At 39.3% G+C, this 122,561-nt stretch overlaps 2 protein-coding genes across 3 annotated transcripts; both read right to left on the minus strand.

Moving 5' to 3' along the window:
- Positions 1 to 24,893: 24,893 nt before the first annotated feature.
- Positions 24,894 to 92,957, minus strand: brip1 (BRCA1 interacting DNA helicase 1). 2 transcript variants are annotated; one of them, XM_088079378.1, is made up of 20 exons: positions 92,856 to 92,957; positions 92,320 to 92,441; positions 91,474 to 91,585; positions 90,409 to 90,603; positions 88,350 to 88,495; positions 86,289 to 86,426; positions 78,542 to 78,814; positions 75,662 to 75,883; positions 72,578 to 72,777; positions 72,354 to 72,486; positions 70,097 to 70,257; positions 69,766 to 69,940; positions 68,585 to 68,725; positions 66,542 to 66,703; positions 45,252 to 45,411; positions 44,803 to 44,924; positions 33,442 to 33,554; positions 33,255 to 33,337; positions 32,842 to 33,141; positions 24,894 to 26,379 (listed from the first exon to the last, which is right to left on the minus strand). In XM_088079378.1, exons 2-20 carry the CDS (start codon positions 92,410 to 92,412, stop codon positions 25,613 to 25,615), a joined length of 3,696 nt encoding a protein of 1,231 aa, XP_087935504.1. In that variant the 5' UTR covers positions 92,413 to 92,441; positions 92,856 to 92,957; the 3' UTR covers positions 24,894 to 25,612. The 2 variants fall into 2 exon arrangements, with proteins under 2 accessions (XP_087935504.1, XP_042343300.2); XM_042487366.2 differs by having other exon boundaries at positions 92,668 to 92,877.
- A 16,349-nt stretch (positions 92,958 to 109,306) lies between these two features.
- Positions 109,307 to 121,662, minus strand: ppm1da (protein phosphatase, Mg2+/Mn2+ dependent, 1Da). The gene is made up of 6 exons (XM_042487331.2): positions 120,974 to 121,662; positions 118,907 to 119,135; positions 117,229 to 117,353; positions 116,575 to 116,756; positions 113,274 to 113,498; positions 109,307 to 112,168 (listed from the first exon to the last, which is right to left on the minus strand). The coding sequence occupies exons 1-6, from the start codon at positions 121,497 to 121,499 to the stop codon at positions 111,776 to 111,778; spliced, it is 1,680 nt and encodes a 559-aa protein (XP_042343265.2). The 5' UTR covers positions 121,500 to 121,662; the 3' UTR covers positions 109,307 to 111,775.
- Positions 121,663 to 122,561: the final 899 nt, after the last annotated feature.

Genomic DNA, 122,561 nt, shown 5'->3' on the forward strand with positions numbered 1-122,561 from the left:
AAGGCAGGCTAAAGCAGTGCCAAAGTGGTAAATGGTTTCAGAATGAACTGAGGCTCAGCAGGGGCTCTATTATATAGATCAGCTGAAGACAGAGCACTGATCACTCTTTTCCTGTTGCTCTTTGTTAGGATACCAGTGTTGCCCTAGGCTGGCGTCTCCAGCATGGAACCCTTGGCTGTCTCATTAATGTGTTTCAGCATCCGTTTATGTACCTAATTTCAGCAACAGAAAATCTGTTTGGACAGATTGGCAGAACAAAAGTGACAAAATGAACTGAACGATGGTGGTGTATTGTTGTTTCTGGCCAAACCACTCACTAAAGAGAGCTGTGTTGGGATAGCAAATGAGCAAAATTAGATGAGGAAACAGATGTCTCGTCTGGTGCAGACACAAAAGACATTACAGTAGAACCTTGCAACGAAGCCCAATGGTGAACCCAAACACTTTTCACAGCTTGATCAGATGTGCCTCTTCAGGCAAAGTAGAGCAACAGTGCCCCACTCTGTCCACAGTGAGTAAGACAAATGGGATGACTTAATACTCAGCAGGGCAGTGTGTCAAGGGCAATAAGGCTTAAAGACTCAAGCAGGAGGTGGGCAAAGGCAAAGACAGCATGTCTGTAACACCTTTGTGTTACAGAAAAAGGATTATTAGGTTGCCCCGTGATCAGTATACACTGACGCACGCACACAAAAACAGGCTGCCCTATTAATTAGAGACATATAAGCACAACTGTGGTGTGCGGGGCTTTGTCCCCCTAAAACTGGGTCATGATAGAAAACCCAGAGAGGACAGAATAAAGAAAACTGCATACAAATTGGTTGTGGGGGTGGGTGCTCCTGTTTTCCAACACTGTCACCTGCCCACCCTCTTTGCACATGGCTGTGGTTGGTTGAAATTTCACACAGCTGGGATGAGACTACCTTAAACCTTCTTTTGTGTTTCTGTCAATAATCATGTTTGCACTCTCATGATCCTACGGCTTTAGTTTGGGTAAATTATTTGCTGCTGCACCTCTACCACCTACGTACATGACTGACTGATGTGTGGTACACATGGATCAACATAGCAATTACTGACATGTGCTGTTTTCTTCGCTGCCTTTCATCTCATCATTCTATCTCCCAGTTTTACTGCATTTAAGAAAACACTGTCTGTTAAAAACAGCATGACACAGGCAGAGAATCAGTCAAAAAAATGCTTGGAAGTTCATGCAAGGATACACATGGACAACATAAGCACCTTCCTAATATACCTACCTAATATAATCACTTTACAGACTGACTGCCTGTATTACACAGAATGATGCACATGTTTGGTTTAATGGTTCAGTGTGTAGAATTTCGGAGGATACATTTGCAGAAATGGAATAAAGTGTGTAGTATGAGGATGTTTTGTTTAGTGTATTATCACGTGAAAATTAGAATTATGTGATCCACCATGTTTCATTTGCATTTTCACATCAGCCACTATAGTAAGAAGACCCTCTGTTGCGGGCAGCATAAAAAAAATCTTGAATGTTTAGCATGAAACTGCTTTATTCTGTCTTTTACCCATTTAAATCACAAGGTCGGATTGTTTTAGAGAGGAAAAGACCTCTACTGATAGTCCAACTCCCACTAAAAACATCCCCAACGTCTGGATCCTAAATTATACAAGACAGGAGAGGGAAGGAAATGGTTGAAGTTAAATAAAACTTTTTTTTTCTGGCTAGAATGCCAGTGTCAGTCAAAGTTGGTTTATCAGTCCGTTAGTTTGTCAGTCGTCTGTTAGTCTAGTCTATGTGTGTTACTTGTGGTACTTTTGGCATCTTCTCCCTGTATCTAATTGGGTTTCTTCTCAGTACTCCACTGTCCTCCCACAGCCTAAAATGATCAGGTAAACTCATTGCATATTGCATCCATGTCTTGGATAAGTCTAGCCATCCATTTATTTTCATTGGCTTATCCAGGACCAGGCTACAATGACAGCAGGCTCAGCAAGATACTCCAGACATCCCTCTCCCCAGCAATGCTTTCCTGCTTTTCCCTGGGGGATCCCAGCGCATTCAAGGTTAGACAAGATGGCCAGGTAACACTTTACAATAAAGTACACAAAAAATTAGCGAGGAACTAATCATTAGTTAATGGTCAGTTTTTGAGTAACTGCCAAACAAATGTCATACAGTAACTAATCATTTGTTAATTCATTAATTGAAAATGACTAAGGTTACTGTTGAGGAACGAATGAGGAACTAACTTTTAGTTAATGGTCAGTTCTTGAGTAACTCCAAATAAAATGTCATACGGTAGCTAGTTAATCATTAGTCAATCAATAATGTTTAAGGAAAATTTTTATATCATTACTTAATAACCAATTAGTTCAAATATATAGCCAGTTTACATATGACATAGTTTGTTTGGCTGGTCATGGGGAGAACAGGAAGATTCCTTCCTGCACTCACAAAAGGCTTGCTGGTAAGCTAATCATCAAGGTAACTGTGACCTGTGCCTGTCCGGCAGCGGTATCGCCACGTCCCTCCCTCTGAGTACGAGGAAGTGAAGTCCCACATTAACCACCTCCTTAATGCCAAGATAATTAGGGAAATTTGCAGTCCCTATGCGTCACCGATCGTGGTCAGGAAGAAGGATGGGAGTCTATGATTGTGTGTAGACTATCGCCTATTAAACACCAAGACCTGGAAGGATGCATTTATCCCTCCACTGAGCAACAAAGGGCTGCACAGCTCTCCATTTTCGATTTTGAGATAAAGTACCGTTCTGGCCACAGTAATAAATACAGTCATGACAGTGTTGCACCAGTGGGACCACCCGGTTGAGCACATCCTAAGGGGTCAGAGGAGTTTTTGCAACTTCTCCTGCCCGCAGCCTTAAAAGAAGAAACCCTGGAACAACTTCACCAACAGCAGAGTGTCCTCTTGCATAAAAAGATGGATTCAAGAGTGCGAGCGTTGTCAGGTTGCAAAAGACTCCGGCTCAGTGCCAAGTAGCTTCATGGGCCATTTGCTGGCATTATTATTATTATTAATTTAAAGAGAAATTGTCAAAAAGCAGAGAGAACATGGAGGAAGAACAAATTGGCAATAAACTTTTAAATCTTTAAACAGCAATTAAATATTTATAACAATGCGATGAAGAAAGCAAGAAGGGCACATTTTTCAAAACTAATCAACGAAAATCAAAATAATACAAAAGTCCTTCTTTCAGCCACTAATCATTTAATAAACCCTGTTTTCACCGGACAGACAACACACTTTTATCATGTGAAGATCTAGAAGTCCACTTTAGAAATGAAATAGATTTTATTATTATCAAACTTCTCCCACTATCAGCAAACAAATTTTTATCTTTTTAGAATAATTTTTGCATGAGGAAACACTGGAGAAGTTTGGCCTGAGTGATGCTGAAATTTTTGACAAAATTCTCTCCCAACTAAGTACAGCAACCTGCCTTTTAAAAAATGATGGCTTTTTTATTCACAATCTTCTTAACATAATAAATTATTCACTTCAGATAGGTGTCTTCCACACTGCTTTTAAGACTGCCATTGTCAAACTTCTGCGAGAAACAATTTGGATACATCAATTCCTGATAATTACAGGCCTGCATCCAACCTTCAATTTGTAAGTAAGATTTTAGAAAAAAAAAGTTTTTAATCAGTTAAATGATTTTATCAACACAGACAATGTCAGTGAAATTTTTCAATCTGGTTTTAGGAAGAATCACAGTACAGAGACAGCCCTAGTCAACATTATAAATGACCTCAGGTCAAACATGGATAGAAAAATGCCCTCGGTGTTAGTTTTACTGGACCTGAGTGCAGCATTTGAAACAGTAGATCACAAAATTCTTTTAAACAGACTGCATAACCTGAGCATCTCTGGCACTGTTTTTAACTGGTTTGAATCATATCTCACTCTCACAGAACATTTTTTGTAAACATCGGTGACTGCTCTTCTAGGCTTTATGATTTGAAATGTGGTGTCCCCCAGGGTTCGATTTTAGGTCTTACACTTTTTAATATTTATATGCTACCTTTGGGAGGTGTCATCAGGAGGCATACACTTCCATAGCTACGCAAATGACCCGCAACTCTACATTGCCGTGTCTCCTGATGACACAGGACTTATTGCTACCCTTTTTAATTGCATTTTGGATATTAAATCCTGGATGGCAGAGAACTTTCTTCAGCTCAACCAGGAAAAAACACAAGTTTTAGTCATCAGCACTGGACCTCAGAGAGAGAAACTGTCTGCAAAACTCCAAACACTTTTTTTTTAACCCCTGTCAACAAGTAAAAAATCAGCAAGTAATATTTGATTCAGACCTCAGCTTTGAGCCCCATATCAGGGATGTCACCAAAAAGGCTTTTTACCATCTAAAGAATATAGCCAGAGTGCGACAGTTTCTCTCCCAGGTCAATGCAGAGACTCTTATTGATTTTATAACTTTTATAACTTGAACAATTGACTATTGTAATGCTCTTCTTTCTGGTCTTCCTTAAAAAGAATATTTCTCAGCTGCAGCTGGTCCATAATTCAGCTGCACGCATGCTGATGAAGACCAGAAGGAGAGCCCACATTACACCGGTTTTAAAGTCTCTGCATTGGCTACCAGTATCTTTTAGAACAGATTTTAAGATTCTTTTATTGGTTTTTAAAGCTCTTAATGGTTTTGCTCCTTCTTATGGATCAGATCTGCTTTTAAAATATGAGCCCAGTAGAGCCCTCAGGTCCTCGGGTAGTGGTCTTTTAATACTGCCCAAGTGAGAACCAAAACATACGGTGAGGCAGCTTTTTATCATTACGGCCCCCGTGTGTGGAACAGTTTGCCCGAGGACCTGAGGGCAGCACATATTGTTCATGTTTTTAAAAGCAATCTCAAGACTTACCTTTTTAGTTTAGCTTTTAATTGAACAATATTTTACCTCTCGTTACCTTATTTGTTTTATTCCTTTTTTACTCCTTGTTAACTTATTTATTGTTTTACTAATATTTTACCTCTTATTAACTTATTTACTCTCATTCTTTATACTAGTATAACATTTTACCTATTTATAAAGTTATTTATTCACTCATTGATTCAATAAATTATTTGTATTTATTTTGCATTAGCTTTATACACTCTTTTCATTGTTATTCTTAATCTTTCCTCATACCTCCAGCGTTTCCTCATCTGAGATAGTGTTTCCTCAGTTGCTAATGCCTGTTGTTATCTAGTTTTATTAATGTAGATGTAGATTAATATTTAACCTTATACAGGGTGGGGGGTGGATGATGCTGTGTCGGGTTGTACTTTTCTTTTATCTGACGTTATTCTGTCTGTTTTGTGCTACAATGTTTTTTTTTGTATGAAAAGTGCTATATAAATAAAGTTTGATTGATTGATTGATTGATTCGTTCCTTATTGGTTCTACAGTAACTACTCATTTTTTGTGCACCTTATTGTAAAGTGTTATGTGTATGCTTTTTTTGGCTGCTTGTATCCAGGATCTTACTTTTTTGTTCATTACCCAAGCTCATGACCATAGGTGAGGGTTGAGACATAGATGGACGGGTAAATCTAGAGCTTTGTCTTCCGGCTCAGCTACCTTTTCACCACGACAGTCTGGCACAGTGCCTGCATCACTGCTGATGCCACACCAAACCGCCTGTCCCACTCACTTTCCATTCTACCCTCACTCATTAACAAGACTCCAGGATATTTAGACTCCTTTGCTCGGGGCAGTAACTCCCTACAAACCCAGAGGGGGCAATCCAACTATTTTCTGCAGAAAACTGTGGCCTCAGACACGGAAGTACTCGAGATTCTGTCCATGAATATCACAAACAGATCAGGGCGAATCTCATCCACACCTGAGGAGCTTTTTGACTACCTCAGCCACCTCTGCCAGGGATATGGGTTAGAGGGGATAGTGCAGCACCTGAACGAACAACTACGGACTGCCACCAACTGAAAAGAACAGCAGATTAAAGTCAAGTACAAAATGTACTTGGATATATTGTACTTCTGGCACCAGACAATAAAATGACATCAGACAGAGGACAGACATTCAGTTTTGGTTGCAATGAAAATTGGGTTTACGATATCTTAATGTCTTACAACGTTGGTATTTCATGTTTTGTGGAAGTTAACATTATGGCAATCTGCAGACCCTGGGCTTAGTTCTCTGTTTTTTATGACTAAATGTCAGGATTCTACATAAAGATGATGTTTGCGTGAGACATTTGAAAGACATTGGATTTTGTTTACTTAACAACAACTAAAAACCAACAAAATATCAGTCATTTGTCATTAGTTTTCTACATCAATTGATGTGACATTAGATGTTGCCCTGACATTGAATTTTGGTCACTTGACATCACAACCTAAATTCAACCATGTATGGTAGCCTTGGCCACCAGTCTGTGAATGTGTGTGTAAATAGGTAATACAAAAAGAGCTTTGAGTGGTCAGTTGGTGGTACAAGTGTTTTCCATTTGCAGTCCATTTAGAGTCGACTTTCTGGACACTTGGCAAATGTAAATACAATATTCAGTCTCCATTTGGTTTCCACCAACTCCTGAAGAAAATTTCTGGCTCCTTAGCTGCTAAATGCTCCTCTGTGTTCACTGGCCACATGATGACTTTCTGCAGTTTGATGCTGGGAAGGTAGCAAACAGTGGATTTTTAGAGCTTTTTCTCTAAAAGCATCCACCTGCTGATGCAGTAAAAATTAGCTAAGAGACCCTTAAGTACCTTTTAGACTTTAGGAAAACTGCAGAGACAGCTGAGTAATCTCTATTAGTTAAGAGGAAGTACTTCATTAATCTCTTGGGAAATGATGTTGTGAAACAGAGTTTTTACTCTGTTTCACAACACCAAATACACACTTGCACACACATTACCTATAGACATGCATTAAAGTTGTGGAGTAATGTCGAAATAATGTGGTTGTAATTGTCATCTGCTCCAAGCAGTTGGGGGTTCAGTACTATTGCTCAAGCGGCACACTTGGCTCGTGGCCAGAGAATGGCTGCTTCAAGTCCAGTGCAAACCAGGAATGGAATGTGGACCAGTAGCTGAAGACGCACCAGTTCACCTCCTGGGCAATGGCTAGGTCCACTCTAGATGTGAACCAGCCACTCTCCGGCCGAAAGCCATGTCCCTGCAGACTGAGCTCCTGCCACTGCGAACAGGGTCTTTTTTAAAGCTGACCAATACCGATTTTGGGGCCTATGCCAATACCAATATTAGTGAGTAAAAAATTCCAGTATTGATATATTGATGTAAAACAGAAGACATGAAAACATAAATTATCCCTCAAAAATGCTGATCAGACACTTGTGACAAAAATCTGTAATGAAGATGGTTAACTTTACATGTAACATAAACTTTGAAACAGCACGCTACACTACACTTCATTGGGGATTTAAAAATCATAAATTAATTACAAAGCATATTTTTCTGCATTATGTTGTGTAAAAAAAAAAAAGTTTGCTCTAAATAAGTTCGGTAAATATCAGTGATAATCATACAATTTTTACTGGGATACCAATATATCTGTGATAGCCCAATCAGAGAATTTTATTGGCCAACCTATATATCAGTCAGGCTCTAGCACTTTTTTTCCAGAAATTTGAACCAAAACTTCAGTAGTCTTCATCAATGTATTGCACAGTTGTGATGGGTTAATATTGGTTAGATGTGGTTGAAAGCTGCGAAGAAAGCTACTTAAAGGTTGTAAAGGTGATCCAGATTGAAGAGGTTTTGCAATACTATTTCCATGGTCATGCTAATCACTGGAAATGATTTCAATCACATTTATCTGAATATATGTCTAACAGTCAGAAAAACAGGGCAGAGATAGAGCAGTGTGGTTTCTCACAGGAAGAACCTGTGTCCTTTCATAAAAGTAGCAGCACAAACACTAGCACACACTCAAATGCACACTTACTAAGCCATGCTTTCATTGCCCCATAGAAAAAAATAAAAGGCTGTAGGTTTGTTGAGTACATTTAGAGAAAGTCACCTACAAAGTCAGTTAGGAGGGCAAATATGAAAAGAGATGGGCTTTTGGAATTGAAGAAACAATGAATCAGAAAAGCAACTTCAAGTGGCACCTGTTGTGGAGCAGGAGGACCAGGGTGGAGGCTTGGAGGGGACAAAGGCTTAGCTTTATGCCGCTGTTATAAAGAGCATGGAAGCTTGTTTGCTTTAGAGGTGTTGTCTGGCTGCCCCAGCGGTTATGTATTGCAGGGACGCCCACAGCCTTTGTTTTCTAACACGAACAGGGAGTGTTGAGAGCGGCTGTGGACGCTGACGCGTGACCGAACTCTCTTAGAGTGGTAGCTCTGGAGGAGTCTCTGAGGACACCTGTGACATCATCTCTGTGCCTGATAGCATGGATGTGCGTGATGGAGCTAAACTGATTTATGAAAATGGTTAATGATACTACAGTGTTTAATGTAGTGTTGAATATAGAATACCTAATGTTTCCCTAAAATGGACAAAAATACTGAAACACTATGTATAAATTCTATGACAAATACATAGAGTTTATGGCAACACTTTATTCTTGTCTGGCTTGAAGAGCTGAAACTTTCCTTCCTTCCCCTTACATGATTGTATAAAAGTCCAGTTGCTGAGATCAAAACATCAAGTCAGACGGGGCAGAAAACATGATCAGTCACAAACATGAATTTATCCCTGGCTTTGTCAAATTAATATGCAAGAGAAAACAAATGCATTGGTAAAATTATTACCCCAACTGTCTGTGGTTACTGACCGGTCTACAGACAAATTTACTGATACACCTTTTATCAGTTCTACATACCTGCAGTTGCGCACCCAGTTTTCTGTTTTTAACGCCACTTCAGTTGATGCCCCTTTAGTTTTATCTCAAAACAGAAGATCATCTGCATAAACTGTTACCTTGTGTACAAACTGATTGACTGGTTTCATTCATTGTGGTAAATACCATGTTATTATCATGAATAAAATTATGTTTTATCCTGAAAATTAAATTTGATTGGGTTGGTAAGTCTTTAAGTTATAGACTGAATCTCTGTGACTCCATGCTAACAACAGAAGTCACTTCTAGCAAACTGGCTACTATTTTGAATTGCAGAGATATGTGACTTTGTAAAACAGAGTTTTAAACAGAATTAAACACGGTGGTCCAGCCTGTCTGACGTTTCTGTTGCACTCATTTAATGAACTGTGTTGTTTTGCTAACATGTTTGATTAAAACAAATCTATCACCACAGAAGTTAAGAAACTTACAAAAGTGGACAGAGCCGTAGGAAAACATATTTTAACCACCTTAAAAAAACCAATATCAGTTCATGTGAATACTATGTTTGAGTATTTGCTCCTCTTTGCCCTCCACAACAGCTGATGGAGTCTGAACAGCTTCAAAACGATGAAAATATTCTAAATATAGCATATACTTAGACTGATATAGATTTTTTTAGGTGGGCTTTTTTAGTGGGGTTTACTGTAAATAAACATTGTGATTCACTCTATTCTTGCATAGAACCTTACCTAAGTAATTGAATTATTAAAAAAACTTTTCAAACTTTACTGGTTATTGTTTTGGTCAGGGAGTAAGGGAGGCACCTTTGTCATGGTACACGGGAGATTACATCCATTTATCATTTGATAAAGGATACAATTTGACATTTTCAGGAAGTTAATTGTCAAGTCAAACCTAGATGTGTTATCATTAAGGAGTTCCTAACAACTGTGTGGTTATAGCATAAATTGTTGTTTCAAATGTGTAATTATGTCTGCAGCTATGATTTCATTGTCTTTTTTTAATTAACTGATTTATTTTTTAGTCAAACATAGTTTAAAAAACTGCTTTTTACAATTTCCCTGAGCAGCAGACAGAAACCTTCAAATGTCTTGTTTTGTCTCACTGACAGAGATTTCAGTTTACAGTTCACTTTTATGAAACATACATAAGCAGAAAATAACTGACTTAAATGGTTGACTAAAATATTTAATGATTAATTTGTGTTAATCCACCAATCAACTGATCAACTAATTGTTGATCTAACTGACTATATATTTCTGTAAAATGTATGAATGCATGTCACAAGTGAGTAGTTAAATCAGATTTGTTTCACCTGACATCTATAGTTTCACATCAGAATCACAGAACACACATTCTAGCAACAATCTGCCGCCAAGATGACTAACTGAAATGGATCGTTTCAATCTAAATCTGTGTTGACAGTGCTAAGTTGAGCATGAGCAGCACGCCACCCAGAGACACATGTGGGATAGGAAACACTGGCAGGGAACTGGTTCATTAATGCCATCTGTCCACACCTCAGAGTGAGCCTGCCAGCTCGTCAACAAAAACACAGGATTTATTCAGACTTCAAACAGACGGGTGGCCACAGTCATGTGCACACTTTGGACTTGTATTCAACACTTGCTAACCCTTTTTGAAGACTGAGCTTGTGCATTGAGCCAGGACTTCATTTTAAATGGGAAGAGCTGCTGAATGGCCGAAGCAGAGCACAGAGAAAGTGGAATCAACCTGTTCAAACAGAGATGGGCTGAGAAGTGTCATTCCCACGGCGAGGTGTGCCAGAGAGCTTTCAAAGAGTGATGAGTCAGGGCAGGCTCTCGGGTATGTTGCCACACGATTTAAACCCTGAGTGTGTCCTGTTTAATTTTAGGAGCTCCTGTTCTTAAATAGTCCTGTCTGTCAGCACTCACATATTCCACTAAGGCCAGAACAAAGAGCGTTCCCGTCATGACTCTGTTGGGTTTTTTCTCAACACTTTGGATGACTGTGTGTGGTTAGAAGAGGTGTAAGATCATTGGAACAGGGGCGATCATATGTTTTAAGAAATTCAACCATCGAGGTCCAAAACTCAGTCCAGCCTGTAGCTGACACCGGCAGCTATTTGCATGAAACCCACCTTGGCATTCATTGGCAAACCTCTTGAAGATGTGGTGCTTTTTGACTCACAGCATCCCAACACTTACACTGTTCACACAAGTGTGGACCACCAACAGCCCCATGCTTTCACTCCTCCCATTTCTCAACACATTACCTCACATATCTGTAAGTCCTGAGCTCCAATTTAGCTCTCTGACAAGTGTCTTTCTAACAACTTTTAATCCCTCACCTTTCACCCTCACTTTGTCAAAAGAAAAGCAATCAATCATTTGGAGGGGAGAAAAGCAGAGCATTTAGTGGGAGATGAGTGAGAAGTAACATGTTTGATCTGCTGAAATATTTGCAGAAGGATTACAAAATGTAGGAGTGCTGCAGCGTATCTGAGGGAGTTTCCCCACATCTGCTGAGCGTGTCAGCAAAAACTCCACCCTGGGATCAGAACTACACTTCAAACATTTAGATCATTCAGCTTTATCAAAATATAATGCAACCCCCACTGTCAGACACAATGGTGAGAATGGATTATTGTGAAACAGCCTGCATTATTTTTAGTGACAGCATTTTGTGATGTTCAGTGTCAATGTTTTTACTCCACAGCTCTGCACAGAGCACACTACTCCTAACTTTGGCAACGTATGTTGGTATTAAAAGTATTTCTTGATGAGCAGAATCACAAGATATGTTCTGGCTATATTCATCTTTATGCACCCGCCTTACACCTTACCTCAGAATATTCACTACTTCTGCCAAACAGTTTGAACCTGGCTCAAGTTTTGCTGCCATGTCATCTGGTGAGCAGCAACGTGGAAATGCAGCTGCTGTCACCAAGATTTGTAAAATCCTGTCCGAGTGTTGTAAACCATTGTATAACCTCAGCACATTGGCTTGATTTGAAGATTGGCTTGAAGAAAACTACCTGAAAATTAGCTTTAAAACAGAAAAAGAAAGTTAAAAAAAAATATTGAAATTAAAATTCTTTAACATCATTTTAAATATGAAATGATGATAATTAGAAATATTTTTCCATACTTCTTTTCTTTTTTTTTTGGCTTGACAGTTTTCCTTAGCTTTTTTAAAATTATTTTCTAAATCTACTGATTTATGGTACATTTCTTATCAAGTTGCTCATTGCCATTTTCCGAATGTTTTTGACAGAAATCACAAAATTTTGCTCAGGGTGCAAGGTGAAAATACTTGTAAAAGGCATCTGAAAGCAGCAAAAGCCATGCGATGTTGCTCCAGTTTTCAAAGGGTTAAACACATTATTCTGTTTCTCCAACTGGATTTCCTGGATTGTTTTTAAATGGCTCACTGGTACCAAACAACACAGCTCCACTCATGCAGTCCTCAGTGTTTAACACAGGACTGTTTTCAGCTTGAGTATATTCTATGTGTGAGGACTGTTAGCATTTTGGAATACAGGAGTCTACACAGAGACTCTGTGTGCTAATAATTTAGTACATAGAAGGGACAGACAGTTCACATACCAGGCTAATGGAGCACTGCCTCAACTAGAGAGGCCATCAACAAAACCTCCACTCGAACCCAAGTGCCATTCTAAAATGAGAAGCAAATGTTTCCAAGGACAGATTTATGAGTCACCGTCCTTTAAGGTAACACACACTGCAGTATGCAGCTCCAACATATGGCTACTAAGACCAGGTCGGCAATAAAAAGACTTTTGCTGCGATGGCCTGCTCATCAAGCCGTCAGGCTGTAGAGCTGTCCCTGATGGATGGATCTTACTGTGAGGATCTCACGGTCTTTTGGACAGGGTATGATTTTTGTTTTAGAGGTTTTATTAACAAGATGATTGATTGTCTGGTTGACATAAAACATACACTTCATCTTCAAACCCAATGAGCATTCTCAAGATCCTTCTGCGAAGTACTCATATGTCCCAATCTGAGCACTCCAAGGACAGACCATCTTCATTTCACACAAGCACTGTCTGTTATAGCCGACACCATTTATTAAACAAGAGATAAAAGCAGTTGAGTCCTGCACTGACTGTAGCTATAGCTGCTATCGGGGACCACAGTGTGAGTGTCTAACACGTTCTCATCCCAAGTCATCACATGGTGCTGTTTTGCAGTGAACTTCTGCATCTCCATAGAATGCTCTATGTATCCCTCTGCCTCTGCTCTTTATGTTCTGGGATGCTGCTAGCGTGATGTCAACACAAGCACATGGTGGATTACACTGTACGCGGTTATATTTTGCCAAAAAAAAGCACATGGCAGCCAACGCCTGGATGTCAACAAATACACATGCTGGCACGAAACTGTCATGGTATACTCTGTAATCAAACCTGCCTTAAAAATGCATAGTATAATATGTCCTCAAAAATGTCATAAGCGTCATAGTTTATGTGATTAGTATGTCATCAAAGATATCATGAAAACCTCATACCAGAGTATGTCGTCAAAAATGTCATTAAAATGTCATAGTATAATATGTTGTCAAAACTTCATAAAAAAAAGTTATGGTATTGTATGTCGTCAGAAATGTCATAATTCAGTTCAATTCAATTCAATTTTAATTCAATTTTATTTAAAAAGCCCATTATCACAATGCCTCAGAGGGCTTTACAGCATATGGCACAGCCATCACCATGATCCAAGCACAGCCAAGATTGTAGCCAAGATCCGGGAAAAGTACGAAACAAGAGAGCACAAATGCTCCGGAGAGGCAACCAAGTTAGTGTAATGCAGTAAAAAGATGAGAGCTTTTGCAGATGGAAGGAGTAAGAGAAGGAAGAAGAAGCTCAGTATATCCTAGAAAGTCCCCCGGCAGACTAAACCTATGTCAGCCTAACTAGGGGCTGGTCCAGACAACCTGAGCCAGCCCTAATTATAAGCTTTATCAAAGAGGAAGGTCTTAAGTCTACCCTACAAAGTAGAGATGGTGTCTGCCTCCCTGAGTGAAACTGGAAAATGGTGCTCTTGAGGGTTGGTAGGGAACTATGAGCTGCAATAGATAGGACGGACCCTGTCTATACAGAGCTTTTTGGGTAAGGAGGAGGATTTTAGATTAAATCCTGGATTTTACAGGGAGCCAGTGCAAAGGAGCTAAAACAGGAGAAATATGATCCCTTTACTCGGCTCCCCTTAATAAAAAAAAAATGTCATGGTATAATATAAACATCATTGTATAGTTTGTGGTTAAAAATTCCATAAAATGGTAATATTATAGCATGTCCTTGAAAACGGCATCAAAGTATTATAATATTGTATCTTGTCAAAAAAGTCAAGAAACTGTCATAGTTTACTTTGTCATCAAAAATGTCAGAAAAAAACATTGTAGTTGAATGTATTGTCAAAAATAGCGTGAAAAAGTCATAGGATAGTGTGTCATCAAAATTTTTTTATGAAAACCTGTATATATAGTGTGTCGTCAAAAGTGTCATGAAAACATCATGTTGTCAAAAATGTCATAATAAGGTTATAGTAAAGTATGTTGTCATATATGTCATGAAAATGTCATATGTAGAATAGTATGTGGCCAAAACTGCCATGGAAACATCACACTATAGTGTGTCCTCGAAAATGTCATCAAAACATAATAGTATAATATGTCGTCAGAAATGTCATAAAAACGTCATAGTATACTATGTTATCAAAAATATCACGAAATCGTCAGAGTATAATATGTTGTGGAAAATGTTGTGAAAATATCATGGTATAGACCAATTTCTAAAATTGTTGTTCCCATTAGTCAATTCAACCCAGAAAACATGGGAAAATAGGATCCATGTTTAAAAAAAAGTTCCCCTTTAACTCTTACTTTAGTCTGTAGCAGATCAATCAATGATACTGACTATGTGGCAGAGTAACACATTCCCAGCCAACAACGTTTAACTGTATTGATTCAAAGGGATTATTACATATCTACTTGGAAATCAATGCGGAAAGAAACAAAATGGAGCTGGATAATGATTTCCTGTGATTTTATTTGCATGCGAATCAAACCCAGCACGAGTGAAACCAATGCAAGTTATGAGCAACTATCCTAAACTGAAGCACAGATTCTTAAATGAATGCTCGCTCTCCTAAACGAACAAAGCCACAATGAAAGCATGAATGTATAAAATGATGTCCAACTAGACAACGAGTACTAACTAACTTCAACACAATACTACACAAAGCAGTTAAGTAGTTTAATGGATCAGAGTTTCTTATCTCTGTCAGTATTCCACCATAGAGGCGGTAAGGTAGCATTAATGGCTAATTGCCAGGACTTAAAGCTCTCCTGCTGAGACCTTCCTACAATATGCACCACTAAAAAAGCATCAGGCTTTCAGCTGACAAATGGTTGCCACAATCACACTTATAGCATTAACCAGCTTATTGTGTAAGCATACTAAGATGAGCCCAAACAACGGATGTCTATATCAAGATTAGTCAACTTAGAAACCCACAAAGGCAGATTAGGTGTCTAATTCCACTGACCCTCTGAAACAAATCTGGGTTTCTTACTCAAAGAGCTCCAAACCTCTGACTCAAGCCAAGTTCTAGCAGCTGCTGCAGCAGACAGATTGCTAAAGACCCTCTACGAGCAGATGATCCTGTCAAGCAATCCTTCTCAGGCTACATGCGCTTAAAGAAATCAATTTCATTAGTTATTCACCTAATGCACCACAGTGGCCAACACTGATTATTTCAACTGGAAATAAATAGTTTAAGAAAAGTCTATCATAAAATACACAGGTTATGGTTCACTTTTCGGTTGTGAAGCAGACAATCTGAACATTGGTATTTGGATTTTTTTTTATTTATTGCATCACAAATCTAATCTTTTTGCATATTTCATTATATGTAATAAGACACACAGCACAAATGCTCTTTTTTAGAAATGCTTCAGGCTTCATGTTCAGACATTTTACACCTGATATTAGCCAACTAGGCAAAGCGGATTTTCGCAAAGTATATTTAGCTGAAACAAATTAAAAATTGACCTAAGGAGCAAACACAAATAAATAAGAAATACATATATGCACTCAGGGTAGGGTATGAGGGAAAGTAGATAGTTTATAGCCTAATATTTTTTATATTTTATATGCATATGTTTTGTTTTGGTTTTGGTTTTTACCTATATACATTTTCATTTATGAACGTACTTCTTTTGCTTTTGGTGAGAGGGACTCTTTGGAAGGAGGGGAGGTGAAGACAAGACTTGATGTTAAAAAGTGACATTTTATGAATAATGACGCAAAAAAATATTCTGTGCAACATAGAAACACAAACGAAAGCATTCTCTCAAGTTAGAAGTATGCAAATTATCTTGAAAGTGCATTCTTTAAAAAAGTGTCATCCAGTCAGGGGTGACATTGGCTGTAAAAAAAAAAAAAAAACACCTGCTGTTAATATTTCAAAATATTACATTACAATTTCAAATTGTAGTAATTTGTTTTATATTTTATATATTTTCTCTTTTATTGTAAATATGTATTACATTTTATATCTTATTGCTCTGTAAAGCACCTTGAATCACTGAAATTTGCTACATAAATAAAGCTGCCTTGCCTCACTCATCCTGGGCCTGTGTCACAGAACACATTTGTCAGGCAGTTTGACAACAGAGAGTAAAACCTCCACGAAATAGTAACGACAAAAAACATTCCTTTCTATTCAGCAACATTTCTATTTTCCCACGGTACGCACTGTAAATACAGTACACCAGTCCACACAAATTAAAATAATCACTTATTCAGTGCCTTTATATAAAAATGAGTAATTGGACAGAATGTGAAACATCTCAGCTTCCTAAGTTAATAAGTCATCTGATAAAAAAGGGTCCTTTTCATAAAACATTTAATGTTAAATTTAATATTGCAAAATAAATTCTTTATTTTCTGTCCAAATGGAACGACTGAGCAGAATTCTTTTGTTTCACAAATAAATCACTCAGATGAAAATAATCACCTTTAATATCCACTGGGGCATGAAGATTGGCTTTTATTAAAGGTCGCTACATCACAGCTTGCCAGCCTTCGATCTCATCTGCTTTGCTCTTAAAAAAGCAGATTCTAACACACATGGTGTCTGCGCGCCGCCTGCTATCTCAACATCAACTGTTATCAAACACAATGTCTGCAGCAGCAGCTATGTAGCATCATGACGGCGAGTCACAGAGAAAGATTTGAAGGCAAGTGTTTGAGGGATGAGGAGTGACATGTTTTGGCACGGATGACAAAGTCATAAATGATGGATGGGAGGGGGCTTATGACAACAATGACAAACGGAGATTAACAGATCAAAATGACAGCGGTCGCTGATGCTGGTAAAGTTGTTGTGAGTGTGTCATGCCCCACGCCAAGAGTGTTGGAGTCTGTTGCGTGGCTGCACACAGGCTCCAGTTTGGGGGTCTGGGGATTGCACCCAGACAGACTAAAGCTTCACATGCAATATGGTGTCTGTCAAATTTACAACTGAACAGCAGGAACTTGAAAGGCATCATGTGAGCCTCAGAAAAACAGTGAAGGCTGGAGTGGTGTGTGTGTCCTAAAACCCTGCAGCACAGGGGGGAGAGATGTGCCTTCAGCTGCTGGTCTTAGTCAGATTCACACTGTGATCCAGATGGCCAAAACCATGAGGCTGTTTTACAAACAAGTCCATTATCTTGCTGTAATGTGGGAGTTTACTACTGTAGTACTGAAATCTAAGTGCAACACAAGATGTGGCAGGACAGGAGAGAGCGCAGGATTCTTCTGTGTTCCACAGGAGCTGGACAACAGCACTCAACATTTGCACATTTGTTGTTAAAGAAGAATTTGAGCTGAACTTAAGGATAGCCATGGCAGGAGAGAGTTACTGATATGTCCAGGGTTCATATAGTCATAAAAAACCTGTAAAAGTCATGGTGTTTGCAAGTAGCACTTTCCAGTCCTGGAGAAGTTATGGAAAACTTAATGAACCCTGAAAGTTTTGGAAAAGTCATGGAATTTTGTTTCATAAATCTGTATACTAACACATGATGTGCTCAGGGACCATTGGAAATTTGAAAAAATCCAAAGATAATTTCTGTTTTTACTGTTCTGGCTGTGATAAATGGTGTAATTTTGGTGATTTTTAAATAATACGTGCTTTCCACACCTGCAGCCTGCAGGTTTGGAAGGGGAAAGAAAACTACTAAAATTATATATATATATATATCTATATATATATATATATATATATATATATATATATATATATATATATATATATATATATATATATATATATGTATATATATATGTATATATAAAATCATCAAAAAAAATGTAAAAAAAAAAAAAAAGTCCACATTTTCTCTTTAAAAATGACTTTAAAAAAAGAAAAACAAAAAGATCCACTTTTTTAAAAAAACATCACCAAAAATTTTAAAGGGAAAAAATTGCCCAATTTTTTCTTTTAAAGAAAACACGCCTTTGACATGCCTCCCCCTTTTTCACACCATCCTCTCCCCTGTCATGAATAACAAACAGTCCCTAAATTCTATGGAAATATTCAGTTAAAATTCTGTTCAGAATTCACTTTTTTAAATAATTATATATATTTTAAATACATATTAATAGTAATTAAAAAGAACCAATAAGGGGCATTGATGGGCGTTTCAGAGAATGTATGGTTTTGAAACTTTGTCTCAAGTTAATGGAAAAGTCCTGGTGAATCACTGGCAAAAGTGTGTATGAAGCCTGAGTGTGTGAGATGCTTGAGCCAGCAGCAGTGTGTAATGATGGCTCAGACAGGCAGGATGCCACAACACTATAACCACTGTTCAAACGCTTTCTAATGACTCGATGCAGCTCAACTGGAGCACTTTCATAGGCGATAAATAATATTTCTCTCTAACTGACATCTGTTTTTTGTAACAATTTACATTTTAATTGGGAATATTTGGGGTATTTTATGCAAGAAGCTCTCCTTGTTGCAGGTAGGTCATTGGACTAACTGATAGATGACACTATCCGCTCCATAATCTGTCAGTCCTTCTCTCCTCCATGAAATGACTTTTTCTGTTTGAACCCTGTTTATGTTTGAATGACAGCACTCCTCACCTATCAGTGAAAAAGATTCAAAATTCAATCACACTTAGTTTGAAGCTTAATTTGATATACATATGGATCAAACATTGATTGAGTCATTTAAAGGAATTGACTTTTACTCATATTTACATCCCTGTATTGTAACCCTCATTAAAATTAACCCTTTAATGATTGGAGCGTTCTTGTGCTGCATCCCAATGCCTTTCACAAGCATTTCAGCCTCAGAAACTTAAGAAAAGTGGTTTGATTTCTTACAAACATGGAAGAAAAGAAAATAACGAGCAACTTGGGATAAGCTGCAAATAAAATTAAGAATTCAGTAAAAGAGGACAAGGATATGACCTGAGAATTAAATAGGAGGAATTATGATATGTTATCAAAAAAGGAAAAAGGAAAACATTTCCAAAAAGAAACATATTTTCATTTTTTATTTTATTATTTATTTTGCTTATTTTTATGTAATTTTCTTGTAATTTTTTTTATAAATGTCTTGTTTATTTATGAGCCCTTTTTTTTGAATATGCTATGATTTAGATGATCTAGAAAGATATCAAGCCAGTTTACTCAGGGTTAAAGGACTGAACCAAGATTAGGCCATAACTGTGATTTGAAAGTCCCACAGAGTTTGGAAAGTTCCAGTTTAACCTGAATGTACCCCTCAATCAGGGTTAATCTTTTTAATCTGACAGGCACAGTGATAATCTCAGCAGTGTCTGACATTCATAGAGCTGATGGAGTAAAAGAACAACACACTTCCTGCTGGATACTCCTGCAGAAATTACATATAAATGAGACAAGAGTAGTTACAGTTCATGAACACAAGCAGAGAGAACAGGAAAAAACATCAATAAACTTCAATAATAAGCATTTCAAAACACAGACTGAGTTTTGCACAATGACAAAAAAGAGAGAGATTTAGATTTTCAGTCAATATTAGCAAAACAGATTTTTATCGTGTAGACATATTTTTCGAAACACTGCTGCTCTACTTTACCACCAAATTGATAAATAAAATGTGATGCTTTAAACTGACTTCTAAGCAATACTTTTCATACATCCATCACCCATTCAATGAGTGGCTTACACAGCAAAAAGCTAGATGTACATCCTCCGCAATTATTTGAAAACAGTGACACTGACATTTCAACCGAAGTTTTTATTTCCTTTTTATAGCTACAGTCACATACAGTTTTAAAATGTAGTAAAATGAAGTAAATTTGGGGTTATGGTAAGAGAAAAATTAATGCATATACATCATATTCATTGAATCTAAAACTTTGATGCAGTTTTCATACCAGCCGACACGGCCACATGCTGCTGACAGATACAGTGTGGGCCAGAGGCATCTCCTGAATTATTTCAAAAAGCAGCTTAAGGATTTACAAACCGATGAGGCCATAAAAAAGCGGCTGAGGCATTCCTCAAAGCTGTGACACTTTGTACTGTGCCTCTGTTCTGTGACCACTGTAAGGCGGATTATGGATGGGGGAGTGGTTATTGATTGAATTATGCCTCCTGGCACAGTGTGTGTCCAGTTTGTACAAGTTAGAGGTAAAGTGACAAACAACTGCTCCGGAGTACCACAAGATTCTGTGCTTGGATCAATCTTTTTCACTTCATATATACTTCCCCTAGGCAACATCATTAGAAATCGCTTTGTAAATTTCCATTGTTATGCAGATGATACGCAACTGTATCTATGAAACCAGATGAAACTGATCAGTTATCTAGGCTACAAGCATGTCTTCAGGACATAAAAGCCTGGATGAGCCACAATTTCTTCCTTTTCTAAAGTTATTGTTCTTGGCCCCAAACACCTCAGAAACTCTTTTTCTAAGGGATCTGACTGTCTGTCCTGGAAGAGGGATCCCTTCTCAGTCGCTCTTCCTGAGTTACAGGGTTTGTTCAGGGGAGTTTTTTCTTAGACAATGTGAGGGTCTAATGGCAGAGAGACATTGTATGCTGTAAAGCCCCCCGAGGCAAACTGTGTTTTGTCATAATGGGCTTTATAAATAAAATCGAATTGAATTGAAGGGAGCTCATACAGTCACTTTGCTAAAGCCCCCCTGAAAAGACTGAATTCCAGACAGCACTGAACAATGGGCTGTACCACTGGAACTGACTTCATAGGGTCACTTCTTATTTTTTCTCTTTGAGGACATTAACCATTACAGTTCTGCTGTGTAGATAGAAATCACAACACCACCTACATCTGTCAAACTTGCAGCACGTGGTCTCAAAGTATTTTAACATTTGAACTCTTTTTCTTTCATAAAGCAAATTTTTTTTGGCATTTTTGCCTTTACTAGACAGGACAGAAGATCAATAGTGTGAAAGGGTGAGAGAGAGGGGATGACATGCAGCAAAGGTGAGAGCTGGAATCGAACCTGTGGCCATTGCAGCAAGGACATTGCCTTCATTCATGGGGTGCCTGCTCTATCCACTGAGCCACCCAACACCCCAACATTTTATCTCTGAGTAAATTGGTGTGATTTCTTTCAAAAACATGGACAAAAAGACCATAAGCAACTTCGTAAAAAAATATTCTACATATTACAAGAAAATAGCAGATACAAATTTTATTTTGTTGTTGTTGAAGGCAGGGGGAAAGTCTTGAGAAAAGCTAGAAGAAAGCTAGAGAAAAAGTGTAATAATAAGTGTTCATAACTTATAACAACTGCAGACCCACCACCCTGACCTCTGGGGTTATCATGTCCTTTGAGCGCCTTCTTCTCTCCCATCTCAAACCCATCAGCAACCCACCCCTGGACCCTCTGCTGTGAGTCCACAGAGCCAACAGCTCTGTAGACGATCCAGTAAACATGGTCCTCCATTTCATCCTCCAGCACATGGACTCCGCAGGAACCTACGCCAGGATCCAGTTTGTGGAGTTTAGCTCTGCCTTTATCACCATCATCCTGGCCCTGCTGCAGGACTGGCTCTCCCAGATGCACCTGCAGGCTGATCACAGACTTCCTGTCTGACAGGAAGCAATACGTGAAGCTGGGTAAACATGTTTCTGACTGCTGGATCATCAGCACCTGTTCCCCTAGAGGCTACGTCCCTTCTCCTCTGCTCCGCTCCCTGTACACCAGTCTGCCCAGCTCCTGAGGTTCACAGATGACGCCACCCTCGCTGGACTCATCTCAGGTGGGGATAAGTTGGTGTACAGTTGTGACGTTGACCATCGAGTGACCTTCTGCAGCTGAAACAACTTGGAGCTGACCGCTCTGAGGATAGTGGAGATGTAGCTACAAGAAATCACAATGTGCACTTTGTGCCCAATCTCTCTGCTTCTGTCTTATTTGTTTGGTGTCTTGTTTGACTTGTATGTCAAATGTTTTTAATTATCATGTGATGACAGGTATGTATTGCTTATTCACACTGTGGAAATCTGTAAAAACACAAATAAAAATAAAATGAAAAAATAAAATTATAAAAAAAAAAAAAAGTTAAAAAGGACAGTGGAGATGATTGTGGGCACTGCGCTGTTCGTTATTTTTACATGGGTCCTCTGTTTTGTGTTTGTGTGGTTTGTCCTCCAACAGAACTGTGTAAAAAACAACTATACACCGTTTTAAATTAATGCTACCTCGCTGTACCCTAAGCTTCCAAAACTCAGCTGCCAGCAACTGCATGCTGCAAAGATGGAGTCTGTGTTGGTAAAATAAAATTATATATATATATATATATATATATATATATATATATATATATATATATATATATATATATATATATATAGTAGCCACCAGTATCAACATACCCCTGGTTAAAAATCACAGAGAAAATTGTGAAAGATGGAAGAGTTTGCATTTCACTCTAAATTTCACTGAAATTATGTTCATGGGATTTCATGTGACAAATAAAATGACTGATTGACATTTTCAGTCACTTTATGCTGACAGCGTTGACCATTCACAGTATTAATTTTAATCTTTCTTTTTTTTTTTTTAATTCTGTCAAAGTGCACAAATCTCTAGAATTTTAATAAAGGCGGACAGAGCACTTTTTAAACTGCATTTCTACTTTGTGATTTTGGCCAGGTCATGTTTTGTTTTTTTTTACTTGACTTGACTAAAATGTTATCTTAGTGTAGCTTTAATGATTTGGGCTGGGGAAAGGCAGAATTAGTCTAATGGGAAAAAACACAGTCATTCGCAGCCATTACTGAGTCTTTCAGTAATGTGGGCTCCCTATTAAGTGCTTTTAACACACGTCGGCTGGCCTCTCCACGCTCCACTCTGATGATGTTAACGAGTGGTCATGCATGATTATATATACAAAGGTCTTAGGGAGGCAGATGATGAGCAAAGAAAGGCTTTAATGGAACACTTGTCTGCTCTGCTTGTCTACGCAAATCACATGTTGGTGAAGTTTGAGCCATAATGAGACAAATCACATCAGTGTAATCATGTTTAATCCCATTTTTCTGCCTCCATTCAACTCAGCCTGTTTGATGATTCTGCATTTAGCGTTGGCTTGATTAAATCACCTCAGCTCCTCAGACTCAAACAGATATGTTAGACTATACATACTGTATTGCACATAAGTCATAAATAATCATTGTTTTTCTCAACTCATAAAACACAATAAAAGAAGATCAGTAATGATGTAAAATATCTAAGGACTACAAATATTGAAACTTCACTCTAAATGATAATATGACCGGCTTAGTTTGATATATTTAGATAAATTACGTGCAATATATCTCATTGATGAACATATTTAAATATATACTGTGGTAATGGTGGAGCTGTCTGTGTGAAGATATAAACTCAGTTGCCGGGTGGATGTAACTAATGCAGTCTAATACATGACTCTCCCAATAAACTACACTTTCACTAATATTCCGCTGTTGTTAACTTTATGGCCATTTTGGAGGCTGTAGTTGGTGCTGATGTTGAATTTTACTGTGTTGTAAAACTGAGACGCATGTCACTGATATAGGAAGGACAACATATTTAAAACATATTTCTCAAAAGTTATACTTGCTCAGCAAAGTCTAAATGGGAAGTTGTGAAAGTAACCTAATGCATTTACTTAGGTACTGAAGTAAAGTTTTGAGGTACATGTACTTTACTCAAGCATTTCTATTTTATGCTACTAGTACTTCTTATTGTATGATATTTGAGGGAAATATTAACATTTATTATCTCAACTACATTTATTTTGACAGATGCACTCACTACTTACTATTCAGATTAAGATTCTATAAAACAGATAATTATCAGTTTATAAAAAATGTTGGGTTGTTACGGATTAACTCCTTGAAACCTTTGCAAATTCATTTTAATCCTTAGAAAAAAGAAGATGGTAATGACCAACTTAACAAAAAAATGGCCCAAAGATTTATAATAAGTTAAACTTGAAAAATAAGCAAAAAGATAAGGATTAATAAAACAAAAGAATGGCCTGAAAAAAAGGGCTGAAAATTAAAAAGAGAAAAAAAAATTGTCATTTTCTCCTTATTTTTTTTTAAATATTCTTCTAATAATCCCCCATTTTTTAAAACTAATTTTCAGATCATTTTCTTGTCACCTATTTCTAATTTCTTAGTATTTGTGTGACATTTCTTGCCAAATTTCTCAGTGCCTTTTTCCCCATGTTTCTGAGAGAAATCAAAGCAATTTTGTCCAGGGTTGAAAGGGTTAAATAGCTTTTGAAAGGGGTCTGAATGCAGCGCAAGAAAATTGATTCCAATCCAGGTTTCAAAAGAATAAATAACACAAAACAAAGAAATTAAAATGATGCTACAGTAAAAATCTCTTTGACGTTACTGAGTCACTGATAATGAAAACTGAATATGACAACACTGACAGGGGTCATTCTGCATTATGAGTCTTTCACTTTCGATACTTTCAGTATTATTTGCTCTGTATTTCCAGCACTACATTTTGGCAGTTTCCAAGCATATCAATGTGCTCACAGAAAAAAGCAACAATAAAAGGATCAGAAAGATTAGTGAATGGCAACATTTCATTTTATTGTGACTAAACAGACTTTTTTTGAATGCTTGTGCTGAAATTAAAAAAAAGTGTATCCACACTACAGGAGCATGCAGAACACACTGACATAACTGGAACTGATGTTAAAAAAATAAAGGTCTATTTAGGTGAAATCATGCATGTCTAAAGTATCCACGCTCCTCACCCATGATCCACAAATGCATCATTAAAACACAACTAAAGGATTTTCTAGAAAACAAATGAGTTTATAGTTTTGTATTTTAATGATTTGTTAAATGGCACATTCAATCACTGGACGCTGTTGGTTACTTCTGGCTTTTTTAACCGCCTTTAATAAGATGAGCTGTCACGCTCCATTAGGGGCTGATGTGAGAAGGCTGAAGCTCTCATGGTAAGAGTGTGTGGGCTCGTTGCCTGAAGCAGCTGGAGTATGTGTAGATACTTTCCAATACAGTGTGTTCAGGATATTCTGCAGCAACAGTATGAACTAAATGGTACACTGCACAGCGATCTGTTTGATATGTTTGATTTTGATGAACATATTTAAATATATACTGTGGTAATGGTGGAGCTGTCTGTATGAAGATATAAACTTGATTGCCTAGTGTTTCAATATGGATCTGCTGCGAAGCTAATGAGCACTGAACAGGTTATTAGTAGTTTATTTGCATAGAAGACATTCTGCTTTGTTCATAATATTTCTGTGTCCAGGATGTTAGTTACCTGCTGGAGTGGACAGAGCTTTGTACCTGGACCTAGACAGCCTGCGAAGCCTGCTGCCCGTCTGTCTGCTCTGGTTCTCTTCCTGCTCTCCCTCCTCTTCCTCCTCCCCCTGCCTCTGTGCTCCGAGTTCCTCCTGCAGTCTGTGTGACAGCTCTGCACTCTCCTTGCTGACTGAAATAGCATCCTGTCCATCAGGAACAGAAGCTTGGCCTTGCCCTTGGGCCTGCTCACAGCCAGTATGTCCTTCTGACAGCAGGGCAGGGTTCCCTGCCTCTAAAACCATCTTGGGAGGTGACTGGGTCTTTGTGTCTTTCTGTGGGCTGCCTTCGCTGCCTTCATCCTCAAAAAGTTCTGGAGTGAAGAAGACAGTTTGGTCCTCCTCCTCTTCATCTTCATCTGTATTGTCTGCTGAGAGCAGGTCACTGTCACAGCTGGGAGGGGTTTTCACTGGAGACGGTTTCAGAGCCGAATTGTGTGTTTTCTCTGTGATCTCACTGGAAGTGTCTCCAGGAATTTGTTTGAGACAAGCTGCCTCAGTCTGCTGTTGTGGAGGGGAGATGTGCTGGTTCTCCTCAGGCTCCAAATGACTGCATGTTTCCACAGACTGGACAGAATTACTGGGTCCCTTTTCTTTAAAGACTGGTGTCCTGAAGCATGTGTTGATGGGGCTGGAGTGGAAAATGTGGTGCAGTGGCTGAGCTGTTCTGTTTTGATTCCATATTGGCTGTGCTGAGGGACTGTCTGTCGTATTCAACCACTCTGCATCAAGAAAACAAAACATCAGCAGATATTTATTAAAATAACAATTACACAGCGTTCATAAACATTTTTACCAATACATTTTCATGACTTTGAAGCAATTGTTAAGGACCGTACATTCTCTGAAACAACTATTGATAGTCCTTATTGGTTCTTTTTTTATTATTATATAATAGCTTTTTAAAATATATATTATTTTAAAAAAAGAAAAAGAATATATGTAAATATAACTTAGGGACCTTCCTAATTAATGAGTGGGGAAGGGGTAGTGCAAAAAAGAGGGAGAGGCATGTTAAATCATTTTTTAAGCACCGACGAGAGACTTATGTTTTTGATTTTGGCTTATGGGAGGGGCATACAACATTATTTTACTGACGATTTTTAAAGAAAAACTTTTTTTTTTCAAAAAAAAATATAGTGATTTTTAAAGAAACCATTCCAACATTTTTATTTTTTTTTTGTCCTTTAGAATTTTTTGCTAATTTTTATAGAAAAATTATTAATTAAAATTATTTTTAAAATTAAAAATCTGGAAATTTTCTTTTTCTTTGAAAACTTTTGAGTGATTTTTTTTTAGGAAAACATGTTTTCTTTTAAAATTCCCCCAAAATACATGACCTATTACAGCCAGAAACTGTAAAAACAGAAATTACCCTTGGATTTTCAAATTTCCGACGGTCCTTGAACAAATTATGCTCTTATTATACAGGTTTGTGACTTTACTTTCAAGGTAAATTTAGTTTTCCCAAACTTTTACAGGCCTAGAAATTGCTATTTGCAAATTCCATGACTTTTCCAGGGTTTTCCTGCATATGACCTCACTCTGACAAACACAACGGAAGAAACACAGATTTGGGGTCTTGCCATGAGATGAGACTGGTAGTCAGATCACCATGGCTGCCAAGGCTATCTTATACGGAAAGATAGAAATGCGGGCTTACGCTCAATATGATCCAAACAAAGGTCAAGGGGATTTAATTAAAAGCAACAGTCCAACATCTGCTCATCAGCTCGCTCCAGCGCCACTCAGGCACGCCAAAGACCTTACAGTAATGAGGCAAGCCACTCAACGGATCCCATGGCCCCCACCCCCAACCACCAGGGAGGGGTGGGGGTCTGCTACTGCTCTATCACCCTTGTCTACCACACAGAATTCAGCTAGGCAAACAGCTCAACCTTGTCCTGACCCCAAAGACAATGGGCTCCAGCCAAGGCAATGTTCAAACACGCCACCTAAACATGTTTTCTTGTGGCGATGTCATGCTCATTTATCCTCGAGCACAAAAATTATATGCACTGTTCGAATGCTGACTTTTAAAGAACTTAATACTTTTAATGTTAGAAATTGAAAAGAGATATAAATCACATGTCAGAGTGTGGGAGCTGTGTGGTTCTAATGGCTGATTTTTCAAAGTATTATGTTAGCATGTAGATGCAGCCTCTAGCTCCTGAAATCCTACTTTTTTTGCTATATTTTTTATTTTTTTCGACACCATGGCCATTTCTGCTGAAGCTTGACTTTTCTACAATAAAGAAGCACTTATCAACATTTGGAAAAGTTGTATGAGGTTTGGACTGAATGTAGCAGACTGTGATAGGGTCCCCACCAATGGCTTACGCTGAGCAGCCTGTCAGATCAGAGGGAAGTAACCAAACTGAAAGCACAGGATGAAGAGAGGGAGGAGGGCCAGCATCAAGGCGAGGCTAACCCGACTTGAACCGAAAGCTGTTCCTCCACCAAGCCTTCTTCTGGCTAATGTCCGGTCACAAGAGAATTAAGAGGATGAGATGCGATTGAGGCTCACTCAGTGGCGGGGGATCAGGGACTGCCCTGCGCACATCTTTGCAGAGACATGGTTAACCCCTAACAACCCAGATCAAGCTGTTGCACTCGATGGGCGGACCTTGTTGGAAGCCATTAGGACCCAATTTACATGATGCAAATTCAAAAAATGCATTGCAGGAATTGACTTATGCCAGCAGCATCATGCCCGAGCAACCAGATGGAACCTTAATAGTAGCTGCTGATTTTAATCAACTCATCTGTCAACTCTAGCAGGATCAAGTACAAATGTAATTTTGTTTTTTAAACTTTGTTTAAAAAATGACTAATAAATCTACCCTCTACCTTCTTTTACCTTATGTTATGTATTTAGATGTTTGGACATAACAGAGAAACAAGACATCTTCTTTGCATCTCTATCATGGACTGAACATTTACAGCTTTGTACAGTAATAATGAGAGTAGTTTGTGTGAATGAACTGAGGTAATTTTCCCCCATCTTATTAAGGCCCTGACACACCAAGCTGATGGTCGGCTATGGTTAATGCCGGGCCATATGTGAGCGTCTGTTGCCCTAGTTTTGGCGGTGTGTCCCGCACCGCTGGTACTAGCTGGCCCTTATTCACTTTTTTGTCCGATTCATAACTTTGAATCGGCGTCAGAGACGGAGAAGGCCATTGACATATGAAATCTCTGTCAGTTCAGCTAAGCACACGAGAAGAGAGGCAGAAGTGAGAAAAATAAACAAACAGCTAACGAGGGAGTGAGGTCAAAACAAACTTGTAAATATAAAGGTGAGATTATGCTTTCAGCCACTGAGCTTTTTTGAAGATAATGGTTTGTAATTGTTCCCAAGTGTATGGGAGGTATCCTTTGCTCTTTAACCACTGAGTTGTGTTGTCTATGTGTTAACTGGCTAACTAGAATCTTTACTCCCTCCTGTAAAATGTTTCCCATTTTTTATGATGAATACAGACTTGCGTCACCTGCTGCTATGGAGCATTACCCTGCATTTATGTGGGTCAGAATGATGAGAAAAATTAGTTTCTGACTGGGAAAGTTCATTTCAATACATCCACAAATTGAAAGAATTTTGAAAGTCTTTTTACTCCCTGCTCATTTTAAATATGGTACTAGGTTATAACTATTAGCTGGCTTGGGGATGTATTGATACTGCAGCAAAAATTCTGGAACAAAATCAGTTTATAATATACACTTCAAACTGCTATTAATATGTTGTTTAAACACTCTGGGCAATAAAATTCAACACATCTTCTTTGCAGTGTCCATGTTGTTTCCACAAAACAATCAAATGGGAAGAGCAACTAGGGCTGGGCAATATGGCCTAAAAATAAAATCTCTGATTTTTTCACACCAAACCCAATTTACAATTTCAATCATTTTTTTCCCTTTTTAAAAACAAACTACAAATGACAAAGAAATTACTCAAAACAAGTTTTGCTTTTGATTTTAGCAGTAAAAATTAAAGGCAAACTGAATTTCCCCTCTGTTAATACAATAAACTGAATTTCTCTTTGGGGGTTAAAGTGCAAGCTGGAAATTTGTCTTTAACACTGAAGGCTGCAATTTCACAAAACATATTAACATGAATTCATGGAGATTTGTGGAGATTACGCGCGTGGTCAGGCGCTCTAAATTGCCAGGAGGACACCGGGAGAGGGCAGGGAAAAACAGCGGTGTCCCGGGAAAATCATGAGGGTTGGCAAGTTTGCTACTACCTCTTACGGGGAAAGATATCGTGTACTTTGGCGTCCTACGCAAACCTCGCTAACGGTTAGGCCTAGCAGGAGGTCTCTGCTCTCGTTAACATTGTAGGGAAACACTGCAGATTTGCAGCGGGTCACTGTCCTATCATACGGGACACAGTGGGAAAATGCTTCCACTAATGTCGGCTGCTTTTTACCGGCTGTTTGTGGGCTGACACAGTCTTGTGCTTCTCAAAGTGAGACACATTTTCCCACTCAGCTGCTGCCTCTGTTTGACACGATGAAACAAAGTGTTCACGCTGCTGCCTTTAGTTGCAACAGCCTTTAAATGAACTTTGCAGGACTGTCGTTTGTTTGAGATCTGACGCTGCAAAACCGAAACCAGTTCTAAATGAATGACCAGACTGTGGCTTTTTGGGAACATATTGCGGAGGCAAAAAATCAAGATTTTCATTTTTAAAAATCACCCTGAACCACAAAATTGAATTAATCTATAAAATCGATCTATCGCCCAGCCTTAAGGGCAAGTTACTAATTCAGGAAATGGGGCCATCCGAGCAGCACGTGAGAGCAGCATTATTTCCTCTCATGTAGGTGCAGAGTGCACGTGCTAGTTGGCCGCTGGCTGTAGTCTTTGCCCTGTAGTCTTTGCTGTGTGTTCGGGTGCAACTTTTAATGAAACACAGGCAACAGTTGGCCTTCTCTGCCATGAGGTCTCTGGAATCGGTTTGGTGTGTCTTGGCCTTTACCAATGCCCAGATCTCCCTGCTCATCTCTCAGCTGCATTTCGCTGGATGATGCGTTTTGTGTAATCCAAGTCAGATCAAATGCTAAAACTTGGCAATGCTGATTGAATATAAACCAAGATTATATAACTGCATTGCCTATTTCTTTTGCCTAAAATGTCTTCTGAGCCATATTTTATTGCACTATTTGGCTGTAATGTGAAGATTTGTGAATAAGCGGGCCCCATACTGTTTCGTGTAAAACTAAGCAGTGATGATCAAATATGAACCAAGATTCTTCTACCATGTCGTATTTCTCGTCTAAATTTTTTTCAGAAAAATATTTTAGTTTACCATTTAACTGTAATACCAGAATGTTTGCTACCTGCCAGCCGACATATAGTTTCCTACAGAAAAACACCCAGGCAGCAGAGAGTATGAAGTGAAACACAGCTGTGCAGCGTGTGAACAGTTGAGGCTGCCAGTGAATAATGCTACAACTTCTCAGGACACAAACAAAGCTCCTATGTCTTGCCATCTGCTGATTGAAGTTTAGAGGGTTAGCACTGAAGTCAGCTAGTGAAGTCAGCCTCCTATTCAAAACTGACCAGGCTCACTTAAGGTGGACTGTTAAGGTGGACCGGCTGTTCTCATTGTAGTGACAATCACAGCCTCTCCTTAACAGATAATAGAGTCTGTCTGCTGAATCTCTCCTGAATTATGGAAAAAAATTATTGATCCCAACTCAAAATGTATTTTACTGTTATTGATACTGTAACTGTTGTTTATTGCTAAATTATTGTAGTTGGGTTTTATTATGTAAATGTGAACAAACTACAGTAATGTGCAAGATGTGTTACACAATTGTGGCTGCACCCAAAAGCTTTCATTGTTTATTTATTTTTTTAAAGTATTTAAAGTTTGAAGGCATCCAGTGTTAGAAAGAAACTGAAGATCAGAGTTGAAGATCAATAAATGCATGTTGTTCTCAAAGTCAATGAGTAATCATGTTAAATAATCATGATTTCAATATCAATCAAAATATTCATGACTATTATTTTTGACAATCAAGCAGCCCTAAGTGGAAGCATTTATTAGTCTGATATGTTGTTTTCTGGTAGTTGTAGTTTTTCTGCCTCTTGAGCTAAAGCTAATGCTACAGTCTCTTTTCTCTGTTTTCTTTGGTCCTGTACCTCATTTGATGAAAACAACATATTTTAAGCAGTCAAATACTTCTTTAAATTTCAAAATATAAGGACTTTCCATGTTAAACTTTAACTATTTCATCTTGCTTCAAACAATTCCATCCCCAAAAAAGTGCTTAATGGATAAGTGACTATTATTATCATCATTATTATATTGTTCTTATTGTCAACAAAACTCATGAGGAGAATAAATCCAACAATGAATGTATGTTCTTACAAGTATTGTGAATGTATCAAAGCTTGACAGATCTTATTTCTGTGCCACAGACACTATAAAGAACATGTCAGTGAGCCAAAGTGTTGACATGCTCCTTCATAACATGAACACACACACTAGTTGATTTGACTCAACCCAACACATACTGCTACAAACACTCATTGTGTCACCAAGAGTGTATCAATCTGCAGCCAAAAATAGTCCCCAGCAAATCCACTTTGCTCCTCTATGAGTAACGTTTGCTAGAAACTACAGTGACCAGCTGTTTAAGTAAATTAATGAGCCTTTTTAAAAATGACACTATGGGCTACATGTGAGGTCAAGGGGAAGGGAAATTGAAGTACTGAGATACAGGATAACATAGTGTTTTTTGTTTTATGTTTTTTTTAATTGGATTTGTTTGCTAATTTTAGAGAGCATTTTATTTAGTTTTTTTTAGGTTCATGTCTTGGTATTGGTGCAGGCATCCAGGTCCAGTACTGTGGTTTTGGTATTTTCATGGGATTTGTTGACAATAACAAAAATACAGAATGATTTCTGTGATGCCAAATTTAGATTAATTTTTTGAATTAAAAGCAAACAAGAGTACATAGGCACACAAGGTAAAAAGAGTGTCTCCCAATTATTTCCATATACATGTAAAAACATCCTAATACTGCAGATTAAAACCTCTCATCACCAGTTCAAGAGTAACATTATTACATTGGCCATGATGGATTGGCTGAGATCAGTTACACAGAAACATTGGGGTCCTTGAGCCACATGTAAGAGATATTATTAATAATATATTTTCAATTTCGCTCACCTGTGTTTGCATTTTGTCCAGCTTTCAACTTTGTTTGTGAAAGAAACTGGACGGTTGAGGGGCTGGTGTCCTGCTGGGATTCAGCCGGTTTGACACATGTGTGGGCTGTCTGAGGTTCTGAGGCCTCAAGCAGACCTAATGAGTGACTGTTTGGAGGTGAGACACTGGAGCTGAGGGCCTGACTGTCTGCAGGAGCCACCTCAACCTTCTGCTGCACCTGAGAGAAGGCTACCAGAGACTGCATGGCATTGCTGAAAGTGTCATGATGCTGGACAAGCTGGCGGACCCATTTGGACAGACCTGAGAGTGCACAAACACACACATCAGACACAAACGCTACCAAGGTCCTTACAGTGGATAACTATTGCCATCTAGTGTTGAGAGGCTGTGCTGTCAAAACACTGTCATCTGACCTGTGATGTACTTATTGGGATTATTCCTGTAACGGTCATCCACTAGAATTAGGGCGCCCCAGTCATTCTTGTGGCGGATACACCTGTAAAACAAGGTTTGAAGGCTTAAGTATAAAGGACAGAAAGTAAATCAATTTTTACAAAAGTAAATCTTCACTTAAGCTCTAACTCTAGAAGTCAGATTCACCTTCCCAGAGCCTGGTTCAGAGCTCTGTACGCCTGAATCTCATACCAGCGATTGCCTGGGAGAAGACCTCTGGACTTGCAGTGCTGGTCATTGTACTTCATCTTCAGTTCCACCTGAAATCACAGGACAGTATATTAAAAGATGAGTCAATGTGCTATGGGACAGTATTTGGATAAAAGTTACTTAAAAATTAAACATGTTGCACATCAGGGTGGTGTCTGAGCTTGTCTCTGGTTCCTTTAGTCCATCAAGTCATGTGACTTACAGTACACCACCATAAATAGTAGGTGCAAACGGCAACATTGTCATTATTTGATGGACTTGCTTGTACACACACTGGTCTGCAACTCACAGTGTGCATTCCCAGAGTTAGAAATGACAGTATGTGGCAGACACTGAAGCACCCTTTAACAGACAGACAGACTTTAGTAGGGATGAGAATAATAGAAATTAGATTTCTTCTCAAGTACCACACAAGCTGCAGTACCATTTAGATAATTATTAATGTTCTCACTCTTTATTTTTTATGACAAAAATTTACAAAACATATTTCTAATATCATCTAATCTGCATAAATGGCCAGACCTGGTTCTGGACTGAACTAAATGAAAAGAAAAGAAAAAAAAAACAAAGGATATGTCCCACTGTCAGATGAGGAACCAAATCAATCAGAGAGGTCTGGGAGTGAAGTCAGTACATCGCAGTCACTGTCTTGGGCTTTCAGAGGTTTCCGAAACTATCTGAAAAACCCAAATCAAGCCGTGGATTTTGCAACTATAACAAAAGAAGACCTCAACAGGATTCAACATTTATAAAATTATTAACTTAAATGAAGCAATAAATTTGGAACTTTACCTTAACCACTGCATTTGCAGAAATTCTCCAACATACTGTACTTACAGGCCAAGGGATCCATCATATTTTTTTTTGTCAAATCAACTCTTTAATCAATATAATTTATGGTGCTGTTTATCAATGCAGGTGTGTCCCTCAATGCAGTGCAGCAAGCCTGAGTATGACCACTGTGAAAAGTTGTTTTTGAAAGGATTAACGCTATCAAATATGGATTGAAGCAAACTATTTTGTTAAATAAAAACATATTGTGAATTTTGGAAATTATATATTTTTTTAAAAAAGTTAATGTTGACTTTACCTTGCTCTTGAGTTAATGGAAATGATGGCATCCTCCATCAGCTGTGCCACTGACAGTTCTACTTGCTTAAAAATACAGGTGAAGTTTGTGGACGTAGATGCTAAATCTGTTTATGGAAAAAAATATTTTTTCAGCAATTATCTTCGTTAAAACAGGACTGAGCAAGCTAAGCATTTTTGTGTTTATATCTGGGGCATTTCTTTAGTGTGGAAAACCCCAAGATCTCTATAAAGTATGAGCACAAGTTGGCCGGCAGACTTGACAGGGACCTCGTGGTTGAGACGTGTGTTATACAATCACTGCATCTTTGGTTAGATTTAGTCCAGCACCTTTGTTCCATGTCCCCATGCACCATGCCTTCTCTACAGCCTTTGTCTCTATTGTACTGTACGAAAAAATAAAAGCAAACTTCTCAAAACTATTTTTTAAATAGACTGTCTAAATAACTGTCTAATGTCTATTGCTAAAGAATCAAATTAATCCGGCATATAAAGGGGAAACCAAGTGGGCAATGAATCTAAACAGCACACAAATACTATGGACCTGAAGGGTTTGGGTATGACTTGCCCTTATAGACAGATTTGTTCTGAAAGGAGAACTGAGGGGCTAAGAGGGGCCTTGGCAGAGCAGAGTGGAGGTAGGAGAGGGCAGAAAAGGTGGCCTAGGTGACATGAAGCATCCTTGCACAAAAATGCCAGAAAAGCATCCATCCATTTGCATCTGTCGCTGCTGATTTTAGCGCTAACCTTTCAGAATTGACAAGTGAAAAGTTCAGCTGGCGTCTGACGGGATGCCATGCAGGGCAGGCTGCTGAACGGGGCTTTAACTGCTTTTGACAGGTACCGTGTGTTTGCCCTGAGCCACCAAACACGGGGCCGTGGCAGGTACAGCCTGTTCCCTCACGCGCATCACGCAATGCCACTGTGGCCTGTCTGGGCTTGTGTATGTAAACAAACAAGGACAGTCGCAGGAATTCCTAAATGTCGCAGCAAAGTTGGACTATGACTAATAACACCTCACCAAAAAGCATACTGAACACTGAGCAACACTTGCCACAATGGAAAACCTGCACTGACAATGGGAAACTTTGAGAGTTTGTGTGATGTGTAAGTTTGTCAGGCGATTTAAAATCAAAGGTTTTATCTACAAAAATACAATGTTAGTGCAGGTTGTCTATGGGAGGCCGTGTCACAGAAAACCTTGTTAATGCTGCTTGCTTCATGGTGAGATGTTTGTCAATGCATGACACACCAGAGCAGTTAAAAAATCCACTTCTAAACCCACAGCTTGAACAGAAAGGCCAGTAGCCCCGAGACAGCAGTGTCATCTAAATCCAATCACAGTCCATTTCAGCGTTTGAGCCATCACATCCCCGCTCTGTACCATGTCATTGTCCAATCTAACATGACAGGTTGCATATGTGAAAAAGCCAATTCTGGCTGCTAGCAAATCTCGCAAATGTGCAAGAAACCACAAGCTAGAAGGGATTAGTTAAAATGTCAAGAGATCACTCGCTTGCTTTGGCCTTGTCCTCTACAGCAACCTGTTCATCCCTAAAAACATATATTTGACCACTAGGCATGACTCGCAGCCGAGCGCATCTGTTTGAGCTACATTTTACATGGGGTGTGTGTGTATGTGTGTGTCAGTGTCAGTGTGTAAGCCTCTGGCGGTCGGGGACATCTTGTGCTTGTCACTGAGATTGCTGAGCGCCTCATCTGCCACGTAAGGCTGAGCTGACAGCTGAGTGGCTCATCTTGAAGAGAGTATACATGTGTATGTGTGTGTGCGTATACACACTCACAAGGACATCAGACTATCACACTGCTTTTCAACATGCTCATGGCTCAGGTCACACCAAGGCTACACAATCCTACTTATTCTGTGATAGTTGCTTTCCAGTTGCTTTTATTTGTTTAAATAAAATGTGACTGTTCAGAATATAAACGAATCAAAGTCAAATTGCAAGATTTATCCTAACAGGTCCTATAGTTTTTCTTGGCCGACTCCAGTTGGCATATACAGCATTTGATTTGATCTAACTACAAAAATTTCACCAGGAACAAGACATTGTTGTGGGACACCACTGAATGGCCACATTTCTTTTTTGGTCTCTGTCTTCAGAAGGTCAAATGGTTCCAGCTCAGTCTCTATTCCGACTGGACCTCCATTTTGGAACATCTTGAATCAATCTCAAAACAACTTGTAATTATTCCAAACTTGACTTAAAGAAGTATTTCTCAGATATAAAGAGGCTTCTAATATAAAATTCGGCTGTTTAGAAAGAAGCAAATACTTTTGAAGTTGGTGCTTCATGACCAGAGAAAACAGAGAAACGTGGTGCTTTTGCGTGATATGTAGAAAACCTACAGTTACCAAAATGAACTGCGCCTCACCGAACCAATGAACGCTCCTGCTGGTGGGTGATATAATGTTGAATAGTCCATGTGAAATGTTGACAGCCGCTGATCTCGTGTTACAGTTTAACGCTGAGATGAAACACGTTTCCAAAAACATTTGAGACAAGAAATATGCAACTCAGTAACAGAATCTTGGTTTATATTTGCTTAGTCTTACTGTTCCATCTCCATTTTTTCAGCCTCCGTTTTCACTGTGCAGGAAGCAGTTTGGCGCATTAAAATATGTTTCTGAAAACATTTATGACAGAAATGGGCAGTGCAGTGACATAATCTCGATTTATATTTGGTCAGAACTGCCTAGTTTTACCGTTTGACTGGCATTCGGAGACAGAGAGAGGGGCCGGTCTGCCTCTCTGTCCACTTTTATACTATTTGAGTCTGTGGCGGAAGCAAGGTTGGACAGCAATATGCAAATTCAGAAGTATATGTAGGCACTGGTTAGATGGAAGGAAGTTTACTGCACTTCATCTACACAAACTACCCACATTGATTTGATACAAAGCTGGTTGAAAATCGGCAAAGTCCTTCTTTGGTGTAGTTGATCGGTGCTGTGTGGTGTTGACCACAGCCCTGGTATCAAACCTCTACAATTTCCTCTACCAACCAAACAATAAAAAAAGTACTAAAAGCTACTAAGGCCAAAGAGCTGACCAGTTTCATGTGTGGCTGCATGTGTGTTGACAGTATTTAATATTTGAGAAGTTAGGCTTCTCTTGTAAATGAAAAAAGGGAGCTGAAAACACACACATACACTTTTAACCCTACATTGTAATAATGTTTGTTTTGGTGTTTGTATTGAAATTTTGTACTGCGTCAGTTAATAGCATCACACAATGTTAAAAAGTAGCCAGTCATGAACTGTGTGAAAAAGTCTACATTTTGTAAAGGGTTGAACATGCATTAAAAAAGAATGTGCCATCTTTCTATAGTGGGCCTGTGGTGCTGACAAGGACAGTACAAGTAGTGATCATGTATTATACAGCCTCTTTCAGTGGCTGATGTTAAAGCCATATGTACAGTGTTGAGTGTGCCTGCAGCATCCATCATCCCGTCTTCTTGATGATTTCCATGAACTCTACAACATTCCTCCAAAATCCCCTTTATCCATCTGTTTTACATGCTTGCAGGTCTGAGAATTAAAATGCTCTTGTAGTCCTCTTTAATAAAGGGCGGCAGCAAGAGGTTGCCTGAGCCCTTCATTAAACTAAGAGAGATGCCTTATCAGTTGTTAAGTGTCTTTTTATTGCTTGTTAAAGCCACTTATTGTTTGACTCACTCACGCAGGCCGTGACTGTTCACTGTAAAACATGCCATTGGAAAAACTCAACCCAAATGTAATACCACCTTTGGCAGGGCTTTCTCTGCAGAGGACTTTTCAAGTTCAACCTTTGATCTTTGTCACAATAACACAACAGACCAGTAAAATGCCATGCTATGTGCTTAGGCTGTGGCGTGGAAGAGTTATGCCTGTCTGGGAATGCAGGCCATGCAGTCATCTAAAGTGCTGGAGTAGTTTAAATGGAGAGAAGCTGTGCCTCTACCTCTTATCCTAGCAATGGGGTGCTGCCGTGTGAGTGTGGCATACAGTGAATGAATTCATATGTCTGGGTCCATGTGTTAAGAGAATGTGCACATGTTAGCACTAGTGCATGAAAGTGACAATGTAAGAACTTTTTACATATGTGTATGAGCACTGAAGGAACCAGGTTTAACTATAATAAGGTGTTAATAGGAAACATTCATGCAGGTAAAAATGTGTTCAAACAAATTAAAGATTCAGTTGGTACATTTTTTTAGCAAATATCACAGCAAGTTTGTTTTTATGACTGTCACTACATCAGTACTACAGTACTACGTACATGTGTCCTCTGCCTTCTCGTGGTGCTCCTCATGGCATTTGCAAGAATCATAAAGACAACCAATCACAGCTGAGGAATCTATACCACTGCTTTCATTCATATAAATCACTGCTCATGAACTGCGCTCAAACTTTTAAACTAGGAGGCGCTGATCAAATATGAATCAAGATTCTAACGTATTGCCTATTTCAGCTCAAATTTTTTTGGAAACATATTTGAATGTAGTGTTTAGATGTGAAATTTGGTTGGTACGGCAGGCACATTACAAACGTTCTCATTTTATTGTTAAACAGTTCCCATGTTCCATTCTCTGATACAACCATCCATACTCCTTATTGGGTTTTTTTCATTACTAAATAAAAGCTTTTTTAAATGTATATTATTTTGTCTTGAAAAATCCTTGAACACCTCATGTGTTTTTATACAGGTTTGATATGAAACAAAATTGTATGACAGGGTATATTAAATTATATTATGAATTTGATATTTGCAAATTCCATGACTTTTCCAGGTTTTTCCATAATCGTGTGAACCCTGAAATATGTATCCGAACATTTGCCACGAGCAAAAGGCAATTCAGTAACAAAATCTTGATTCATATTTCATCAGCGCTGCCTAGTTTGATGGTTTTACTGCAGTTTACAAGCAGTGATTGATACCACTGACAGATGCTCTCTGAAATTACCTCAGTCAGCCATAGTCTGTCATCACAGGCTACATTTTAGAAAGCTTGAAAACAGACACAAGTGTTAGTGCAGAAGTCTAGTGTTCTCTAAGACCAACTGAATAATAATTTGCTCAAAGTCTGTTGTGGGATTTTTTTCCCCAATGATGCCAAAATGAAATTGTGTAGCTTTAACATTGTTAAAATAAGAAACAATACAGCTACTGGTGTTTTGAAAAAAGCTTGGGAATACATAATGCAGCAAAGGTCAAACACTTTGCCTGTAATTAAGAATGCCCCTGCTAAATCCAGAAGAAATTCTATACTTGTATAATACACCATTAACCTGTAGAGAAAAAAAACAGTGGTGGTCCTGAATCATAAAAGCCATGTATTTGCACTGCAGCTGTTAAGAATTGACCATTTGAGGAGATGCATCAGGGCCTCTATGAATTAGCTCAGCGAGTGACTGATCAATCATATTGCACATTCGCTTTGCAGGAATCAATTAGAGCAACGAAAGACAATGTCAGCAAAAAAAAGTTTTTAGAAGTTAGCGAGGGAAGAATAAACAGCATACAGCTTCATCAGTCACAATCAAGGATGAGGATGTGAGGAATAAATCACTTTACAAGTAAAGAAGCACATACAGCACTGCTAAATTATTATAAATCATAACCCATTTTAATTCTTTGAAACACAAGGCCCACCTTCGAACATTAGCACTTGTAGTTAAACTATTTATTAAAACAGCTATTTTAGCAACACTTCTTTGAAACACTGATAATGTAGATCACTGCATTTCAACATAGACCTTTTTATCATTATTTAGAGTGCACTGTATCCTGAATCCAGGAGAATGGACTATAATATGTAATGTTATTGACTATCCAATAATGGATACACCATTACATGTGCAAGTGCCCAGGCATTTGTATGTGTGTGAGTGTGAGTGTGTGTGTGTGTGTGTGTGTGTGTGTGTGTGTGACCCTTTAAAGAGCCTATTGTCTACTGCTGCAGCAGGATATGTGCTCCTTCTGCAATGAGGCTATGAGGGCTAGCTGCATGGCTTTGACAGTCATTAGTGTCAGTGTCCCCATCCTCTCGGCAGTGTAATGGGGTTAGTTCAAAGACCTTTACAGCCCCCCAGGGCTTCTCTGGGGCCACACTGCCTCTGCTACTGAAAGAGGATATAAGTGAAGGAGGAAAAGGCAACAAGAGAGAAGAAAAAGAAGGAACAAGCACGGCCATATAGGTAGAGAAAGAAGTCTCAGCAGTACTGCACAAGTGAAATTTGTGCCTTCTGCTTCACACTGCCCTCCTCTCCCCTTACCGACCCTCACCATCCCTTAGATCCACCCCAGCAAATCTCTTCTCCACCCACAAATCTATTCTCTGCACTTTTGGGGACAGAGCCTTCTCCAGGGGTGCTCCCAGGCTCTGGAACTCCCTCCCCCAAGAGATCTGTGACTCTGAGTCCCTCGCCGTCTTTCAGTCCCACCTCAAAACCCATCTCTTCTCCTCTGGCTATTCCTAGCCCCAACTCCCTCTTATTTTTGTTTTTGTATTTTTGTTTGAAAAGCGACCTTGAGTTCAAGAAAGGCGCTATATAAATCCAATGTTATTATTATCATTAATAGTAGGGGTCATCCCTCTTCACAAAGACTCCAGTCTGGGACAGCAGTTCCACACATATCACCACCAAAGCACAGAATTACAAATAATTTAATGACTATGATTATTAGTACAAATTAAAAAGTAAGCCTTTCCGTTTAAGTGCTCTGTCATGCTTGCACTCTTTCACTTGCCCACTTTCGTGGTTTATCTGTTAATTATATCATCCTGTAAGATAGCCAATTGCATATGGTATTTATACGCCATAAGATTTGAATAAAATTTTTATCCTTGCCCAGGTTTGGAGGGGGGCTGGTGAGCAACACTGGATAATGCACCTTGACCCATCAGATGTGGTATGACAGTCAGGGCTGAGGAGTAATGGAATACATGGTACCAAGTTACACATTTAAAAATTTATAAATGAGTGAGTGTATTCAGTTATATTTAAAATTAGTGGTATTCTGAATACAGTTACTGTCCTTAAAAACAGATTCCTTTAAGGATCTACCTTACCTTACCACTAACACAGTGTCATACCTGAATACGACGCAAGTAAGCCTAGGTTTGATTGTACTGTCTCTACTGGAATTTTACAAATGGCCGCATGCAAAATATTACTGCCATTCTGAGCCAAACTTTTGTCAGACACCCTTTCTATTCATTTCTGTTGCTCGCTTTAAAAGCTTTGCAATTGACGAGGAACTGCTGATTTATGAAGTTGAAATAAAGAATTATGTAAACAACATCTCCTTATTTAATTAGAAAAAAAACATAAGTAAGGTGGCAGCTGGCTGGAGGGAGATTGCTATGGATCTTAAAAGTTTATGTAAAATGACCACCACTAATAACATCCTACTTGCTGTTTGCTGTATTGCATGTCATTTTCAGTAAATATCACAATATAAAATGGGTGTTTCTGGCATGATAACAGACCCAGACAAATGACCTCAGCAAAATAATTTTGGAGTATTCAAAGAAGTAATACAACGTATTTGGAGTATGTTACTTAGTTTGTAGTAATTTTCTGATGGAACATGTCACAAATTACATTTTAGGGCATATATTCTATAATCTGTGATGGAATAAATTTTAAAAGTAACCCTCCCAAAACTGATGACAGGTAAAGCAAAAAAAAAAAAAAAAACTGTTTGATCTGCAAATTGAGAAAATAGAATTTCATTCTCTTGTGTTGTGTTTTAAAATAAGTTTGGTATAAGTTTGGTAAAAATAACTTCTTGTCTTATTCGCTGAAACTGTCAGTACATCCATACAGCACTATATGACACAGATAATCTGAGAAAAGAAAGTCATGTAGTTCCTCCTCCTCGTAGTGCTCTTAATGGTGTTTACTAGAATCTACTGCAGCTGAAGATAAACAAACAATCAGAGCCCTGCATCTGTGAAACATTAATTCATTATGATTCATTTATAAACCCCTTTGTGTGTGTTTAAGCAACTTTTCTGCCCATATTTAAAATTGTCTGCACAGTCAAAACATATCCCACATATCTGAGATCTCTGAAAAGTTAAGAATAAAGTCATAATATTTTGAAAAGAAAAAACAACTCCTCTCCTACTCTCCTATAGGCTGCTGTTCATGACTGTATTGCTCTGCGCTACAGTTTCCCCTTCAGACAGTCTGACAGACACACAGACCCATTTGGGACTCTGGGTGAGAAATAAAGGGAAGAGGCTTTAAGCGATGCCCTCATTAAAAAGGTTGCTTCCAGCACCCCCCGACGTCCCCTGGGAGGCAGTGCCACCCCCGTTAAGAAACGCTACCATACATGTTTTCAGGAACATATTTTAGTGTACTGTTTAGCTGTAAAGTGAGACCACATTAAAAACAATAGAGTCAAAATGCACCACCACCAAAAGCACCACCCACCTGCTAAAACAAACTTTCTCATTTTACAGCTAAATAGTACATTAATGTATGCTTCTAAAAACATCTGAAGTGAGAATTAGGCAATGCAGTAACAGTTTCTTGAGTCATATGTGGTCAGCACTGCCTAGTTTGACAGTGTGACCTCAGTTCAGGAGCTGCAAAAGACAGCTGAATCAGAGACACTCTTGCAGATTTTTGCAAATGCCATCAGAAGCAATATGAGGAGGAGGAAGATCATGAAGATTTTGAGTTTTTTTTCAAATTATCTGTCTCACGTAAAACTGGATGAAGTGTACGTTTCAGCAAAAATGACCAAAAGTCGTTTGTATTGAATTTTTCAAGTATAGTCTTAAAAGGGAAAACAAGGTCAAAGTGTCGGCAGTTACAGCGTTGCCTAGCTGATCCTACAGCAGCCACAATCATGACAAGATGTGGCAGGAGATAAGGGGCTCTCAGAGGAACTCTTTGCAAATGTAGCAAAGAAACAAAGTCTGTTGTGGAGTACAGAATATGTCATTAGAAATTCACAGTCTCTTAATGCTTGGTCAGCTCCACCCTGGCCCCTAACAAGCTTTGGCTTCTACAATCCACCTCCTAAGGTTCTGCTCCAGTCACTTAAGCCCTGTTTTAACCTGGATCAGGCACATTTTCATGCAGCACAATTACATCAAAACCTGTTTTCTGAATTTTATCCTTTTCTTTTTCTCTATCTCTCTTTCTCTCTCTTTTTTTTTTTTTTTACAAAATACCAGTTTCATTTTCATTTCATCAGGCACAAAACATTAGCAGTTAAAGGTGGTTTCATTTAAAAAAGAAAAAAAAAGAACTGGAGTCTCTTCCAGTTAAACCATACATGGTAAGAACTCTAATATGACCTTCTTCGCAACATGCTTTTGACCATCTACTTTTACCTAAACCCAGGTGCTAACACAGGATAGAAACCCCCACAAAAATAAATCTGATAAAAAACTGACGCAATGCCCTAAGAGCTGACAATGGTGGAACTGACAGCTTTGGCTAAGATGAACGGCTCAGCGAAGTTTCAGTCACCAACACGTCTCGCCACACTGACAAAACAGGTTAGTAAAAGCGCCGTCATGCTGTGACAGGGGGATGAAGAGGAGGAAAGGGAAGGAGAGGTGGGAGGTGGGGAGAGAGTCAAACTTAAAGGTCAACTTTATTTGCTGTAGACGGGGTACACACAGCAACATCGCTTTGGGATTTTTTTTTACGGATCACTAAGGGGAGATGCTCTTATTTGGTGTGTGAATGGTTGTGTCTGTGAGATATATTTTTGTGTTCATGGTTTTCAAAGTGTTGGCTCTGGGCCAAATAAATTAAGAAGTGACCATCTTAAAGACATAGCTTGGACAATAATGTGATCATTAGTGTTTCCTTCATAATTGTACAGGCCTGGCTGGCTTCCAGGTCAACGAGAACCCCCTCCAGGTCAAAAAATTGTTTGTATTTGTATTGTTAATGCAAAAGACAATGCAAAAAATGATCCATGCCAGTGCTTCCCCTATATTCATTCTGCAGCTACACAACTCTCTCACCTTATGTGAAAATGAAAAAAAACAACACAGCTTGTCAACTACAAGATAATTCCTGCAAAATATATATGATAGGCTCTGGAATAATTATTTAGCATTCATTGCAGTTTCCTTGTGGCCCAGTAGCAAATGTTGTGTGGCCCCGGGGGTTGTACAACTAAGAGAACCTGAGCAGGAATATCTGTTGTCTGTTGTGATGCTTCTTACCTGGAGGTCTTTGATGTTTGGGAAGGGAATTCCAATAGTGACCACAGCCCTGGCATTGTCATCAGTGAAGTCTAGTCCTTCACTCACTTTACCCCGACACACAGCGATCAGCAATGCCCCATCTATAACAGTCAAATACAGGACATATCAACACTGTAAATACCAATTCCTATAATGTAGAACTCTACACAATTACTGAGTATTGTATTGTAAATAAAGATGATGTAGCACTGGTGCAGCTGCACAAAGGACTACTTAAGGGCAAATGCAATAGCAACACATGGTATTCTTCTTATAAATTAATTAATTGCTCAATTCACTGCGGAAACACTTGACTAGATCAAATTTATCTTTTTCCACTCTTATTTACAGACCTCAAGCTGATTCAAAGTTATATAGCAAAACCATCAGCTGGTTCCAAAGGTCACCGTGATGTTTACCAGACTCACCTCTTTCCTCACAGTATTTAATGGCATCGTAATACATCTGAAGCAGTTCGTCAAAATCCCCCTTGCCACCGCCGCGGGGCTCTGTGATCACAGTTTTCTGTTGTTCCAGCTTCTCCCAGAGACCAGTGTTGATCCAGCGGTCACGCAGCTTGTCCAGCATCTGATCAAATCACAGGAGATATCATGTCGTAAATATGGATGCTCGAGTAGAACTTTTTGCTCAGTGTAGCTTAGTCATATGATCGTGACAGATATAAACTTTTGGAATTGTTTCAACCCCCAGAAAAGAAAAGAAAAATGAAAAAAACTTAGATTTGAGCAATTCACACAAGTAACCCTATTTGACATGAAAAAAAGCAACATTCACAAAACAGCAATATATTTGCATCATGGATTGCCATTGAACTTTGCACACACATTCATGATTCCTTGGGGGATGATTTTCACCTGTCTTTTGTGCTCCCCTCACTTTTTAAATGTTTACAAATACCAAGTGAATCATCTTTACATAACTTTGACAATGTCTTAAAGGTCCAGTGTGTAGAATTTAGGGGGATTTATTGCAGTAAATTTAATACAATATATCAAGTCTGTTTTTTTACTGTATAATCACCTAAAAATAGGAATTATTTTCTTTACTGTAGATTGAGCCGTTTATATCTACATAAACAGTGGGTCCTCGTCTACTGACATCGCCATGTTGCACACTCATGTTTCTACAGTAGCCCAGAGGGGACAAACCAAACACTGGCTCTAGACATTCATGTTTTTGCATTGGTCAATGAAAGCCACTCTACGACAAGGAGCAGTGAAAAACTTGATTTGTAACTGCTTTTTTCAGTTTTTAATTCACCTGGTCTGTTTGTTTGGAGGAACTTCCAAACACTTCCAACTCCAAAAAGGGAGAGGGAATTCTAATCAGAAGTTTCAGTTGGTTGCAATCTGCAGTCCTCACTGCTAAATGCCACTAAACACTGCTGTGGAAGGTCAACATTTCAGTCTGTGAGATACCTGAGTGTTGTACAGCCTTACAGAGTTGCTAGCATGGCTGTCAACTTTAAACTATGTGTATAAGAGAGGAATAGTGTGAATAGCACATTAACTGAGCAGCAGCAGCAGTTTCAGAGCTGCATCTGTGTCTACACAGAGTGTGTTTGGACATAGTATTGGGTGGAGCTCTCCCCTGTTTTGTCAGTGCACAGAAACCAAAACACTATCACTATAGGTATGCTTCTAAAACTGAAGAAAATAGACTTTGAGGCATAATAATATGTTGTAACGCAGCCTATTTATACAGCTGGATTAAAAGAGGAGCATATCTATTCTGTTAGATGCTTGTCACATAATCAGTATGTTTACATGCATAGTGAAGTAAAGCTACAGTTATAGCTCAAATAAGCCATTTCCTTGGACTACTGCCCATGTCCCAGTATACAAGCACCGGGGAGAATCCAGTTATTGATGAAGCATGTTCAACTCCACCACAGCAGGTGGTGATATGCTACCCTTTCAACTAGCTGCTATTGGACCTTCTTCCTGTTGACCTATTATGTCGGGTTTCCATGTCGAATGGTGAAAACATGAATAACTTTTCGGCAATATAAATTTTGTATGTACTCTAAGCCTTGTTTTCTTTCCTTTCCTTCTTCTTCTTTGGTTTTTCCCAGCTTTCTTCTACAAATTTATACTGTTCCACTTCCAGGTCAAAGCCTGGCACAGGCACTAGGGAGCACACGCAGAACACCTAGGCCAGTTCAGGTCCAGTTGAGGTGTATGCATAGGGCTGGGCAATAAAACGATAACGATAACGATATCAATCGCGGAAAAATAACTTTTCCTCGATTGAAATATGAGACGTAATCGATAGAATGTCGATAGAACGTATTCCAGCCATGTTTCGACAGACAACACAAACAGCCAATGATAAGAATAACACCACGACAAACCAAATACAGTGAACGACTTTGACTTTAGAAGCTGAGTGTTTGACAACCGAGTCGTATGTGCTTCCACAAAGTTTCACTATCGCGGATCAAACAGCTGATGGTCCGACAGCAGCACAGTGAGAGAGACAAACAGAGCAGAGAAATTGTCAGTGAATTATGAGGGCAAAAAACAAACCACAAAAAAAAGAAAAATAATCGTTCATTTATCATAATGGAAGGAAAATGTTGAATTAATCATGATATTAATTTTAGGTATGATGTTCGGACCTTTGCTGGGAGGAAATTTTAGTAACTGGACCTCTTTGGATTTTAGTTTGAATAGGTCCGCCTGTTCTACAGTAGATTTGCCATGTTCAATGTCTGAAATATTTAAACCAAAATTAACCCTACAATTTCTTTATATCTTACTAAGGAGTAAAAGGGAACCTTTAAGCTTGACAGAAATAGTGATTTGATGTATATCTTGATATATATCAATATTGACTGATATGAAAAAATTTATCGTGATAAGACTTTTTTTCATATTGCCCAGTCCTACATATACATGAAAGAAGAAATCAAACCCCAACCTCATTATCTAGGAGTGTTGGTCCAACAATAAGAAATTCAACTTAGCTCAATTTCAGTCAGACTAACATGTTTACATGTATTTTAAAAGCCCGGTTTTAGTCAGACTAACACAATAAATAATGCTTTTTCTAACATTATGTAAATGCACAGATTATAACACCTTCTAAGTCTGACACATTAAGCCTGAAACAGAGAACGGGAAACATTTAACTACATTTTCCTCGTGTCCTCAAACAGCTTGGATTTCTTTTCTTTACTTGTTTGGCAAAAGGCTGATGTGTTTAGACCCCCTTTGTAATAAAATCACTGTCCCTGTACTATTGTTAGTGCAAAAAGTCAGCAGCTCTCAAGGGAGGCACATTGATCTAAGAGCCCTCATCCTAGGGCTGGGCCCCACACGTCTGTGCTGGGCAGATTACGTCCTTGAATAAGCATGGCTTCACAATCAAAGAGCAGCTTCACTGGCTCGGAAATGTGTTAGAAGGGTCAAGTAGAAGTTCTTCTTCTAGTCAGCAGAAAACTTCTCAACGGGCCAGTAGTGTCAAACTGTAAAGCCTGAGCCACATGCAGTGGGGCCACCAGCTAACAGAAGGTGGGGAGTATTCACCTGCTTCCAACCCTACACTATTTACCTGCATAAACAGCCAGCCCAAATGTTCCTCAAAAACACCACACAGAACTTAAGAAAAATATACTCTGCGGGTTATGTGCAGTGCAGAGGAAAACAACAAAGGCAGACAGCGATATGGGACAGTATGAGAGCAAAGATCATTTCTTGCATGCCAGTGTGATTGCCTCATAGTGGTGAAATGAACCATGGGGAAGATTTTGTCAGGTTGGTGCCTCCTAAAGCAAGTCAGCCCAGGACGTTTGCATCAATAAAACATGGCACATTCACTAAATATGCAGCGTTACAACGACAAGGACCCCCCCTTACGTGCCTCTTCAACTCAGCAAACTGTTTGTCCTCCAATTGCTTTCCAGTGCAATCTTGGGCACAAGATAAATAATTCAGGTTATGTACTTTAGGCAGATCTACTCCTAAACAAAACAGCCATTATCTGCCAGGCTGCACTTGGAAAGAAGCTGATTCCACAAGGCGAACAGCAGGAAAAATGTTCTCACTGATTACAAATATGCAGCAAGGTTGGTAAAGACAGAATAAAGGATCATGCCAACATAATCATATCTGCACAACTTAAATTTCATTGCACAGCACTACAAGTATGATGATTTAATTTGGTATTTTTTTAATTGTTTGCAGGAAACAACTTGTATTTTTTACAAAAAAAATCTTGTGCAACTAAGCTTATTTCTTGTGAGGACTGGACCAGTATTATAAATGCAGTTTGATTGAGGGAAAGTCGCTTCAATGAATCCTTCACCCACAAAATTTGTATATCAGTAAATCATGCCCTTTTATCTTGAATTCATTGAGAACTTATCTACTTAAAAGCCAAACTCCAGTACTAAGTTTTTTATGCGAAAATGCATGTTTTTAAGACCGAAAAGATAATTGTGAATGTTATTCTGGTGCCAAAAGTGTGACATTTTCTATGGACATGTTTGGGGAGGGCAGCTGTCTAACAATGTGCAATGTAAAGATGATATCCACTTTGGATCTCTACTATCAACAATCTGGCTGGTATGCAGAAAAAACTCCTCCAGAGGAAGAAGTTGGAGGAAGGTCAGACAGGAGCGTCGGTGGCACATTCCGAGTTACCAGGCCTGTGCGGCAGCATCTTTATCACCTGATCAAAGTAGGCATGTAACAGTTTCCGGTTATCACGATAACCGCGGTGAAATTCCCTGATGGTTAGTAATAACCATGCGTGATTACCGTGCTTTAAAATTATGGTAAAAACTGACAGCGAGGTCCCAAATTAACACCTGCCGAACGCCAAGTGTGATAAAATCTCTGGAGGTTATTCGTCACACTGGCTTGTAAATGTTTGTGCCAAAATAGTCACGTATTAAACTCTGTTGAGAGTCTCCAATGCGTTTTTAGGGGCGCGTGGCTCTGCGCCGCTGCTCTTGTGCTCTTTGCCGCCGCAAAGCCCTCACCAGCACTGCAGCTCTGTTTACAGCACAAGACATCTGCTGATCACTAAACTATCATGAGCCACTGGTCTGCTGGAAGCTAACGCTGCGTGCATACTGATGAAGGTTATGAGATATTAAGATAGAGGCCCCACAGTTTCAACCAACAGGGTAAACTCTTTTAGGCTCTCACACTGACAATAAAGTAGCTTCACTTTTTCCGGTATTACCTTTCACAATAAAAGCCCTAGACAGATACACTGCATCACAGCTTGCCAGGTGGGACTCATTTATACACAGAGGCTGTGGTGATGAGCAGTTCAATATATTTAATACTTTTACATCAGATTTTTCTCTGGCCTCTTCTCTAAGTTTGCATATTATTTCAATTAAATTTACTGAAATAAATGTATGCAAGGAAAAAAAGGTGATTTATTATTTTGGCTGGTAAAAAATATGCTTTTTTTAATATGATTTTTTTTCTACCAACCAAATTGGTTGGTGATTCAAAAAGTTTATTTCATTGTGGACACTAGCTGTCAAATTGTAATGCCTCTACTGAAGTTAGCCCTTCAGTAGAGGCCCTTTGCTGCGGATCATTCCCCTTCTCACTCTCGCCTTTCCTGTCTATCTTTAGCTGTCCTATCAATAAAGGGAGAAATAACCCCCCACCCCTCAAAAAGAAATCTTAAAAAAAAATATTTCACCAATAAAATGACAGTCCTAACACAGTCCTGGCTTTCATTCAAAAGGTAAAAACCGACAACTACCAGAATGCATCTGGTGGGTGACATAACGCAATCTCGTCCATTCAACAAAATGGCGACTGGCAGGATCTGCTGTTACAGTTTAATGGTAAGCTAAAACATATTTCTGAAAACATTTGAGGCAAGAAATATGCAACTCAGTAACAGAATGTTGGTTTATATTTGTTCAGCATTGCTTAGTTTTACTGCTTGATCTCAGGTTTTGAGAACTGAGTCTGTTTTCACTGTGCAGGAAGCAGGATGCTGCCCACTTCCTGTTGACAACTTCTCGCTATTGTAGTGAAACGGGTCATTAAAATATGTTTCTGAAAACATTTGAGGTGAGAAATAGGCAGTGCAGTAACCTAATCATGATTTATCTATGATGTATCCAGGACATCTGAGCACTTGTTAGATAGAAAGAAGTTTACAGCAGTTCATCTACACATACTACCCACATTGTTTTGATACAAAGCTGGTCGAAAATCAGTCAAGTATACATTTTATTAGTTTTGGTAAAACCATAATATGATCAAAAATCCTAGGCTACATCTGTTTAGGACAGTGGTCCTTAAACAACCACTGTCCTTAAAGGACCCCTTTTCTATCATTGAGTAAACTGACGACCCCTGACTAAATGACATATTTTATGGAAAACAAAATAATAAAACAAAAACAGTACAGAACAACTGATTAACTGTACAGGTGACCCAAATAGTCAACACAGTAGTTTGTGTAAAATTAGTGATTTGGATGATAACAAGCTTCTTTCTAGTGAATAAATTGATTCCCTTTCCCTGACACTTCGATTAACCTAGTTTTTTTTTAATTGCTGACTTTTCTATTGCAGGATAAGGCTGTTAATTAAGTACAGTGACGGCTCTGTGAATATAGCTTGTGTTCACCTTGCCCTTATCATGAGGGACGTTTTTTTTGTATCTTGATTAATAATCTAAACTTTAAAAGTACCTTCATTTAGTTTCCTCTTGGAAGTGAATGAAATGTTGAGCTATAGGCATACTGTATTTTTTCTTGCATCTCACAGAATCAGGCCTTGCAACAAATTGTCATCTAATATTTAGTCACATATTGTGAAAAATCCAATTCTCATATCAAATCAATAAACTAGTTTGAACTGTAGGCATTTGCATTCAAACTGTGTTTGAGCCATTTCTTTCTTACTCAGCACTGATGCAGGCCATGCACATCACAAGACTGACTGCACTGTAAAACGCTGTGCTTCACACCTACATCAGAGCAGTTTGATTTATCAGCCAAAACAGATCCTCAGCACCTTTAGCAAAGGCTTTCAGCCATGTGAGTGTTAAGACACTGAACACAGAAACTACAGACATGCACACCATGAATAATTGAGGGACAACATCTGACACACACAGTCCTGGTGTTCAGTTTCCATACAGGGCTGTAGAATGTCAATCTACAGGCTCCACTGCAAACCTCTTTATATAACCTAAAGACAAAAAAAAACTGAAAATGTCAGCTAACAGTTATTTAGTGCCTGCAAACTGAACATTTTATGAACTATCATAAAAGCAAGAATGGCATTTCATGTACATGCCACCACTATTAATTACATTCCTCTGTATTTCAGAAACATGTATGTTTTTAGAAAAAAAAGAAAAAAAAACAATATGCAAGACAAAGTATTATCAGAAAGAATCAGTTATGTATAGACAGGGTTTGAGGTTATTTTATTTTGTAGGACATGTTTTCCCAAAGCAGAATTAACCTGCTGAGATTATAGGACATTCCACTAAAGCTCTCTTGGTCTAATTCCAGTGCATCTCTGAAAAATAAGCTATTGTTCTACTTTTCTTAAAAAGACAGTGAAGTTGTCAATTAAAAGTGAATTTATTTGTCGCCCCCCACTTTTAGTCTTAAACAAAAGACCTTAAAAGGACCATCGTCACAATGCCCAGGCAGCATAAATGGAATTGAGCAGTATTTAGCACAGAAGAGGGCACAACAAAGTGTAAATAATTTATTGCCTTTTCCAGGCATAGCAGGTGCTATGCTCAGTAGTTGCCAGTGACACAGTAAAGTGGGCCAGATCTTTCTGCCAAGTGGGACAGAGTGGTAAAACAACTACATAGAGGCAGTGAACTGTAGTCTTTCTCGCACTTTTACACTTCCTCTCACTATCTCCCCATCTTTCACCTCCTCTGCATCCAGCCTCTCTCTGTTTCCTTCCCTGTGTCCCTGGTGTCAGTGAGCTGTGCGGTGACACGTCGCAGCTACTCTAGTGCCTGCTGAATTATGGAGGGGGTTTGGAGGTGACGGCATTAATGAAACATGCAGCCAGGAGCCACATTTCGCAGTGGCGAGGGGAGACGTGTTGTTGCGGTGTAAATTATTCAGCCCCAAAATATCACAGTAACCATCACGCCAAGACTGGTGGCAAGAAGCCACCTGCCACCTCTGGCCTGCCACTCTTCCCTTGTTGTCTGCTCTACATATCCCAGCCACACTGCTGGTGACAAGAGAATGCTGCAGAAACACTGTCTGCTGCCTGCACAAGACAACAGTGTCTGAGAAGGCTTACTTTACACTGAAAAAGAATATATATATATATATATATATATATATGAGTTAAATAAATAAAAAATACATTTTTGATTGAATGCAAATTGTCATTTGTCTCTGTTTTGTGTCATATCTAACTGAGTATCTTTGATTTGCTTTTTAGTCACACCAGCAGTTAAAGTCCAAAACCCAAAGACCTGAGAAGTTAGAATGAACATATCTTACTATTATTGAATCAAATGATTAAATGATTAATAACCAACAGATGAATTGTTGCTGCCCTACATGTTAGAGACTGTCGATATATCAGTCAGTCGATTTTATCAGCTGATATTTGCCCATCAGAGATATATCGGTATAAGCTTACATGTTGTCTGATATGCATGATATGAAAAGTTTATTTTTGTACAATGCATTGAATTTTTTAATCCCCAATATCAGCATAGGCCAGGGCCCAAAATTCCAGTATCAATAAGACTCTACTACATTTGGTCTTACATCAACTCAAGTTTCCACTGTATGTTTAATTATATTTCAACTGCAGTGACAGGCAAAACTTGCAACTGTCATTTCAGGAGCTACCAGAACATGAAGATGACTGAGCCTGCATTTGAAACTCAAAGCCTCCAAACAAAGTTCCAGCTTAGTTACACAGCAGCAATCCTGAAGTTTTCATAGTAGAAACTTACATTATAGACCACCTAAAGATCAGGAGAGATGCGCTGCACTGCGCAAATTGACCAATGAATGGAATATGCTCCAAAACACAGACAGAAACTGTCTCAGTTTGAGATACCAGTTCTTCTGGAGCTGTATGATTTGTGCTTCAGATACCTCTGAGCTGAAGAAAACAGTGTGTGCCAGTGAGTGTTCACTCTGGAGTCTGCTTTGACTTTGATTTGACACACGCTTGGCAGAGCCCAGGCGCCAGTGCTGGATGCGTCTTCACACAGACAGCAAGGCGACATCACCTAATGGCCCTTATCTCAATCTCCTTTAAAAGCATCTTGTATTCCCTGTTCATCTTTTTCACCTCTGCAAAACCCTGCTTCTTCTAATAAACCTTCAGTCCCCTTCTCCAGTGGAGCATTGGTGCCTTCCTTTGGCGACGGGGACCAGACAGCAGGGCCCACTGTGGTTTTAATGGGCATTAACTGGGGGGCTGTTGAGGCTAAAGTGCAACAAAACCACAGCACTGGTGCAGGCTCTCTGGTAAGTGTGAGTGACTATGATTACAGGCATTTTCTGTGTCTGTATTTTAGAAAATAATGTTAATACTCATGAGTTTTCTTTGCCACATTTGACTGCAGTACACCAATGCCTTTAGCTGAAGTGTGACGCGGGCGTTTGTCAGCAGAAATAGACAGTGAATATGGTGTTTTGATGATTATATTGACTCTATACCACTTTTTACTGCAATTTAAAAGTCTCTCTCTGTCACAGAAATGAGGAAATACAAAGACGGCTGTTTTACTCCAACTTCCCTGCTTCCCTTTCAAAACAAAAGCCTTCTGACAGCATCTCTGTGGACAGAATCCCATCAGTTGCTGATACAAGGCATTTTATTTTGAAACATTTACAGGACCATGTTGTTGGCTGTGCGGGAGCTTGCAAGACTTGCATGAAATTAGTGGAATTTGTACTTGTAAATGTAGAAATACAGTACTAATATCTGCGGGCCGTGACGCAGCAGCGACGTTGCAACAACGCTGCATGTGTGAACACCAAAAGCATGAAACACGCTGCTGCTCGGCGAGGCTGAAGTCAAACTGAACATACGTCGTTTTTTGTCAACTCAAAGTAAAAAATGTAACGGTATGTTGTGAAAGCTGTCAACATTTAGTTTTTGAATTGTTTCATGTTTGATTTTGTCGTTATTTATTATTTAATATTATATTATTATATTTTGACAGCTCAGGGATGTTTAAGCAACCCCTGTTAATGCACTGCACTTTTTGCTCTGTTGTCAATGATAATCTGTTTTTGAACAAAGTGATGGGAGAAAAAATACTTATTTTATTATTATTTCTATTTCTTTCTTTTTTTTTTTTAAATATGATTTATCGATTAATCTGAAAAATGATCGATTATCAAAATTATCATTATTTGCAGCCCTAGACATTATTAAAATAAAAGGCCAGTCCTTAGATTGAGATCCTTAGATTGATTTGAAGATTGAAGATTGATTACTACTTTTACTACTTGTGTCACTGCATCTGCTATAATAAAACAGAACTTAAACAGTGCAAGTGCATCATGCAGGGTGTCCTTCTGACTGTGTGTATCAAGTAGCAAATGAAGCCAGCGCTGAAGGGCCAAAAGCTGCAGTTCCTTCCAACAGCAAGTCAATCCCCAAAGACCTCCATGTTAAAATGCCCAACTTTACAGCAGAAACATGTTTACAGCGTGGTCCAGTTTTCATGACAACTGTACAGGGGTTGATTTGATATATAATCCACCTGTTTACATTTTATTAAGGCTTAAAGACATGCATAATTAAGGGTGTGGCCATTTTCAGTGGTAGGCTGTCTCAAGCCTATTACGCACAAAAATGTTTGCTAACACCTGCTAACATTTTGCTTTTTAATGAAATGGGAAAGGGAACAATCGGCTTTCATTATGGGACTCTGCAGTGGTCACAGGTATGTATCGCCTCCAGCTCCGATCGGCATTGATGGAAACACAACACTTGGGTGAACACACTAATTGTAGCCCCTTAACCAACAAGATGTAAAGACAGCCCACCACTAAATACCATCTGTCTCCACCTAGGCAGCACTCAAATGTCAATCCAAATCAGTCTACTCTGAGTTTGAAAGAGACTGGATAAGTAAGAGATATACGTATAAAGAGAAGTAACCACCATAAAGTTTCCAAAAGCCTCCATGCTGCTTTCTACTTTTTACTTGTTTGCTGGCCCATCCATGATGTTGAATGTGACACACCAAAAAAAAAAGAAAAAACACAGAAAGGCATACTCATCAGCTGCACAGTCATGTACACAGCTTTGCTCTACTGGCAATGGAAAAGCAGTCTGTAGCCTATTTTAGCCAGTTTACACATTTAAAAACCTGCATGCACACACTAATTTTGGTGGAAAAGGGGTATGAGAGGTATCGCCACAGCTCCACACCCTTGTCCAAGTATGGTCACTTCTTGATCCAAACAAGATGGCAACAGCTGAAATTCCAAACTTGAGGTTCAAACATGACTCCAAAAACCAACAGTGACGCCATGGTGGCTATGTCCATTATTTTTATAGGGCATGTGGTGTGTATGTGAAGACAGAGAACAGAGCCTTGAGGTACACCTCCTTGACCCTGCAGGCCTGTTCACCTCACCGCTCTCTCTGTCTATCTGGGAGCCAACTGTGTATGAGGGGCTGATAGCCATCTCCTCACCCCAGTGAACAAGGATGTCTGAAGATGACCTGTTCTCTCTGTATTGCCCACACACACACAAACACACACATCACAGGGCAGACGGGACTCAGCGGCACCAATGAAGCCTCCATGGGCTCCAATTAATACCCCAGCCCTTCATATCCCCTCATCTCCTCATCTTTAAGAGCTGACTGCAGATTAAATATTAATGCATCAGCGTAGAGAGAGAGAGAGAGGGAGGGAGAGAGGGAGGGAGAGAGAGAGAGAGAGAGAGAGAGAGAGAGAGAGAGAGAGAGAGAGAGGACTCTTACATGGCTATCAATAATAAAAAAAACATCCCACAGCTCATAGTCACTGGCAGCTGGCATCATAGGCTGACAAGAAGGGAGGTAAAATGAGAAAACAACAAGGCCCATAGTCTAAGCTTTCCTTTACAGTTTGGACTGTCATCAGCTGTTTGAGAACGGAACTGGATAGCAAGCAAACAAGGACTGCAGAGATATCAAACCAATGATCATCACTGCATGCGACACGTTGAAATACGAGTCGAACATGAGCCACACAAATATGCCAAAGGCAAAAACAACATTTGCCAAGGGCAGAACACAGCTATAAGGGCCCATCATTTAATGAAAAATGATGTTTCCTCCTAACATGAAATTGACTCATCACAGCAAAACTGTGTATCTGTAATGCCTGGCTTCCATGATGAAAAAAAAAAATCACATAGAGATACTGAGACAGAACGCAGAGTGGAAAGGTCCAGACACACCAAAGCAACACCACAGAAATACTGGCGTCGAAAGCGGACCTTTGTAGGGATATTTACCGTGCGTTAGGGCTGGGTACGACTGGTACCTACCACACCAAATTGTAACACAGATTTCAGTGCCAGATGTGTGAGTAGCGAGACAGCGAGCAAGCACGAGCAAGAAAGACAGAGTGAGCGAGCTAGCATGTGTGTGACAGTGACGGTGAGGCTACAGCAGCCTGAGCAGAGAGTATGACGTTAACTGCAGCAATGCAGTGTGTCAGGAGTTTGGGCTGTTTGTCAGTGAATAAATGCTACAACTCCTCAAGACCCAAGCAAAACTCCCGTGTCTTGCTTTCTAACTGTTTATTAAAGTGAAAGGGGTATGTCCAAAGTTAGCAAGCTATGGTAGCATCGCAGGCTCCTTTAAGGTGGACTGTTAAGGTGGAGCAGCTATTCTCATTGTAGTGATAGTCTCAGCTGCTCCTAAACAGATAATAAAGAAATGTCTGTCTGTGGAGTCTCTCCTGAGTTAGTGAGAAATCACAAATCCCATATCAAATTTATTTAGCTGTTAGTAGTCATGTAACTGTTATTACAGGGAGTGCAGAATTATTAGGCAAGTTGTATTTTTGAGGATTAATTTTATTATTGAACAACAACCATGTTCTTAATGAACCCAAAAGACTCATTAATATCAAAGCTGAATATTTTTGGAAGTTGGAGTGGGACTTTTTTAGTTTTAGCTATTTTAGGAGGATATCTGTGTGTGCAGGTGATTATTACTGTGCATAATTATTAGGCAACTTAACAAAAAACAAATATATACCCATTTCAATTATTTATTTTCACCAGGGAAACCAATATAACAGCTCAACATTCACAAATATACATTTCTGACATTCAAAAACAAATCAGTGACCAATATAGCCACCTTTCTTTGCAAGGACACTCAAAAGCCTGCCATCCATGGATTCTGTCAGTGTTTTGATCTGTTCACGATCAACATTGCGTGCAGCAGCAACCACAGCCTCCCAGACACTGTTCAGAGAGGTGTACTGTTTTCCCTCCTTGTAAATCTCACATTTGATGAGGGACCACAGGTTCTCTATGGGGTTCAGATCAGGTGAACAAGGAGGCCATGTCATTAGTTTTTCTTCTTTTAGACCCTTTCTTGCCAGCCACGCTGTGGAGTACTTGGATGTGTGTGATGGAGCATTGTCCTGCATGAAAATCATGGATGCGAACTTCTTCCTGTACCACTGCTTGAAGAAGGTGTCTTCCAGAAACTGGCAGTAGGACTGGGAGTTGAGCTTGACTCCATCCTCAACCCGAAAAGGCCCCACAAGCTCATCTTTGATGATACCAGCCCATACCAGTACCCCACCTCCACCTTGCTGGCGTCTGAGTCGGACTGGAGCTCTCTGCCCTTTACCGATCCAGCCACGGGCCCATCCATCTGGCCCATCAAGACTCACTCTCATTTCATCAGTCCATAAAACCTTAGAAAAATCAGTCTTGAGATATTTCTTGGCCCAGTCTTGACGTTTCAGCTTGTGTGTCTTGTTCAGTGGTGGTCATTTTTCAGCCTTTCTTACCTTGGCCATGTCTCTGAGTATTGCACACCTTGTGCTTTTGGGCACTCCAGTGATGTTGCAGCTCTGAAATATGGCAAAACTGGTGGCAAGTGGCATCTTGGCAGCTGCACGCTTGACTTTTCTCAGTTCATGGGCAGTTATTTTGCGCCTTGGTTTTTCCACACGCTACTTGCGATCCTGTTGACTATTTTGAATGAAACGCTTGATTGTTCGATGATCACGCTTCAGAAGCTTGGCAATTTTAAGAGTGCTGCATCCCTCTGCAAGATATCTCACTATTTTTGACTTTTGAACCTGTCAAGTCCCTCTTCTGACCCATTTTGCCAAAGGAAAGGAAGTTGCCTAATAATTATGCACACCTGATATAGGGTGTTGATGTCATTAGACCACACCCCTTCTCATTACAGAGATGCACATCACCTGATATGCTTAATTGGTAGTGGGCTTTCGAGCCTATACAGCTTGGAGTAAGACAACATGCATAAAGAGGATGATGTGGTCAAAATACTCATTTGCCTAATAATTCTGCACTCACTGTATATAATGATTTGTATTTATCCATATTTATATATTGAAGTATACTTCACACTATTAAGTATATTGGAACAATCTCAAGTTTAAATGCTTTAATTGCTTTTATTTTTAAAGTATCGCTTCAGGCACCATTTAGGCATCGGTACCATCATTTTAGCGCCAGTATTGGACGAAATCCAAACAATACCCAACCCTACCGTGCACTAGCAAACAAAAATGCAAACAATGGCAAACTGTTTTTGCTAAAGAGCTCAATGGCTAAAAAACAATCTCACCAAATATAAAAAGTTTGTTTCCACCTCACTCTGTCTTGACTAAAGCCATTTCTTTACTCTCCTCACTTCCTGTTTCTCCTCTTGTGAGCTGAGCTGAACTGCTAATCAGAGTGATTTCATTCACAGATAATCTCCATTGCCTCCAACACATATTCATTATGCTGAAAAAAAAGCCTAAGAAAAAGGGCCAACTAGTGCCACTGCTGCTAGACATAACACCAAAACTAGTATGACCATCAGCTTGGTGTGTCAGGGCCCTTAGGATCGCACACAAGGACTTTCCCAGCTGTGACTTTTATGAAATTTGCAAAATTGAATTTTAAAAAGGTACATGTATTTATAGAAGCATTGGGTAATATTCAAGGCTGACATCCTTTACAGAGTATAGTTTGCTGGTTGCTGTTGAAACAAGCCCTAAAAATCTGTGTGACTGTAAACCAGGGGATGGGTGGGTGGGGGGTAAATCAAAGGTGGACATTGTGCCTCACGTTGTCCCCCTAAAACCAACTACTTCTCTGGTCCCCAGGCTAACTGCCCTCTCCAACCAGATGACTGCACCCCTGTCCTCCCCCATCTGTGACCTCCACAGCGTGCTTCACTGCTGACCGTGTGAGAAGAAGTCTGTGCAAAAAGTCTGCTTTGTGGAGATTTTTAACATGTCCTCATTAAGCATGTTTCCATTGCAGATTTGCCCAAAAATTAAGCGATATTTACGAAATGTCAATAAAACACAATTGCATGATGACTGCATTTCCACTGAGTGATGTTCTGCAACTTCTCCTCTGGCAATAACATTCTAAGACTCATGGTGATAGATGTTCAAAACATTAGCAGCTTTATTTCTACTGCAGCCACCACACTAGCCGTCATTATTTCCAATCAAAGGCCACGTAGGCATGTTATGGAGCCATAATGGAAAGGCAAGCCCCTTATATGTGAGACCGGCCACGTATGAGGGACTTCTGGGAGGTGATAGTCCACGATTTCACAGGGGAATTGTGGATTCAAAACTTCCGGAGTTATGTGATGCAATAACAGCTCTTGCAGCTCCTGCTGCATCATGAGGGAGCCAGTTCCTACTGACAAGCACTTAGTCATAGCATCATGTGACCTAAAAAAGCAAGCGCTTGTCTCAAGCCTATTATGCTGCACAAAAATTTTTGCTAATGCCCGCTAACATCTTGCTTTTTAATGAAATGGGAAAGAGAACAATCAGGTCAAATGGATCTGCAGTGGTCACAGGTATTTATCGCCTCCAGCTCCGATCAGCATTGATGGAAACACAACACTTGGGTGAACGCACTAATTGTAGCCCCTTAACCAGCAAGATGTAAAGACGGCCCACCACTAAATACCATCTGTCTCCACCTAAGCAGCGCTCAAATGTCAATCCAAATCAGTCTACTCTGAGTTTGAAAGAGAGACTGAATAAGTAAGAGATATATAAAGAGAAGTAACCACCATAAAGTTCCCAAAACCTCCATGCTGCTTTCTACTTTTTACCTGTTTGCCTTCCCATCCATGATATTGAACGTGACACACCAAAAAAAAAAAAAAAACACACACAGAGAAAGGCATACTCATCGGCTGCACAGCCAGGTACACAGCTCTGCTCTACTGGCAATGGAAAAGCAGTCTGTAGCCTATTTTAGCCAGTTTACACATTTAAAAACCTGCATGGGTATGAGAGGCATTGCCACAGCTCCACACCCTTGTCCAAGTATGGTCACTTCTTGCTCCAAACAAGATGGTAACAGCTGAAATTCCAAACTCGAGGCTTCAAACATGACTCCAAAAACCAACAGTGACGTCATATTGGTTATGTCCATTATTTTTACGGGGCATTTACATTTCCATTGCAGTATTGCAAAACATGGCTTTTCCGAATCACCTGAAATATCACCTCATGCAAGCGTAAAAACTTTTTTTGTGATGAGTAGGAGTTTTTTCAAAATTGATGTGCTTCCATTAGGCATATTTTGTATTAACAATTTCAATTTGCACAATTTGAGGGTTAATGGAAACCCGCTTCATATGATCCTTCATATGAGTCTTCCAAGGATATCTGTGCTGTGGAAAGTGATGTGCCTTATTCCTGTGCCAAAAACTCAGCATCCCAGTGGCTCCATGTGACAGTGACCAATGACATTACAACACTGTGTGTCGGACACAGGTGTCAGTAATACTAGGGCCGCACTCTTTTCAGCTTGTACACCCCAGATTTCAAGTACCAAACAGAGTCCTGCCATCTTCCAAAGTTTTCTGATGATTTTGAGATGGTGGGATGTATCAGTGAGGGTGATGAGGCTGAGGACAAGGCTGCAGTGGCTAACTCTGTCACAGGGTGTGAGCAGAACTGTCTGCAGCTCAGCATGACAAAGAGAAGATGGTTGTGAATCTGACCAGGGCAAAGGCACCAGTAACCCTTGTTTCCATCCAGGGGGTCAGTGTGGACATGTGGAGGACTACAGGTAACAGGGACTACTCACAGACAATAACCTGGACTGAGCTAAGAAGACTGAAGCCCTCTACAAGAAAGACCAGAGCTGTCTCTATGTTTTGAGGAAGCTGAAGTCCCTCAACATCTGCATGACAATGCTGAGGATGTTTCATGAGCCTGTGGGGGCCAGTGCTGTCCTGTTTGCTGTTGTGTGCTGAGGCAGCAGGCTGAGGGTAGCAGACACCCACAGACTCAACAAACTGATCTGCAGGGCCAATGACGTTGTGGAGGAGGATGCTGTATGAGATAAGAGTCATCGTGGACAATGTCTCCCACTCCACACCATAAGGTGCTCATCAAACAACGGAGCACATTCAGTGTAAAACTCATTCCCCTGAGATGCATCACAGAGTGCCACAGGAAGTTATTCCTGCCTAACTTTTCAACTCCCTCCTCAGAATGTCCCGAAAACCAGTCGTAACATTTATCGGAAGTCTTTTATTCCATATGCCATCCAGGATATGAACACAGGATAATTGTATTAGGGGGAACTACTATTTTGTAAGATGTGCTCTCTCTCTATTATTTATTTATATTTATATAAATTATTGCTACGACTGCCTCTTTGCACTGTTGTCTCTTGTATATTGTACATTTGCGTGTTTTTAATGTTGTGTTGGCTTACATGTTGTATGTATCATTGAGCGACTGCCTGTTTGCACTGTTGTCTCTTGTATATTGTACATTTGCGTGTTTTTAATGTTGTGTTGGCTTACATGTTGTATGTATCATTGAGTGAAGCCAAAGACAAATTTTCACTGAGGTGGACAATAAAGTCTGTCTGTCTGTCTGTCTTTCCATCCATCCGTCCGTCCATCCATCCATCCATCCATGCCAGATGCTCAGTCAACAGACCGGCATTTGGAATTAACTCACCTGTCAGCAATTACAATTCCATGATTTATTTATTATATTTTGAACAATGCAATAGTGACTTGCAAGTAAAATAATTCTGTGCAACCACAATTTGTGCACTAATTCAAGTGCTGCAATACTATGTGCAATTATACAACTGTACAGTATTCTTTCCATGTCCTCATTTATTCTTACTTACACTAGTCTTGAATGTGTATTTAATATATTATTTTACATTTTTTAATTAAATGTTTTACTCTTCTTTCTATGTATATGTATGTGTATTTATATATATATATATATATATATATATATATATATATATATATATATATATATATATATATATATATATATATTAGTGCTGGGCCGTTAACTTGGCGTTAACGTGCTGCGTTAACGCTGATTCTTATCGCTGCGATAAGGAAATTATCGCTAATAAACTATTCACTAAGTTGGGTCTATACAGTGAGCAAGGCACCAATTTCACTTTGTTGTTTAAGCCGGATGTATACCTGGTCGAATTACGCGGAGGCGTGAACAAGGCGGAAGCTGGTCTGCCTGAGTGACTGGAGTGATAAGCCCACAAAGCTGCTGACTGGTCTTCTTCATGACCTCTAATGTAGGCCCACAGTTCAGTTAGGGTCATGTTATCAGAGGCTGCGCCCTCTGCTGTTCATTCCAGTTAGCAGGAAAAAGCTTTTTCCACATGGAGACAGAACCTGTGTTCCTTAATGTCTGTGTTTAACAAAATAAAAAAAAGTTAAACACCAAAGTAAATCTTATGGAACATTATTTTTCTTTACCAAATATTATAGTAGAACAGCTTTCTCAAGCATTTTGTGATGCATTTTCATCATTTAGATAGATAGATATTATTTTGAATGTCTTTGGCAAAATTCAAATCTATAATTTTAATCTAGATTAATCTAGATTAACTACAGGATTGCAGTGAGATTAATCTAGATTAAAAAAATTAATCTATGCCCAGCACTAATATATATATATATATATATATATATATATATATATATATATATATATATATATATATATATATATATATATATATACACACTTTGTACAATGTAGCATAATACACATATTTTTAGATTTTTAAAACTTTTCATACTGGTTTTTTACACTGTAATGTAGCATAATGCACATATTTTTACACACTTTCCATGCTTAGCATATTATACATATTTTTTTAGTTTTAACAGTTCACATATTAATGTTAAACACTGAGGCATAATTCACATATTTTTATATTTATTATGTTACATTTATTCTTATTTTTATACTTCTTACTTTCACTTTCTTATTATTCTATACTATACTATAATGCTATACATCAGAGGGACCTCAGGGATCTATACGTAAGAAGTCACCTGACAAATCGCTTTTAGGTTAAACTGGTTATAATCCATGCACACTGCAATCACTGGCAATGGGATAAAAGTTGAAGGTGCTTCATTTTAAAGAGATCACAAGATCAAGAAGGTTGAGAACAACTGCATTAGAATATGAAGAATTAAAGTGATGTTTTAAATTACTTTTAACTCACATGTACATCACATTAAGCATTTTAATTGAGTAAAATTGCTAATTGACCAAATTACACACAACATGTACAATGTGGACAAACACACAATAATAAATGAAATCCACTTGGCCTTGAGTAAGCTAATGTGACAACTGAGCTACATTGGTCATTAATTATTCATAAACAGAAACGCATGACAAACAAAGGAGGACAAAGTGTCTATGAGTGCGCTCCCAGAGGCGCCCTCATTAACTGGAGGAGGATACTGTTCCATGAGGGTGATTGTATTTAACAAGTACTTAACAAGTACCTCTATTGATTGGTAGTGATCTATTGTGCATTATGACACCTCCAAGGGCTGCTCCTTAGCACTGGGATCTGTTGGAATCCAGTTTAGGCTTGAAAACTGTCACTTGTTTTGCAAGACATTTTAGTATAAATACTTCAAACAACAAAATCACTGAGCGTGACTTCAATTGATGGTCTCTAGCTCCTCACAGTGGTAAGATGTGGATATTAATGTTCTTACCACAAACAATCCACCAATACCTCATTATTAAGGCCTTATTCATTTTAGGAATTACGCATGCTGGTTGTGGGCAGCTGCACTGACCTACCAAGAACAAAGTAAGAGTGAATATTTTGTATCGATGATGTAATTCCCAATTCTCAGAAAATAAGACAAGGTATGTCTAGTGAACGAGTGATCTGAAAAATAAAAACACCTCTTACTGTTGTATCTATGCAGTGCAGCACAGAAGCTCTCCAACACAAAACCCTCTTTATTAGGGCTCTGACACCTAATAAATAAACTTTGTATGGCACAATTCAAGCAAAGTGATACAAGGTGCTTCCCACAGGAGGGGAAAGGAGTAGAACCAATAATATTTAGACTTAAGAGAAGCAATCCAATACAATATTCTCAAAAATTGGAGTTCAAAAAACAAATCAAAGATTTGTAATGGTCTAAGTTTTTCATATAATTATTTTTCTACACAGCTAACTGTTAAATGAAGATCTGTGGTTATCCATAAATCTTTTTTCATCATTTCTGTGAATTTATTAAGTGGGCCTAAAAGCCTGCTCAAAGACACTGGAGCCATCCTTCACTTTACCTTCTCCCACTATAATAAATTTAAGAATGTGATGCAATACACTCTCGTTAGCAGCTAACTCAGTAGCACAAAGCACAATAGTCCTCGAAGCTGAAGAGTGACCCGACGCGCAGCTCCAGACTCTCGTTAGCAGCTTAACCAGTAACACAGAAACATGTAGACACACCAAGCCAAAGAATGAAAGGGGCCGCTGAGCAGGACCAGCCGCTCCTTCAGCAGCTAATAGCAGCTAAAGTTAGCACGAAGCACACACCCAGGGTAGCCGGTTTGGGTTTAAACAACTTAAAAGTAAGTTAGTGGCATTTAACAGACTTGTTTATTTGTGTATTAATTAGACTGAAAGTGCTGAGAGAGGTAACAGAATGCTACAAGCTCTAACATTAGTAGTCACTAATGAAGTAACGTAGTCTTAGCTTCTTAAATCGACATATCGCCAGCATCTCAGAGCAGTAAATACTGCTCTTTTTTCACAATTTTGAAACCTACTTTGATATATTTGCCGATTTTTTTTTATTATTCAAATTGTGCTGGGTGGTTAGTAACATTTTTGTGTGGGTTGACAGACTCATTAGCTCAGTAGCTTAAGCTTAGTAGTTTGTATGTAAAAACACTAAATTGATAAGAAAGACTGTTTTCCCTTAAGACAATGTAGGGGCCATTTGATTGTCCTTTCTGTATAGGTAGAACAGTCTGTGAGGCCTGTAAGAAGTTCAGTTCACCTGTGGCACTTTGGATTAAGGCAGTCACATTTCGAACAGTTTACACTATCTAACATGGCTCATGTGACACATTAATACACATCAAAGCGTTATTCCTTCAGACCAGTAATGTCATGGTCGCTTTCCTGTGAGTAGCTTTGGTTTAGTATGAGTGAATGATGTATTTACCTTGTAAGAAGGCAGAAAGCAGAGCACCCCCTTGGCCACGACCTGGCAGACATGGAGCAGTAGCAAACCCACCTCATCCTGGAAGGCATATGTCTCAGTATGCTGGAAGGTAGCACACAGTTTTCTGCCTTGGGGTCCTGCTCCGACTGTGCCCACCCAAACCTAAAGAGAGGGCATTAGACATCTTAAATTCATATGAAGAAACGGGGTTTGACATAATCCATGGACCTTGGGCTAAGGTTACTATCAATCCAGAACTGCAGAAAACAAATTGTTAAATCAACATTTTTATCTGTTATAGACAACATTGATGTAATTTATATACACTCCTCTGCCTCTATTCTCAAGCCATTTGATGCAGTCCATCACTCCACCCTTAGAGGGAACAGCTTTAGGACACATTATTGTATGTTGTACGAGAAAGTCACTGGCAGAGAGAAGAAAACAACATGGCATTCTATTTATTTACAAAGCACTATTTGGTAAACTTCATGGGTATCTTGCGTGTCTTTTAAACTATAGAACAATGTCTTGCTGCACTAGGTCTCAAGACTTTTTGGTCCTTGAAAATTATGTAAATACTGAAATCAGGAAACTGGCTTTTAAATATTATGCCCCAAGCGAGAGGAGCAATGTGCACACTAATCCCTCTTAATCAATCAAAATCCCTGCTGACTGACATAGAGCCCAGTGAATGCATGTGTTTCCTTTGAGTGATGTCCCATGTGTTGATGTTTTGGACTATTTGTTGATCTATACGGTGGCTTTTGTGTGTTTTTGCTTTTCATGTGCACTTAGTATCGGCTACATTTCTCATTTATTGACAATGTATGATGTGGTGTGCATTTGTTATTTTTATTTGTAATGTAATCAGTGCATCCTTAAAAAACAGAGCTTGCTCTCGATGGCCTTCCCTGTTTAAATAAAGGTTAAATAAAAACCCCTGAACATCCACAGTTCCATTTTTCAGGCCTTCAGGTGAGTGTTATTGCAATCAAATAGTTAAACTGTGACATCTGCTGGACAAGAGCGGCACTGTGACAGAGGGGGACAAATACAGAGTCAAAGTTTCTGACTGTTTCACACACCTTTAGCTGATGTGAGCTCTACCTGCTGACACACACAACTTTCCTACGGTGATTGACCTTCTGAAGACCTGGACCTCATGTTGACTGACAATGATAGTGCCGATAATCATATACCTCTTGAAGCTGAAGGATTTCAATGAGTACTGAGGTCAATGGAGGGAGGTTTAAATTTGAGTATTATTGAACTAAAAAATGCCTTTCCTACAAAAATGCATGTGAATGCTGGCAGCTAAAGTAAATTGCAAAGCATTGCCGAAAATACATGAATCTTATTGTGCAAATGCATTGCACTCACCTGCTAAACAAACCTAGTAGTTAAAATGTAAAGCTTGTAGAGTTAGAAGCTGAATTATACCTAAAGAAGCTAAAAGCTAAAATACATTACTAGAAGAGCTGGAAGCTAAACTGAAATACTGTCAAAAGTGGAGGTTGAATTAATTTACTGAAAAGTTTGAAAGAAGTGCTTTTTACTTAAAAAAGCATAAAATGTAAGAAAAAGTTTAATACAAGCATAAATGTCCTTCATGAGCATAACATTTTTAATTTAATAATATTAAACCGGAGTAGGCAGAAGATTATAATATTTTTTCAATTCACTGCAAATATTGAAAATTAAAAAAAAAAAACGCTTTAGATTTGATTATATCACAACAATTTCAATATTTTGAAATTCCAGCCTTGTTTGGGGTCCCCCAATAAACTCTTGGTACCATTTTGAGCCTTTTATTTTTTACAATACAGCCTTGCCCCCAGGAGACTCCTTTTACCATCTGGAGGCTTTTATTTTGAAAATCTAGCCTAATCCAGCTTCCTGAATCATAAATCAGCAGTCACACAAATTATACGACCAAGACTCAAACAGCTTCATACAGTAATACCAGAATGCCAGCAGGGCAACAAAATGCATGTGTTGCATGATTCCCAGAGGCTCAGTGACAAAAGTAAACCTTCTGACCTGGGACTTGTTGATAACATGGTTGGCCTCCAGCTGGATGGAGAATTTCACCCCAAGTTCAGAGGAGAAGGAGGCCATGGGTGACAGGGTTCCTGATGTCAGCACAATGCTGTGGACCGAGCGACTCATGTCAGAGAAAGCCTGAGAGATACAGACACAGACTTAGCGAACCTCCAAGGGGTGTTTCAGCTGTAATTTAAACCACAATCAAAAAATATCATAATGAGTGAAGGTACCTTAGGACCTTAGATTAGACCTTAGGATTCCAGTGGTACCAACTATGCAAGCTTGTCCGAAGGGGGCTAAATAATGCACCAAAGTTAGGCTAAATTTTGGCAAGGAAGAACAGCATGACCATTTCACAGGGGTCCCTTGACCACTGACCTCAAGATATCGGATTGAAAATGGGTTCTATGGGTACTCATGAGTCTCCCCTGTACAGACATGCTGCCTTTATGCTAGTCCCATGAAGTTTTTGGCAAAAAACATACCATTTTTGCATGCAGTATAAATGTGTCATTTGAATCTATTGTATTTGAGTATTTCTGCAGACTGAGGTCCCTAAACAGTCTTGAAATTGCTGCCACCTACGAGCTGAAAACACAGGTGCAGCTGATCAGACTGATTTCGGTGGGCAACAGTAATCGCCAAAACCAGCAAAGCACTATCCTTGAGTGTGTGAATCTCCACAGACCTGTGGATGAAACTAAATCAAAGAAGTTAACTACAGTGCTGCTGAATGGTTGGAAACTGATTGCAGATCAGTCAACATGGTGGAAGACTCTGGACTAAGTGATGTCCTCAGGTTAGCATGTTGTCATCAGTCACATACCTTACCGTTGTGGGGAACAATAGTTTCACACGTACAGGACATGCATGAATCAGAGAGAGAAACTAAACTGGAACTCCTAAAAAGTGACAACGGGGTCATTTGATTCCCAATCAAAACAATGTGGTAAGAATTGCTTCATCTGTTCAATAGGGACTTCAAATCTGTTTTGAAATGTGAAATAATGGAATTGCAATCATAAATTAAAAATGTTATTAATTATGAATAACAATTAAAATAGGCAATTAATTGCGATTTAAAAAATTGAATCATATAACAGCTCTGGTTTATAGACTTTATCCATAGATAGGAGTGGCCTACATGGCAGGGATTGCCATCTCTAACCTCTCACCACAGCAGGGTTGAGGCACCAGAAGCTGAGTGTCAGTACTTGTGTCTTGACTCTGATGCTTTGGCGTTGTTTGTGTCGCCGAACAAAGAAGCCCTGGGCATCAGGGACATCAGGTGGTGCCTGGTTTGTCCAAGCATAGGTCCTCTGCAGAGCAACACGGTAATCCTCAGCAAACCTACACATACACATACACATACACACACACACACAAACACACACACAAACACACAATTGAGCAATCATTGAATTCTACATCCTGTACACTAGTTTATCTGAGGCACTGGATGATTTAAAATTGAGGTCTAGCTGACTTCTTTGTTTTGTGTCTGACCTGAAGATGTCCTCAGAGGAATAGATGAAGCCCAGCACCATGAAGAGGTTTTTGAGGAAAGTGGAAGTAGCTGAGCTGATGATTGGAACTTGAACTGTATCCTCTTTACCATTGACAAAACCAACAGACTCCTCTTTCTCCAACACTGCTGCTAGGTTTTGCTGTCACAAAGAAAGACATAGTGGAATATGTGAGAAAAAAAAAACTGTTGTTGATTATTACAGAACATCTAAAAACAACTAACAACATGCAGCACATATTTAATAAAATAATAATAATATTTATCTGCATAGCACCTTTCATACCAGAAATTCTGCCCAACAGGCTTTACAACATTTTTATGACATGACAGAAGTATGCTAGAACTAAATTTGAAATTTTTGTCAATAGAGATGGCGAGAGCAATTTTTCCTTAAAAAAACCCAAATCTCAAACCAGTACTTTATGTACTGGTTCATCTTATGATGCATGATGGTCATTTCAACATATGTTGATTTTGTCAAACTGTGCTATTTTGCTTGTAATAATGGTGCACTTAACAAATACACCAGTTCCATGAACATTTTAAAGCATTTCTGTGGTTAGTGAACATGATTGTGCTATTTCACTGGTGTGTGGTCTTGTGCACATCTTGTGCTGACATGTCATGAATTACTGCATTTCATTAAATTCTACAGTTGTATAATTTTATAGGTTTCACAAACAATAATATTTTTATTAATAACATTTTATAAATTATTTTCATTATTTGAAGGCAGCGTCCTTGCCGCAGCGGCCTCGGGTTCGACTCCTGCCCTTTCACGCTACTGATCTGTCCTATCTAATAAAGGCTAAAATGCCAAAAAATAATCTTTAAATCCACCACAGAGAACAACCAGAGGGGCAACCAGGAGAAAATTTTAGGTAAGACCGGGCAGAGCCAGCAGTTGGTGGGATAACTTTGTCAATGGCGTTGTTGTGGATATTGAATGGAGGGAGAACTTTCGCATGTCCAGAGCCTCTGTCGTCCCCCTGAGCGAAGAACTGTGCCCATAAATTGAAAGGCAAACAACAAATATGTGGGCACCAGTTGATGCACTGAAAAGTTGTGCGTTAATGCTTTACTAACTGAGCCATGAGGGACGTCTACGGCAGACTGCTAACGCCTATGGCGTGTCGCGACAGGCTGTGTCCGTGTGTTGTTAGGCAGACACGCAGAATGATCGCCATCCACCTGGTTCCAAAATACATCAAACTGCCTTTTACAGAGCCCGAGGCCAAGGATCTGGTTGTGAGGGAAATCCTTGTCTGTCGGGTGCCTCGGAACAGTGCACGAGTTTTATGCTCTTGCTCCATGTCTTATTCTCTGTTTTTGGTGTATTTATGTGGCACAGTTACAGCGCCATTTACAGGCCTGGCATATATACTGCAGCCTTTTCAGTGGTTTTGTGTGGACAATTCCGTGTTTTATGGAAAACTTAAAACGAAAAGGAAAAGATCGGTTCCATCTCCGTGTGGACATGGCCTTAGGCTACGTTTAGACTGCAGGCAAATCCGATTTCTCACATCGGATCCTGAAGACAGACTGTCCACACTGTCATTTGCAAGAGATCAGATCAGATTTGTTACATCCACACCTCAGCGCTCTGTACTGACCTATCTGCATAGATTGCTGTGGTAACGATGTAGGCGTCAGTACATCCGCTTGTGACACGGATTACCAACACGGAAGTATAAGCAGTGGAAAAATGAAGATACAACATTTCGCCATCCAGCAGACATGATATTTCCCCATCAGTCCGCAGACTGTTGTTCCAGCTGCTGTCTTCCATGTTGCCAAAGTTGTTCGCTGTGTGGTTACGTGCCAGAAGATGTGTCTCTTCACAGGTGTCGTGCTGCGAGTGACATGAAGGACGCTCTGATAACCGATTTGAATGACCAGAGCGTCCAGACTGAAGATCAGATTTGAATCGCATTTCAAACCACCTCTACATCTGGTTTTGATGGGATTTGCAAAAATCGGATTTCATGTGGTTATTTGCTGTTCAAACTTCAAAATCAACCTGGATACGATCTGTATATGACAAGAATTGGATTTGGGCTGGCAGTCTGAACAAAGCCTTACACTGATCACACAACTGATGTTAGTCAAAATCTAGAAGGGTTCTGTGCTTCAGGCTTAGAGTAAACATTTGAACTGGGCCAAATAATAATAGCAGTGTAAAGATTGGTAAACCTCAAATGTTTCCAAGTAAAGCACAGATATTTGGTGCTTTACCTTCAGAAAGTTAAAGGTGCTCGCAGTGATGCCCAGGTTGTGAAAGATGCCCACTATTTCCTTCCCATTCCAGACTTTACAGGCACTCTCATATCCCCGCTCAGACATCAAGCTTTGGCTCTCCTCAATCCAGCTTCACCATGGACAAAAAGACATCATTAGTAAATATCTACTCAAATTATGAGAGCCACAGAGGAGCAAACTTCAGTCAGTGAATGACTAACTTGATCAGGCTGTAGCAGAAGTCCCTGAGCGGCTCGTGTTTGGAGCGTCTGATGTTGCTATTGACCATGCCATCCAGCTCGTCTCTGGACATCAGCAGACTGCTGTGGTCTAAAGTGAAGCTGGCACTCTCCCGAGCACAGTCTTCAATGTTGTGGGCCTCGTCCAGCACCACAATCTGGCCTGCCAGGTTGATCTCCATCTGATAAAAATGTAGATTAAAAGTAAGAGAGGAAGGAGAGGAGGGGAGTGGTTAATCCCTAAACTAAAACACAACATTTTTGTCATGATCCATAATTTAATAAACCAATAAATTTAGTTGCATACAACAGGTGGGTTTCCATAACAGATTTGTTCAAAACCTAAGCGATATTTTCGAAATGTCAATAAAAAACAATTGCGAGATGAACGTGTTTCCCTCGAGTGATGTTATGTCACTCCTCCTGTAGCAGTAACATTCCAAGAAGCATGACGATTGATGTTCAAAACATTAGCAGCTTTATTTCTATTGCAGCCACCGCACTAGCCGTCATTATTTCCAATAAAGGCCACGAAGGCATGTTATGCGAGCGATAATGGAAAGGCAAGCCCCTTATATGTGAGAGCAGCCACGTATGAGGGATTTCTGGGAGGTGATAGTCCACGACTTCACAGAGGAATTGTGGATTCAAAACTTCTGGATGATCTGCTCAATTTTTAAGAGTTATGTGATGCAATAACACCTCTCGTAGTGCCTGCTTCATCATGCTGAGAGTGCCAGTTCCAAAAAAGCCAAAAAAGTGTTTCCATTAAAGTTTTGTGAAATATGGCTTTTTCAAATTGTCTGAAATACCACCTCATGCAAGTGTAAGAACTTTTTTTACAATAAATGGGAGGTTGTTTTTTTGTTTTTTTTAAATTGATGTGTTTCCCTTAGGCGTATTTTATATATGCAATTTCAATTTGTGCAGTTTGAGGGTTAATGGAAACCCCCCTAGTGTGACACTAGTGTGTCAAGGTCCCTTTTCTCTTCAACTTCATAGAAGCCAAAAGTGCTGATGTCAACACACAAAAACTCCTCACAATGCATAGAGGGTTCCACCCAAAGAGCACCCTCAGACTATATGAGCAGTGAAAAGAGGGAAGGCAAGGATTAGTGAGCGTCAGAGCCACGAGTCAGGAAGAAACAAGAAGCACTGAATACATTAGGAAGATGACCCCCCTGGGATGTCCTGGTCAGAGAGTGCCTCAGGCAGTAGAAGACAGAGGGTGATGAGGAGGAGGATGAAATATCGTGGAAGACCAAACCCTTCCATGAGCTGTAACATCTGCAGACAGGGGAAGTGGCTGACATCAAGTAATCCTACCAGTGGCTAGAAAAGGCCGACCTGAAGGACAGTACAGAGGTCTTGATCATGGCAGCACAAGAACAGGCCCTTAACACTAGAGCCATAAAGGCAGGGGTCCACCATAACAGACAGACCCCTGGTGTAGGCTGTGCAGAAGCCCCTGAGACAGTCCAGTCGACATAGTAGTAGGATGTAAGATGCAAGCTGGGAATCCAAGAGGCACAGCCAAGTGGTTGGGATAGTGACAGGAACATCTTTGCCAAGTATGAACGAGAAGTCCCCAAGTTCAGATGGAAACACCACCAAAAGTGGTTGCGAACAACAGCGCTAAGATCCTGCAGGACTTAAAGCTCCAGACTGACAAGCAGCTGTAGCTAACCAAGCAGACACAGTGGTGATTGAAAAGGAGCAGAGGAGGGTAGCAGTGGCAGTTGAGGCAATTCCAGCTGACACTAACATTAAGAAAGAAAAAGCATGGAAAGATTGAGAAGTACCAGGGGCTAAAGGAAAAACTGGAACAGATTTGGAAGTTATGGTGACAGTGGCCCCAGAAAACTCCAGGTGCAACTTCTGAAGTCTCTAGAAAGTAGAGGTGTCCAGAAGACTTCGTCACAGGAACAGCTAAAGCCTCATTCCCACTGCACAGAAAAACCTGCTAACACCTGCTAACATCTGGGTTTTTAATGCAACATCAACTGCCGGATCAAATGACTCTGCAACACGGGTATTTATCACCTTTGGTGAACACAACATCTGGATAACTGCAGTACTTTCAGCTCCTTAACTGGCCAGATGCAGTGAGATGCCATTACGTATTACAGTCCGTCTCCTCCTAAGCAGCTAAAACATCGATCCAAATACATCTGCACCAAGTTTGAAAGACAGACTAAATAAGTAAGGGATATTAAAAGAGAGGTAACCACTGTAAAGTTTTCATAGACCTTTGCCCATGCTGCTTTCTTCTGTTAACCTGTTCTCCAGCCTGTATGTGACGTCACACAGACACACCAAAAAAGCATTCTCGTCTGCTGCAGCACTCTGTACACAGCTTTGCTCTCCTGGCAGTGGGAAAGCAGCCAATAGCCTAGTTTTAGCGGGTTTACTCTTGTTTGAAAAACTTGTGTGCATGCACTAATTTTGGTGGAGAAGGGGCATAAGATACTGGGCAGAACCCTTTAACTCCCAGGCTTCTGGTAGATGACCACCAGGTGGGGGTAAGAGGGAGATTATTGTTTTTATATATGTAAAACAAAATGGTCCAGGGTTTCTGAGGTGAAACAGACTGAGCAGAGTTATTTTCTTCACCACAGAGTGGGTTCAAGTTGTTTCATGCTTGTGAGCAGGTCAGCCAGCCCAGTTTGTTAATGTTACTGCTGATGTTACTCGCTGCTCCGCTTCCCTAGCAACATTAGCCTCTGGGACACGGCATAGAAAGCATTCACAATATACTTCATGTTCATCTCGCAAATGTCATTATTTATACTTCATGTTCATCTCGCAAATGTCATTATTTGTACTTTAATTAAAACATGCTTGCAACCACTGCACTTTATGAAGATGAATTACAAGATAGGGTAATTCTAGCGTGTGGGCGTTGAAGAAAGTCCGGTTGCTGCACATACGAATTCATACTAAATCGTCCACATCTGCATCACGATAAATCTAGGATCTGATTGTTTTCTTCACCCCATCTCCTCTTCCGCAACAATTTTCTGATTGCTTTATAATTTCCTCACCCTCTCTTCCAAATGTACTCACACTCTCTCTGATCATTGGGTCCAGCAGGTAGTTATATGGGCAGAAGACGATGGAGGCCTCCTGCATGAGTTCACGGGCAGCAAAGTAGGGGCATGACCTGAGCCGTTTGCCCAGTGCCACAAGGTCCTCAATGTCCCAGCCTGCGTGGAGTCCATGGATCTGCTGCACTGTGCTCTGGTCACGCATCCTCTGGACTCCGTGGTAGTAGTGGCATGACTTTCCCTGTAGGAAACGCATTTTTCACTCAAAGTCAGCAGCATTCAATGGATCGTGGAACATGTAGTCTGACTGATCAAACATTTTTCAATGCAGGAACTTAAAACGTAAAGCAACATGTAGCCATTGTCACTGGTCCATCCATTGATTTCACACACAAGTTCCTGGAACTAAATTTGGCTTCTCCTGAAGAAGTGATCTGAATGCAACTTGCAGGCACTTTAAAGGGTTTCAGGAGTGTTGTCTACGGTGAATGTCAACGACGACAAATTAAATGACAATAACCACCTTTTTCATACTGTCTGTGGCCCTGTATACACTAGGTAGGTGGAGGGCTTTAAGTACAGATGTGAATGTACCCAATACGTCCTCAGTGTGACATGACCTTCAAACACTAGACCCCGTTTAGAGGTGGTCTGGACTGCATATGTTCAAATTCTTTTAGCACTGTGCACACTGATGTGACCTGGGCCGCACCGAAGGATCACCTACTCAAGTGACGACTTCCCGCTGGATCATCAAACTAGCAGTTGGAAACCCTCACATTAACATTTTCATACTTTTTTACTATGCACATACTTATCTGTCAGTGGTGTGTTTGTCTTTTATTATAAATGTATTCTACTGATTGTCTTTATTACTTGACAGAGATTTGCAAAAGAATTCCAATGCCCCAGTGGACTTGTACCTTAGAAAATTGCAAACACAAATCTTGAATCCTGAAAAAAGTCTTGAATTGTTGCAGCTCTAATTCTACTTTCAATTTAATTACTTCTTCATTCTGCCAAGAATAACATAATGGGAAAAACACTGAAATCTTATCACTTTGGTAGTACAATTCTGTGAAAAATTGTTGAAAATTAAAACAAACTATATTGGCAGTCTTTATGTTAGTCTCCTTTTTGTCCAGACAATTTCAAATACATAACATAAGACTTTCACATATTCTTCAGCTAAACAGACAGTTTAATGTTTTTTTGTCTTCAGTGTAGTCTCCAATTGAACCAGGGGTGTAGGTCACAGTATTTCAAAGGTAGGCTGTTTAGGTGTTCCACCTATTGTATTGGTTTACATGTCCTGACACTCATACAGTGAATGCATAAGAAGGGTAAAGAAGCAGCATCTCATGTACCAGGGCCCAATTACACTGTCAAGAGAGGTGTCTGCTCTAGATGTCCCACCCTGTTCTTTATGACTTTACAGCTTGAGGTGACACTGTCAAACACACATACTGTACACCAGTGGCCTCAGTAACCTCCAGACACAATAATCATCTCTGGATGAAACGGTCTACTTCTCCATGTGCTAAGCTTGGACACTTTGTTGACACTGAATCCTATCTGCTCAGTGAAAGGGGAGTTGGGGGGATTAGCAGCCATGCCACCACTTTTAGGAAAGGCAAGAAAGCTTACAGCACAGTCAAAACAGAGGGCAGGTGTTTTGATTGAAGACGCCATTAGCTCAACGATGTGTGTTTCTGTGTATGAATCACTGTGTGTCTGTAAAGCATGGTAACCTGATGCTGACTTGACTAGACCCTGAGGTGATGAAGACACAGAGCATCAGTAACACCCACTCCAGTGAGGGGTTATGACTGGGCCAGCTATTTCATATGACAAAGTGAGACAATTACCATGGGAGGCAAACACCTCCAAAGACAGCATAATTGTTCTCACTGCAGTGGGAGTCCCAACTTTAGGACATTGTGGGGGCTTACAAGTGTCTCACGTCTCTAAAAAAGCTCATTCAATGGTTCTTGACATTTCAGTGTGTAAAAAGAGCCACCTGGATCAATTGTGGATATTATAGCAGCATAATTGCTGCTCTAAGGCTACATTGTTGAAGACATTTTGTCTGGCAGTGCTATTTACCTGTGGGTTTGTGTTACAGGGTGACTGAAAAACTCTCCAGCAAATGGTTTGAGGTTAGTTGAGTTTTATGTGTGAAGTACAGAAATCATTTCGTATCAATAAATTGTGGCAAAATTTTAGCCTATTTAATGTTGCCTCTACTGGTTAGTGTAACCAGTGGATGAAAGTGTGTGTCATTAGGTGTTCAAATTCACAGCTAGTTTTTGAGGCTGATAAAAGGGCTGTGCGATAAATTGATTTCATCGATTAATACAAATTTGTTGTTTAGGACAATTTTTGAAGAGATTCATTTGATTTAATAGTACTGGTTTTGCAATGAAAGAAAGTGCTTCATTTACACTGTTAAAAATATACATATTTGTATACATATATGTAATATATGTAAACTGCTTCAAATTGGAGTGTCATATAGCTCTGCTCTATTTGTATATTTTAGTGTAGGATCCCTGTTTATTTTGAATGACTCCAGGGTCCAACAATAATGTTCACTGTCAACCAAACATCAACAACAAAGTAGTTTCTCTTGGAATTTAGTGGAATTTCTTAATATATAAGGGATGCAGATAACACATTTTAATAACTGAACTCCATATAAAGGAAGTGCAATCTTTACAAATGTGTATTTGTTGCAAGAAAATTGTGGCACGTATGTATGGAAGTTGACTACGGCTGCTGTTCTCTGTGAGGATGAAACAGCCAGCTGCTAACAGGCTGTGACTATTATTAAAGAGTTCTACTTTTAAGATAAATTGGAAAATTTGTTTAATGTGAATGCATGTGTGTATGTACATACATCTTTGGCATCCAGCAGATCCTTGCAGCGTTCATTGCGGTTGGAGTGAGGCGCCACCTCTGGGTGGACACAGGTGTGAACTCTACTGGATAAAATGGTCATAGGCACGCAGGAGTAGACGGTGCGCTTCAGCTCGTGAGCGATCTGAGTTATCTGTTTATGTGTGCGAGTGCCAAAGAAGATCTTAGGAATCTTCTTTCTGCCATCTTTGCCTTTGTCTTTCACATCATCTTTGGTTGAAGCACACGGGCACCGAGAGCAGGGCTCAGAGGACTGTCGAGAAAAAAAAAAGACAAATACTTAAGAGGTAGTTCACAGCTAGATTTCACCATCTCAGTACTGCAGATGAGTCCAAGATCTTGCTCTATTAATTACACAATGCCAGTAATTGTCATTTTTATACTGAAAAAACAGTCCCATACAATTGTGCCAACTCAAATTCCTGGTTGAATAATGCAAAGACAATTAAGAAATGACTCATTTTGCTTGATTTTAGGGGAAAGGGTCAATTTGACTCTGAACAGATAGGTGTCTGATCTCTACTTATCAGCATTATTCTATAAAAAAAACGCTGAAACCTATGAGAGCTTTGAGACCAGTGATGTGACTGTCTGACACTGAATTTATTAATTACCCTTCAGCAAAACACAGGGAAATGCAGAAAGTCAGGTACCATCACAGTGGCAGATACATATCACTACATCCGTGAGACATATCCATGGGAGATGCACTGAATACAGTTAAAAAAAACTTTATTTTATATCTAATTTGATGTAAAGATAAGTTAATTAGCAGGAATGTAATGCAAGGTGAAAGTGAAAGCAGTGCTCTGTTGAATTCATTTTGGGTGAAAGTTTTGGTACAGTTTTATTCATATTTTGCTTCTCTGAGATGCGCTGAATTCAGGTGAAGATTGACCTTAATTGAAGTCTTATTTTGATGCAAAATTAGCACATTGGCAGGAATGAAGCACAACGTGTTTTTTTCACTTTCATGTAAAAGTGAAATAACATTTTGTCCCTAAAAACAATAAATAAGCATGAGAAATAATCCTGATCTCAAGAGAGATCAAAATAATAATGATGATCGTTTTGGCCATATTCATGCAGGCCTAGGTTTAGGTTCTCTCTAATGATGAAAATCAAACTCAAGGAATTAATGAATCAATCAGGAACTGATCATAGCACTGTGGAAAATCCAGGTAGGAGTGATTTTAATTTTTTGAGCAATTTATTTTTCTCAAAGTCAACCTGAGATTCTCAAATACATGATGGCATCACCCCTGACTCTGTGCATAGAACCTCTGTGATTGGTGGAGGCTGCTCAGCCTTCAGTCACTATCAGAGCCAAGTTCCGCCAATAACCAACTGTAAAACGTCCTATTGTCACCGATTAATCTGCCAAACTTTGACATATACAACTCAGAGAAAATGTTCATCTACATTGTTATTTTCTTAGTATTATGAATGCTAATGCTTTTCAGTGTATTACAACACAAGAAGCTACCGACTCGTCACTATTATCCACAGTCTGAATAGGCAGAATAGACCGTCTTGCTTACTCCTTTGAAAAACACATGGAGAAGCACTAAGAATCTGCATCCGTACATAAGGTGTCCTGTCACTCTGCACCAGGTGACCTTTAGAGTCTGAAATATGATAGGCCTCCATTGTGGAAGCTGAGAAAATCTAGCTGCTTTATAATTGGCCATCCAGTGATGTGGCAGATCCCCTCACAGGTGAAGTGTAGCCTGTACCGCTTATGAAACTGATCCTGCTTGTGTGTGGAGCTCTTTTAAGTGGTGTACTCTTTGACCATTCAGGGCTAACGTACAGCATCCAATCACAGGGTTCTCACATTCAGTGTAGGAACTGTAATAGCATTTTTAAAAAAATCAAATTGTGTGTGTGAGAGAGAGAGAGCGAGAGAGACAAAGGCAAAAGGTATTTTAAAACCTGAAACATTTGAAGGGCTGAATCTGTTAACAATTGAAACATTAGAGACAGATGTCCCAAAAACAGCATAAAAATAATGCACCATTGCGAAAGACAGGAACTGACAGAGGTCATATCAGCTACTCAGAATCACCTGTGTTTCTCTCTGAAAGCATAGCTCGTTATAACACATAGGTAAAACCATAATAAAAGTAAAAAAATGTTTGAAGAAAAAAAAAAGAAAAGCAGAAGACACACAGAGACATCTCATCAGTCTGAATCTGCTGTGTGTTTGCATGAGTTACTGTCCAGTAGAGCTGAGTTTCATGTACTAGTTAGTACGCTCCTTTCCTGAGAACCTAGCATCACATGGTTGGTGCCACTGGATTCCTTATATCTTGTAGTGTCCTCTCACTCTAGCTTTATAACTCAGCCCGGCAAAGACAGAAGTATTAGCCAGTGATTTGCACGATTAAAAAAATAACATGTTATGTACAGACCTTAGTCACATCGTGGCTTATGTGTTAACACTGACAACCTGAGACAGATGAGTGCCTGTGTGGTGTCTGGGCCTACAGTAATGACTTCACTTGACTATTATAGATGTCTGTAAAGAAGTATTCGGCCTCTTTCTTCAGAGATTACCATATTTAGTTAAGACTGAGTAAACATAACTCAAAAGCTTGGCAAATAGGTCTATCCCTAAATCCTTAACAAGTTATCAGAATGATTACACGTAAGAATGAATGGTATGTGTTGTCATGCATCACAACTTTTGATGGGGATCAGAGGGGAGCACTTCTGATGACAGACAAGTAGCTCCAGTTACGTGGCGGCTCAGATTTTCCAAGCATGTTTGCCCATCAAATATTACAATGTGTGATGGAGTGTAGGCCAAAGAGAGCCCTTAGAGCGTCGTCTCTCAGAGTTAAGAGGGATAACGAGCCCTGAGCTCATGTGAAAAATAAACAGAGGTGCTGCAGGGCCCCAACACCAGTTCAAGTTACCTTTCTCCTCTGGAACAGTTATGCTCCACAGCCTGGGCCCTGAGCCCGATCACCTTACCTGCTGCTGCCACATTAAATAGAGCCATCCAAATATCCTGCCCCGAGATGGCCAATAATTACTTATTCATTGGCAGGTGGGGGGAGGAGAGGTAGGATGGGGCAGTGTAGAAGGGCTTGCTGATGAATAGAGGCCCTTGTCAAAAGCTGAAGCAGGAAACAGCTGACACAAGGGTATCCTTTTACGTGCCTGCCTCTCGAGATGCCAGGACAACAAGGTTTCATGCCTGGCCCCACAGCCCAGAGCAGACACCCCCTAGAAAGGAATGTAGATAACTGGCGAAAGCAGCAGACGGGATGCCAGGGCCGCTCGCAACAACACACTGGTTCTTTCAGCACACAACAATTCCACTGGTGTTGCTCCTAGGGTGCTGCCAGCTTGCTTTGTCTGTCAAACAACATGTGATGTGAGGGAACTGTTTTCTTATTAACACAGCATTTACAGGTGCACCGTTTAGGGCACATGCACTATGTTTCTTTAGGTTTCCTAAGTTTTTTCAGGTGTGCTAAGTTTCTTTAGGTTTACTACTCTTCTTCAGGTGTACTAAGTTTCTTTAGGTTTACTACGCTTCTTCAGGTGTACTAAGTTTCTTTAGGTTTACTACGCTTCTTCAGGTGTGCTAAGTTTCTTTAGGTTTACTACTCTTCTTCAGGTGTGCTAAGTTTCTTTAGGTTTACTACGCTTCTTCAGGTGTACTATGTTTCCTTTGTATACCTTAACTACCAGGTGCAATGGTTTTCTTGAATTGACAAAACAGAGGTTGGTGGTGTTACTGAACACCTCAAAATATTCACAGGTAGGCTTCTGTTGCTGCACTCCCTGCCAACACCTAAGAGATGGAAATCTCACACTCCAGGAGGCCAGTCAGAGGGTACCGTGGGGCCACAGGCAGTGGATCGCTGAGGTATCACTGGCGCCTCTCACTGGACGCCAATTTGCTCCTCATTCCCCAGCTTTTGAGGGCTTGGAATTCATTCCAATAAGGGTGGGCTTCAATAGCCAATACCTCGGAAGACATGACACCGAACACCCTTTCCTCCTGATATGACCACACTATGCAGGTAGGGGGCCCTGGCAAATATCTGCCCTCCAAAGCACCTGTTTATCCCTCGGGCACAGTAACCAGCGGGTGAACCCCATTCAATATTTATCCCCCTGGCTTTCACAGATCAGCAGCCCAGGCGAGGCAAACCCTCTTAATTAAACTGGAGCTTGCTTCAAAGGGCCCCATTCAGGCCGTCAGTCAGCGCTCGTGGGACAAAAGAGCCAGGGTCACGTAGCTGCAGGGAAACCAGAGACGGACGCACTTTTTCGACTTCACTTTCCCCCTCATCTTTTTCTACATCCAACCATCCACGGCTCTAAATCCAAGCCACACACCTGTGGACAGTTAAAATGCAGTTGTGAGAGTATAACCATTCCTGTGAGCTGCTCTCTGAACATCATTCTAGGGCTGAATCTGTAATAATTATAGTTCACCTATTGGCTTTGGGTACCTGGAGAGAAATCGAACATGGAGTATCGACAGAAACATTTAAGAGCATGGTGTTACATGATGCCCCTAGTTTGGTTGCGTCTGACTACTGAAATGGCCTTAAACAAGTTGCTATACTTTTTCATGATAAGACCAAACACAGCAAAAAATGAATCATCATAAATGTTCTGGGCCAAATGATCAACATCTGAGTGACAAAAATATTTAATTTTTCTTACAACTTCGAAGAGTTTTGTCCTTACACCAGACAGGTACAGCTTCAAAATATTAGCAACAGCTAACTGAAACTAATGCAGTCTAACAAACAGTCCTGTAATAAATCCAGAGAAACAACTGGTTATCTATTTGATGATTAATTGATCTCTTTGGTCATTTTTAAAGCAGAGATGTCAAACATCACAAGCTTTTTAAATTTGAGGCTCTTTGGGTTTTAGACTGATGGTTGGATGAAGCAAGAAATTCATTATGACTTGGACATTCTAATGACAACTTTTCAACACTTTCTTACATTTCATAGACCAAAACAATTGGTTATTCAAGAAAACAATCATCAGATTGATCAATAACTAACATAATTGTATGTTAAATTAATGGAGAGTATACATTCAGTTCTGTTTAAAATGTTTTAAAGAGGTTTTTATCCAATGATATTATCATGGCGGCTGTAGTTTGTGGTGCTGTTGAATTTTATTGCAATACTGAGAGATGTTTCAAATATTTGGTCTACCTTCTTCAATACAAATGGGGTGCTTACATTTATAACTAAATATTGATGCTAAGTTGATGCAGATGCCATCGGTGGCTTACAACTGTTTAATTTGTCAGGGAAGAGGCTGTTTAAATATATAGTGCGTAACATTGTTAACTGTTCTGTTATAGTTTTTACTAAGGGGTTGGAACTTCCGAGTTCCTAGTTGCCTGGAGTACAGCATAACTTCCAGGGAAATACCACAACACTAGATGATACATCATTGAAAATCATACAATGTCGCAAAATTATACTCAATAACAGAAATACAGCATTTTTCTGCCTTTCTGCATTTCTTTCATTGCCTGCCATTTTGCAACACAGTAATCCTACAGACCAAATTTATTGATCCTATAGTGCAATATCAACTCACTTACTACAATGTGCTACTATGACAAGTGGCTCCTTACTTATTGTCTATTTTTAACTATTTCAAATGGATATAATCTTATTTTATTGTAGTGCTGCACACTAATTCGGTCTGTTTGCACTGGCTGTACTCGAAGTGCTACAGGGCACTAAATAAGACGTCCGTTTAACAAGCTCATAGACTTACTTTAAGCATGGCTGTTGGGACCATGGATAACAGCGCTGGGCTACCTCATGCTCTGAGTCACTACACAGCATTAGCAACAGTAGCTATATAAGTAGTTGACTCATCTAATGCTAATGGTAAGTAAGCAAATTAACATTACGTTAGTTACAGCTATTTAATCACAATGAAAGACATAACAACAATAAACGTGAATAAATGCAACACAAATTTAACAGCTAAAATCCATGGGACAAGGTCGTGGTGCAATCTGCCGAAGCATGCCTGCAGCAGAACATGTCCATTATCATCAACTGTAGCTGCTACACTGACCATGCTGCCCCACACGGCCACTGCGCTGGTCAAAATGAATTTTTGAGCGGTTGATCAATTTATTTTTCTTTTTGCGTCTTAGTAAGTCTTTTGTTTTTGTTTAAATTGAGAGACCACTTGGGGCAGAAATTCGATATTGTGTGTTCCATACACATTAACCTGCTTGTTAAAGTATGCTGGAAGGTCGATTTCCAATGACTTACAACAGAAAGTCTGAAATGTCAATGTTTTTGTGGCACAAAGATTTGAAGATGCTGCCCTAGCCCTTGATGACTGCAGGCTGGAACTTTTGAGTCTGCAAGAAATGTATATACATTTCTGAAAACTGTGGTTCTAACAACCTTGGTGCATGTGACATTTACTACACACATACACACTCTGACTCACACCCACACACACACACACCCACACACACACGGTTTCCTCTGGTGATATAGCATAGCATACTAGTTGGTGTTGGAAATTAACCTTTTTGTTCACCTGCCACTGTGGCTGTGGACTCCTAAATCTACCAGCCACTCAATAAATTACCATTGTCTTTTGGGCAGGTGAGTAAAGCAAATCCAACAGCCACTTGCATATTTTATTTGGCTAGTGACTGGGGCTAATTTCCAACCCTGATACTAGTATACTGTTTATATTAACCTTGCATATACATGCTCCATTTTCTGTTAATAGAAACACCTGTTTATAAAAGACATGACCTGTCTCCAGTGCCCAGTTTTGTCACATTCTCAGCCGATTCATTTTTGAAACTGTAACCTTTGTCAGTTTGTTGGAGTATACTGCCACCCAGTGGTGTTAGTGGATTTGAACCTAGTGCTGACATAGTGAAACCATAAAATAAATGGTCCAAATCTAGTTCTAATCTATTCTGCAAGCAACATCCACGAAAGGGTCAACTAATGTGTTTCTGTGGGTCATTTATGACACTGATAGAGTGCATCAGGCATGTTCCCCACACAAGATTATGCTACTTAAGACAATAAGAATGGCTTCTTTCCATTCGACCATCTTGCCAAACTGTTCCAGCAAGCCAGTGGGCACAACTGACCTTTTTCAAAGCAGATATTTTGGCATGTCTTCGCAGGAAAAGCACAGGTGTAACTAATAACATAAATATAATGAATAATGGCTTTGATTAGCCTTTAGCCAGTAGCAGAGGGCTACTACTATAGGAGTGCTGTCTGTTACTGCTCTTGATATTAATTATATCAAAGTATATGCATAGTTTAGCAGATTGTTTGAGCAGACCCCGCTCACTGTGAAATTCTCACAGCAGACATTCTGACTTGTCATTTTAGGAAAGCAAAGACAGAACAGAGCCATCAGAACAAAACACAACGAATAACAAACAATAATCAATATTAAAATTTGACTCTGTTCTATTAAAGTGCCCCAGTAAGCCATGACAGTGTGATAGTGAACCAGTGTGCACATTCCCAGAATCACATCACAATGAAACAGCTGAATGGAATTCAGCCATCATTAGTTTTATTAATAACACATATGCTTTTTCTACTATTAGAAGTCAAATGCATGCTTATCCAAATAGATGTATAATATTTCCCCCCACATATCAGTAAAGTACATATTACTGGTGTAACTCAGCATCTACTGTATGCTTGAAGTGTACTCACGCAGCATGACGACAAACCAGCCACTTGGCTGTGAGCTGAGTTGGTGTTTAAACTCTGAGGACATGGAGGTTCGTTTTCCAGCTCCGGCTCATCATCTATGAATATCACTCCCTGCTCCAGACGCTGCCTTTTACGGCTCTGAGGGACAAACACACAAACTTTACTCCACTGCGTGGCATGTTTCTCAGAACCAGTGACAACCAGTTTGGGCAACAAAAACTATTTCACAAGACCGCTTTCTTATTATCAGAAAACATTATCTTGAAGAATAATGTCACTTTATTTTCATGAAGTGTGATTAACAAAAGGAAGGGGGTGATATATGGAAAGCATAATAAAGGGAGTCTCACCATTTAAAAGATGCATTGTAACACCCATAATGACAGCCTGCCAGCATAATGATGTAATAGCAGTTTACTACTGCAAACGAAACAAAAAGATTTCCTGCAAATGTCCAGAAAAGACATCTATATGGCATATGTAGTATAGATGTCTGTTCTGGATATCGTAAAGATATCTTTTCTGAAGTGGTATAGATGTCTTTTCTGGGCGTCATAAAAATGTCTTTTCTGGACTTCATATAGACATCTTTTCTGGACATCATATAGATGTCTTCTCTGGACGTCATATAGATGTCTTTTCTGGACATTATATAGATGTCTTCTCTGGACGTCATATAGATGGCTTTTCTTGACATAGTATACATGTCTTTTCTGTAAGTCATGTAGATGTCTTCTGGACATAGTATAGGTGTCTTTTCCAGACATATAAATGTCTTTTCTGGACATTTGCTTGGGGGTGTTACACGCATTATATCATATCAGATCATGATCTGAATACTCTTTGTACATTTACATATATTGGTATATTTTGGGTAATATAAGTAATTTTTTAAATACATGAAAGAAAGAGATCATAGGAGTGGGACATTATTACAACCCCTCCGTGTATCTTTAATATAAATGTTGCTGGTGTGTGGTCATGGCAACCGCTTACAAAATTGCAAAAACTAGTGAAAAAGAGACAGAGAATGTCATTCATTTCATAACTAAAGGAAAGTCAGAATTAATAAGGGAAGTATTATGAATAAACATTTTTTGGTCTTTTTGGTCCAGAAGGGCTGAAACCCTATTGCTTTGCACTAGTTTATTATTTTACATGTAAGTCACGCTTAGAGTGCTCACAAAAGCCTCAAGAACCACAAATGTCCTCATATCCGTAGGTCCAATTAGTTCCAAATTCTCTGTAGATCATTATTGGACCAAGCTCACCAAAAGTTATCAAAAGTTTGTTTTTATTGCATTGCTTTTTGAAGATATTGACTGATACACTTTAAAAACACTATAGCTCAGCATACAAATAGACCCAACTCCATAACTGATGGGCCATCATCAAGAAACTTGTAGGAAATGTCCACATAAGTACCTGAAACAAACTCTGAAAGTTGCATTCCAATCGATCACTTCAGGGTGCTTCAAATGCAAATAATATGCGTGGCATAAAACATATCAAACTGTAAATAAAAATTGCCCAATCATTACAAAACTCACACGATATGTTTCATAATAACGGGAAACCACATGTATAAAATTATTTTGAAATTGTTCCAAATAAGTGCATTGCCCTTTGTGCAACATTTGGCCCTAATTCAATGACAGTTTGTCCATACATCAACAAATCAATGATATCTTTAATTACGCGATCAGAGCATGCCCCTAAAATCTTTCTTTTGAACAATAGGGAGCACATAAGAGTGTGGCCAGGGAGATATTTGTATGTAAATGAGTTTGTGTCTGTATGATCATCATACTAACTGTTAGCAATCTTTCATAAGAGTCACATAAAATATGAGAGCTCCTGATTATTTGCAACTTTCAACTTCTAACTTCTACGCTGGCTTGATATCCAAAATTGCCGCTTTAGGATGCATTTAGTGGTTCAAGCCTGAAAGGCCAAAACCCTTTTGATGTGGTGTGAATTTATTCTCAGGGGTCCATCCTGCAGGGCTGAAACTAGTAGTTCAGTATGAATGTACAACAGTTATAAAGCCACTACATGTACCTTGTGTTCGGCAGTGCGAATGCGTTTCCTATCTGGCTGGAAGTCGTTGTCCTTCTCACGGTCAGAGCTCAGGGAAGACTGAAACTTCTCAGACAGGCGAGAGGCTATAGACAGTTTCTTGGGCTTTGACTCCTCCGCTAAAGGTGCTAAAAGAAAGCAAGTGCAATACATTCAAATTTTCAGATTATACAAAGTAACAGAAGTTAGGGACCTTATCCAAAAGTGGTCCACAGTGCAGAACAACTGTCACTGCTACAGTGGTTTCACACTAACACAGTTGTCATTTTCAGGACAGGCACCAATGGTGTGTGAACAGCAAATACACTTGCCCTGCATTTGTTAAATATATCAGATTCAGACTCTATTCAAACATACTTTCAGCTAGCTCGTATACATGAAAGGAGAGACAGAACACGGGCGAAAAAAATAAAGAAGCGTACAGGATGGTAAACAAAACGTACTACATCGAATCGCATTACAGCTACAGAAAATAAATATGCCACTATGTTACATTCCATTAAAGTTATCCATGTAAGATCATGGCAAAAATTTCATTACACATAACTAAATTCTATGACTTTTTCAGACCTGGAAAATGTGATTGTAAAATTCCATGACCTCTCCAGGAACCCTGTTTAAGTACTCCTCCCCGTTCCTTACCAGTTTTTACCTCAGGAGTTCTCTTTAGATGCTTTTTGAATAACTTCACCAGGATGTAGCCTTAACTTTAAATGGAAATTCTTAGAAAATGTCATAATTCAGTGAAATCAAATCCACAGCTCTGGCTGTTCGATACAAATACTGGACTTTTCTGTCTTTCTTTTCATGTAGAGTTTAAACAAGACAAGTTAGCCCTCCAAGTTAATGCATGATTACTTCTCTAACAACAGATCAAAAGTGTGTTTTTGCCAATAGTAGATATTAAACAAAAGCCAGAGATTATACCATATCAAGTTGCTGTGGGCTTTAAATTTAGCACTTCTAAGCAGAAGGCAGAAGATAAGTTGCCTCAGAACCTGACCAGGCAAAGCCTCTCCTCCTCAAGGCAGACTCACCTGGTGTCTGGGTCCCCAGCTGCCAGTACCAGAGAGCAGCTAAATCTGGAGACTAAGGTGTCCCCAGAAGAACACTGCACACTGACTGACAAAAAAAATGACTGCTGGACTTGAAGAACCTTATTCAAATGATGGGTCTCCGACTGATGATTTGAATCTTTGCCTTTCAGGCGCCAGCTCTGTGTCTTTCAACGCAAAGCTTTCGGAGTTGCCATCCTGCAAGTGGTTTGAACTTGAGTTTATCAGGATCACTTATGACACCTTTCACAGAGTAGCACTATTTGTGTTTAAATTATTAGAGATGAGACGCACTTCAAATCTTGAAGGAACTAAAAATTCAATACAAACGTAGCCATGAGAAACATGTTTTCACACAGATCATAGGCAACATCAAATTTTTCTTAAAGTAGACTTAAATACTTCAACAGAGCATCAGCATATAGTGAAGACCACCATGAATAATTTAAAGAACTTCTGGTCAGTTAAAAAAGAAAGAAGGATTCAAATGCTTGTAATCTGCTTGGAGCCCGATAAATGCAGCTTGCAGCTTTAATTAGTACTGTGGCCATTCCAAGGCACACCTGTGTAGTAATGATGGAATGTCTTGGAAAAGTACAAATGCCTTATAACACAGATTTTAACAAATATGCAACTAAAGTTTGAGAGAAATGAGTATTTGGGGTTCATAAGCTTTTTAAGTCTTTAATCTTTGAGTTACATGTGTGACAAATAGGAGCAAAAACAGAAGTGATCTGTTTAAAATTTTGTTAAGTGTAAAACAATAAAAATTGATATCTTTAATTTGACATCACAAGCACCTTTGTTACATGTAAATCTTTTGCGAATCCAGTAAAACAAAACCAAAACAACACCAAAAATGAATGTCCCTCTGTATTTGATATGGCCAACTACCACCGTGCTACAGGGGAGACTAATTCAGGCACAAGAACTGCATGTTTAAAATGTTACCAAAAAAATAAAATTAAGGACAGAAAGACACTTACCATGTTGAGGTGCTGGAGGTGACGAAGTTAGGTCCACAACATCAGGTTTGACTGCGGTTGAAGCTGTGGTCTTGCTGGCTTTGCTGTGGCACACACACTGGCAGGGGGTAGTGTCATTTGACTTTTTAAAGTCTCCACTGTTTTTATCAATTTCGCTCTTGTCCTCCACAACGCCCCCTCCTCCTTGTAGTTTAGCTGTCATCCCACAATGAGACATGGACATAACAGTTAGTGACACTGAGTCTCAGCTGGTACATGGGGTAAACCATACAAAAACTTTTTACAAAACAAGAAGAGAGTGAGAAAGAAACATATTTACAATGTGGATACAATGTGAATACTGTTAACAGTTAACTGCTTTAACACTAGGAAAACACCTATTTTAATATACTATACCATTACAACAACACAAATTCAAGTTGTACCAAGTATAACCTGTTAGTGAATATATATCATCTGGCTTAAAGATAAAACAGGTAACTTTTATAATAATAACTTTTGTTTCACTTTCAAGATATGATAACTGTCTCAGAAAATACTGTGGTGTCACCACATTAAAAAAATATTACTCTCTTACAATGATCCTTGAAAGGATGAAAACGGAAGCTGTTAGGTAAAGAAAAGTTTTACTACTAACTTACTTTTTAATAAACATATTCTTAAGAAGTCTCTTTTTGTAAATAACTAGAATAAAGGTGAAATTCTGCATTCAGTGGCGTTTTTTTTCAATACCTTAAGTACGCAGCAAACATACTTGATATGACAACTGTCAGTTTTTATATCACAGCAATCCTAGTGTGAATATTGTGTTTCAGCAAATATAAAAAAAGTTACTTATAAAAGTCACAAACTGTAGCTTAAGTTAATATACTGCCATTTATAAAAGTCTGAATGAAAAAATCAGACAGAAGTGAAAACATCTTAAATGACACTGTCTGTGTTAGACAGACTTCTGCTCTAATTAATCAGTGCACCAGAGGTTTTTCAGTTTATTTGAGGATACCAGCAGGCCTGCTTGCCATTACAATAGTTTTGTGTTTCTTTGATCCAGTCAGACAGACATACCATACTGAGCCTGCTGCCAGCCCAGAGCAGAGCAAAGCAAGGCCAAGCTCTTTCCACTTCCAGTGGGACTCTCAAGCAAACAGTGCTGCCCATAGTTCAGTCCACGTACGATCTGCAAACAAGATACAGACACAATCATTTGATGCAAAATCCATACATAGTATTGCACAATTTTAAGTACTAATGTTCTTTTTAACTTTTCTCAGGGTATTTGTACCTTTTCTACAACACCCCACAACATAGTCAAAGACACTAACAGGTTGCATGTAACAATTTAAGAATCAAATAGACATATCTAACAATAGTGGGGGGTGAGTTGAGTCAGTTACCAAATACTGAACAAGCGTTTGCCAATACACAGAGATACATGATTTTAGATGTACTATGACATTAAGAGGCCGTCTTTCAAAGACCGTGTTTCAGCTCCTCCACTTGTCCAAAACAAAAGACATGCAGTGTGGTGTGTGATTGGTTGTCCACCCTATGACAGACTGGAGGCCTGTTTAGAGTATACACCACTTCTCAGCCACCCCAAGCTCGCAGAGATAATGGATGAAAGGACAGATGGATAACATAAACTACTATTTGCTTATTAATTTATGGTGAGAATGACAACTAATGGGCCTTTTAACGAATGTATTGTACAATATTGCTGAAACATCACCTACATCGGTGCAATTGTGTCCCAGACTGATGTAAATGGACTACTTACGTCATAATACTATTCCAGAATTACAAATGCAGTTATGATGTTATCTCATTACTAGTTTACCACACAATGATTCCCTCTACATTAGAATAGACCCACATGCTTTGCTTTGGTTTGTTGATCAAGCTGATACTCACTGAATTCATCATCGCCAGCTGAGATGGGTAAGCCTTGCAGGGGAAGTGGATCTTCACCCCTCCAATGGTGTAATCCACAGAGGATTTAGCCATGTTCCTCTATCCCTACTTCACAGAAATATCTAAAAACAAGAAGCACGTCTGATAAACATGTCAGCTACATGCTATACACACAGAAGTTCAGTTACTGCAACACATTATCTTACAAGTTAGGGGAAAATTGTAGTAACACACAGCTAACACACATCACTAACACACTGTTAAGAGTTTAACAACAGTTTGACAAACGTTCATTTTCACTTTTTTCCTAACTGTGAAAGTTGTCGCCTTACGTTAAGTTAACGTTACCTGACAGTTGAGACAAAGTTCCTTGATAGCGTTAACTGCTTAGCAAGAGCTACTGCTCATGCTAAGTTTTCCCCCGTTACTTCTTACTGGCATCCACATTCCATTGTTAAACTTGTAACCGGTACAATAAAGATGTTCTGACAATATAAGACACGAGTATGGCAAACATAAACATCAGCTAGCCTCACCACATCTCTTCCCGCTCTCACAAATTCCAGTACGGTGGTGACGTCAAAGCAAGGAAGCTAGCCAAATTACACAGTGTGCTTCCGACGAAAGCTTTCAAAATAATTTTTTTATTGTGGAACATCACGGAATACATTGGAGGTAAAGGCACAATTTAGCATTTCCTACTTTAAAATATTTTGCAATGAGATATTCTTCACTGCGTGTGTTTGCACTCGTATGCAACATCCCCAGTTCTTATGATACATTTCGATTGTTATGCTTTTATTTAATATGGTCTGCCCGTATGGTTGCAAGCATGTTTACACCTTGACAATTGACAAAAACACACCGGAAGTTACACTAGTGAACATCCGCAGAAAAAAAAGAAAAACGCTAGGGGACAGTATACATCCCTATACATCATGGATGTATTATAAGGAAGTGGTATACATACTAAAAGCCAAAAGACTAAAGACATCTTCTTCATGTATTGCTTGGTTTCATTTTTAAATGTAGTAAATAAGGGTTTGGAATAATTCAATTTTGTTTTCTGGATATAACATTTGCACAAAAAATGATAAAGTTAATAATGTAATATTTTCATTTCATTACCATTACATTTATTGAAACCAAGCAAAACCTTCTGTTAGCATAAAGTGAAATCAGTCAATAGTCAATACTATCAAAGGCAAATCTACTCAAGGCCTTCCATGGCCTTTTAGTATGGGTACAGTGCCAAATAAGATGCTTTAGTATTTCTGGGAGTACTGCACAGAGTAATTCATTTACGCTGATATCCTTTGTCATCTTGACAAGATAATGATAAGCTGGGTAATAGCTAGAAAAAAAAGGGAATTGTATCATTTCATTATACAATTCCCTTTTTTTTCCGTCAACAAATAGTCTATTTATTGTGTAAATTCCAGATATTTTTCCCATTAAGGTCTGTTGTAAAGCTGTTCCAATTAGTAGGCTAATCTATAGTTTGCTAACAGTTAAGAGCAAGTATAAAGCGTAAAGATAATATTTGGTACAGTGGTAGTTTTAAAGCTTTGTAACATCAGAACTGTGGACTAGTCACACAGCTTGACTTATTTTGACAGAAATTATTAATAAATTACATTAGATTTAGATTTAGACTATCCGTGCCAACAAGACTCCACAAATTCAAAATTAATCACATTTAAGGCCGTATATTTAGGAAATTGAATAAGACCTAAGGACCTATAGACACCCTATTTTGGGGAATTACAACTTGCCTGCCATTAACATTAAAATAATTTGTACTCCTTGTGAATATTTTCTGCTGCTTACTCTTAGCAATCTGACACTTATTCAGCAAAACAGCATAGTCTCGAAATTTTTGCACGGCAAAATCATATTGATATACAGTTGCCAAGTAACAAATATTTATATGAGATTATTTCATTCTGATTTGAGAGTTGCACTCCATATCAAACTGAGCAATTCAGAATGAGTGCCTTGATCTGGTCAGTGTTTTATTCTACTTTATCAAAAATACATTTAAAGCCTGCAGCTTTAAAAAGACAAAGAATAAACAAAGGGTGGTTATTTAGTCACTTATTTAGTCAAACAAAGGGTGGTTATTTAGTCAAAGGGTGGTTATTTAGTCACTTTAGTCACTGTATAGTATTCTGAGCATGTAAGTGTGTAAAAATTGTGGACAATTAGCATTAATATGTGAATAATTGAACTATAAGATAGAAGATGTGTAAAGACATCAAACTTGAAATTACTTTATTCAGCGTTTTAGCGGTGTAAATGACCAGGTTTGTTTTGGAGAGGATCATTAAGGCCTCTGGGATAATTCAGTTCACCCTAAAATCCTCTTGGTGTCTGGAGCAGAAATAAGGTGACAACAGACATCAGCGTGTGTTGGGCTAGTGGTCTGTCCGTGACATGCCAAACAGCAACGAAGAAATAATTATTTATTCCATAAAACTTTTAAATATTTTTTTCTGAAGAAGTAAGATTTTTATTATTATTATTATTATTATTATTATTATTATTATTATTATTATTATTATTATTATTTTATTTTATTTTTATTTTTATTTTTATTTTTATTTTTATTTTTATTTTTATTTATTTTTTCCAATTTAATTTATGTTCTCTGCTATATCATATAAGCATTCTTATTGTACTTTATTAATCCTATGCTTGCTTGATCTTATTTTCTTTATTATTATTATTTTATTGTAGGATACTTTATTTGCTTTTGTAATTTTGGGGTTTTCTTTTCTTCTTTTCTTCTTTTCTTTTCCTTCTATTATGTTGATGTTTTGCTGTTTTGTTTTTTACTGTGCAAATAAATAAATAAATAAATAAAAATTAGACATACTCTGTTGGGTAAACTGTGGTTCATTACAGCTGCTCTGATGAAGAACAAGCACAAGTATATTAAAACATAAATGTAAAAATATATATACACTAATAGTAACAGCACAGAATGTAAATATTTAAATATTTAAAAATAAAGTGTGTATAGTATTCTGAGCATGTAAGTGTGTAAAAATTGTGGACAATTAGCATTAATATGTGAATAATTGAACTATAAGATAGAAGATGTGTAAAGTTTGTAAAATATAAACTGTGCCTTATGCCACAATGCAGTGTATAAAACTAGTAGGTAATTAAAAAATATAAACATATAAATATGTGTGCAATGCTACAACAATGAACAATGGAGATATACATAGGAAAGAATAACAATAAAAATATATACAATATGTGTAATATGTTAAATATAGAGTTAATATTGCATATTTGATAATTGCACAGGGGATTGCTTTGGTTATAATATTATACCAGATGTTGCAGTTAAGACACTGATATAAAGAATTATTGCACCTTAAAACCCTTATTGCACATCTGAAGTATAATGAATAAGTTATGGAATTTTAAATTTGTGTGTATTCAGTCCAAGTTCCAGTCTATTGATCTGGAGTGTCTGATAATCTGATGGCCACAGGTAGGAATGACTTCCTTTTCAAGATTTTTACCAGTTTTGATCTCCTGCTAGTTAGTTTTGGAGAGGAAGGACCTCCATGGATAATTCAGCTGAATTCCTGAACAATGAACACTGAAGGACTTCTAACCGGGAGAAGTTTCAGCTGGTTGTTATAGGTGCCACTATACTTTTGAAGTGCCTCCCCTGTTTTGCACCGTCCCTCTCATAAGTAACGAACTGTCCCTAAGTAACAGCACCTCCAAATTGTTTTCTTTCTTTTAGTGTAAAGAAGTACATTCTGAATGTTTAGAAATTTACAAAACAGCTGATGAGCAGCCTGAGATGTCTTCGGAAAAATATGCATAATTTAAAGGTTATTTTTTTAGTTTTTCCACATTCCGTCAGTCAGTGCAGGTGCATTTTTCCATTTCCACTCTTATGTACTAATGCTGACATCACCACACCAAACTAAAGCTGAAGCTATTGAGGGAGCAGGTGAAGTTATGCTGTGCATTACAAACCATTTAAAAATCAAAGTTAAGCCTTCACAAGAACATCAATATTAGGTGTGCAGAGTTATGCAAAGGGGCAGATGATTGTGAAAAGTATCTGTGACACCCCTGGTTTAAATCATCTTGTGGCTGTTAATTTTAAGAGTCACCAAGATCTCATCCTTTCAGATGTTGAGCCATTGCTCCTTACCACAGCCACCATCCACTCTCCATCTGTGGGACGTTCCTGTCTAACTCATGACTTGTCCACCCCCTTCAAATAATGATGTCATCATGGGGTCGAATCACAAAAGACTCATCATATTTCTTCAACTTTCCTGTTGTGTACTATGTCAAACAAATAAATTCAATTATTCTTAAAACCTGTCCTGAAGGAATTAACATCCAACTCAATGCAGTGTTGAATGACTGAAGTCAACTAATTTTGGGGTAACATAACTTGTCCACTGGAAATTCCCCTTCAGTTAGAATTAGCAAACAGTTTCTAACCCAAGATACCATTAACCGAGAGGGACTGTTTGGTGCATTTTAGGTGCTTTTCATTCTTCATTTTTTTTATCATTTTGGCTGTGTTCATATGGCAAAACTTTTGGAAAGATTGTGTATTTTTGTTTAATCTTGGAATTTCCAGCTCAGCTCCTACAATAAGACTGGAATACACATTTGAAACTAAATTGTTACATTCATACTGTTAAGTGCAAAAAATGCTCCACTGAAGCCCATTCAAACTGCAGTTTTTGATCCCTAAGCCATCAAAGCATAAAAACATGCACCGTATTATTTCTGGGTGTCATTCTGGGCTTTTGCCTCGGAATTTGTCATTTTGACTATTTTCTACCTGATGACATAATTTTTACCATATTTAGCATATGGAGAAAATACATGCTATTTCTAGGTGCACTGTCACAATCAATGTTGCTGCTAATCATTGACACATCCCAGACTGTGATGATTTAAAAAAAATAAATAAATAAATCTAAAAAACCTACTTAGCATGTACTATAATGACAATATTTCTTTCTTTTTCTTTAACCTAAAAACACGGCATTTATAAGGGTTAACAATCTGAAAAGAAATAAATATTTGATATTTATGATCAGGACTGATGTTGGTTAAAAAAGTAAACTCAATGAAAGTAGAAAATCATAATAATGTATAACATTTTTTATAGCCTGATTTTGTAAAGCGCATTTTGTGAGCAAAAATGTATAAAAATCAATGTTGCTGCTAATCACTGACATGTCACAGGCTTGCGATAATAAAAAAAATAATAATAATGATCTACTTAACACATAGTATATTGAAAATAATTCATTTTTGTGTTTGTTTGTTTGTTTGTTTGTTTGTTTTATCTAAAGACATAGTGGCAGCAAAATCTGGCATTTTAAGGGTTACAGTCCACATGCGCTTTGTGGACTTGGAGAAGGCATTCGACCGTTTCCCTCGGGGAGTCCTGTGGGGGGTTCTCCAGGAATATGGGATATCGGCCCCCCTGATATGGGCCGTCTGTTCCCTGTATGACCGCTGCCAGAGCTTGGTCCGCATTGCCGCCAGTAAGTCGACTTGTTTCCGGTGAGGGTTTGACTCCGCCAGGGCTGCCCATGGTCAGCGATTCTGTTCATGATTTTTATGGACAGAATTTCTAGGCACAGCCAGGGTGTTGAGGGTGTCCAGTTTGGTGACCTCAGGATTGGGTTCCTGCTTTTTGCAGATGATGTGGTCCTGTTGGCTTCATCAGGCCGTGACCTCCAGCTCTCATCGGATCGGTTCGCAGTCGAGTGTGAAGCGGCAGGTATGAGAATCAGCACCTCCAAATCCGAGGCCATGGTTATCAGCTGGAAAAGGGTGGAGTTCCCCCTCCAGATCAGGGATGAGACCCTGCCTCAAGTGGAGGAGTTTAAGTACCTTGGGGTCTTGTTCACAAGTGAGGGAAGGATGGAGCGGGAGATTGACAGGCAGATCGGTGCAGTGTCTGCAGTAATGCGGACGCTGCACCAATCTGTCGTGGTGAAGAGGGAGCTGAGACGAAAGGCAAAGCTCTCGGTTTACTAGTCGATCTTCGTTCCTACCCTCATCTATGGTCACGAGCTTTGAGTAGTGACAGAAAGAACAAGATCGCGGTTACAAGCGGCCTAAATTAGCTTTCTCCGTAGGGTGGCTGGGCTCTCCCTTAGAGATAGGGTGAAAAGCTTGGTCATCCAGGAGGGGCTCAGAGTAGAGCTGCTGCTCCTCCGTGTTGAGAAGAGCCAGATGAGGTGGCTCCAGCATCTAATTAGGATGCATCCAGGATGCCTCCCTGGTGAGGTGTTCAGGGCACGTCCCACCGGTAGGAGGCCCCAGGGAAGACCCAGGATACGCTGGAGAGACTACATCTCTCAGCTGGCCTGGGAACGCCTCGGGATCCCCCGGGAAGAGCTGGACGAAGTGGCCGGGGAGAGGGAAGTCTATGTTTCCCTGTTTAAGCTGCTGCCCCCGCGACCTGACTCCGGATAAGCGAAAGAATATGGATGAACGGATGGATGGACAGTTCTGAAAATTAATGAATATTTGATAGTTATGACTAAGACTAATGTTGGTTAAAAAGTTAACTCAGTTAAAGTAGAATGTTATGTATTATATATTTTTTTACGCCTGAATTTGAAAAGCACATATTGCACACAGAGCAATACGAGTGTGTGTAATATTCAATCGAGCCTTTAAGGATTATGTGAGAAACTTCAGTGTCATTAGAAGGATAACAGGATGTGTTGACATTTTTTTATAACACCTCATTAAATCAAAAAGCACCTTGAGTAATGTGATGTCCTGGGAAGTTAATTGACTTTTTTGATTTTTGAATTGAATGAGTCTCTTGGGGTTTGATGAAATTTGGCTGCACCATATATAAAGATCAGTCCACCGGTGAATATTTTCATGTTTAATGTTCATATATTTTCACATCTGCTAAGCTTCAGGAGACATTTCTCAGGTAAGTTGAATAAAACCTATCAGAGTATTGTATTCTAATATATGTTGTGTTTTATCTTGTTGTATGAGCTGTCATTGAAAGTTTTGTGTGTGTTTCTGATCTAGCAGATCTCACTCTGTATTTTCCACATCTGAGAAAGGTTTGACTTTCAACCTGATGTCTGGGCTGATTTACTGATGATCACATGAAAACTTTTGGGTCCTTTCTACAGATATTCTGTGTTTGGGGTGAGGTTCTTGTGCTGCTTTCTGCCTTTTACAAGTATTTGGCCATTTTGCCACTTGGTAGTAAATGTTTCACAAATTGCAAGAAATTAAAAGATTTATTTAAATTATTATTTTTTTAAATAAAAATGAGCTGGGGAAATTTCAGAACTGTATATTAAAGTTGTGTTATAAAATTATTAGAATTCTTAAAGCACCTTTTCAATTTCATTTCCATTTTTTTCATTGATTTTTTTTTTTCTTACACATTTTCTGGTAACTTATTATTTCTTCAGGTTATTTTCTTGTTGTTTTGCTAATATGGGGTCAGTAGGGTTTGAGTTAGGTATGAAGATATGAATTGACAGGGTTAAACATGAGGCACCTTCTTATCCAAAGCAGAAAGTGAAGCCCTGCTGCCAAAAGCTCACCTGACAACAGTTTCCAGACTGCAACGTTTATTACTTCACTTCAGTGTTACTGCCAGACTCAAAGTCAATTAGAATAACACACAACACAAACAAGGTGATTAACAGTAAAATTAAAATCAACAGAAAAATATTGCCACTTTTTGTGTAAGACAGTGAAACCAGTTTCCACATGAATTAGGAGTCAAATGTACTGTAGCGTGGTACCTCTGGGGGGAGCTGTATGACCACATCAGACATATAGTTTTTTTTATGGTTGTAGTGTCATCATTATCTTTTGGGCCATATTTATTGGAGCATTTTTACACACACACAATTTTACAGTATGCCAGCTTGTGTTGCTGTAACACTTGTGTGAGGAGGCCTTTTGTACAGAAATGTTTTTTTGTTTCAGACCACTGGGAACTTGAGAAACAGTATGTAGGCTGCCTTTGCTGATCAGTCATGAGGAATCCAGCTGCAGATCAAGTTTGGACGGAAGCAAAAGCAAGCAAACTTAAAGGATATTATATATAATATATATATAATATCTGTGATATATATATATATGTGTGATATATACATCACATCAGGGGGTTCACCAAATAAGTTTTTGTAATAGACTAAACATCTGTTGCTTTTTTGTTGTTTGTAAGAGCAAGAGAAAAAAACGTTAAGTTGAAATCAATCAAAAAAGTAAAAGAATTTCCCCATTAAAATAAAAAAAATAACAACAACATAGTTCAAATATTTGGTACTTGCATTTTTCCCCTTCAACATTTCTTTTTTCATTTCAAGATCTTTATTGATTTATGTATTGATATTGTGATTATTATTATTATTATTATTATTATCATTATTATTATTATTATTATTATTACGATCCGAGTAGAATGCTGGTAATCTGTGCTGTCGTGTATGTTTGTGTTCTTGTTTATCTGACAAAATACGTCAGAGAAACAACACTTTTTTGGGGGGGGGCAAAAAAAATGATTAAGGTGTGAACTTGAACTGTACAGAGACGCTACAGAACCACAAAGGTCTTTCATAGATTTTTTTCCTAGAAATGCGGTATTTGGCTGCACTGCTAATGGACATCATTTACAATTGTTGAGCAATTACAAAATGAACCATTTGCTGGGTTCCGGTCCAAGTTTTGCTTAAAGGCCATAAATATATTAAAAACTGTATGCAACACACACTGTTAATGTAAAATATTTTATATTAATTACAGAATGATGTGTAAAATTAATTGAAAATAGATAAAATGTGGGGAAAAAATTTTTAAAAAATAGCATAAATGCCGTCATTAGTGACGTTAGGAGTCTATGGTTGCTATGGATTGCACATAAATACTGCCCGTCTCTCCAACAGCCTCGAGCAAAGAGGCTGAGATGAGAAGGACACGGAGGGAGCAGGAGAGACGCCACAAACACCAGCCGCCTCTGGTCCCCAGCAAGGAGGGAGGGAGGAGCAGGTGTGAAGCCACAGACTCCGCCTCTTTGGCGTGCAGGTAACACTCTCCCAGGACCCACTGTAAGCATGCCTGCTGGGGTTCCACTTGCTAATCAGTCACAGGTGATGGCGCAGGTATGGGGCTGGTGGGTCAACTCTCCATATGGTGTGGAGCTGTAACAAACTCCTCCCAGGTGAAGGGCGTGCCTAGCTGCACCATCAGGTAAAGTATACTTAGTGGCAATACCTCCACCACAAACACACACACACACACATTTCTAAATCTTTCAATTCAATTCAATTTACTTTATTGGAATGAATGTTTGTAAAACAATATATATATATAATAAATAATAAAATATATAATAAAAGCCTCAGATACAATTAAATGATGATATGAATAAATAAAAGGAAAAAAATCAATAATGATATTCAAATCAAGAGAAATCCATTGGATATAAAAATAGATGCATAAATAAAAAGAGCAGGATCATTTTGTTTTGTGTGTGCATGTGTGTGTGGTTTTACTGTATATAGTAAGTAAAACAAAAAGTGAGATGTACAGGAGAAATGAAGTATAAACGTCATGTCAGGTTGTTCAGGTTGTTGTTCAGGTTGTCCTGTAGGCTGTGACATGCACCAACATACCTGACTGCTTCTATGACACAGACACTGTTTTCCCCAAGTAGATACTGTATTTTTGTCTGCTCAGTGAGAGCAACAAAATCTTGGCATTTACATTAAATTTGTGCGAAGAACTTTGTTCTAATATCATCATATGTGCTACAGTGCAGCAGAAAAGGTGTCTCTGTCTCCACCTCTCTCTGTGGACAGAGCGGACACAGCATGTCTTTACTAGGCAGCTAGGGCTGTCTGTGTCTGCTGCTCTTTATAGCCAAGCTGTGACCACTGAGTCTGTACATAGTCAATGTCTTTCTCAGTTTCTGATCAGTCACGCTGCTCAGACAGTCGGCCACCGTGTATTGTCTGTTTAGAGCCAAATAGCACTGAAGTTTGCTTTGAGTCTTTGTGATGGATGTCCAATAATTAATGTAATGTTCTTTTTCTTTAGCTCTAATTTGGTAGGGCCAGATTGTGTGAGTGCTGTCCTGAGCTCGTGTGCTGTTAGAGGAGGAGAGCCTGACTCTTCTCTATGTTCTCCTCTTGGCAATGAAGAGCTTTGTAGTGGTAGGAGTTGGGCTCGCTTGCTTTTAGGTGTTTGTAGAATTTGATGGCTCTTTTTTGAATCTTAATTAAAAGGGGAAATTGTCCTAGTTCAGCCCTGCAGCCGTTGTTGGGCGTGTTCCTGTGGACTTTGAGAATGCTCTTACAGAACTCAGATACACACTGAGTGTTTCTTTCAATTGGGTGTTTGTCCCAAAGTCCTGATTTACAAGAGGACCTCATACTTCACTGTCATACAGTATTATTGGTTTGATTATGGATTGGATTATTTTGAGCCAGATTCTGATGGGTATATTAATGTTTAAAGACTTTTTTCCACTCTTTATTTAAAGGAGTTTTCACATTTTAGACAAGACACAATAAAACAAGAGCACACGATGTGGGGGGATACCATAAAATAATCTTGGTTCAGCCTTCTAATGTCTATCATTGTCCATAGGTATCCACGGAAGTAGCGTCCATTTCTTCGTTAATACAAGTAGTCCATTTCTCCCATTTTCCTCCTTGAGGGTCAAATTAAAAGAGTTAAGGACTAGAGGGGATAATTCCTCCATGAAGGTCTTATACCATTCACTCGGGTAGCCATCGTTTAATTCCTTCATGGTGATATTTGCAAGTAATTTTTTATTTTGTGTTTCCCCAATACATGGTAAGTCTAATGAATTGAGAGATCCTTTCATCTCGTGTTTTTTTTTTTTTTTTGCTGGGGGCTGTGAATATAAATTTTCATAATAGTTTTTGAAAATAATCTCTATTTCTTCATGTTCATATAATAGTTGTTTTGTGTGGGGGTCTCTAATCTTATGTATTGTCGTCGAGGCTTGCTATACCTTAAGACGTCTCACTAAGTATTTAGCTGCTTTAGGACCAGATTCATAATAGGTTTGTTTGGTGAACCTCAATTTTTTCTCTATCTCGTTACCAAGAATGTCATCTATCTGTTGTCTCATTATTGCTATTTGTTGCAATGTTGATTCATCCTTGTTGTTTTTGTGTTGTTGTTCCAGAATTCTTAATTTGGTTGTCAGCTTATCATAATTTTCCCATCTGGTCTTTTTTTGGTATGCTGCTCTGGATATTAACCTCCCTCTCATTACCGCTTTTAACGTATCCCACAGTATAGTAGTCAACTGGACTGTCTTTATTCTCTCCTATGCAGTTTTTAATTTCTTTTATCACTCCCTCTTTCACTTCTCTGTTGTTAAATATGCCCACATTTAATTTCCATAATGTGTTTTTCAGTCTTATGTTCAAATGAATATTAAGATAAATTATACTATGGTCCGACAAACCAGTTACTCCAATATTACATTTCTCAATTCTGTGTCTATCAAACTTGTTCAGAAAAAAATAATATATTCTGGAGTATACAGCATGAGCTGCAGAATAATGCATATAATCCTTGTCAAAAGGATGGAATTCCCTCCACACATCAAACATTCCAAGTTCTGATAGCCAAGTATTGGCAAGCCTTGACAGCTTGTTCCCACTTCTCTTACTGTTAGTTGTATCAAGCTTAACATTAAGTATCATATTGAAATCTCCAGCACAAACGAGCGTTCCTTCAGTGTCCAGAGATATGGTCTCAAACAACAGCTTTAAAAAGGAGTTATCACTATTAGGTGGCACATAAACATTAACCAAAGTAACCAAATTTTTATCTATTTTTCCTTTAACTATTAAATATCTCCCTTCTTTATCAGTCAAAACCTTGATGAGTTCGAAATTAAGAGAGTTAGATTGCCACTCCTCTTTTGGGGCTCTTCTTGAAACTACTAAAGAAAGTATTTTTATATCCTAATTTCTTCAGTTTGTCATGTTCTTTTGAAGTTAGATGTGTTTCCTGCAAGTATATCACCTGGATTCATTCTATCTTTATTTTAGCAAGTACTTTTGCCCTTTTAATGGGATTATTTAGCGGGGTCCCGCTGGAAGATTGAGGAAAAAACCTCTTATAAAAAGAGGGCCCTACGGGGAGGGTCACAGTCATTCTAAATGAGTCCAACGTTTAAACTAGAAAAGAAAAGTGGCCATTCAGAACTCCTGACAGTCACTTTACTGTAAACATGAGGTCAGTCTAGCTATTAGATAAGGTTATACATTCCTACCAGTTTGGTATCATTTGACACTTATTACATTAAACAGAGGATATTTGAAATTCTTGTAGCTTCTCCGTAGCCCGTAGTGCCACTGTTGCGTTGCTCTTCCGAGTCCCCTCCCTGCGCTGCCACTCCATCGCTGCTCTGAGCCGCGACTCCGGCAGTGTGTTGACCGCGGCAAGTGCGGGCATCCCCTCCTTGAAGCCGTGCAGCTGCAGATCCTCCATAACCTCCTTCGCATTGCTATATGTCTGAATTCCTGTGCCCCAGTGAATCCAGAATCTCAGAATTTTTCCCTTCGTAGAGAATTCTAGAAAGTTCACAATAATGGGTCTCCGGAAGGCCCCATAGGCAGGTTTCTGTGCGAGTGATCGGTGGGCTCCCTGTATGCATCGACTGAAGTTCACGTTTAAACAGAGTTTCCACAAACGTGATTACAGACTCACCCTCCTTTCCACCCGCGCCTCAACCTCGGTCACTCTTCCGTGTTGTAGCTGCTGCTCAGCCGAGAGTGAAGCGAGTCTCTGATTTATTTCTTGCTTGAAATTTCCAAATCAGTTTTCATGTCACTCCGCAAAGTTTCCCCAAACAAGTGGAAATCCTCTTTCATTTCTGACTTCAAACCTCATATCTCCTTGCTGATGTTTTCAAACCTCAAACGGATCTCCACGTCACTGCTCTTCGGGTCCGTAATTTCATGACAGCCATCTTCTTCAGTACTGAGAGCGTCACGTTTCTTCCATTCCACCTCTCTTCGTGCTTTTCGACGAGTTAATTCAACTTTTCTGACTCCTTCGCATCCTCTTCTCGCTCATTTCAGTAGTCTTGTTCTCTGGATAATAAGTTTTTGAGTTTTTCTGAGAATCTTTGAGTTTCGCTATCGGGAGCTCTGCCGCCACACAACCTTCCTCCGCCATTACGTAACTGGAACCGAAGACTTTTTTATAGCATAGAGGGCCCTTCTCCCCTTGTTTCTGAGATCATTCGGGGCCAGATTGAAATGTCCTGTAGAGGTAATGTTTAGGTTCAAAGATGTCAGTTGAGCCCAGCAAAAACCTATTTGGGTTTCCCTGACATCTGGGTCGTTTCTGGAAGACCATAACTCTAGTCTTCTCCAGATGAACTGTCAGGGCCCAGGACTGTTTTGCAGATGATCCAGTTGCTGTTGTAAGGCCTCTTCAGATGGAGCCAGCAATATGAGATCATCTACAAAGAGTAGGCATTTAATCTGTGAGTCAGAAAGGGTGAGGCCGGGGATATCTGATTGTTCTTGTGATTTTGCCGGATCATCAATATAAATAACAAACAGTGTGGGGCTGAGACTGCAGCCCTGTTCCACCCCTCTACTTTGGGGAAAGAAATCTGTTTCCATATTACTGTGGAATGTTTATTAACGGGGGTGTGGAGGGTATCGATATGGTCTGTAGTTCTAAGTTGTGGTGTAAATTCAGTCTGACTCTTGCTCAGGACATTATGTTCTCTGATAAAGTCTTGCAGTCAGCTGTTGAGGATGCTGCAGAATAACTTCCCCAGGTTGCTGCTCACACATATGCCTCGGCAATTGTTTGGGTCAGATTTGTTTCCATTTTTAAATATCGGTGTTGTAATTCATTTGCTCCAGATGTCAGGGAAATGTCCAATACTTGAATAGTTTTAATATAGCAGTTTTGAGCTTATGGTTGCTAAATTTCACCATTTCATTTTAGATCCCATCAGGACCACTGGCCTTTTTTGGCTGTAGTATGTGGATTTTAGACAGTAGCTCCTCTTCAGTAATTTGGTAGTCTAAAGGGTTGTGGTTGTCTTTAATGAGTGATTCGAAAATTTGTAATTTGTTGAGGAGATTATTTTGGGCTGAATGCAGTGTTATGGTACTATACAGATTTTAAGTGTTTTTTCCATATTTCACCATTTTGAATAGCCAATCTTCTTTGTGTGGTTTGTTGAAAGTGTGCCATTTTTTCCAGAAATGATTTCAGTCAATAGACTCTTCAGTTGTAGCAAGCTGATGTTGCTCATGCTGCTCCCTTTTAGCGTGTGTTTTTAGTGTTCTTCTGTATAATTTCAGTGATCCCAATATTGGAGGCTGAGCTCAGGATTGGCTGTCTGTGTTTTTTATTCGATTAATTTCTGAGTGTTTTTCTCAGATGTCTGCAGCCTGTGTCAAACCACTTTTCACTGGTTGACTTTTTGGATTTTAGATGCTGAGACTTTTTCAGATGGGATAAATGTGCAGCATTGTCAAATACATGTTTAATATCCCGTACAGCCTGATTCAGGCCTTTGTTACTGTGGGGATATGATGTGGAAAGAAAATAGTCTAATTGAGATTGAATTGTTTGATGTCTGATTGCTGTCTGGTAGTTGTCCATGCTTTTATTTGTCCATCTGTAAGGTTGTTTTGTGTCGTTCAGTTTATTGGGCTCCGTTACATGAGGGTTTGTTACTGTCGTTTTAGTGTAGAGTGTAATTTTTTTGAATGAATTCTATTGAGTGTACAAGGTTTGCCTTGAGCTTAATCAGCATTCCTCCTGAATCCCTGCCCTGGGTTACTCCCCTCAGTTTGGTGGACAGGAACACTATCTCTCTGTAGCTCATGGGACAACCAGTGAAAATGTTCCCTCTACTCGAAGTCTCCTGCAAAACAAACACATGTGCATCTTCTAACTCTCTGGTGAAGTCTGGGGTCCTGCTTTTAAGGCCAAAGGCAGAGGACCTCAGACCCTGAATATTCCAACATGAAATGATAAATGATTTAGATTCCATTCACTTTAAGAATTCAAATTCACATTCAGTATTAAAATGAGACGTACCTCCAGCAGTCTGATTAAGACTATATTGATTATATGAGGTTACAGTCCACTAATATGAAATATGCTCCTTCTGCAGGGTGTGGACTGGTCTCCATTGAGAGCAACGTCTTTCAGCGTCCAGGTAAAGGGACTGTGTTTTTAGATAGGAGGACGTGGTTGTTGAGACAGCTGATATCTAGGGCGGGGTGGTGAGCCAGGTGGACTTTGGGTCTCAGGACACAGTCTCTGGACATGTGCCATGCTAGTGGCTGGTCTGTGAGGAAGATCAGATTGCTGATTTTTCTCTCTCTCTCTTTCGTAGACATAATGAAGGTTGACATTAAGTAGTACCATGTTGTATGTTTAGGTAATAGATAAGGAATAAGTTTAGGTTAAAAATGATTAATGTAAGTTAGAAGATACTAATAAATATTGGTAAGTTCAGGATATAGATAAGTGATAAGTGAAGGTTATAAATAAGTTATGGTAAGGTAAAGGTAATAAGTCTCAATTAGTTTTGGTTATTGATAAGTGATAAGTTTAGAATGAAGGTAAGTGTTAAGTTAAGGTTATAAATAAGTACGTAAGGTGAGTGTGGGATATATATAAATAATTCTAAAACTTTAAACTCTTTCCCTTTCCTCTTATAAAAGACAAAAAAATACTTCGTAGATAGCAAAAGTTAGGGTTATAAACGTTTTTCTCTCCATCCAAGACACATGTAAATGTAAGATTTTGATAAGTATGTATTAGTTTAGATAAGTGTTAAGTTCAGGTTGTAAATAGGTCATGATAAGATTAAGATATTGATAAGTTTAGGATAAGAATTTAAGTAATTAATTATTAATTTAAGTATTGATTAGTTTAGGTTATAAATAAGTGATACGTGTAGGTTGTAAATAAGTTATGATAAGTTTAAGACTTTGACATGTTTAGGGTGTAGATAAGTGTGAAGTTTATTTCATAAGTAAGTCATAATAAGTTTAGGCTATATATATGTAATTATAAGGCTTTAAACTCTTGTACATAACTCTTCTAAAAGACAAAAAAACTTCTTTGTAGATAGTAAAAGTTTGTGTTATGAAGTTTTTTCACCAACAATGTATAACCAAACTGACATCATCACTCTCATTTCAATCCCCCTTTATTATACTTATGACTACTATATATATATATGTGAGTGAGTGAGTGAGTGTGAGCCTAAAAAAACATGTTGAACAGCTGTGAAGCGGAGTGATAGGAGTTATCACTATAGCAATGTTATACTGTATATCATCACTTATGAAATGCCTCTTGACCAATCAAATTGCTTGGTCAGAACTAACTGTTGTAGAAGAGCTAATAACAGTGGTATCAGTACAATGTTAACAGCAGAGTGAGTCCTGGAGAAAAATAAACAGAAGCTATCAAAGGAGCAGTATGAGAAGCTGATGAAATGGCTTCGTAACAGAGGGAACGACTTTAGGGGGAGTGTGGGCTATACTGTAATCTAATTGTGTCTTTAGTCATTATGTTAATATAATGAATATTATCAGTGATATAATGAATATAATAACGCAACAGTCATAGTTCAATATAAAAACAGGGCAACATTTGTAGCAGTTAAGATTTCTGGCACATTCATTTATTTGTAGCAGAAAGAAAGAAAAAAGTGAACAAAAATAATAGAGCTCCAGCAGCACGAGTTGCTGCTCGGACCCCTAATAAACGTGATGGAAGTGAGGGATGAATCAAAATGCAGTGTTCAAATTTGAGTATTCAAACACTGCTGCTGTAAAGTGATATCCTCAGCATGATGTGTTTTAGAGTTTAATCCGTTCAGAACAGAAACAAGCAGAAGACATAAATGATTCAAAATAAGTCACTATCTACTTCCAGAGCAGTTGTTACTTCAGGGAGTTTTTTATTTAAATAGCTTCATTTCCAGATAAGTGTTTTTCACATTTACACTGTACACATGCACTTGAGGCTGTCAGCACAGCCATCTGAATCAAGGATGTAATAATTCAGCAGAGTAAATGAGTAAGACTAAGACTTATGAGAAATCTCAAAAAGTATAGAAAATGCATACAGTAATCGTTCTGTGTTTGCAGAGGAAATGTGTCAAACATCACTCCAGGTACAATATTTTTTAACCAATCCATAATGCTACCAATTCCTGTAAGAAATTGCCCTTGGCTCAATAAAATGCCATTGTCATGTAACAATGTTTTAGAAAGGGTGATTCATTTCTTATATCATTTATATATTGGTTAGTATTGTCTCGCAGTGAATATTTCTAATGTGAATTATCTGTCAGTAACAAAAGGGGGCACAGCCGTGTTCTGCAAACTCCACTCAAATTCAGGAGGATTCTCTTCTACATGTTCAAGTTAAAATTATTGGATAATTTACCTAAAATATTCTACATTTGAAGTGTTTCCATTGTAGATTTCATCATATGAAAAAAATGACACTTTTTACAAAGACAATTAAAGTCACTTTAACAGTGCAAAAATATTCTCTTATAAAGTCCATGCATTGTGTATTTACTCACAAATGAAGCTTGTGCATACAGAAGGAACCGTACAACTGAAGCTGCAACCTGGAGGGACGAAGGCTTGTGTGAGGAGAATATTAAAGGAACCTCTGAGCCAGCCTCAAAACATAGACCACGGCTATCGCCTTGTCAAAAAAAAAATGAAACAGGATAGTAGGATGGACTGATGATGTGAGACAACCCATCTGTAGGAACCAACATGCTTGAGATGGAGCCTTTTTTGTCACAGATGTGTTCAAACACACAGCGTGACATCACTGACACATCCAGTGCAGCCACAGTGGAAGTCTGACAGCACAAAATCATCATGAACACTGATTGTAAAGCTCAGATTTTGTGTTGGTCCCTCAGAACCAAAGGAAGTCTTTGTTAAAGAGCAAACACGGAGGAAGAAATCCATCATGTTAGAGACAGACACACCAACTCCTGCAGGAGCCTGAGCACAGCACAGGGCAGCTGAAAGGCATTCTGGGAAACAGAAAATCACTGCCTGATGGAAGAATGAGTGGAGCTGGCTCAAACACAAAAAACTCAACTGTAATGCTTCATTACAAATTACAACAATGCAATATGCTTAACCCTTTGGAACCTGAATTTGACATCAGTTTTGTTGTGCTGCGTTCAGACGTCTTTCACAAGCTTGTAAACTTCTGGAACATTAGAAAATTGGTTTGACAAAGGGAAAAAGGCAATGAGCAACTTGGCAAGGGAAAATTGCAAAAAGAAAATAATAAATAATGAAAGATGACAAGAAAATGACTTGGAAATTAGCTGCTGGGAGATTATTTGACATTATGCACAAAATATAAAATATATTTATAATTCTTATAATTATATATTTAAAATTGTGTTACAGAAAAACATTGCACTTTCTTAATGTTATTTTCATGTCTCTTTTGTTTTGTTTTGTTTTTTTTAAAAAAAAACAACATTTTCAGGTAATTTTCTTGTAACTTTTTTACTTACTTCTTGCTGAATCTGGGGGCCAAGTGTCTCATTGCCTCCTCCTGATGTTTTTGAAAGAAATCAAGCCAATTTGCCCAGGTTTCAAAGGGTAAAGAGAGACTATCTTTCCCTTAAGATGCATTGGAGGGCGGGGGGCTACAAACACTTCTTACATATATTTATATATCAATAATATACACAATGTAGTAGCTTACTGGTTCGTGACTGTAGCAGCACCTTCAGTTTATATTCAAGACAAATCTCCAGTGATGAAATAAAATGATGAGATCATAGATAAATAAATATGGTTAAACACAGAGTGTGCACACACTGGGATATGGAGAGAGTGAAGAGCAGATGAAAGCTGTGCTGGAGCTCAGCCACATTTACATGTTTTATCATCAAACAATACAAGAATGTATAAAAAATATCTATTTGTTTTAAATGATCAGTTTGACTTTCTCAATACTCAACTATAAAATGCGTCATATTTACACAAGCATCATTAGTCAGACTTATTTCATACAACTGTTACCAGAAAGAGGTGGCGTAAGACACATTTAACCAGCATCATAGGAAATATTTGAAAACAAAGACACAAAACGTTATGTGACAGTAAGCGCTCCTTAACTGTTCAGATGATTATTGGACGAGTGCAGAGCGGGACCACCTGTCTGTCCACAGTCTTTACAGCCGGGCTGGTTACTGTGAGCATGTGCAAGATGACTGCAAACAGAGGGAACAGAAACACCACTGGAGACCAGGCAGACAGTGGGAGGCAGCACGTTGATATGTCTGTCTGTGTGTGTGTGTGTGTGTGTGTGTGTGTGTGTGTGTGTGTGTGTGTGTGTGTGTGTGTGTGTTTCAGCACACACACACTGTGGTCTTGTTATGCTGCTGGAGAATAGGGGAGACGTTACTGGACTCCTTCTGTTTTTTCTCTGCGTTGTGCTGAGCCAGTGGCGGCCTGTCAGCAGTCCTGCGTCGGGCCTTCTTAGCCGACTGGCCTGACGACGGTGAGGCTGATCCGTCAATGAGTCTCTTGCTGCTGGGTGTCCTGCTGCCAACTGCCACACAGTGTGTGGGACTGGACTGACTGGAGGACTCGGCACTGCTGTTTGGACACAATGGAGTCAGAGCAAGTGGGTCGGACAGGTTCATGTGGTACAGACTGTTGCTCCCTGAAAGACCATCCCGTCGCTCCAATGCAGGGAGGAGCTCACAGATGGCAGAGGGAGAGTCCTCCTCTGGAGGCCGCTGAAGGAGACAAGGGTCAAAGAATGAGGACGGACAACAGCTCTCAGACAGAAAGAGAATTCACAGCTGAGCTTTTCAATATTTTAGCTAAAGCCAAGTTAGATTTAAGACTCTTAATACCACCAACAAGTAAATTGAAGGCCAAAAAAAAAAACAAAACAAATCAATGAACCGATAGCCACCACTGGGACCTTTTTTCCCAAATGTTACATTGCTAATTTATGCAATGTAAAATGCCATAGGTTTAGGCTAATAACATTAGCATGTTGTATTTGTGGGAAATACGATCAACTCTCTGAATTAGAACTGAGCTGAATTTTACAGCGTTATCTTTGTTAAACGTTGCTGTTGTCTGGTTTCAAATGAGAAGATGAAAATCCCATAATCTTATGCTAATAATGTTAGCATATCATATTTGTGAAAAAAAAGTGTCTAGTAGGAGTTTTGTTTTGTTGGTGAGCCTTGTGAGTTTTTATTTGGCATTTTGCCGATTATCTGAATCAGGGTTTTGTTTTAACAATCTCCGATAAAATTAATTAATTAAAATGTGCAAAGAAAGTGTCAGCATGGGAGCTGGAACTTTAACTTTGTAAAACCTCAGGAAGCTATTTTCATTTATTCACTTTTAAATTAATTTTCACTTGACTTTAGATAAAAAAGTTGCAGGGAACTTTATGATGTTGTGAGTTTCAGTTTTGATGAAACATTTGCTAAAGGCATTTTAACAAAGTTTTGTGTTGGAGTTTGTTATATTCCAAATTCTAAATATTGACAGCAAGATTTTAATTTTTATTGTAAATGCATATCGGTCTGATTAACTATGAATAAAAAGTATCAGTATCAGCACTGCAAAACCAGTATCAGTCGACCACTGCTGGAATGCCACACAGCAGTTATCACCTCTCTGTCAGACTGTCAGACAGAGACTGTCAGAGATTGGCTACGTGGGAATTCAACATTTTCTAAACTTTTTTTTAAATGTTGAACATTAAACAAGACCTTCTTTAAATAAAAGGTACACGCCCTGACTGTTTCACACTCCTCAGTAACACCTCAACATGCCACAGTGTGGATTATCGTTTGGAAACTCTTGGGTGCATCTCACCTGAAGCAGAGGGGTGTCAGCGCGGGACATGGAGGTGGGAGCACATTGAGACACCTTGGCTAGGTCCAGTAGCACCTCCTCATGGTGCAGCGTGTCCTGGGGGGTTCCGGGTTCCTGTAGGGCGATGACGATGGCGCTGGTATTGTCTGCGCGCAACATGCGCTGGCGCCACCGCAGCAGAGCATGGCTGACCAGCTGCCGCGCACTTGATACCCCACACGAAGCCTGCAGCATGGAGGGCTGTTAGAACACTGACATGGTCCCATGTGAGGTGGACATTACTCTGTTACATTAGTGTTCATTCTGGGCCCTTTTGATCATGTTTACTTTGCTTGTTATTCCCCAGGAAATAGTCTGTACTAATTTGAGGCCGGACATAGTGCTGTGGTCGGTGAGTCAACAGATCATTTATTTCACTGAGCTAACAGTCCCTTGGGAAGCCTCAGTGAAAGAAGCCTATGAAAGGAAGAAACTGAGGTACACAGACTTACAGGCAGAAGCTGAGAAGAAAGGATGGAAAGCTAGGGTTCACCCAGCTGAAGTGGGAAGTGGATTTGTAACAGGATCAACTGTCTCGCTCCTGGGGGAACTGGGAGTGTGGGGACAGAGTTTGAGGAAGACAGCGAGGGAAATGTCAGATAAGGCAGTTAAATCCAGTCAGTGGATTTGGATTAGGAGAAACAATGGTAGTTGGGGACCAGCAGGGGGATCCACTGAACGGACAACTCCCTCAGATCAGGTGGAGAGATCCACCAATCAGTCCTCTCAGGAGAAAATCCAGGAAGTGTGAGGGTATTTAGGATTGGGAGTGTCCTTTTCAAGTCTCTTTATGTGAGACCATGCTGCCACTCAATTAAGTGTGTTAGCTAATTCTGCCAATTCATACTTATTTCCCTTTGCTTGAGCCTTGTATGTGAGTTGTAGTATATAAGCAAGTATGTTGCATGTGCTAGGGAAGATAGCATCAGCTCGGTCACTACCTGGAGCTCGCATAAATGGAGCCTGGGTCTGTTGAAGGTGGCATTGCCGTTTGGGCTGTGACAGCCATGTGATAGCCAGCCTAGCTAGCTTAGCTAGCTCAGCTTAGCCTCCTGGGGGATAGCCATGTGTTAGCTTAGCTTAGCTTTGTATCTGTGGTAGCCAAGCAGTAGCATAGCCTGGCATCTCTGATAGCCATGTGGTACTGTCACTACCTGAAGCTTGCACAAACTCTAACTATAAAGCAAATGTGATGATGTGCTAGGGAAGGTAGCATCGGCTCAGTCACTACCAGGAGCTCGCATAAACGGAGCCTGGGTCTGTTGAAGGTGGCATTGCTGTTTGGGCTATGACAGCCATGTTATAATTAGCCTAGCTAGCCTGGCTAGCTTAACTTAGCCTTAGCCTTGTATCTGTGATAGCTTTGTAGTAGTTTAGCTTAGTCTTGTATCTGTGATAGCCATGTGGTACTCTCACTACCTGGAGCTCGCATAAACGGCGCCTGGGTCTGTTGAAGGTGGCAGGGCTGTTTGGGCTGCACACGAGCAGTGAGAGCTGGCACTAGGGGAGTGGCTTTGGGAAGCCAGAGTTCACTGCCTACCCTCCTGGAGGTGTTGTGGGTGTTGCAACTAAAGCGGTTGTTCATGACTGTGAAATTCGGATAATGCTTGCAGAGGGAGGTTGTACCCTGGAGTAAGCTCTTTCACGTGGCTTAGTACTTCCAGCGGCAATTAGGTGGCGGTAGAGGGGACACAAATTCCATGTCATCTTGGTGTACATAATTTGAAGACCAAACCATGTAAATATAATTTAAATCGAATGACAATTGTCCCTCAAGCCTTACTTGCTCTTGCCAGTGGGTGGCGCTATTACGACAAGTGAATATTGTCATACAGATGTGTTCAGGGCGGGACCCTTATCAAACATTAGAAGTTTCAGGCAATCGGACAATGTACACCAAAGTTACAACAATGTCCTGTTTTATGACGAGACATCAAAATGTTATGCCGTGCCATGGGAAAACCATAAAAGTTTAGCGCGGACCTTTGATAACTTTTCATCAGCAAGGGGTTGAGATTGGTAACACCAAATCTGAACTCAAATTAAGACAAGTTTGCAAAAGTATGAGGGCTGGAAATTGCCAAAAATCAGCACAAAATTCAAAATGGCCAACTTCCTGTTGGGTTTGGGGGGTGGGTCCAAGAGGCTTTTTTGTACGTCTGGACATGGTAGAGGCATGTACCAGATTTCATACATGCATGTGAAACATGGTGAGAGGGCTACCTCTTGGAAATATTGTAAGGGGGCGCTATGGAGGCATATTAGCACACTGAAAGACAATAAGCATAGAGACCTGCTCAGAGCTGAACTGTTGTCCACCATGCCAGGTTTGGAGAACTTTCGAGCATTCGAACTAAAGTTATAATAATTTTTCCCTCTACAGCAAAACATTAGCATTCGATACTAAGCCACAGACAAACAGCACAAGTTTTGCATGGACCTTTGAAAACTTTCAATCGTGAAGGTCTTTTGATCATACCGACAGAAGTTCAAGTGGACTGGATTAATTGTGTAGGACAAATTCGCAAAAGTATAAAAATACATTATTACCTGTGGCCACTAGGTGGTGCTGTTACGACTGGTGAATACTGTGTGTTCAGGGCAGGACCCTTATCAAACCTATGAAGTTTCAGGCAGGTTGGACAATGTACACCAAAGTTACAACAATTTCCTGTTTCATGGCGAGACATCAAAATTGTATGCTGCGCCACAGGAAAACAGGAAAAGTTTAGCACGGACCTTTGATAACGTTTAATCATGAATGTGTTAGGACTGGACACACCTAATTTGAAGTCGATTGGATTAATCCCGTAGGACAAGTTCGCAAAAGTGCGAGGCCCAAATTCGCCAAAAATCAGCACAAAATTCAAAATGGCCGACTTCCTGTTGGGCTTGGGGGGTGGGTCCAAGAGGCTTTTTTATGCCTCTGTGCATGATACATAAGTGTACCTATTTTCATAAATGTAGGTTAAACTGGGCATTGGGGCTACACATTAAGGGGCACTGTGGAGCCATTTTGCCACGCCCGTTTCCGAAATCACCAAAATATGAAATTTTCCACCAGGTCAGACGAGCGTTCCACTTTTCAGGAGTTTTTGGGCATGTTTAGGCCTCCAAAAATGCAATTCATTGGGGAGAAAAATAATAATTCTCTGCATTCCAACAGAGTCCTTGCACGGTTCATGCTTGAGCCCTAATAATACAGTGATGATAGCAGCTGCAGAGGAAGCTAACCTTTACAGAAACACGTCTCTCCACTCACCATTGCCTCATCATTGTTTTGACACATGGAGATGGCCTCCTGAGGTGGCACCATGTTCCACAAACCATCGCTGCCCAGGATGATGTAGCGGTGTTTTCTGGGGTCAAGGGTCACCACGCTGGTGTCCGGCTCTGGAGAAACTACGAACTTGCCACTATAGAAGTCATAGCTCCACAGATCACCTGTTGCACAGAAGAGAAATGTAACTGAAAGTACCAGTGGTCTTAACAAACACCCTTCATGATGACCCTCCCTCTCTTTCATTTGGTCAGAAATTCTGCACACAAGCCATACATCTGAATTTGGAGAAACAACAATTTAAAATATGTTGCTGCTTGTTTGATCCACAGAATGATGAAAAGCTTTCACCAAATGTTTTATGAATGCCACTAAATAAAAAGGTTCTAATGATCTCCACTTTCCTGACTGGATTAGTCCTTAGTACTGGACTACAAAAACAACAGTTTTTGGCCTCTGGGAACCAAAAACTTGGGAATGATCCACAGTCAAAACTCTGAATTCTCTGAAATGTCAGATGGAACAGATAACTCCTTCTTATAAGCATGCTTTCACTAAGCTGAGAGTCTCATCATTTGTATACATGACAAAGACAACAGTTATTCACTGACATAACTGTGATGGGACTTTTCCTACCTAGAGCTCGAGCTACCGCCAAGAACGGTATCTGATCAATGACAGTGCTGCGACGGACTGGACCATTGTGAGTCAGCCTCGGTCTCTTCCAGACAACCCGGTTCACTCCAGATTTCTTGATGACACTGTCAGCAGATAGAGGGGGAGAGAGGAGAGAAGCTGCCACTGACTCAGAGCTAAGTATCCACACATTTCCAAAAGCCAGTTTTAGATAATAAAGGATGGGCTGCAACAACAAGGGTTACACTAAACTGCCAGTTTATTAGGTACACTGAGCTAAAGCTTACATATGTTCATTAAATAACTGTTCATAATGATTTATAAAAATGAGTTTATATCGATAATACATTTCTATTGAAGACCATATGTGCTTTCCTCCTGTTATACAGTAAATGGCATTATATGATGTTAAGCCCAAAGGCAAATTACATTATCAACAGAAATTGTAAGTGGGCAACATTATAATGGCATTTATTCTGCAATATAAAGATTTCAATTTTTTGATTATACAGCTGGCAGTTCTCCTGCATGTTCTCCTTGTGTTAGTGTGGGTTTTTCTTCATGTACTCCGGCTTCCTCCCGTACTCCACAGACATGCAGGTTAATTGGTGACTCTAAATTGGCCGTAAGTGTGAATGTGAATGTGAACAGTTGTCTGTCTCTATGTGTCAGCCCTGTTATATCCCCCTTTCCCACCAACGTTAGAGTATGCACACAGGTTTTTGAAACACGGGTAAACCTGCTAAATATAGACTAGAGACTGCATTCCCACTGCCAGTGAACAGGCTGCTGCAGCAAGACTAGTCTGCCCTTCTGTCAGCTTTCGTGTGTGTGTGTTTGTTGCTTTGTCGGTGTGTCCGTGCAACTTAATGGGCAGGCAGGAGAACAGATAAACAGTAGACCACTTTTCAGGGGTTCCTTTTCTCTATATACTGTATCTTTTATGATTCAGTCTCTTCCAACTCAGTGCAGACTAATATGTAATATTGTTTTAGCTGCTTAGGTGTAAACGGATAACAATTAGTGACGGCGCTTCATTGCATCTCACTGGTTTAGAGGCTGAAATGCCCGCATTCACCCAGGCGTTATATTCATGTATTTATTACAAAAAAAATGAAACATTTCCTTCACTAAGACTTTTTATGCACCTGTTATTTAATAAAAAAATAATCATTGGAAGGTTTGACCGTTCATTGGAAGCGGTACTGGAATACATATACTGTTCGGTTATTCATAGTATCTCGGAGTGCAGAGAGAACTCTTAACACAAATTGAGCAGAATAAAGTCACACACAGTTTAAGTGGAACTTATTTGTCCATTGAACTGGGTCTAAAAGTTTGCATTCACTCGCCTCTGCAGCAGCTGCTCCTCTGATCCATTGATCTGATCAGATCAAGTCTGCCCAGATTGACAAATCAATTATCCACCCCGCCACTCAAACTCCACAAACTGCTGCTGAGGAATAAAAAGATCTCATGACGAGTTTCGCCTACCTACAACTTCAATTTACTGTCACAGCACACGATCAACAATTTGATTCTGTGTGGACCCCTGTTGCTGCTGAATCATAATATGTTTTTAATGTACAACGGAAAAGTTCTGTCTTTTTTGCAGTTAAAGTTAATGTTCTATTTAAATACAATGTAGAGGCAGGGTGTTCTGTGGGTGAAGCCTTACCTCCCTCCCAGACCTTCAATACGCTCCCTCTCTCTGGGAAGTTCAGGTTTGTGGTCTTGTGTGACTTCCACAGCTCTGATGAACGGGACTGAGGGGTCGTCCTGGACCCCTAGAACAACTGCTGAATCCCCAACATGGGCCACATACATACGGTTTCCTCTGATGACCACTATACTGGCTGTGGTGCCTGATGTGCTGGGTAGGCCTGTAAGGGTCTTTGGCCATTCAGCTGGGAAGATCAAAGAGAAAAAATGAATATAGCATATTTAATGAGTTACAGCATTCATTGTTTATAAACTGCTCACTGCCTAAGTTGACTGAACTACACTAAAAGCACAGTTAAAGAATGGGCAGAAAATAAATGCTACTAAAAATGATTTTGCATGTATTTATTGCTAATCTCCATCAAAGAGTCTTTGATGTATTGCACCTGACAACACTTGACCTTTAGGTTAGACCAGGCTTGTGCAAAGTCCAGCACAGTCCATCATCAGTGTAATTGTTCAAAATATAAGTGTCCCCACAGATTATTGGTGAATAAAGCCAGATCACTTTGCATTTTTTCCGTTCACCTCATGACGGCAGAACTATCACCCTGTTTGTAGAAATGCACCAAGTAGGAACCATGTTGGTGGAACTAACAAGCAAACAAGTGGTAACCTAACAGCAGACAATTTTTGCTAGGAAGCAGACATGGCCACAGCAAAGTAGGCATTTAAGAAAATATTAATACACCTAAGTATTTCTATTTCGTGTTTTGTGATAGAGATTTTGAGAATCAATACAGTATTGTTTTTTTAATAATAGTCTATGTGATCTGTTTAAACCCCCCTACTGCTAGATAGCAGTGCTGTAGCCTAATCTTGTCCACAGTCACATGACTCTGCCATTCTAACCTAACAAACAACATATTACTTGCGTGTTACAAGGGCTGTGATAAATACAGATCCTGCTGATCTGATTGCATTTTTTTTTTTTTTAAAGTCTATTTTCTACTCAAATTGTATGCATATTGCTGAGTGGTATGACAGTTGTCCTTAAATTAGATTTGAAAAATACCACAATATATCGCCTTGCTTACAATATTGCAGTACATCTCAACATACTGAATCTGTGACCTGTATCGTAGTACGTAACGGATAACCAGATACTTGCCAGTACAGCAGTACAGAGTCTTCCAGCGAGTGGACAGCGTTTTGTTTTTCACTGAAAGACGAAACACTTGAGTTTGTCTCTTTTGTATGGGATTTTTTTAAAAATAACATTACATTCGATGCAAGACACAGCTGGTCCCCAGGTATTTTCACATTATCTTATCTGGGCGACCGTTCAAACAATGTATGTGTGTGTGTGTGTGTGTGTGTGTGTAAACAGCATGTATGTGAACAGCTGTAGAACAGCTGACATGCCTTGACATATCCAGGAACAAAACCGGTTTCTGAGCATAATAGCGCACACTCTCTGCTTCACGACTCAATATGTTTGTAATAGGTAATGACGAAATATTTTAATGTAGTGAAATGTAAAATAGCACATGAAGCGATTCCAACAAAAAAAACCAATAAATCTTAGCATTCTACTTTACGAACAGTAACTTGTAGTAACTGGATGCATACGAAGATGTTCCACTAGAGCAGGCTTTGTTCAGAGTGAACCCGGTGGCTACTGCTAACTTCGTTAGCTCTGTTGCCTTTGGTTGCTAACATTGCTAGCCCCATTAATTACTTTATAATTAAAACGCAACAGAAACATATAGTAAAAAAAATACTAATGCGCTTAAGTTGGCATTTTGGAAATTTTACGTAGCAGCACGGCTGTGTTTAACAGAATGGTTTTACTGAGTCCGTAGAATCTTCTGGTAAATTTGGTAGCGGCTCGCTACGGCAAATAACACCAAAACTTTTCGGATGAAACAACGGCAGGCCACAGATTACAGTCTGGTGCAGGTTTTTCATGGCGTTCATGGTGCTCAGACATGAGGGGGCACGTATAAACGACCCCCACTTACTGATGGACAGCTCTTAATGTTATACTGTATACCACTAAGTAAAATGACAGTAAACTCACGGAGCTTCTTCCACATAGCATGGTGACAGGCTATGAATCCTTTGCGTATAGCAGAGCACACCTCCCGGTCACAGTCTGACCAGAACCCCCGCTGTTTCTTCACGAACTCCCACAGATAGTCTCGTGCAAACTGCGCAGCCTCGCGACCCCCGTGCCCGTCGAACACGGCGAAGAACGCAACGGAACGGCGGGAAGGACTCGCGATGCTCGGCTGAGCTCGCGGCGGGCTCTGAGCTCTCGGTAAAGATGTTTCCACCGATATACTTTGGTCTTCCGTTCGTTTAGGTTCACAGGATTCCTCTGAAACCTGCGGGGACACAGCGGCTCCACCGGCCCGGTCTGGAGGCGTGTTCGCAGCCGGGAAAGTGACCGGACACTCTCCCCCACTGCTCTCTTCTGGCTCATCCCGGGTCGGCTCATCCTCTCCCGGCTCGGGCTCTACTATGACCTCGGTCACATCTTCCATGTATTTCCTGCCTCCCTGATCGGTAAAAACACTCACTCGCATCAGCAATGCGTTTTCCATGGCTGCAGAAATAAATCCTTCTCCAATTATTCAGTACTTTGAGCATAAATAAGATGAGGAGAGCAGAGTTAATTGCAGAGTGGCGTCCTGCCTTTGTTTATGTTGGAGCGTAGTAGGCATGCTCAAACGCGTTGACGTCAAATCTGTCTTCTTCTAGCACGAGGACGTGGCAGCGCCAATGCAGCTGCTGCCCTCTCGAGGTCGGTCCACCACTCCGCGCAGCAACTGAGGAAGAAATGTGAGGCAGTCAGACGTCTGGAAAGTGATTCACAGAGAAAGAGAATAACTTATCAACATTTGGGGTCAACATACCTTAAATCTAGCTAGACTCTTCTCTTCTGTTGTTCCCAAATGGTGGAACAAACTTCCAAACTCTGTGCGTTCTGCTGAGTCCCTTTCTACTTTTAAGAGACAATTGAAAACTCAATTGTTCCGAGAACACCTAGGCACTTAACTCTTCTCCGCTTTGCCCTTTGGGCTAGATTAAGTCAGATGGTCCAAAACCCAGCACTTAATGATTATCTAGCACTGACAAAGTTGTGCGATGTTGTATGTTGACTGTCATCGTAAGTAGTGATACTGAGATTGTTGAATCTCAGATGCTGAGATCGCTACTGGTTATTACTTTGGTTTAAAAAAAAAAAAAAAAAAAAAAAAGAGGGGGGGGGTGCTGTGCGGCACTTCTTCTGCCACTAGACGGCAATACCTGTGACCAATCACACCTGAAGCACTTTTTGCACTTACTAAGGGTTTTTTTCCTTAAGTCTAAATTCTTGCTTGTGTTGTACGTCGCTTTGGATAAAAGCGTCTGCTAAATGAAATTGTAGAATTGTAGAAAACTTCAGTTAATAGACCAGGCTATTGTTTGCTTAAACGACTGAACTTAGCAGGCTTGTATTTGGGTCAGGTCTCTATATCAGATTCAGGATCAGAAATACTTTATTGATTCCCATGGGCAAAATTGTGATTCATTGCAGTCGCTCTGAATCCAGCATATTATCTCAAGTAGAAATATGTACAAGCACAAGTACATAAAAACATAAATGTAAAAATAGAAATATA

Source organism: Plectropomus leopardus, chromosome 6 (assembly GCF_026936395.1).
Source record: "Plectropomus leopardus strain MGB_pleo_1.0 chromosome 6, ASM2693639v1, whole genome shotgun sequence".
Taxonomy (NCBI): domain Eukaryota; kingdom Metazoa; phylum Chordata; class Actinopteri; order Perciformes; family Serranidae; genus Plectropomus; species Plectropomus leopardus.

Bases quoted from the DNA above. Each gene is read 5' to 3' on its own strand.
- brip1 (XM_088079378.1), bottom strand. From the start codon at position 92,412: ATGGCTAAATCCTCTGTGGATTACACCATTGGAGGGGTGAAGATCCAC. The intron at 90,604-91,473 runs GTATGTCTGTCT...GTGGGATGACAG, and splicing joins CTGGCAGCAGGCTCAGTATG to CTAAACTACAAGGAGGAGGG. The intron at 72,487-72,577 runs GTTAGTCATTCA...TCCATGGTGAAG, and splicing joins TTCTGCTACAGCCTGATCAA to CTGGATTGAGGAGAGCCAAA.
- ppm1da (XM_042487331.2), bottom strand. From the start codon at position 121,499: ATGGAAAACGCATTGCTGATGCGAGTGAGTGTTTTTACCGATCAGGGA. The intron at 117,354-118,906 runs GTAAGGCTTCAC...ATCTGCTGACAG, and splicing joins ATTGAAGGTCTGGGAGGGAG to TGTCATCAAGAAATCTGGAG. The intron at 113,499-116,574 runs GTGAGTGGAGAG...TCCATGCTGCAG, and splicing joins AAAACAATGATGAGGCAATG to GCTTCGTGTGGGGTATCAAG.